Source organism: Scomber scombrus, chromosome 2, assembly GCF_963691925.1.
Source record: "Scomber scombrus chromosome 2, fScoSco1.1, whole genome shotgun sequence".
NCBI classification, from domain to species: domain Eukaryota; kingdom Metazoa; phylum Chordata; class Actinopteri; order Scombriformes; family Scombridae; genus Scomber; species Scomber scombrus.
In genome coordinates, this window is record NC_084971.1 from 21,561,237 (window position 1) to 21,683,132 (window position 121,896).

The following is a 121,896-nucleotide window of genomic DNA, read 5'->3' on the forward strand; positions in this document are numbered from 1 at the left end:
GGAGTCATTTCATATTAGCCAATCCAAGAGAGCTTGCAGGTATCTAAATATGCAATAGCTATGGAATGCGCTACACTACATGCATGTAGCAAATGACACATTTTACAAGAGAGACAGCTATCAAAAGAAGGAAATACCACTAAATATACATATCAACAGGGTTGGGAAGGTTACTTTGGAAATGTAATAGGTTACAGATTACTAGTTACCCTATTTATAATATAATAAGTAATGTATCTATTTCAGTTACTTGATCAAAGTAATGTTAATTATTACATTTAATTACTTTTCTAATTGTCTAACAAATGTTTTTTTGCTGTTGGTGGTGTACCCATTAAGCCCACCAAATTTTAAGTTTAGGTGTTTCTCATGGATACTGGGATGATGTATATGTATATTTCTTATTTTTTCTTATAAAGCAACACTTATCTCATTTGAAAATGTATTCATTAGTTCATGTAGATTATGGAATATAAAATAAAGATATTTGATGAAAAAAGTCAAAAGTCTGGCATGGGCTTAATGGGTACCATTAATTGACACCATTTAAGCCCAGCTGTAGTCCAAATTAGGTCAACGTCATGATTTATTTACAAAATATAAATAAATATATTGTTTTCAAATAATTAAAAACAGCAATGTATTCAGTAACATGTTAAATATTAAAAAATGAGGAAAAAACCCTCCTCCTTAGCAAAATCTTAAAGGTCTAACTTCAGATGTAACCCTCCTTTGTAATCATCACAAGTAAGTAACTAATTTAATTACACATTGTTTCCTCAGTAACTGTAACAGATTACAGGTACATTTATTTTGTAATTAAATTACGTAACGCCATTACATTTAATTAGTTACTCCCCAACACTGGTAGTGTACTTTAGTAACAGAAGATGCCTATATTATATGCATGTAGCAACTGACACATTTTACACAAGAGAGCTATTAAAAGAATACCATTAAATATACATATAAAGATATACCTATCAAAATTATTTTGTAGGTTATATAGTAAGTTGTGCAGTAAAAATTTGGTAGGCCACTATGGAAAAAATGTGTTAATTTAGTTAATTTAGTTGGTTACAGTTATTTAGTTGCATGTGAATTGTGTTGCTTTTTAAAGGTAGGCTATAACAAGGTGTAAATATATCTAAATGGTGTAGTAAGTTACATGCAGTACAGTAAAAGTACTATGAGAATAGATATACAAGTGTAGGATAATGTAAACACTTGCTCTTTCTCAATGTCAGCCATAATTGTTTTATTGCACATAATTATTGTGTTGCACATATGGAAATAGAGCCCGACAGATCTATCAGTCAGCCAATATTATCAGCCAATATTGTCCAATATTGATATCTGCAAAGGTGTGTCCGATACGCACAGATTTTTTAAAGTTGTATAGGCAGCAGTTTCTGTATATTTGATATTTTTTCTTTATTCAAGTTTAATGTATAGATTTGGTTTTTGGTTCTGTGTTTTGTTTATTTGTAGTTATTTATGGTTCCCAGTGAAGTGTACTGTTTCAATGCACTAATGTAATTATATACAATAACATTTATTGTTAAACTGTAAAATTGCATGCCTCCATTACATATCTTTGTTGCCTAGGTTTTATAACCACATTAGAAGGTCCACTGTAAAAAATGTGTGTTTTGGTAAATGTTCTGTACAAGATTATCAGCCGATATATCGATATTTTTACTCCCTAATATTGATATCAGCCCTAAAATCCAGTATCAGTTGGACTCTATATGGAAATAATATACACTTACATACATAGTAAATGATCAGTAAAGGGCCATATGCAATAAATTAAAGGCTAAACAGTCTACAGGCTATTACTTAAACAGCTACTGGTTTGCCATTGCATAATTTTTATTTTTATCTTTTGTTTTATTTCAAAATGCATCAACCCTTAATGTGTTTTGGTTAATGTGTTTTTAATCTCTTTATCATAAGAGCCATGGGGGAAGAAGTACTGAGGTCTTTGAGCAGAAGTAGTAGTACCACTGTGTTAAAATACTATATAACATATAAAATCCTCGCATTCAAAGTTTTTTTCTTAATCATTCCACTGACCATTAAACAATCTCTTCATAATGCACTTACAATGTAAGTGATGGCAGCCAAAATCAACAACGCTCCTTCTATGCAAACATGTGTTTAATCATTTATCTAAAGCTAATATAAAGCTTCAGTCGTACAAATTAGTCAAAACCAATAGATCTTTCAAGGTTATAGTCTTATTAGTGCCAAAGTCCCTTTTTTGTTACAGTTCTTCCACTGCAGCTCAACAAGGAAACACTGTAAAAGGTAACACAAAGAGGGAATTTGATACTAAAAAGACTGTGAATGTGTCATATATTCACTTGATATAACTAACTCAGACTGCTGGAGCGTCATATAAGCTTTAGATCAACTTTTGTTGTGGACATGCTGTGGATTTTGGCCCCCATCACTTACATTGAAAAGGCATCTTTAGAAGCCAGTATGAACAGGAGGGATGATTATAGTGAGGGTTAATATCAAATCAAATACCACAAGACTTGAAGGTTCCTCCCTTGGTCCTAGGGAGCCACCCACAGTTTTAAACTGAACTTTTATTTATAAGGGTAGCTGTTGAAAAAGCAGCAACCAATGTTTATTCATATCTGCATGCTGTAGTAAACTATGCTGTTAGTCTTTCTCAATGACAATGACAGTGGTGATGATGGTGGTGATTGTGGCCTGTTTCCGTAAGGGGTGGACACAGCTGAGAAAGAGAGTCATTCATAGCGGTAACATCTCAAAATTTCCTCATTAAATATTTTTATACTTCAGGGTTATTTTAAGGCTGTTTATCAGATACGATTTTTTTTCAATTACAGCACAAAAAAGGCTCTCTGTAACATTTGTACTTGTAACTTGTACGGCTGATATATGAATATTATTATTATGTGAAATTTTCTTTTTAGGGATAGCATTAGATAAGCATATACCATAAAGATAAAAAAAAATATAGATACAAATTGACTCCATCATGCTACCATTTTGGGATTAAAGACAGACTGACAGTTGGAAGTTTGTCATTAACACACACACCTTACTAGACAATTTTACTAGATCCTTGAACACACAAAATTGTGGGAGAAAAAGGATTTCTTCCCAGTTACATCAAGGTGACCTTACAGACTCAAAAGCTAAATATTCTAAAAGAATATTATATTATTTTAACCTTAACACCTGACAAAAAGAAAGCATTTCAGACACACCTTCTAACGCATTCATTTATGATCTAAATTGTGTAAATGGCTGACGCATGAAGCAGTACCTTTGATTAGAAGAAGAAGAAGTCGAATGTGTACGTAATAATGAGTCATGAGGGGCTGATCCAATATATTATGGACATTTATGACATTGAGCTCAATTACACTTGAGAGCCACAGTCAGCTCTCAACTTACTGTCCTCTTTGATGTGGACTGTTTTGAAAAGAGGGATATTGTATGTCAGGACCCCCACCCTCCTCCCCCCATTTGTGGTGTGGCTGTTAGGTGTTGAAATTACAGTACCAAGTTACAGCCTGTAGATTTGAGTCATCCATTTAGTCCAAACTAACCTTAGCACATATACATAAAATCAAGTTACTGTATGTGAGCTTTGAAAGATGCCTGGTCCATGCAGACTCTTACATAAGGGCAGGCTGAATTTCAATTTTCAAAGGGTTAGGGTCACAGGTAAAGAGACTTTCACCAACACACAGAGAGCTGAGAGTTGAAAAGGGAGAGGCACTCTGGGTCATCACTCTACAAACAACGGATGTAGATTTCAAGTGAAATTAAAATCTGGTTGGCTCAACACAAAACCCACACATTTTATTCATAACATCTCTCACAATAACAGACCTGAAACTGCTCTGAATTTTATTCCAAGAGTTACATTTTAAATAATACATTTGAAACCGTCAGAGGAGCGTTTCTTATCTGGACATAGCCTTGTTGGGTACATTCTCTTGTCTGTTCTCAGGCATCTCATTAAATCATGCATTTTTATAGACTGATGACTAGACTTAGTTACCATGATCGCTGAACAAATGTGGGCGATGAAACAAGGGCCTGGAAGACAGCTAGAATTTTTACATTTCATTTCTGATAAATTTCACTTTTGTTTTACAACCTCATCTCTCACATGGTACATCCACATGTTAGCACTGGTGTTTAAATATGATTTTTCCAATTGTAACACCAACTTATTCAGCCTTTACATTGTACTGTTTAATAAGACTGTTTTTGGTTTATAATATCAATTTGACATTTACTCATGGTAACTGACAGTTAAAGGTGTGGGATGCTTGTGTGACACATTTGCTGAAACTCATTGCCAACTCCCAACACACACACACACACACACACACACACACACACACACACACACACACACACACACACACACACACACACACACACACACACACACACACACACACATTTCAGCACTTCCACCTAAGAAATATGAATACCGTATCCAGGAAGCCACACTTTGGCCACCCAGCCTGGCACTTATTTCCTTTGAAACCAGTGGAAGAGTGCGACCATTCCCCAGTGCCCATCACTATGAGCGCATGTCAATGAGGTGCAAATGACAGGGGTGCATTGTGAGATGGGCGCAGAGTGGGAGTGCCATGTGACACTTGTGAATGGGCAGCCGGGGGGGAAGGATGGCAGCATCCACAAAGGCCCATTGAAGGATTGCAGACTAGGTACAAGACTGGCACTGGTCCTCCTTCCCTTCCATGGGACGGCAGGAGGAGGCTGCTGCTTGGTACTGACTGAATAGAGGGATTACTTTGAAAGAATTGGAGAGAGGAGGTTTATTATCACCATGTTACACTTCCTTCAGTCTGTTGATGGCCATTATGTCCAGTTCTTGACATACACTACTGTCTTGTGTGATTTACTACTCTGTCTTGTCCATACAGCTTAGAATAAGCCGTTGTGTTTTTACCAACACAAAAATATGATAAAATGGCACAAAATCATAGTCACAGACACATTATTACATACTTTTGCACTCTTCCAAAGGTCAAAGTAATAACTGTTCTTTCTTAGGCTTTAATTCACAAACATTGTCTATAATCTCACACCCCTAAAAGGATAACTGGTTAATCAGATGCTATCTTAGTTAGGATGTTTATCCCTTACTATGATAAAACATACATTATATAAGTTCAGTTCAGTTATATTTATACAGCATCAAATCACAACAGATATCTCAGGGCACTTTTCACACTAAGCAAGTCTAGACTGTAATAACAGAGACCCAACATTCCTCCATGAGCAAGCACTTGGCGACAGTAGCAAGGAAAAACTCTTTAATGGGAAGAAACATAAAGCAGAACTGAGCTCTAGGTAGGCGGCTATGTGCTTTGACTGACAGCAAGTAAGGTAAAAACATATTTGTGACACAGCCTGTAAGAGAAGTCTTGTGTTCATAGTTTTTTGAAACTATGAACTCACTGAATGCTACCAAACCTGCTGGTCTGGCAATAAAATTTACTTTAGGGCTTTTGAAAAACAGCAATTATCCACGATCCTGCCAGAAGTGCAATTAACACCAAGTTGTGGGAATAATCAGTGGTATATCTGATTTAATGACTTGTAAACATGAAACATGTTCTGTAAACAATCAAAGACTAAAGAACAATGAAACATTTTGAAGTTTTCTACATTATCATGGAAAACTTTTTTTTCTAGACAGCAGTGAGCACAGGTGACCCCAGTCTTGTCCAATTAGCACAGTTTTTTTCAAGATGAGAATTCTTTGATAAAATTGCACTCAATCTTTAGAGCAAAACTGTGTTGAGTATGTTACTTGAGTGAGCTTACTGTAACAGCACTACAATCAATCAGGTATAGTGTTGTTATAGTTGTTAGTTGTCAGTACAGCAGAGAGTACATACTCCAAACACACACCAAAAAATCATGTTATATTGTTTTGCTGGTTGCTTTGCACGCCTTTATCGTTGCCATGTGGATGTTTAATACATCCTGAAAGCTACGTACTTAAATATAATTATCATAGATAAATTAAAAAAAAATTTCAGTAAAATGGTAATATTCTCAGAGTTAAACGGCCTAAAACATTTTCATGACATGACAATTTTTTTTTTCATGTCTCATAATTGTTTGCTTTGTTTTATTTGTTGAAGTTAAAGATGTCTCACCAACCTACAGTACTGTACTGTACATTGAGTTTTCATTCTTCCAGTATATGGCAGCGTGTCAGGGACATGACAGTATGTTATGTCTGACTGGTGCATTTGTACAAAGATACGCTCATACACTAATATCTATTTGCTACCCTCTAGTGGCGAACATAGTTCATTATATGCTTAGATAGTTTGCTTCAAATTGAAAAGTATGACTTGTAAAGACATGTTATAAAAATCTGTTTTATTAGGGTATATGGTAGGTAAGTCGGTGATATTAGGGCTAATTCAAAGTAGGAAACATATATGTGTGCTTGTGATTTTAAAGACATGCATTAATTATAATTAATTGTTTATTATATCTATATTGTTTATTATTTCCAACTTTATGTCATTTAATGGTCAGAAAAAACACTCGTAAGATTTGCTTTTTGGCATGCAAAATATTCAGAATACTTTTTTTAATAAAAAAAAGATCCCAAAACTTAATTTCAACAAGTGGTTAAAAGCTTTTCTGTCCTGCCCTAACAGAGGGGTGGAGCTGGCCTGCAGAGGGCAGAGTGGTACTTTCCTTGCAAGGCCTTTTGAAACTAAGACATATCCTGTATCATTTTCTTAACTACAGTTGCCAGGGGGATTCAGGTGTGATTGAGCAACGAGTACTAGACCACTGTACTGGTGTCCAGTTCTTTCCAATATAGCATACAGACTGCTCCACATCAGTCTGATGCTTGAGGTCTGATTATATAAACACCAAAATGAATTTGCGTTATATAAATACTTACATAAACACTAAACAATTTGTGTTATGACCCCACCAGACTTCTCAGGTTTGGCTACTCCAAGGGCTTACAACAAAGCATTGTGTGAATTGTCCTTTAGTTTGTATGAGCCACACATCTATGAAGATCTCTGATTTGTTCCAACTATAAACTGGTTTAACTGGTTTTGTCAGTACATTTTATACAAATTTAGGCTACGTATAACTGCACTTATAACTGCCCCAGAGGCATTGGTATTCATTCATTGTCTCATATGCATTTCAGATTTCCCTTGTTCGAGGAGTTCGATAAAAGTATACTTCCCATGTCCAAGAAAAAAGTCAAAGTAAACTTGATGCTTGTTTTAAAATGACACAGTAGGTTTACAGAAGATCAGACTGTGTGTACGTTTTATCTGTTTGAATATAAAACTGACTCAGTAACTCTACATTTCTCAGATATTGGATTTCTCAGAGATTATATCTCACGAAATAGTCATATCTATCTATCTCATAAAGAGAGGTACAGAATATGCAGCTATTGTGCATGGACTTCACTTTGGTTGTGTAATTCAAATCCACTGATATAGTTGTGCAAATTATTTTGTATTCAAATGCTTTACTCAAAAGTAAATTGCAATAAGTTACAGTAGCAAAGTCACAGTGTACAATATCTAGAAAAATGTTTAAGACTAATGACTAAATTGGCTTCCTGTACCTTTCAAATATAGGAACTACACTGTATAAAATGGTGTTGTCACAGCCCCAGCTGTTTCCTTTGGCAGAGGCAGGGCTCAGTGGTGGAGGTTTGGCACACCTGTAATCAATCCCAATCAACAGCTGCAGTATAAAGACCTGGTTCACCCTTCCATCCCCTGCCAGATAGTTCCGCTACTCATGTGGTAACGCTGGGCCGTACTTCTGGTGTGTTTTGCTGAAGATTATTGTTGTTGTAACCGCTCTCTCCTGTCCCCTCCACAGTTTTCGCCTTCCCCACCTGCTGGTGCCCTGCCTCTGTCCCCTGGATCCCTCTCCTTGTGCACTGCCTTCCCCTTGTGGACATTCCCTCACCAACCTTCCCTGGAACCCTACCCCAGACCCAGCCACTGCTCCCTCACTACCCCCACTCTCCCTGTTATTAAAACCCTGCTTTTTTGAGTTACCTCCTGTTTGTTTGCTCGTCTCTGGTCTGCTCTGGGGTCCTATTGTTTCTGGCCGTGACAGGTGTTGCAGATTATAAACATACATCTCTGCTTTTAAAGCACATTAATCAAAGCATATTAATCAAGGATAAAAAAAATATCATATTGCATTTTATGGTGGTAAGATTTCTTGCAGCCATTAACACGTATTGCTACAGTATTGCAATACTTTTTGTTGCATTATTGGGGCAGAGGCATTTCCATTTCTCAGATTTATAATATTCTGGGGGTTTTTTTGTGTGTTTTTAGCCTTTTGAACATGAGTGATTAAATACAATAATCATCAATCATCATCTTGCTATAATAATTGTGCATCACTGAATTATTTGCATTGTGAAAGCAGAGAATTGCCAGGATGAGTGACACAGTCATACCGACTATCAGCTGTTTCATTTATGCCCTACCATCAGTGGTTCATTGATATCATACTATACATCAGCTGATGGGTCTAGTGATATTAAATAAATCCTACTGAACCAACAGCCATTTCTGATGTTCTTAGCAAGCCTAAAGTGAACTGACTAGAGGGCAGGGAACAGCTGATATGGCCTAACTGTGGTAGAATCATATTAGTGACTTCAGTTAGGTTTCTCAGATGTATCAAAGTGAGACAATGCTACACACGGTGCTTATAATGCTACTTTGGCTATCATCTCTTATTTGAAAATAACTTTTAGAGGTGCCACATCTCACTGTTTCCCATGGCTTTGCAAACATTGTTGTAGTGGCTGTGACTCAAGAGGTAGAGCGGGTCGGCCACTCTTCCAGTTCATGTATCAAAGTGTCCTTGAGGAAGGCACTGAACCCCGAGTTGGTCAGGCTGATAGCAGAAAGCAGCTCTGCCATCATATGTGTATGTGTGGGAATGGATAGATGAAAAGCAAAAATGATTAAGTGCTTTGTCTCTTAAGGTAGAAAGGTGGCCCAAGAGACCAAAGAGACCCATTGAAGTCAACACTCTTTTCACTACAAGTCAACTCCACTGCTACAGTTACAGATCAACAACATCCTACATGTACCTATGTGAGAGAGTCAGCATCTCCTGCGATGTTTGTGACATTTAGAATCAGCCTAGTTGTGGCGCTGCACTGTTTTGAAACAGGAGAGGTCCACGGTCACATAACTCCCACAGCTCTCCCACCCAGAGACACTTAACAGGGCAGCCTGTGACGAGGCAGCATATCCAGTGACAAACACAGGCGAAATGGAAACAAGAGTGTGTGCGCTGACCTCATATGAAGAGCAAGGTATGGAGGTGTGTTGCAGTAAGCAATGTTCAACTGTAAATACTGTATAATAACAACAGCAAATTGGTGAAAACAGACTGTATTAAAATTACAACCTGATTACTCTAGAAACATTATCATTGTCATGAACTCCTAACACAATGTTTGTTTTTATCAGTGTTCCGAAACAATTGGGTATTAAAACACTGTAACACAAGTTGCCATAACCAATACTTCTTCTTCTCACAGCATAGTTATTGTAGTTTTGAGCAAAAAATCTATAAAGGTCTACTGCACACTACCTGCTCATCATCAAATGATGACGAAGTTAGTGATTAGTAACAATAACAGTGCAGCATTTAGCAGCTAAAGAACCAGATATCTCCCTCAGAAATGAGTGGAGACAAATACGTACTTAGCGGGAGGGTGAATCTCAGACTTTAATTGATAAGGTTACGTTCACCATATCACATTTTAGGCTACAGCATGTACATATCTGAAACTAAAAAATTTGAATCAAAATGGAGAAATTTAAATTATTTTGTTTCATGACTGTGCCCTCTAGTTTTACATTGTTTTTTAAATTAAATACTGTTCTATCAACTACTTATGTAGCTGTCCTTATTTCCTCCATAGTCCTTATGTCAATACAGCAAATCAAATCTTGAATAAAAGCTAAGCAATAATATGTTGTTCAAACACAAGCAGAGCAGGCAGTCACACTGAGCCTGATAGCATCATGCTATCCATTATCATGAGTTAGATAGTCAATTAGCTGCTCAGCTGCAGCACATTAAACAACATGTTAACATACCTGAAAATGTTATTTTGGTCCCCTTAGATGCTGGTTTGGTCATTGCTCTTCAAAAATCAGTTTTAGTAACACACTGTCTGTCCATCACTTGTAGCTACATCAGTTTGTTTACTTTGTCTCAGTTCCCTATACTATAGCACCAGTAGCCTGCCAGCTAGAAGCCTCTGACACACCAGCTGAGACAAAAAGGAACATTATACCTTCAAAAAGTACAAGGTGATTATCAATACATTTTTAAAAAACACAATATGAAGACAGGTAATGCCAGTTGGATTTAAAAGTTCAAATATATCTATGATGTGTTTGCAAGTTTTTTTTTTCATTGCCCCCAAATGGCCAAAACGTAATTAGGGCTACTGTAAATGAGATCATTAGCACATTTTACTGTCCTCTACTCTGAAAAAGTGGTTTTAATTTGTAGAAGGGATTACTGGAAACAGAGCAACGGCAACATGTGGCTGAAAAAATATTCATAACAGTTGGTCATAGGATGACTGCATCAGGGTGTTGGTCACTCATCCCTTTCCTGTACTTCTAAAATAACCTCCACATCACACAAGTCGGGGAGGGGGGGGAGGGGGGGGGGTACTGTGCAGTTATCTACTACCTCCCATTCATGTCCTTACTGTATGACCACCGGATGACACTGCAAAGGGCTTGGAAACTGATATAGTTATCACAACATTTTTTTGTTCGTCTGGCCAAAGATTAGACAGGAAGCTGTATTTATTATTGTCCCCCTCCTTCTTCATGTCTAGTTCTGTCTGCATCCTACGGCCTAAAATGCAACATTCATCTTATTGCTTATTCTTTATTATGCTGTATTTTATTATGGTCCTAATTGATCACTGTCCTCACTTGTTGAGGATAGCAAAAATAAATGGAAGGATTTGCAATGAAAGGTATTGGTGCACTGGGGCAAATGGCAATGAAATGTCATGCCTTTGATGTTCTCCTGCAGTTAAAGCTTTTTGATACTGTATTCAGATTACAAGTACACATACACAGTTGTAATTTTACTACTTCACTTGCTTCACTTCAGTTGGAAATTACATCTTAAATCTTCTTCTAGCATCTTAAAAGACTTTACAAAACGTTCTAATTCACTTAGAAGAAAAGTCATCAACTTCTTTTGTGACTCATTCTCAAAGTGCTATTAGTACTAAAATATTAAACACTGTTTTACTTCTGTAGTACTATGCAGAATTACAGATCCCAGGCAATGCCATAAGAGCTATAGGTGAAATATAGCAAGTGATTATGGAAAAGTTAAAATCACAAACATCAGTGTGCTTCTTTACGCTTACTAAGAATATCGTTTTTTTTGACAGGGATAAGGAAATGCATTGGACATTTTCCTTCATTCTTAACACTCCCCTTTGTCCTATTTGCAAAAAACTAATTCTTCCGTTCAAACCAGACAGCGTTAGTTTAAAAAAATGCACAAGTAGGATTTCAGCCTGTTGTTGTGCTGATTCAAATGGAGAAGTAAAAAGTGGAGAAGTGGAGAAGTGGAAATGGACCAAGGAATTGAATATGCTGAGTAAAACAAACATCCAGACAAACAGACATTGACACACAAAGTGAGCATGATGATGTATTACATATATAGATGCTTTATTGTCATTGCACATTTCTATACAACAGAATTTTCTTTGAGAACAGTCCTTATCACAACAGCATAAATAAAATAAAAGGAGTAAACATAAATAAAAGGGATAAGCATAAATAAAAGGAATAACGAGGAATAAAAGGTCAGAAATCAAATATAAAGTGTAGTGTAAGGTGCAAGTCCAGTAAGGTGCCAGAGTCCATATCAGGCTTCCAACAGAGCTTTCACCGCCCTGGGGAAGAAGCTGTTTTTCAGTCTCTCAGTTCGTGCCCTCATGACCTTGAGTCTGCCAGAGTGAGATTGTTCTTTTAAACTTTTGTGTTTGATTAAATATTTTTTGTGATTACTCAAATCTCTGAATGATGACAGCTCCCCAAGCCTGGTCATCTGTGAACTTGTATATGTAATTTGTTTTATGAATTGAAGTGCAGTCGTGTGTAAAAAGTGAGTATAAAAGTGGACTGAGAACACAGCCTTGGGGGGTGCCAGTGTTGAGGATGGTGGTAGAAGAGGTGAGGTTTCCAAGTCTCACGTGCTGTGGTCTGTTGGAGAGGAAGTCCTTAATCCAACTACAGAGGCGGTAGTCCAGGCCCAGTGACAGCAGCTTGTTGACCAGCTTGCCAGGGTTGATAGTATTAAAGGCACAGCTGAAATCAACAAACAGCATCCTCACATACAGTATCTCACAATAGTGAGTACACCTCTCACATTTTTGCAAATATTTCATTATATCTTTTCATGGGACAACACTAAAAAAATGAAACTTTGATATAACTTAAAGTAGTGAGTGTACAGCTTGTATAACAGTATAGATTTACTGTCCTCTGAAAATAACTCAACACACAGCCATTAATCTCTAAACAGCTGGCAACACAAGTGAGTACACCTCACAGTCAATGTCCAAATTGTGCCCAATTGTGTCGTTGTCCCTCCCTGGTGTCATGTGACTCGTTAGTGTTACAAGGTTTCAGGTGTGAATGGGGAGCAGGGCTGTTAAATTTGGTGTTTTCTCTCTAATACTCTCATACTGGTCACTGGATATTCAACATGGCGCCTCATGGCAAAGAACTCTCTGAGGATCTGAAAAATGTAATTGTTGCTCTTCATAAAGATGGCCTAGGCTATAAGAAGATTGCTAACACCCTGAAACAGAGCTACAGCAAGGTGGCCAAGATCATACAGAGGTTTTCCAGGACAGGTTCCACTCGGAACAGGCCTCGCCAGGGTCGACCAAAGAAGTTGAGTCCACGTGTTCAGCGTCATATCCAGAGGTTGGCTTCAAAAAATAGACGAATGAGTGCTGCCTGCATTGCTGAAGAGGTTGAAGAGGTGGGGGGTCAGCCTGTCAGTGCTCAGACCATACGACGCACACTGCATCAAATTGGTCTGCATTGCCGTCGTCCCAGAAGGAAGCCTCTTCTGAAGCTGATGCACAAGAAAGCCCGCAAACAGTTTGCTGAAGACAAGCAGTCCAAGGACATGAATTACTGGAACCATGTCCTATGGTCTGATGAGACCAAGATAAACTTGTTTGGCTCAGATGGTGTCAAGCGTGTGTGGCGGCACCCTGGTGAGAAGTACAAAGACAACTGTGTCTTGCCTACAGTCAAGCATGGTGGTGGTAGCGTCATGGTCTGGGGCTGCATGAGTGCTGCCGGCACTGGGGAGCTGCAGTTCATTGAGGGAAGCATGAATTCAAACATGTACTGTGACATTCTGAAGCAGAGCATGATCCCCTCCCTTTGGAAACTGGGCCGCAGGGCAGTTTTCCAACATGATAACGACCCCAAACACACCTCCAAGATGACAACTGCCTTGCTGAGGAAGCTGAAGGTAAAGGTGATGGACTGGCCAAGTATGTCTCCAGACCTAAATCCAATTGAGCACCGGTGGGGCATCCTCAAGCGGAAGGTGGAGGAGCGCAAGGTGTCCAACATCCACCAGCTCTGTGATGTCATCATGGAGGAGTGGAAGAGGAGTCCAGTAGCAATCTGTGCAGCTCTGGTGAATTCCATGCCCAAGAGGGTTAAAGCAGTGCTAGATAATAATGGTGGTCACACAAAATATTGATAGTTTGGGCACAATTTGGACATGTTCACTGTGAGGTGTACTCACTTGTGTTGCCAGCTGTTTAGACATTAATGGCTGTGTGTTGAGTTATTTTCGGAGGACAGTAAATCTATACTGCTATACAAGTTGTACACTCACTACTTTAAGTTATATCAAAGTTTCATTTCTATAATGTTGTCCCATGAAAAGATATAATAAAATATTTGCAAAAATGTGAGGGGTGTACTCACTTTTGTGAGATACTGTAGGTGTTGGGGTTCTCCAGGTGTGTGAGGGCAGTGTGGAGCAGGAGTGAGATGGTGTCCTCGGTGCATCTGTTGGTTTTATAGGCAAACTGGTACCGGTCCAGGTCGGCAGGATGGAGGCCTTGATGTATTTCATTGCCAATCTCTCAAAGCATTTCATGATTATCGGTGTAAGTGCAACAGGCCAATAATCATTTAAGCATTGAGCACTTCGGGCCAGGGATGATGGTCGCTGAATTCAAGCAGGTGGGGACTGTGGCCTCCTTCAGTGACCTGTTACTAACTGGATGTGAATGTGGAAATAGAAAATTAAGTGCAAAACATGTAACAGGGGGGAGCAAGAAGCCATCAACTCACACATTGAAACTCCTCAAAAAAGTATAAATTAAAAAAGCAATGTTGGCCTGAATGATTTGTTTTGATATCTCTGGCTCAAAGAAAACAAAGGAGAATAAATAATGGAATTATTGCCAAGTTAAACAAACAAACACTGAGCAAACGGATCAGTGCAAGACGATTACTAAAGTTTATTTTGTTTGCAGATGATATACATTTAATATGTTCTGGTAAAGATGTTGAACAGCTTGTGGATACAGTGGAAACTGAACGGAAAACTTTGAAATGATGGTTTGATATTAACAAGTTGCTGTTAAATTTAAATAAAAAACTAAATTTATAATATTTTTATACTGAAAAATCATGATAGATAATGTTGTTATAGACCACAAAATATGCTGGAAACCACATGCAGTGTATGAATGACTGTAAATAATATTTGTACAGATATTTTACCCCACATGGTACAATATATAAATTGTACTGTACTGAGACCCATCCCTTTGGTGTTACACGAGATTAGTAACTGCATAACCATTTTATGTACTCTATAACCATGGAAACATGTGTACATTAGTAGCAGAGATTTGTGGTATAATTTAACTTTTTGGGATATTTTGGGACTGAATTGAAGTGTAACACATACAGTATTTTTTTCTCTTAAATTCAATAGAGTGTCATTCATCATCAACCAAGATTTCAGGTTGTTCTGATTACTAAATAAAAGTTTGTGCAACTCCAGAGTTATCCTTGTTATCTTTAGGTGAAAAACTTTGTCATGCTAAATGATTAGTTGTTGTACATTAATCGATCACACCTCTATTAATATCACTTTGTTTCTCAGTCTGACTGCAGTTGTTTTATTCTCATACTGAAATCACAGAGGAGATTAACGTGGGTGCAGACTTGTATAATCCTCCTGTTTCTAAACCTTGTTAAGTTCTCTGAGACGTGCAGCAATGATGGCTTATTTCAGTAGGGCTTTTGTGGTACTAGAATATTTTAGAACTTATTTGTGAATATTTATGAAAAGGTTATTCAATCTAAGATTTAAAAAGTGGGTTCATGCCTTGGTGTGTTTTTGGTTGCATCCTGTGTTGCTTTATATGTGGATAGGTAAATGGTTTGTGCAGCTAGATTTAGTAAAAGCATAAAGGTAGCCTGTCCAAAATATTCATTCTACAAATTGTATAGACATAGTTTGTGTTTAAATTCTAGCAAACATTGCATCTAAAGGACAAATCTTACATTTTTGAAAGCTTACATAGTCCCTCTACAGATTGTCAGAGTTATGTTAAAAATCACCTGACCTCATCAAATACACACTGACACATCTACTTACCCTTCTTTTCTTTGTTCCAAATATGGCGTTGTAGTACAGTAAGCCTTCACAACTACAGCTGACATTGTCGTGATACCAATAATAGGTATGCCTTTCTTAAGCCTTGCAACGAACTGATCCTCCCAAAGTTCTGTTGCTGCTGGTTATGATTTACAGTCTGTGTAAACGGAACTAAATCATAGATAGGAGAAACCCGGACTCGAATGATCCTCTTGAAGTTCTGTTGATACATGGGCCTATCAACAAAACACCAAGGAAGGATGAACCCAGCGAAGCATTTACTCCCACCCCCACTTAAGGAATGGCAATGCCAATTACAAGACAGGGTCGTAAAACCAAGTCCTACAAACTCAACTTAGGAACAGCAGTATGTAAACATGTTTTACACTACTGTGAATGCACATTGCACACCACTCCTCAGCTTACTAAAGCTGCTTTGTTGTTGTACTAGTTAACATGTGGGGGAGAGACTTGAGAGTGGGGAGAGTGGGGAGAGTGGGGGAGGAGAAGGAGAAGGCATCAGTTTCACTGAGGGAGGAAGGATTTGGCCAAAACACTTGTGACAGGGTTCCTTGTTACACTACAACAACAGAAAACTCAGACCTCTGGCCAAGACCTGTTGCGCAACCGATGGTGTGATAGTATACACAAAAGGGTGTGAAATAGAGTAAGGGGCAACAGACTTTAAAGGAGAAGAGGTTAAAAGCATGCGTTCTGGAATGGTAGTGAAATCTTTTCGGCACTATGATCTGCTGTTTGCCTGCTCTGGTTAACACCATAACATTAAATTACTCATCTTTCCACAGCTTACATGGCTTGAGGTGATGAAATTCCTCAATGACACAGTACTCCACTATGTTTACCATCAAGTCAAACATCTACCTTGCTCAAAGAGCGCCTTTCATCAGGGGCACATGAAACATGGATAAAGAATGTGTTTTTATTTCCGTTAACATTTTTTTTGGCCCGGGTGGCACGATGACATAGCTGTTCTCATTTGTTAACAGGAAGGAAGACACAAGTTTCTGTGTGGCTCTCATGTTCATGTTAGGTCATGTAGGTCATGTCCTCTGTATTCTTCTGTGGAGTTTTGGAGTCTAAGCAAACTGAGAGGGAAGACATTTCTTTACAGTTAAACAAAGCTTAGTTGAGTTCAATTGAGTTCAGATCATTACAGTCACACAATAAGACAATTAAAAGTCTTCAGCTTACACATGTGGGTATTTTATACGAAAAATCCAGTGTTTTTAAACTCAATATACTCAAAAACGTAACAACGTAAGAAAATGATTCGGTATTTCATCAGACTTTTACTGCTGGTATCAGATATAAGGCAAGTCAGCATTTAAAAGGTTAAATCAAATCAGTGAAATATTACAGAATATATAACTGAATAGATAATTAAAATATGAAAAAACTATTTTAGAGACATTTAGGCCCTGCTGCTAGCCTTTTGATGAACAGGTGTAAGGTGTCTAATCAAGAGGAATAAAAGAGATGGAGATCTACATACTGTATGCAGCTTATAAAGGTTTTATGTCTACAATATGTGCTTTAGGTCTCTCACATAAATAGGAAAGCTTGCAGTCCCAAATGTCTGAACTCCACAAACTTGGTAGTGGATGTTCTTTTACTCTCACAGAGGACCTTGAAGTTGGAGCACAGCAAGTTACACTATAACAATAAACCTTCCATTAACGACTGCACTATGATTGGTCCTTTGCACCCGCCTCACTGCTTCATGGTGGTGTTGAAGGTAATGAGTCACTCTGAAGTATTCATGCAGGTTGCTTGTTGCTGGGGAAGGCTCAAGATCATGAGAGGCAGTTGTCGCCAGCTGACTGACTCCCTTCCTCACTGAGTTCCTGTGCATGCTCCAACTGACCCGTCAATGAAAAGCCACTTTCTTCCCCCTCCGTGATGCGTGGCTGTGCAAGAGACTGAAAGGGAGGTGGGAAAACGATGGACAATACAGTAACCCAACACTGACCAGACTCACAATGTGAGGTCTCTGTGCCCCGGTAGACCAACAAACAGAGGGGCCTTTCTCATGATCCAACAGCTTCACCAATCCCACGCCAGCATTCCCCTGCACTTTAATTATGCAGCAGACACATGCATATTCATGTGCTAATCACGTCACCTCGGCCGGGACACCCTGTAAAGTAATTAAGATAGCAAAGGAACATGTGATCTGAGTGGACCAATACATAGAGAGGACAAAACTGTCCTGTGGTTACATAATACTGTCAATACAAGACTGGCTGATTGTTAAATATGTGTTGATGTGTCTTGTAGAGACCCGCGGGGTTTCCTGCTATGCCCCTTACAATTTTAGCTGAGTTTCAATGAACACAGTATGGTGCCATCCCATGTCAAAACAATAAATCTATTGATACAAATATTTTTTAATACATAAATATACTATGTATATTTATGTATACATGTTATGTATATGATTTACACTGCTTTTCATTAAATAAAATGTGGGACCATTTTATTATTCACACTGCACTGTAATCCTGTTTTATTCCGTTTTTTAAATTACAATAATCAAAAAAAAGTATACAAGTGCACACCAGGATACTAGGATTGACACTTTTTTAGTATTCATAGCAAGAGTTATTCAGAGCGAACTACACATTTCACATGTTGCTGCATCAGATTCACTCTGAGGATCCTTCCACAGATTTAAATATATAAATTATTGCTTCTGTATTTTTTACAAGACAGTATCTTTTTAGCACACTAAAGTTTCCATGCAGGTTCTCAGCCCATCAGGATGAGTCTATCAGATGGGACTTTTCTGTTTAGAAAGGCCAGAGTCACATCTAATGTTTGATAATAAAAAATGTGCCCATTCAGAATATCAGGTCATCGCTTATCTCATTAAGACTAATGTGCAAGATGCTTATATTCACCTTTTGTTACATGTTACATCACTTCAGCCTCCTGTGAGTTGATATCTGTAATAACTACAGTATAATGCCCTGTTATATGGGCATAGCCTCTGAAATAGAAAGGCAGTTACACACAGGCTTACATATACAAATTCAGTTGGTCCAGATAGTGAGATTACTATCTGAGCCATAAAACCCCATTGGAGGACTCCACCTTGGACTGTAATGTTAAGTTAATGTAGCTACCAGTTCGCCACATAGCTCACAAAATGTGCAGCTAAATAAGGGACTTCTGAAGAAGAGCAAACATCAGAAAGAAAAAAACTGTAGGATAGTTTTTCTTTGAATTGCTTGACATTTTAATCCCCTACCTGCCTGTACATGTCATGTTTTCAGAGTATTTCTGACTATTGTGGTACCAGAGAGCTGTAACAAAGAGAAATGTGGTTCTCTTAAACATGCATGATGGGACCTGTTTGAAGTCGGTGCTGGTGTGCAATTTACCTGAGCTTTACCAGAGCAGTACCAATCAAGAGTTTGGACAGACCTTTATATTCCCTTGAATGAGAAAGTGTGTCCAAACTTTTTAGTGGTACTTAATATTTCAAACAAACTGAAAGTCTCCAGCAAAGCAATGCAGTCCACACCAAGACAGAGAACAGAGACATTTCATCTAAAGCATACCCAGGTTTACCTAAACTGACCCCATCATTTTGAGGACCAGTATATTAACCAGCCATCTTTACAGGATAGAACAACATCTGCACTATAAATAGAAATTCAACTGAACAATGCATTCCAGTTTGTAAATGAAACGTTGAAAGGTAAAAATTACAGCCACACTAGGAGAGCCACAGTTTTCCAACTTCTTCAGTGAACTCTAACTTGGGCCAACTCAACACAAGAGTAATACTGTGGAAAAGTGTATCGAAGCTTTGATTCCACATCTGGTTTGAGGGGGCTTATACGAGAAGACATCCACTTGAGAAGATAATGAAACTTGATTATAATCTATTTTAATCTACTTTATTTTGCTGTGAAGCAAAAGTTATCTATGATTTTGTTTGACTCAGCACCTCGACATGAATGTTCTTCACATGGATTGCTGGGAGAGCAGTAACAATACCATATCTTTAAACTAACAGATAAGAAACTGTCTATAAAGTACATATGACGTAGATGTTTATTTTCACTTCAATTAAATGATTTAGTTTAATGGTTTCTGTAAGGTTTTCTGTAGCAGCGTATGTCATTTTCTGCTGATAATTCAAATGACTATCTGGCAAACATCCTTCTTTTAACAGAGCACAGACAAAGCCTAGGACAGGAAGGGAGGTGACCTGTAAGATGAACTTCAGTGATTATTGGCCCGTACACAGACAAACGCTGATGACATCCGAGAGGTGCACCCCACCACTGAATCACATACATGACTTCCTGTTGATTTATGAGTTTGGACCTGTATAGACAAAACAGCTGGGGGCTTTTGGAGAAGTTAAAGGGTCAGCCCACAAAAACAAATGGCGCCTGCTTCCTTAGGGATTTCCTGCCCAACAACATGAAACAAATCCACCACAGATATGGATCATCAATTTAAAATACTTGTCATTGAGATGACATGTTAATATCATATGTCACTGTTATATTTGTTGTTAGACATCTTTTCTATTTAAATGTGGGTTTTTAATGTGTGGTTGTGTGGTGGAGGTGGGGTGTAGTTTGTATTTTAGGGTATAAATGTTGTGCATATTCCTCTAAATGATAGCACTAACCTGAGAAAATATTTAAGACTGTTCATTTCCATCCAAAATTGATTCTGTCTGTGTGAATAATAAACCATCAAAATAAACCATCTGTTCCATCAACATTTGGTTTGTATATTCACACACAGTCAGCATTCATTTACATTAATTCATCCTTGTAGACTGGCCTTTCTAACTTATTTCATTATTGCAATGTTTCTTTTTATTGGACTGTTACAGCATCAGGGATTATAAAGACTGAGTGGTTTGTATGTGTTGACTGAGGGATGCTGTGTATATTTACTCAGATGTCTGAAGTCTATTTACTTTACTACTTTACTAATTTAGGTAAATTATGAGCTATTCATACTTACCCAGTAATTCAGTTGTAAGCTAATTTACTCTACACAGACATCAAACACAAATGATAATCCAATAATGCAATGTAACATTCTGAAATGCCATTTTGCCGCCTAATGAATACACTGGATGCTTTAATTACATGTTGCTGATAATTCTTCTTCTACCTAACAAGACATTTTAATGCAGGACTTGTATTTGCAATGTCTTTTTTTCAATGTGACACAAAACAATCTCAATAAAATGATTAATATTAACTCTTACAAAAAGCATAATAAATTCATTTATTTATGTTATATTTTCAAATGTGAAATATACCATAGAATGTCCCAACATTTTGACTGTTGTCAATTGTGAAATACAATTATTAAAAAATAAACAAACACATAACATATGTATTAAATCATCAAATGTGAAATATTGTTTCACTTTGTAAACCACATGTGCCTATGTGTGAATTTTGTATGTGGTTAATACAGATGTTTCATATAAAAGTTCTGAAAATCACATCAGCCATTATGTGACTCAGTTTTAATTATGTGTCCTCTATGAGAAGGTAGGATGGACATCACTTACCACTTTAAGGTAACAACACTGTCTTTTTTTAATCAAACAAGCCATCCTAAATAAGCTACCATTTACTTATCATAACTTTTAAGACTTTGAAATACGGTATTACATTTCAATAATATATAAGGTTGGATATCCCATATATGAACACAGAACTAGGAATAACTACACTCACCTATTATGCTCCTTGTATTAGGAATAATATTCAGGACTCCCTTAAATTATACAAATGTTTAACTCTAAAACATTTTAAGTTACTGCGAAATCACGTTTTATATAATGAATCATCAGTGCCTAATATATTACTGTCTGTTCTTTGTGTTCTTTTTGTTGTTTGCAAATAATTTGTCATGTCTGTGTTTGTGCTGTAAATATGTACAAGACTGTTGATTTTTACACTTGTTGTTATATCCTATGGCTCTTTTTGGTTTTGCATCTGCAGGACACCATTGTAAATGATTGGTAATCCTTGAATAAATAAAGGATTCTATTCTATTCTATTCTATTCTATTCTATTTACATACTGTATAAAACAATGTGAAAAAGTAGTTAAAATCTCTCATTTCACCTGAAAACTTTAAAAGTCTGTGATCAAGAATTTGCAATGCCACTTGTAATTGCTTGTTGTAATGTGATAATAATTTTTTTAAGTTTAAGTTTAAAAAAAAAGGATTCAGTAAATAAAATGTCCCACATATGATAATTCCCAATGTGCTTTCTGGGTGTAAATAATTAAATAGATTTTAAAAACAAAACAAAAACAAACATCAAATAAAAACATGATTATAATTAGGCTATTATGATGTTACTCGTATTATTATTGCAATATTGAACACTTTCATGTAGCTATCTATTCATGTTTACGATGATTTGACTACATGTGCACACAGGCTGTGTGTGTTGCGCAGCAGCAGGCTGACTCATTGGAGGGCTGGTCTATGTCGTCATCACTCCTCATATTTAATTAATGAGGAGGCAGCGGCCACCGAGAAACTGGCTGCTTCTGGTTTCCAGGCATAAATACAAAGCGGAGCCGGTCTGAGCTGAGGGAAAACGGCGCAAGCTGAGGGTTTGAAGCTGAAGACGAAGAGAGTCAGGTAAGCTGGTCTACTGAAAACAGATATTCGTTATTGAACAGCGGGATGGCGATGGCGAGTGCGGTGATTTAAAGGTTCAATAGAAACGACAGAACATGCTCTGTCGTTGAAAACACTGAGAACCGCTTGTTTACTGTAGCTGTCACGCTGCGACCGGCCGTAAATACATTATAATAGATGTCAGCCAGTTGTTTGTATAGAAAAGGCAACAAAACGGCGCACAAAAACAACCTGTGTACACACACAGCGACGGCAGCTGAGATCAAATGTGATGTGACACTGATGTGTTGTAGGCTCGCTGGATTTGTTTCACTGCACCGCCTGGAACAAGGTGGATTTTTGTTTTTCGCTTTGTTTTCTTGCTTTTAAACTGTGTTCAGGTGTTGTGGTAAGTCCAACACATGTTGTCTTTCACAGACAACCAGTCAGAGTAACTCATTGAAGGAGTTTTCTTTGTTTCAAACTGCTGCCACTTTGGCATCACAGCTTATACGTGGCAGTAAAGGCTTTCCCAACACTATAGTTTTCCAGCCAGGCAGCATATAGAGGAGCTGAGATCAAACTGTTGGATTGTCTTTGTCTTTATCTGCTCTCTGTCTTCAGTCACACTTTTCTTATCTGCTGGATAACTGTACAGATTATTAGTAAAAGTTTTTATTTGCATTTTATTATTCATACTTTGGTGCCACTTCCAACAAACCACCCTTTATAACTACCTAATGGGTTGGTTATTGGTCAAGAAGCTATTCACCAAAGCTTTACAGCTGTAGGTAGAAAAAAGAAAGAAAGATAAAATCATTTAGTTGATGTTTACCCACTCAATTTAGCAATAATGCAGACATAAATGTCAGAAGTAAACTATTACACGCTCACTTTCAAAAAGGTCATCTAGACTGCACCTATAAATGTTAATATACTTCAATAAAGTGTTTTTAGTGCATTAAGTCTAAAGGTGTAAAAGTTAACAAGTTCTCAATAAATGAACTTTGGTCCACCAAAGTTAAACTGTCAGCCTGACAGCCCAAAATGATGTCTGTTAATGCCTTATAACTGATAAATTATAAGCAGAAGATTTAGTTATCTATATATTTAATTGTTGATCAAATTGTTTGTTAAAATGTGTAAACCCCTTTGGCCATAGGGTGAATCAAAGAAAGTGGTTCATGTAGGTTATTTCTGTATTTAAAGGATGTGACTCACTGTTCCAGACAAGGGTGTGTTTCTTTTAAAAAAAAACAAAAAACAGTTCAATATTATCCGTAACATGTTATCTTTGTCTTTTATCTGCCTTGATGATTTGTCAGTCATTAATGATTACTGATCCTCTTCCTTGAGTCTGCAGTTCTTGTCGTTATCAAGGCACTGTTCTCCTAATCTGGACCTTAGACTGTATGTAAAAATGAACGTAACAAACTGTTACATTGGTTTGCATTGAAGCAAGTTTGAAGGGTCATGTCCAGATGGTAACCCTATTGGCGAAACTCTTGCGCTGTCCATTGATGTTATTTTTTTCCTAACCGCATTCTGTAAAGACCCGCCCTACTCTGCATCTGATTGGCTAGTACTTGTTGCCTTTGTTGGTTAAGTTTGGGCATGAGGATTGAGGTGGTTAGGGTTAGGGTAAAAATATCAGGGTCAGATTCAGAGTTTCAAAAATCTAGGGTTACCATCTCGACATGACCAGTTTGAATCCCAGAGTTGCTGCCCATGGTCATCGCCATTTTTTCCGTTTGGAGCAAGGACCTTCCATATAAGGAGTGCGGGGTGTTTCCTTCCACACTCTGGAAACACATCATGCTACCTTGGACCGAAACCTAATGCTAACTTACCGGGAACACAGAGCAGTGCAGACTTGTGCTAACATTAGCTAACAGGGCAGGTATTGTTATTAAGTAACACTAAACTAAACTGTCAATCACAGCTGCCAATCAACGCCCACATGGCAGACATCAAAGCTACTTTTCATCTTTATATGTAACTAACAGAGCAATATCCATTAAGCCACTATTATGACTATTACGTATACAACTATTTTAAACTACTATTATTAGAAGGCCCAAATTTACGAATTGAGACCTAATTGACTCGTTGAGTACTGACCTAGTATTTCATTGAATAGGAGTCCAATGGAGCCAGCATCTAGTGACTGGCAGTAGTGATGCACGCACTGAAAGGTTAGCGTTGATGCTAGCTGCGGGCGGCTCTGGAGGCTGCAAGCCACTTTAATTAATTTTGCTTTCGACCTACCCCCAATAACCGGAAACAAACTGGTTAGTTTTTAAGAAAAGTTATTATGCTGGTTTTGTTTGTGAGAGCTGTGCTGAGAGCTGTTGTTTTTTACTCGCCATGGATTTCTTCTAGGCAGAAATATGAGTTAGATGAGCATTCAGGTGAAACTGAATTATAGAAACACTTGGCTGACTGACTCTAACATACATACTATAAATATACTTTCAGTCACTCGTTAGCCAAGCAACATTCCATGTAGGAGTCGGTCTTACGTACTTTTTAGATTAAAAAAAGAATATATGATTTTGTGAACGCGAAATTTTGTGTGAGTGTGTGCGTGTGTGTGTGTGTGTGTGTGTGTGTGTGTGTATGTATGTGTGTGGCCTCCAGTTCATCATCCCAGTTTGGGAAAATCAGAGCTGGGAGAGAGAAGTGTGGAATGTCTGGCCTTTGGCACAAAGCCCCTAGATTACACTGCTTTTATTTTTTTGATGTAGGGAGAGAGATGTTTGTTGCCTGTCCTAGTACACACATGGGACTGATAGAAGACTGCAGATGTGTCCACAAATAAAAGAGATGGGCTCATTGAAAGCAGTAAAGATGGGAGACAGGAGTTCACAAACAGGCGTTCAAGGCTGACTCGGCTCTGGAAAAGGCCACCGGCAGACGCACTGTAGATTGCCATTTCTAGGTCAGTGGTAGCCCCCCCGCTCAATCCCTCCCTCCCCCATCCTTCTCACTCCACCCCACCCTGAGCCGCCTATCTGCTCAAGGCCGGCCCACATATTAATCTGTGGTGATGGTGTAAAGTGTGGACTAGTGGCATGTGGCAAGTGTATTAACCAGCCGTGGAATTACAAGCAACCAGGGAGGAATGCGCAATCTGTTGAGGGAGGCCCGTGTGTGAAGTGGTCAATCTGTCATCCATTTAAAACGGTTGTCTTGCTAAACAAATTTGGTGAGTTATATACAAAAAATTGCTTTATTTTGTAGGTCAGGCCCCAGAATAATTCTGAGTGAAAAGTTAATCCTTCAAACTATGATCTGAAAATATCCAGAGAAAGAAATATATGTTATACTGAAATGTTGTCTTCCCTTCATTGCAGTAAAGGTATGCAAACTTTTCTACCTTAACAGTAAAAACATCTACCTTCTTGTTTGTCCTAGTTACATTGTTAGTAATAATTTCTTTAAAAAATGACAACGTTAATCCTTAAAACACAGTCACATTATCGATATAAAAGAGAAGTACAAGGATAATTTGCTTGGTTAGCATCCTTTTAACACTACCTGGTGGTTTGTTGAAGTTTCATTGTGAGACAAACAGGAAGCTGCAAAAGAAAGAAAGAAAGTAATAGATTAATAATGTCTGACTACATGCTTGAAATGTAAAAACAATATATCTGAAATGGGACATCAGCATACAGTGATTGAACAGAGATCAAATATTGATCTTTGGATATGCTGTATGTTTGGTTCTTACTGTCTACGACGTTTAAGTGCCACTTATTTACTTAATCACGCCTATCTGTTGTGAATTGTTAAAATGTGTGTGGAAAACAAATCATGTATACGTATATAAACATCTGAGTAAGGCAATAAAACCATTGGACCTGGGATTCCAGCCAGGAAACATTTTCATATTTTATATATTTGCATTTTATACCTGAGTGATGATCTAATGGTTTTCCCTGTTAGTCACAGGACATTTGCTTGCTGGGCCTTTCATAAGACATAATTTGATTGGCTGCTATTACTATTAATTTTTAACAGATGTACAGTATTAAATATTACTATATATATTATTTTATTCACAAATTATATTTACAAAACCAGACACACACAATAAACTCCACGTCTGTTGCTTATAGTTTAAATACCTGATAGATAATGTTGCTGCATTTAGCAAATAAACAAATGCTACACCCAAACAGCCTACAAAATATAAAAAACACCATCCAATCTATCACTGTATCCTTTGACACACATGATGTCTTCATTTGTTGTCCACCACAAAACCGTGTCCTCTTATGACCCTCATCTCAAACAACAACAATCCACTGAAAAACCCACAATTTGTAACATCTATTCTTTAACTTACTGCAGATGTAGTAGCACAGGAAACAGACATGCTAGAGAAAGACCACATTTCAAGAGCACAGTTTCAATAGGCAGGTACCTCCCAGCGAACACAGGCAGGTCTTTTAAGTATGAAGTGTAAGAGATGCTTTGAACAGGCTTAACTATAAATCTCTATGGTCCCACGGTGTCATGAGGTTAGTTTCAAAGAAAGTGAGGGAACTGAATATGAAACTTGGTTTGGCACTTACGGTACAAAGTTGAAACTATGTGGTTTAAGCAGTGATCTACAGCTGCTGACTGGAAACTGACGTGTCTCATTGAAGTATGCAACAGAGAGAAGTTCCTCAACCATAGTACATGTAAATGACGATATAGTAATATATTACAATTTTCTGCAAAATCAGTTGATAACCCCTCTAAAATAATCACATGAAAATAACCAGTCACTGATTTTAATATCCGACTAATCAAGAAATATCATCACATTGATGCAAAAATCAGATAAAAATTCAATATTGCCGTAAAACTGTCCTGTTAATTTCTCTTTTTTTCAGACAAATCTATATTGTCTATTTGTAAACTATCACTTCTAACTGAAATGCAAGTTCAATAAATCTGTGCTGTGTCCGACCCACATTCAGGATAAGGGTCGTGAAATCAAGTCAGATGTCGTGTGTTGACCAATCCAGATTAGCAGCAGGTTTAACCCACATCTGTGCTGAAGGTCACATGAAAAGATCAAACAGGAAATTAATAGGGATGTACAGAAATCCCTGAGCATTTTCTCTTTAGTTTGACACCGTAGTCTAGTCCTTATTGAACCATGAATCTTTTTTTTTTTTTAAAGAAGTTAATCTGTGCTCACAATACCATTACCATGTTTTTCATGCAGTGCTGACTGGTGGTTTCCTGTCTGACATCCTTTGTCAGCTCTTCATGTGATTCATGCAGCTGAGTTGTCAAGATTGACAACTTGCTTATGACATGGTTTCTCAGATGTCATAGTTGAATCAAGGCTTAACGCAGCTGAAGACAGGAACTATCTACTTGTGGTGTACACACTGCATGCATGCACTCGTGTAGCTAAAGCCAATCAGAGGTAGGTTCATGAACTCATATAATTTATTATAAACAGGGTGTAACACAAATATGAGCTATCGTGACATTCACTGAATTCTGTCTGCTGTGTGAGTTGAGAGAAACTCAAGAGTGTATTTTCTACAGAGAACCATATGTGCCACCTTGTGTCCAGTGTTGCTGTGGCAACAAAGTGGAGAGTGTGTGTATGTGTATGAGTTGTGTAACGTTTGGATATCACAGTTTTACCTCAGAGGAGTGGATATTGATGCTCATGCATGTCCTATACTGGGAAAACAAACCCATTTGTAATTAAAAACTGTCAGATTACAACAGTTTACTGGTGAAAAACTGCCACTCATAGTTTGTACTTTGTAGATTTCTCTATTGGGTTAACAGGGCTGTCTTCTGAATAGACCCCCACTGTGTTATTCTCACACACAGCTGTCCATACATTCAAGGCAGGAAGACTTGTGTACTGGACTAACAACGTCGCCTGTGTATTCTTCACTTTGAATGTTAATGTCCCTGAGCAATTTCAGTATAATTACAGATATTGTAACATGAAATTGCTTTTTGTTTGTGTGTCCTCTTGGGGCCTTACAGAAATGACTGGGTTGTGTCAGGACGCCTAAATTTGGCTTCAGTAATCAGTGTCATACAACATGATACACAGCAGAAAGGAAAATTAATGTTAACATGTCATTAACTTGTAATGGAAAAATGAGGTTAATCTCAGTCATAAATAGAGCCATAAATGTGGATCATATTAGGGAATATGCCAGTAAGTAGCACTTATCAGCTATAAAAGAGGTCTGTGTACTCAGCACTTAATTAGCAATATTAGACAGCAGAGATCCAAAAGGCTAAATTACATGTATCCAAGCTGCAGGTGCACTGGTCAAAAAACAGTCTTTGGAGCATCAGTTCACCAAAATACTGAAAAAAAACGACTAAAAATAAACTCAACAGCTCTATATCTTCCCAGAAACAGTGTCCCTATAGCTCTGGATAATCCACAGACCTCACTGCTTCAGTCTGAAGTTGCTTCAGAATTATTTTCTTTGGTAGAAAGTATGTCCTGTTTATAGTGTTTTCTGTGGCTTATCCAGAGTAACAGGGACACTTTGTGACTTACGGACACATTTTTTAAATGCAAATTTTTAGCACTGTTCAAAAAAATCACTGCAACTGCATCGACAGTGAGAAGCAGTGATCAGTAGCTGAACATAGGAGTGTTTAAGAGGTAGTATCTACTGCTACTGTAACTGGCATGCAACCTAATACAACCCACCTAATCAACAGTATATTATTTCTTCAAAGTATGTTCTGTGTCATTTAAAGGACATATAAATTCCAAAATATGTTGCCTTTCTCAGAATCATCTTCTGGTCTATAAGCTTCAGTCTGTCAGCTGACTCTGTGTTAATGCTTCTGTTTTTAACCTTTTCTCTAATTTGTCTGCAGACTCTATCGAAGAGGAGCTTGGAAGGCATGCAAAGTTGTGAAATTTCCTCAGACAGCACTGATGATCCTCTTAGTAGCGGCCTACGCATTCATCGGCAGCCTCGAATAGTAGTAATTGGTGCTGGCTTGGCCGGCCTTGCTGCAACTAGGGTCCTACTGAAAAACGGCTTCACGGATGTCAGAGTCCTAGAGGCATCAGACCACATCGGCGGGCGAGTTCACAGCGTTCAGCACGGTGAGAGGATGTTGTTTCCTTAAAATTAATAATTAATGTATTCATGAATAATACCTAAACATCCAATAACTATAACTGTGGCATTTGGATCTGCAGCCCTGAAATACAGTAAGACTGGAAGCTTCAGAACTAATAATAGTGTGTAATCAGACACTAACTGTGTAAAATCAGTCAGTCTTAATTATTGTTATCTACAATGTATACCCTAAATATAATATATTTATTTGGTACAAGGAAACTGGATGTATTTTTCAAATTTTTACATTTACATTAAATCATATAGTGGTAGTGTTTCATAAACAAATCCTGTTTTGTAAAAAAGCAATAAAGAAATATGCTAATTTTCTCTCTCACTGAAAGTTAGATAATGATAATAAACTTTACAACAAAGAAATTACATGCACCAAGTGTTTCACATGAAATAGACAAAATGAACATGAAAACATTAATGTAATATAAGATGTACAATAAAACCTACTTGATCAAATAATGTGAAAATAGAATACATAAATGCAAAACATAAGATAGAAAATAAAACCCACTGAATAATAATAATTCAAGAAGATAATGAAGTGAAGAGATAATTTTCTTTTTAGTTTTGTGGCGTAACTGACAGAAGCTGCCTCTCTGATTTTCGGCTGTTTTTGGGAATCTCCAATGAACCAGCAGCAGATGATAAGATTGATACCACTCTCATGTGTGGAGCTAGATCCAGCAGGCGAATAGCTTAACTTAGCATAAAGACTAAAAGCAGAAGGAAACATCTAGACTAGTAGGCAGCTAAGGAGTCTCCAGGAAGACATTACGTTCAGAACTCCCCTATAAAACTATGACTTAGAGATATGGTTAAGCACATTTTGCTTCCTTTGAACTAGGTCCAGGCTAGCTTTCAAGTTTTTAATGCTAAGCTATCTGTCTCCTGGCTGTAGCTACACAGACCATGGATGTATAAAGAGAACTATATACGACAGTATACAAAAAAGTAACTTCCTGAAAAAATATTGTGCTCACTGGAGCATGCTCACCATACACTAGACTTTGATGTGTGATCGGACTGAATCGATCAAATTCTGATAGTGATATGAGTCATTTCATGGGGGTTGTGATGCTAAAAAAAATGCATCCCCAGATATACAGATGCCTCTTTGACAATGTAAGTCTATGGAAAAAACTCTTTTTAGGCTCATGTGCATCACGTGATGTTGTAATTACACGGTTTGGCCACTATAGATAAATACTTTATTGTCATTCACAGAAAATACAACGAAACTTCACTGCACTATGTTAAATTGGCTTCAAAGTCCGACACTGTCCCTGGGGGCTTGGTACACACATTAGAGTGGACAAATTGCTCCCTCATATCCTTGAGTATGTTGGTGTTCCTAATAATAATGATTATAAAATAGTATTGAATTGTTATCTGTACTATTGCACAATATTTTTCATCATCAGAAAGGCGTAATCCACACTCTTGCATCAGACAGAAAAGTTATACACTGTTTCAAGTTGACAGTGACGTATCTTGTTCAGCTACAATAAACTTTGAGTCACTGTTTTTAGAACGATTGTGCAGAAATAGCTTTATCTAATTTCCAGTAGGCCTCTTTCATATCTAAGTAAAATACATGGTTTTTTTTTAAAGACATGTTTTAGTTTGATTGCTCAGTGTTTATACATGTCTTTGGAAAACTGAAAGCAGTATATTCACACAGTCGCCCTGCTCTTAGTACCAAGACAAATAGTGTATTTTTGCACTTGGTTCGCTTCAGTGATTCTGGTAGATTTTCCCAAGAAACTTGATTGAACTGTGCCAGAGAAAGTTGCCTGGCCGCTGCGGATTTCATGACCAATTCTTTAAGCTGGCAAAAAAGTAGGAAACAACATCTGCTCGTGGGACTGATACCGTATGCACAAAAAAAGGAGTCACGTGCAAAAACATGCTTGTACTGCACTGTTACATATAAACCTTTACGACAGGCACACGGATAATTGCATCCGTTATGTAAAAGTCTTTTTTGTGTGTTTAGACGTTATGTAAAGCATTTAGCCATTTCTGTCCCTGCATCGCCTTGTTGTTATTACGTAAATTAATGTAAAACAGTCTGTCACATACAGTACAGTGTGTCATTCCGTTATTCGTGAGAAAAATATCAAATAATGTTATTTAAGTGGCCTTCAGCTACAGTCTGCTAATTGAGTTGACCTCCTTGAATTGTCAAATTATCTAACTCTCAAGAGTGATTACGTCTGAACCAAGCAGATTTTTTTTTTTTTTTTTTTTTTTTTTAACTCACGCTGATCTCTCTTTTTTTTTTATCTTCTAGGAAAATCAACTTTGGAGCTTGGAGCCACCTGGATCCATGGAGCCAATGGGAACCCAGTGTACCACCTGGCAGAGGACAACGGGCTGCTGGAGCACACCACAGATGGGGAGAGGAGTGTGGGACGCATCAGCCTGTACACCAAGAACGGTGTGGCTCACTACCAGACCAACGTTGGGAAAAGGATCCCCAAAGACTTGGTGGAGGAGTTCAGTGACCTGTACAACGAGGTGAGGGGAAAGCATATCCACACAGACATGCATAGATACACACAAGAATTCACACTTGCATGCACACATGGATGTATGCATGGACCAGAAAACAAATATACTCATTATTCAGCAAGACTGACCATCACAATATGTAATATAAGTTCAATTGTGTCAAGCCTTAGTAACAAGTTTATATAAAATCAGTGGGAATGCCTGAAAGGGCCAGCTGGTTGGACAGTCATTACAAATACTTACTGTGCTGCCAACATGTGTTGAAACCTACTAAAACTATTTTAAATTCTAATAGAGATCACAAGTATATTAAGTTGAATTTTGGGGAAACAGGAAAAATGGGGTAATCTTTTGCAGCTTTAATGAAGAACTGGGCTATAAGACAATACTGTCAGACTGTCTGGAAAAACTGTGTGATTTTAGCCAACCCTAAAGCTTAAAGCAGGGAAAGAAAAGGGGAAACATATGTTAAGATATCCTCTCAGTCTCACCACTGCTAACACCCACATTAGCATTATTAAACATATCTTGAGGAAAACCAATGAAATAGCCTCCAAACTGTGCAGATTTTAACAAGGAATGGCCATTCATGTCCTTTCTGCAGGCCCTGTTTGAGTATGATTAGTATCGTTTAAGTAGGTCACGTCTGGAAAAGCAGTTACAGAGGGGAGGTATAGCTCACACATATTACATACACAGAAAATATTTTCTTTTTTTTCATCTTTGCTTTCTGCGTGCACTTCGGTAGCCCGTGCTAACTCCATGAGATAAATATTTATGGAATTTCATATTAATGCCTTTGCAATTTCACCATCTTGGAAACCGGAGATATTATTTCCTATTCTACATTTACCAGCCCTGTGTAGCCACTGCCAGTTAATCTTGTCCACCTTTCTTCTGTTTTCTTAGTGCTTTTCAAAATCACTTTAATGCTTTTTGCATACATTGTACAGCTGGTAAAGCTTTCTCAGACAAGTTTGTGATTTCACTGACTTGACTTAACTTGGAGCGACTCCCATCTCTAGGACTTTTTCTGCTTTTTACTGTCTCAGGTGCATTGCTGCTATTATACCTTCTCCTCACTTCATCTACTGGAATATTGGCTTTTATAACAAAATATAACAAAAGATCATTTTTCAATTTACAGAGGCCCCCAGTCGCAAATTAACATATCTTTCATATGCAGAACCGTGTAAATATGTTGAAGTCGCTTTGACCTGTGCTTAAGTGTTTTTTCTATCTTTGATGCTGACTAAGTTACAGGGAAATCATGTCACCATACTGCCTACAATCTCCAACATCATCATTTATTGTGAAAAGTAATAATGTCAAAACATAAACAGAACTTGACTTTCTATCAAATGCTCAATTTATAGTGTGTGCTTCACATTACATGTCAAGGATTCAATGAATTTATTCAGTTGAAGCCAACTTTATTAACTTAAAGTGAACACAGTGTAGATTCATGCTGTTAATATTTTGACTTGATACATGTTGATACTTTACTGGTGCTGTTTTGACTATCTGCTTTCTAGGAAAAGGTTTATTATCACCCTGGAGGTCAAGAGAGACAACAAAAATACAGCACACCATTATTGTAGCATCTTGTCAGCATTTCTCTGTATTGTTTTTCCTTCTCTCTCCTTTCTATTTATTGAGGTGCTGCACCTGTTGCGACGGGTGGCATTTATTTTTAATCTGCTGTGGTGTTGCTAAAAATGAAATGTTCTTATCGGGACAAACAATTGTTGAATTGAACTAAAGTGGTTTGTTTTTCTTCCCTCTTTCACCCCTCTATGCTTTCTGTACCTCCTTCCTACTTCTTCTTTACCTTTGGCCTCCTTCAGGTGTACGAGCTGACTCAGGAGTTCTTCCAGAACGGGAAGCCAGTTTGTGCTGAAAGCCAGAACAGCGTTGGCGTCTTTACACGTGATGTGGTGCGCAAGAAGATCATGTTGGATCCTGATGATCCTGAGAGCACCAAGAAGCTCAAACTGTCAATGCTTCAACAGTACCTCAAGGTGTGTGATGGTTCTCCACAAACATGTCCGCTTGTGTATGTGATACTGTAACAGTGCATCACCACCGGAGCTCTTTTGTCAAAACCACGCTGTATCTTGAATGATGCATGAGGAGGCTCTTTAGTCCGTTCTATGCTGTTGTTTCCCTGAGGCCTTACAGTCACTGGAAAATGTTCATAAATCATCTATTCAGAAATTTGGAAGGGCGTGGAAACACTAGAAAAGTTGGTTTACAAACCTACTGTATAATTGGACTGGAATGAGATAACAGATGTTGCCTAAATATATATATATATATATATATATATATATATATATATATATATATATATATATATATCTTAGTGCTTGCTGGCCCTGAAAACTACAAGAATTAGCAAAAAAAAGTATTATTAGTAATTACATACGAGTAAGTAGCTTTTATTTACTTGCCTCTAAGATATAATCTATGTAGATATAAACTGACAAATATTCAACCACAGCTGGTGTTGTGTTTATTTCCTACCATGCAGTAGAGAGCGGCGGTTTACTCACACGTGTTTTATTTGTCTGAATACAATTGAAACACTTAAATTAATAAGACTGCATGTTAATAGAAATGATCAATTAATCTGATAATAATTGTTTTGATCAGTAATTGATCACTTAACCTTTAAAATATTTTAAAAATTCAAGCTGAATTTCACAGAGTCCAAGGTGGCATCTTCAACAGTCCAAACCCAAACATATTAAATTTACAGCAAAACCACATCCAGTATTTGAGAAGCTGGGAGCAGCTTATGTTGGACATGTATGGTTGAGAAATAATGATTACTTGATGATCAAAATTGTTACATGCATTCATTTTATGTTGAATAACTTAACTTGTCATAAAGGCAAAAGAAGATTGGAAATTATGTTTCTTTTTTTTCTTTTTTTTGTGCATCTATTTGTCAAAACAGATGTCATCTGTGAGCATGATTGCTGTAGGCTATGAAAACACCATTTTGTATCTGTAGCCAGCTGATATATTCATGTTCTTGAACGTTTCTCCATACACTCCCGCCCACTCACAAAAACACAAAGGAAATACAGCATGTTGTGAAATGCAGCCACCAGGTGACCTCCTCAGTGCAGGCTCACTTACTATCAAAGACAGCAGCCGTAACAAATGTTTGTTTCTCAAAAACTGGTGGGTTATCCCCCTAAATAAAACATGATATGCTCCCTGCATGTTTAAATCAATCTAGTCACATTTGTTCAGGGCTGTAGAGATGAAGCTGTTGACACACCTTCGGTATGAATTTAACTTGGAATAGTTATCAAAGTGTTGCCTTTAAGGGTGAAACAACAAAGTGGAGATTTGTTATTCCAGTTTATGAGGAAGCAGTCAGTCTAAATGTAACTGACTTGATTCTCTGTGTTTGTACGCTCTCCTGTTTCAGGTGGAGAGTTGTGAAAGCAGCTCTCCCAGTATGGATGAGGTGTCTCTGAGTGAGTTTGGCGAGTGGACAGAGATCCCTGGTGCACATTATGTCATTCCTGGAGGTTTCATGAAAATTGTGGAGCTCCTGGCCCAGGACATCCCCTCTCACACCGTCTGCCTTAGCAAACCAGTCCGCTGCATCCACTGGAACTACACAGCCCAGCGTCAGGACCTGATCGCCAAGAGTAACGACACCAACCAGGACAACAACCACAACGAAAACAACCGCGGCTGCCAACCTCAGGAGGACCCTCTGATCATGGGTCACCCCATTTGTGTCGAGTGCGAAGACGAGGAGTGGATCACAGCCGACCATGTGATCGTGACAGCCTCTCTGGGTGTGCTAAAGCAGAACCATGAAGCCATGTTCTCCCCGTCTCTGCCCGAAGACAAGGTGCTAGCCATCGAGAAGCTGGGCATCAGCACCACCGACAAGATATTCTTGGAGTTTGCCGAGCCCTTCTGGAGCCCCGAGTGCAACAGCATCCAGTTTGTGTGGGAGGATGAGGCTCAACTAGAACAGCTGGCCTACCCGGAGGAGCTGTGGTACAAGAAGATCTGTAGCTTTGACGTCCTCTACCCGCCTGAGCGCTACGGCTACATGTTGAGTGGCTGGATCTGTGGGCAGGAGGCGCTGTACATGGAGCGCTGTGATGATGAAACAGTAGCTGAGACCTGCACTGAGCTGCTGAGGCGCTTTACAGGTCAGGACACGCACACAAAAGGAAGCAGATCTGTGCATTATATGCTGTGCATCATATAATCCTGTTTACCATAGAAGCTTGGAGGGTTTTCTCTGGTGATATTTAACACAGGATTTCGTGTTTCCTTTTGTCTCATTTATTTTCACTGTTAGATATTATTTCTTCTTTTTATCATTTATTAATTGAGAAGATCTCTGAAGAGCAAACTATTCTTTACAGAAAATTACTCTGCCTTTATAATTCTGACTAATATTGACTATCAACTTCAGACTTCCAGTTCTTGTTCTAGTTAAGCTTTTGCTAACAATCAGTAATCTAAAACTAACACAATAGACTAAGACTGTCTGCTCAGTGACTCATAAGAACTATGACTTGGCTTGGGTAATTGTGTTTCATATAAAGGATATGACATAAGCTTCAGCTGTGACGTAAGTAGCTTTTTTCCCCTGAAAAAAGCTTGACAGATAATACAGCTGAATGACTCAAGCACTGTGTAATGTCAGGAACTGTCTTTTCAGCACAAGGATGGATCATGTGTCACATAAAAAGAAGCCTTTACTGTAACTGACACACAATCAATCCTCCTTTATGCTGTGACACAAATACACAAATCGTATGGACGCCTCACTTTCTCTGAGGCTCATTCAGTGTTGAAGCCACTACAACAGTCAATAAAATGCATGTTGAGCAACAGATGTATTTTCCAGGAAAAAAATACCTCTCTGTTGAAGATGATTTCAACATAATGTGTAAAAGTTTCCCACACACACACACTCATGCATTCCTCATTTAGGTCAGTGTGGTTTAATCCCCTCAGCTGTTGCTTAATTACATATAGACTCGCTGGTGCCTCTCTGCTCACAGAGGGTCACATGTTGATTAGTGTCGGCAGATTGGACGTCCCCGTGGAAGGCCTCAACTCACAGCTGCCACATCTTTGGTTTTGAACTGGTTTCACTCTGTAATAAATGTCTGTAATGTCTTTTCAGACATGCTAGCAGCGAGGCAATGTCCGGTTGAGCAGTCAACCGGTTTTTGTTCAAAATTGTTGTGAAATATCTCAACAACTATTTGGTTGATTTCCATTAAATTGTGTTTGTACATTAATAGTCCCCAGAGGATGAATCCTAATGATCCAATGAGTTTTCCTCTAGAGCTACTCTACTTCTAGGTTATTATTTCTGGCTTAGAGTCAAATGCCTCAATTGGATGAATTGCCTTTATCAGAATAAATTATAATAACTTTGGTGGCACCTTAAAGGACGGGTTTACAATTTTTCAAGTATGTCTTTAAACAACAGTCAGGTGCTCGAATTAACACTGAATCAGGTTTAACTCATCCCTGTGGTGCTCTAAAATCTACTTTTTTTTAAATTGAAAGAACATCATAACATAACAGCTCAGATAACTACACAGCATAAAGACAATGATGCAAACAATATGCAACTATGTGGTTTCAGCAATAGCAGTGTCCATAGCAACCACCATAGCAAACGATATAAAGCCTGAAAGAATCTACATAATGACTGACAAACTAAACATCATATACATTTACTGAATGAAGATAAAATTTAAAAAAATGAAATGCACATTTTTCACTAGAATTGTCAGCCATTCTGTTTGTCGTGACATGAACACAGGGCAACAAAAAAGGGTAGGCCCAAAATGCGTAGGGGTCTTGCACTGCGGACTAACATAGCTATGACACATTTTGATGTGAGACTGGGTTGTTCACAAAGTTTTGAACAAACTCTCTGTCCTGACTCTCTCTCTCTTTCTCTCCATCTGTTCGTCCACAGGGAACCCCGACATTCCAAAGCCCCGGCGCATCCTGCGCTCCTCATGGGGCAGTAACCCCTACATCCGAGGCTCCTACTCCTTCACCAGGGTGGGCTCCAGTGGTGGAGACTTCGAGAGGCTGGCCATGCCACTACCTTATGCCAACAGCACCAAGGCTCCGGTAAGAAAATCACAGCACAACAAATATGTATGATGTGATACAATGTAATTCAGCAGCTCTCAAATAACTCTTCATTCTTGTGAAGCCTATCATGTTAGATGATATCAGAGATGTTGACTCAACTTCATGGAAACTGTGAAGCCACAGTTAGTGGTGTTGATATTTTGTACCACTTTAAGCTGTTGGGTGTTTCAGTTATTTTGTCCGTTATTTGCAAGCACTGTGCGCTGTTAGTGTAATATTTTATAAGAAAAGGTATTCTCTTTAGTTTTCGGGTGCCAGAGACTGTCCCAGCAGACAGAAATAAATTGAAAACCATTATTATATTAAATAATTAGTGTTCTGCTTTTCTTGGTCTTACATGGTAGTAAATTTAATATTTTGGGTTTTTAGACAATCTGATGATTTATAGACCAAACGATGAGTCGATTAATCAGCAATCATCTATTGTCAGATCAACTGACAATATATATAATAGTCATTTAGTTAGTTGCAGCCCTATATCACATACTGTATGTTGAATTGTATGCTTTCCTGCAGAAAAAAATGACCTCCTGTTCAGTAACTAAAACACCCTCTGTTACACCAATCATTAATTGGAATCAATTAATCAATTGTAATTATACCAAGTGGTACTGTCTCCACTTCCCCTATAATCAGTACCACATTACATTTGTTCTATGATTCCTGTGATGAATTTAAAGTTAAGTATCAGTTCCATTCTTGGAAATTAAAAGGATCTATTAGAACTGTAAATTAAGTGTTTACCACTAACTATACAGTATATTTATATATTTTTCCTTTTTTTTAATAAAAACTGCATTATACAGTATTCAGTGAAAAACTAGGAAATAACTGTCTCTACAATAGTACTTTTTGTGACTGTACATTTGGTTGTTTACAGTCTCTGTGTGAACTCTGAGAGCATTTGGCTAGTTGCGGTGTCATCACTACCATGTCACATCCCAGCAAATAGAGCTGGTGTCAGGGGGTTATGAAGGCTGATTCTTGGCCAGCAGTCTAGACCTTGAAACTTGAAACGTTCTGCGTGAAGAGAGTGAAGGGTGGGGGGCAGGGCGGAGGGTTGGGTTTGTGTACTTACTTGACACTGCTGAAGGAACAGCACGACCCCTCTGCTGAAGTCCTTTAACTCTGTCAAACTTAAATTGTCAGCCCTCAGGAAAAGTTACTGTAGCCTGCACCATGTAGAACAGGGATGGAAATTCTTCGAGAGGCCAAAAATATGTCAAGATGACATTTAGAGATCATGTTTTGAATCTGGTTTTCTTCTCTCAAATCTCCCCCCCCGCCCGCATCTCATTTCCTTTTTCTTCCCCTCCTTCCTCAGCCCCTGCAGGTCCTGTTTGCTGGAGAGGCCACCCACAGAAAATACTATTCCACTACCCATGGTGCTTTGCTGTCAGGACAGAGAGAGGCCACTCGCTTGAAAGAGATGTACCAGGACTTGCACAGAGCTGAAACCACAAAGCCTAATATGTAAAATAAAATGAACCTCTGACTAGTGAAAAACATATAAATAAGCAAAACTGTTGAGTTTTAAACTTCTGATTAATCTTGATTAAGTTATACTTTAAAAACATAGCTCGGGCATTATTACACTGATTACAAATGAGTATTGTTTCTATTGTACTGTAGATTCGAATCATGCTAAATTTTATTTGAGATGTATAGTTCAAAAGTTGCCAATGGTGCTGTCATTTCTTTTCTTTATCATTCATGCCATTATGTTGTTTTTTTAAATCAGTAATTTAATGTTTATAATAACAGCATCTGTAATTTAACTTGTTTTTGTAAGTGCCTTCTGTACGTTATGTTATTTCAAAAATAATGGAAATACTAAATAAAAATTGAGTTTTAACATAATAAAAAGTTCTATCATCATCTAACGAGACTGGCTCAGTCTTATTAATTCATTAAAATAGAAAACATCATGACAAAGTGGAAGGCATTAGATATCTCCTCTTAATCCATCTCTTTTCCACGGAAGTAATAAAAGGGGAGCACTTTGTACAAGCACAGGCAAGAGCTGTTTTCAAACTATCACCATCTTGGTATCCTTTTAAATCTATGAGAGGAAGGCAGAAAGTGAGTGCACATGGAAAGAAAAGAAAAGGCTCCAAAGCTGTAACGCTGTGCCAAAATGACAGATGGTGTTAGAACAGACCTCAACCCGTCTTCACTTCTGTTGGACAACAGTGTTAATCCTCCTCTTCACTGACAAACAGGCTGGAAAGAGATGGGGAGAGTTTTAATTAGCAACAGAGGAAACAAACAAGGAAATCAGTAGGTGTTGCCTCCCCACTAGCAACTTTCACTGTCCTAATGTTTCAAGAAACTGGGCTTTTTCATCAAATATGATGACATATTTCACATTTTTCACATGCAAAGGGACATAATGTTGTCATGTTCCATTGGTGAAATAAAGGAAAAAAACTGCAAATTGCCTTTATTTTCCCACATCTACAGTATCATGTAACAATAGCGTGTTTCGTGCTATCTGTCACATTGTGCTCATGATAGGAGTCTATTACGAGGATCTTAGCATTTGCAATGAATTTCTCTTCTGACTAGTGCTGAAAACTAATTCTTATTTTCATTATCAATTTGCTGATTTTTTTATTACATAAATCAGTTAATTATTTAGTCTATAAAATGTTAACTATAGGACATGAATCAAATTGCACATTTTGTCTGACCAACAGCCCAAAACCCGAAGATGATCAATCTGCATTAACAAAAACAGAGAAAAAGAGAAAATACTAAAATGTTAGCGTCTGTGTCCATCAAATGCTGGTAATTTTTGCTTTAAAGATGACCCAAAAATCAAATAATATCTAATATATTTAAAAAAAAAAAAAAAAAAAAAAAAAAAATCAATTTATCAACTAATTGTTTCAGCTCTATTTCTTGTATGACCTTTAACAACCATGCGGCTCAAGTCTCCCCAGCAATACAAAAGAAGTTAGACATCAGGTATACGGTAAGTGTTATTAATATGATGGTCGCTTTTGAGATCTAACTTTTTTTTTCAACTAAAAGACATTCACAGAAACAATACTGTATCTTTGGTATTTAAATCAAGATTTTCAAAACTCCTCTGTTGCACAGCAGTCAGTATGACTTAAATGTTGGAGCTGCAGTTCTTCATTTTTCACCACCTGATGGGTGTAGAGGCAACTGGGGAGAGGCAAATGAGCTTGTTTTTTAAATTATAGGATTATGCAGGATGACCACTGCTTCACCTGGTTAAGGCTTTGCAAGGTGCTGGAAGCATCAATGAGTCCAAACTTGATGAAATACCTAAGTTACAGTGTGAGAACGGCATTTAACATGCCAACTACAAGAGACAGAACCAACAACCACCTCTCTGTTTAGTTTCTTAATCTTACTTTACAATCCCCTCAATGTTAAATTTGAGTTGAAATTATTCTGAAAATAAAAATAAACCACAGTGTGTGTTTATTAATGATCACACATCTCCAACACAGGTGTTTTCACTTATTTAGCCTGACCTGACCTCTCCTCATGTGTTGGTATGTGCAGCCTGATTGAGTCATTGCTGTTTGTTTTGTTAAGACTTCAGTCAAACAGGTGAATGCAGAATGACACATCATCATTGCATGAGCACCTTTAAGCTTTGCAGTCAGATAGTGAAATATGCAAAGCAGGGGGATGACACACTGTTAGACTAGCATCTCTACACCAAACACAATGAGTCACTGTTTCTTTACTTTCTATGGTTGACTGCAAATTCACCAATTCACCTGTCGAAGTGGAACAAAGGTAACCTGTTGATTTTGCAGTGCAGCAAAACAAGAAATGCATTCAACACAGTTTTCATTCTCAACTGAAATGTTGAAAACTGCACTCTTATACCTTTGTCATGCATTAGTCCGTAGAGTTGGTGACGTTGTGCATTTTTCTATATAGCCCTGCCCAACTTCAGCCTGAACAGTCTAATAAGCTACAAGTGAAAACACCTGTGTGGGTGCACAGGACCTGACAGAAATTAAATTGTATTTTTTTGTCTACTACTGTCTAGTCTACTGCTCTGTAAATCACTCGTCCTGTTTTCTCCTATTAGGAAAAAATGAGAAATCATAAAGGAGAGATTTTTTATTTTAAAATATTTGATTTCATGATTGTACCCCCCTAGTTTTACTTTATTTAGATTAAATGACGTTTCATCAACCTTTTACATAGCTGTCCTTATTTCAATACATCAACAAATTAAATCCTGAATAAAGCGATAGCATTCAATCATAGGGTGAGCAGATGGTCAAACTGAGCGTGACAGCATTCAGAGCCACAGACTCTGAACAACAACCAACATTATCTTACCTGCTAAAGTCTCCTCATGACCTAATTTACAAACATCAACACTTGTCTTGTCCTGCACCTCACGTTGTTGAATGAGCCACTAAACAAACACTCAATTTCCGGAGAACCTAAAGCTATTTAACTAGACACTAGAACAAGGGGAAGGATTATTGATGAATATGCTAATTTAAAATAGGTGTAAATGGTGCACTTTGAATCTCTAAATTCTATATAGGAAAAAAAAGTTCAATGAGAGTAGGTATTAAAAAAGGAGTTTGCTAAAGGCCTCTCATCATTAATATGTTACTCTAGGGCCTTGTTGTGGCAAAACTTTAGTAATCCACTGTGAGATGTAACCAGAGATCTCCTTCTGAAAGTGTCAAGAGCACAGAGACAGGCAGGTTTGCCAACGAGTTCAGAAGTTGTCCAATTACAGCACGTTACATTTCATGGCAGATCAGATAAGATTTGCCTCAAAGTTGCTTTCTAGAGTTTCCCCTTGAGCTCTGAGTAAAGACAAACGCAGCTGAGCTTCATCAACACATGGTGGTTATGAAATCAGCAAAGGGATTGCTGTGCATTGCGAGTCTGTTTACAAGGATTTACAGCTGAAACCTTGTTTTCTGTGGGCAGTCTACTCACCCTCCTCCCTCATTCAGACTGCTCGTTGGAAAGCAGAGAGGGAAACACAGAGGGACAAAGTTCTGGCAGGGGTCCCGGTGCAGCAGGGGAACGCATGAGGCAAAAGAGTAGATCAGGATGTAATCATTCAACTACAGACATCAGCAGAAGGTAAAGTCATCTGTTACACTGATTTGGTGGTGTAGCTTCATTCACAAAACATATTTACTACATGAGGAAACAAAGAGTTGTAGGTATGTAGGAATGTAGGAATGTCCTCATTAACTTGTAAAAAGGGAAACTGTAACTAACGACTGACGACTTAAATATGTAAACTTTGACAAATGAATTAAAATGAGTCTGTGATTGTAACATACATTTCTTGTTGTTACCTAATGAAATATCTTCTCTCCAAACAAATCATACTCATGCCTAATTTACTTGAAATGAGCCTGTGATTTGATCAATTTTTTGGTGTTGTCTTCTTTTCTCTTTGTTGCTTTGTTTGTGTATTTTTTTGTCTCTTGCCCCTTTCTGCTTCTTTCTCTTTTCATATTTGGTTGATATGTTATGGTGATTTTTTATACTAAAGGGGAGGATTTTATATAAGCCCCTTGGGCTTCTTTTCCTCTCCTGCAGTTATTTGCCTTTGTACTGTGAAATATAATGTTTGTTTTATTATTGTGCATATGAATAAAAACTTTTTTTAAAAAATAAAATAATGACGAATTTATAAATCATTATATTAATTACTTGTGTGTAATAGAACCATGTCTACTGTACATGAACGCAGTGACAAATAATTTGATGCTATTGACTGTGAATAATTAAACTATAAGAATTTGATAATAGATTCAGGCTATTTCTGAACATGAACAATATCACTCAGAACAACAGTCACATGTTGTTAAAGTTGCATTAATCAATTTGTTGGCCTTGAGGGGGTTAGAGTTAGCTTTGTTGTTAGCTGCTGTGCCCTAATGAGCTAGCATAAAAACAGTTCATCGGAGCTTTTATTAAATATTTAAATTGGTATTTGCATTTCACAAGTATGGTAATTTTAAAATGACTTCTAGGAAATAAATACCAGACTCAATGTCTTGATAATCCATAACCTTCCCTGTGTCAGTCACCTGTAATCAAAAGGTACAGTTCTTAAAATGTGAGATAAAATGATTTTAAGAAGTAGCTGAAACCAGTAGCCAATACAATTTAAAGCAATTTTATTGATGACAACACGAGTGAAAATGAGTAGTAAAACATTTCCATCTATTGCAGTCATCAGAGAAGGCTGATCATATTTTGGGAATGTTTTTTTTTTCAGCAACAAAATCTGTTTTTGTCCTTGTAGCATCATGGATAATGTTTGTGGACCAATTGGCATACCTGTTGATGATAGTCAAAACAAAAAAAAAGAAAAAGAAAAAAAAATGTCACACTTAATTGCCCAGATAAGTGTTGAGGTAATATGTAAAATACTATTCAGATGGATGGGCAGAGTACAATCATTCATACGGAAAATATGTACAAAGAGGTACATGAACACTCAGTTTTTCCAACTGCACAGTATGACAAATGCAGTAAAGGAGAAATAAAAATCAATTAATGACAAAACCATGAATGAGGAAGCACCTAGGTTTATGAGCGATGCTTCAGGTTCTCAATCAGTAAAATAAATTAGAAACGGTTGACATTAGGAGAGGCAGAGAATGGAGATGTAAGCCAAAATTATTCTGGCATACTTGGCACCTCTAATCTGCAGTTTCAGAGCGCACAAGCTCTGCAACGTCTTCAGCAGGTCCATTATCACAATAAAGCAAAAGTACTGTTGGTATGAGCATGAAATCTACAGTATAATGCAAACGTAAAACAAAGGCTATGTTACTGTAACACATACAAAAGGTGAGCATAAGGTCATATAGGCAATGAACCTAAAAAGCACTTGAATGTAGTTGAATCAGGTTCAATCTTTGACTTTCCAACCTTTGAGATATGAGAGATGGTGTAAGAGAAATCAGTCAAACTGTTCACTTATGATCAAGTTCAAATATGATTGCTGTGTTTCCCAAAAATCTTCTTTCTATGCAACCGAACATGTAAGTGAACAGTTCATCTCTCTCCTGCTGACAGAAACCAGTGTCGTTTCTGACTAAACCGATGACCGACGGGTCGATTAAAAGTGTTCAGGAAAAAAAAAAGTGCATCATATTTTGTCAAATACTGAGAAATAGCTGAACATTAAAAACAACACTCTTATAATAAACATCTGAAATATCTTTTTTTTCTCACTAGTGCAACAACAGACTTGGTCAAATAAAGAGAAAACCTGCAGGCAATCAAAAGCTCTTGAACATCTAATTTTTTTTCTTGCCACAGTAGCAGAACAGTTAAGAAGGCAACTTAATGATTGATGCTCAAACACAAACATGCCAACATTATACACATCGCTCTTTTTTATAGAAATAAATAGCTGAATTATCATCTTTATCCTCTTCTTAAATAATTTCCATCTCTATATGACTCTGATGCACATTTAATATAAAGTATCTAATACACAACTGCAATTTCAACACTACTGTTATACATAATATAATTCTCTGTTTATCTTTCATTCAACTTTGGAGAGAAAATGCTTACCGAATGAAGACCTGTAAACCTCAACTTTTTCCACTCATGAGTATGACCTTAATATTATATAACATCAAATGCTGGTCCTTTTTTTCTCTTTTTTTGTTGTTGTTTTATACAAACATTATATACAGAATATCTGATAGCGAAGGCAGGATTGTCTAAAACTCAAAATCAACAAGTGCATTGTGTTTTCTCTATTGTGTCAGCAAAGTGTTACACCTTTCCCACAAACCTGTTTCCTTCAATTAAACTGAGTGGATAATCAGTATAAGTGTAAGCTAATAATATGCAGTACTGGAAGATCATGAAGAAATGGACATCCACAAATGTTTCTCACATACTGACTTGGAACACACACATCATTACGACAATATGCAGCCGCAAAAGTCCTCATAAACATGTTTGACTATGAAGCAGAGACCAAAAACGGCAGCCAACAGCTCTCCTCTTCAGTGGGTTTTGAATTTTTAAAGAGCCCACATGACAAAAGCCTGCTCAGCATTTTTGAAAACCGCCACCTTGCTCTGTTGCGCAATCCACCCACGGATGTTAAGATCTGTTGTAGAGAAAAGGCTAGTTGCCTTGAGACAAATGAAGTGTTCAAGGTAAAATTAACTGCATGTCGCAAGGGAGGAGACGCAGTGTCCTGATGAACGTGCATGATTTCTTAGTATCAAAGTGGATGTAAGTGTCTAATGGGAGCTCTGCTCAAAGGGGAGTCCGCTGTTTTTAGTTATTGCACTTTGATGCAGCAGAGGCAGAGATATTCTTACTTTTGGTCCCGAGTACAGGTCACACTCCAAATATGCCTCCCATAATTCAACACAATTAAGTATTTCTGTTAGCCTTGTAAACACCCCCATCCTTCAAAGTCAATGCCTCGCAGGTTTTATAATAAATGTGTGCTGTTTCCAAGCTAAAATAACCCTGATAACAGCAGTGCTATTTTTTTTCACAGTCTGAGTTTGTGAAATCTGCAGAGTTCCTCTTTAAACTGATCTGCAGCTCAGAGGAGTTTAAAAACTTGAAGTATTGCTACTCATACGTCTTTAAAGTTTCCACAACGTACGCTGAAGCCAAACATGACACCAAATCAAATTCCCAATTGAAAGGTGACACTGAGGACCTGATCCCTTGGTTTTGAGTTCTGTAAAATAGTTAAGATGATTCTTGTTCCATGCTGGAAAGGGCACAAAGTGTCAAATCACAAAAGCTGGCTGTAGGCTGTGTAACTGCCTGAAAACACCAGCAGAGGGAGTCAGAGGATGTCAGCCGAAAATCATAAATGAGGATTGTACAGAGGCTCATGAGGAGTCCTATGAATGGCACTGTTCAGTCTGGTTAGATATGAAATTCATGATATGTCAACACTGTAAGAACCCTATACGCCTGGAGATCATGTTATATGAAACACAAAACCATATGTTCAATAAGAGCTGCTCACACTCAAATCAAACTCCAGTAATATTAAGTTACTTTAGATTTGAAGAGATTAAACATCTGCATTTGCATGGTCCCTCTTCCCTCATTAATGGCACATTGGAGAAAATGCTCGCTGGAATCAGGACAGACACTGTTACAAATGGCACCGGTTTTTAGAGAAATGCGTTATTGATCATCTTTGAGCCTCGTACATCAAAACACTGAGTCCATGTTTAAGTCATGATCCGGTATCTGATGATCGGGAAGCAGAGGATGGTACAGTAGAAGAGGCTAAATGCATCGCTGCCATGCAGTGGCTAAAAGACGACTGTTCATAAAGGTGGTCTGTGCGTTAACTCTCTGTCCACTGTGCCTGGAGCTGGTGCAGCATGTTTCTGTACTGGGTGGAAGCAGGAGGTGTTTCTTCTGAGAGTTGAAAGTTATCCAGTTTCAACATAGTGCAGGGCAGGTAGCAAGAAAACCATTTATTCAACCCTCGGCTAGTCTATTTATACACTCACACATCTGCACACACGCAAACGTATAAAGCCTCTGTGTCAAGACTCTTAAGAGAGCTCAAGATCTCTTAAGAAATTCAACTTCTCAACAATTTCTTGCAATCATTTAAATCTTCTCAAAGTGGAAAGTATGTATGCTGTATAATGTGCTGCTGCCCACGAGCACTTGGTGCTGAAGGTAGTCTCAGGTATACGTCAAGCATTATGGAGAGTCAGACAGTTAAATACAGCGCTGTCACCTGGCTCCAGGCATTTCAAGAAAGTGATCTGATTCTGTGCGATGACACAAACCACTTTCATGGTGAAAATAAAAAGACGACTGAGAAAGAGGAATCTGACAGTTTTGTTGAGTAAAGTTTGAGAAAGGCCCTTCATCGGATATACAGTGCCTTTGCCAAAGTGTTTTGCTGTCCACATAAGCTCCCTAACTGGTTTCATGTCACCAATACATAAGAGATATCGATTTCCCCTACTTGAGCAGTGAATGAGTTTTTCTGTTTCAAGTTTGTCCTTGTGTAGTATGCACATTGAGCCTCAGTCCTGGTTCATCATCATAGCGCTCGTCTGTTGTTTCTGTCAGTGCTGCAGATGTTATTCAACCCAATGGAGGGGGCCCAAAACAGCTGGGTCTTTTTGATTGACTGGAGCCGCATGGCACCTCTCCAAGACTTGAAGAATCTGCACAAAAGATGTTAGCAGAGACTGTCTGCTTTGACGTGGAGGATTTTGGAGAAGCCAGGTCTCTTCTTCAGAGCCTGAAAGAAAAAGAGGAGGGACATCAGAATCTCATTTCAATGAATGCAACCCATGTATGAATTTATCGAGATATCTGAAGGCCAAATATTCTATTTTCTCTCTTTTTTATGTTCTTAGTTAGCAGTAAGTATTTGAATGTGTAAAATAAAGGATGAGTCATATAGAACCCTTAAAGCACTGAGGTGCAGCAGGGTTAGGTTGACTGTCTTATAGAGCTTGCTTAAAAAAAAAAGGGATGATTAGACATGAGAGGAGATCTTTGGCTTCCTTTTCGCAGCAAACTTGAAGAGAGAGGGATAAAAATAAATCATAACTGTTTGCAGCTTTTGGAGAGGTTACCTAACTGCTGTGAGCAACTTCCCCATCTTGTGAGTGTGAGTGTAATACCCAAGAAGAAGTCACTATAACTGACTCATAAAAACAAAACAGAAATAAAACCCTGGGATTTCACAGCCTTTGAATCTCTTAAATGTCTGAGTGTTGTCAGCTCTACTGTAAGAATGACCCGAGCCTCTCACAGTGAGCCTCTGCTCGAGTGAGTTAGCAGTAGCAGCACATCCACAACCAACCATCATGGGGACTTCAGGGACTGAGTCACGGTTTTAACAGTGTGTAGTCGTATTAAAAATAGATGCATCTTATCTGCTGAGCAGCTTTAGGTGAAACTGTTAGTCATGTTGTGTATACATCAGAAATCCAAGAAAATGTCGGCTTAAAAAAGGAAACTAAATTCACAATATGATCATTATTAAATCATTTAAATGAAGTGTGGCCTGTTTATAGTTCTGAGGGAAAATTCATGGATTTTTTTCTGGTGAGAACTGAAATGTGAACAGCAAACATGTGTTTATGTGTTAAAAGAATGGGAGATAGTCACATCTAGAAATGTAAAGATCTGTCTGTTGACGGCGCTAAAGGAAAGGTTTGTATGTGCAAAGCATTTGTCCATTGAGGTTGGGGAGACACCTTCACTATAAATCTAATATTTTTCTGATGCTGGCGTTGTACTATAGTAGTACCACAACTTAAGAACTGTAAAAAAAAAAATAGTTTATGAATCAATTAGTTGATCAACAGAAAAATGAAAAATGAACTATTATAACTACTAGTACAATCATTCATTTTAATCCTTTTTTTAAGCAAAAGGATTTAAAGCTTTTCTGTGTCATACATTATAGTAAACTGAATATCTTTCAACTTTGGACTATTAACCAGACAAAACATGTCATCATGAGCTTTTTCTGACATTTTATGGACAAATTGATTAATTGAGAAAATAATAGAAAGATTAATTGGAAGTGTAAATAATTATTAGTTGCAGCTCTAGAACAAATATAAGCCCAAGCTTACTATAGTATAGTATTTGTATGTATACCCAAAGTTGGTTAATCAACTATTGAAAGAGTTTATTTTCAGCAGTTACATTATATATAAGTTGTAAGAAGAAAGCTGAAATATTTGGAAAGTCATTCAATGTAAGTGAGAAAATGTATTTGTTCAATTTGTACACACTTTGCAGGGACTAAATCTATAAAACACACACACAAAAAACCTGACATGCATAGAAGCTGTAATATTAAAGTTTGTTTTAATGCCTGAAATACCAGTATGGTGATCTGACAAGTGTGTGTCCTACTGGAAATGCTGAGGTGTTGTTACCTGCAGCTTGTTGACCATCTCATCAAACAGTTTTCTGGCTTCAGGGCTGTTGGGGTCTTCAAAGTAGTCCTCTATACCGATCTGAACCACGATGGATTTCAGGTTGCGGCACACGCCTACGTGAGTGGAAGAAGGATTCAGAGAACATTGAAATGAAAATCATCTGGGTTTTCTTGAATTAAATTTGTAATTAAAAATATGACAAGTAAATACACTCTTGTTTTGTGTGATGTGTATGTGAAGCAGGCAGCCGAACAGGTGAGTTTTACTTTTTAGAACCTTTCCTTTGTTTTTTTATTATTCCTACACTGGTTTTAGTGTCCTTTGGTGGCCATAACAAAAATATTTTGACTGCTTGGCTATAACAATAACTGTGTAATTGTAGCAACTGTATCATGCATCACGGGCTAACTCTACAGAGGATATCCTACAAATACTGTATGATATTACACTGTGCACAGTATTGTCAGTGTGCTTCTATACAGTACATTTAATACACTCAGTATAGTACTGTGTGACAAACTATTATATTAACTAGCCTACTGTCTTGTATACAGTAATTTTCAGACTCACTGTTGAAGTGGAGCAGGGCTTTGGGGGTGACGGGTGTGGAGGTAAGCACCAGCATCTCCAGGCCTTTAAGCCCTTCTCTGCAAACCTCTGCTGCCACCTCCTGGTTGATTTCACTCACATGGTCCAACTCCAGTACCTGCAGGCGCATGCAGTTCCTCGCTGCAGAGAGTGGGGAGAATGAAGCGGGAGAATGTCAAGAATAATACTCAGGAGAGGTCATAGCAGGACATAAAGGGTTGTCTACATTTAAGGTCTGTGCCAACTGTGGCTGAAATGCAATATATGTAGTGTAATACAGTCATAAATGTATTTTTAAAACAGAATTTTAGCATTAACACATTTAAGGGTTGTTTATGAGAACATTTTTGTTGCTTTGTTATCTTCTGTCTTCACACGCTCGTACCATTTATCCATTTATCATCTAGCCACAAAAGTTACAACACTGTTCCTGCATATGTGAATCAGTTCATAATTTAAAAGTGTGCCGGTGCTGGAATTGCAGGCATGAATAATGTATTTTCATATTGTAGCTGAAATTACTTCCAGCGAGTGTAAGTACAACGTGAATTATATTTATATAAGCAACACTTACCCAATGAGGCCAGACCCTGAATGCCACATCCAGCCCCACCTACACCGAGAGCGCGGAGGTGCGGCCAACATCGCCCAATGGTCTGCAGGCATCGGTTACTGAAACGAGCAGGTTGTTGGCTAAAAGAGACAAAATTAAAGTCATGTGCAATCAATAAATTGTCTCAGAATAGTCACCATAACACAAAAGTTGCAAATGTATCTTATTATTTCCATATGTATTACCATGGGTGTAGTGGTGCCACCTGTAGAGAGATGATGTCTCTACAACCTGCTCCAAGGGCCCAGATCACCTCCTGGCCAACAGGGTCTGTGGCGCTTCTGGAACACAACACACATATACAGTTTGTGTCTATATTACATACATGTGCAGTTTTATGAACTCATTCAGTGGGGATTAACTGGAAATTTTGTGCTTGATATATTAAGGTGAAAACTGAACATTTCTGTTAGAATTTCAAGGTGAAAATGTAATGGAGGTTGGGTGGGTGTACCTGTAAGTGACAGCCTGCAGAGCTCGGCAGTAGCAGCTGGCCAGCCAGAGGGAGCGGTCAGTCAGCAGGTTGGGGCAGTGAGAAATCTTTAATATCAGTAGGTTACTTCCTGTGGCCTTTAGCAACGCCTCCAGACCCTCCTCCAGACAGCCACTAAGATGGGGACATTAAGGGAAGATTGACAAGAAAAAACAGAGTAGCAGAGACACAGCAGAGGAGGTAATTCTCCTGTCCTTCAGCACAGCACTTCTACTATTTATAGCACATAACAAAATGTTCCTGCAATGTATTTGGCAATATATGCAAGTGGCAGCATGTCTATGCAGAGTCTGCTCAATTAAGGAGTAGTTTGAGCTGTAACATACTGTGTGTCCCCCACACTGGACACTTAGACACAACTTCACTTCTCATCAAACCTCTATGTGTCTTCTTTCAGGAAATGAAAACTGATATTTTATATGCTGAACATAATCAAACAGCACAAACAGATGGGTAATTAATCACGTATGTTCCTCTTGTTGGCTTCCTCTCATCAATCATTGTTTGAGGAGTAATTTAGCCTGTCACTCAGTTCAATACATTGCAAAGCAAAGTGCTTATCAAAGCCAAAATGCAGTAATGTCCAACCTGATGTTAGTTTATTGTAAACTGCGTGCAGCTTTGACATCCTGCCTGTATATGTGTTTCTACTGCATGTGTGTCTCACCGTGTGCTTTTAAGGTAGTCCTCCTTGGTTTCCTTCTTGCCACGCTGTCGTGGTTTGAGGTTTTGCAGGATGAGTGAGTGCGTCTGAGTGCACCACTGAGACAGTGTGCCCAGGAACTACAAGAGGAACATTGAAATCAGTGAAGTGATCTTAATAATACAGATCAGAAAGGGTGACACATGTTACATGCATTACCATACATGCTGCTGCTATTTACTATTGACAGTTTCTATCAGCTTTCACCTTTGAAGAAATGCGAGCGTTCTCGAGCAGCACTCTGGTCCAGACAGCTGGGTGACGAGCCACAAACCTCCAGTTGCGGCAGACCTCAGCAGCTCTCAGCAGAGTTTTAGTGTCCAGGTAGGTGAAAATGCAGAAGAGAGCGGCACGCATCTTCAGGATCTCTGGACTGATCACCTCGTTGGATTTGGATGGGCTCTTCTCATGACGGCAGGGCTTGTTGTAGCCCCCTTCTGATCGACCTATGGGAACAAAAAACTATTTTGTTGCTTTTATGCGCTTCACCACTGGAGGGCAGCAGCTTAAATTCTAACAAATTGACTATTTCTAATGTTTAGACTATGACAATGCATTTTGACATAAGGTTATCAAGGATTCTTTAAACTGTGGGATGGCCATCCTGCTGAAGGTAGGAAGATACCACATGTTACACACATAATAGTGTCAGATGTTTACTCTGCTGTGCAATTTACCTGTATTATTTTTATAATGCCATGTTTTTTATGACATCAAAAAAAGTCTAATCTACTGACACATATTCTTACATGTTCATATTTATATACTGTAACTTTTCACAGTATGAGCAATCAGTAGTGAATGTTCCTCATTTTGTTAGTGTCCTGCAGGGTGGGTCAGTGGGTGGTAAATGTTTAAAATTCTGCAAGTTCTACTTTTTATTATTATTTAGTTATTCATATCAAAAATGAAAAAGTGACTTGGAAACTCGCTTGGAGAGATGCTCGCTATTTTGTCTACTTATTGAATTTTTTTAAAGAGAATGTACATTAGAAGGAAATGGCCAGAAATGCTAAAAAGGTTTTCTGTCACATGGTGGCGCCAACCTTCAACGAGAAATTGAATGAGATTACATAATTTTTTTCTCCTTCCTTTCATTTTTATCCTCCGTATTGCTATCTACTGGCTGTTACCAAGTGTCCAATTCAAACAGCTTATTCCTCCCAGCAAGATTTCTCCTAGATGACTCATTTTCATCTTTGGCCTTGGAAGGAGTCTGCTTGATACCATCAGGGCTATGAACCATTGCTTACACTCTTCCTCTTTCTCTCACTCTATCTTTCTTTTTCTCTCTCTCACACACACACACACACACCACCTACGCTCAAGACTGCCAAATGAACTAAAAAAGCAGAGCTGTGTGTAACATGCCGAGATAAAAAAACTGAGCATGTAGATGCATACCATCTGATCAAACCTGGCAGAGACTTTCCCAATAAGGAGAACTATGTCAGAGCAGAGGAATGCCAGTAACATGTTGAGTGTTACATGAGACAGATCTTTGAGTTAATGGAGCCGTCATAGCGGTTCATACAGATTTGTCAGAGGGCTCTGTCCCAGTTTCGCTCTTTCACTGACTACTCAAGTCCACCTGGTATTTATAAGAAACCCAACAGCAGGTGGGTAAAAATGGAGGGTAGCAGCAGTGAGTTTAAAGATCTTGGCATGGTAGGAAGTTAACAGAGAGATGTACAATCTGTGAAAGAGCTGAAAAAATGTTCAAGCATGACTGGCGTTCCAACTTGGCTCGCTCATAGAAGCAAAAAGCTTAGCACGAGAGAAGAAACTGAGAGGATACATCAGGCAAATAGTGCTCTCTCAAATACAAATATGTTATAAGTCTACCAAAGACACAGACACACAGAAAGTATAGTGTAGGACGTGCAGCAATGTATGACTTGGTTTACTCATCGTCTACGACAGACAGTGTAAACACATCCTGAAAAACAAACTGTAGATAATTAAATCACACTTGTCATCAACGCAATAAATTCAGATCATATCAGACTGCACTGCATGACAATTAGCAGTATTATAAACCTTAAAATATACACCTCATCATATCCCTGTTTAGATATGATATTTAAAAATAAAATTTGAATACAAAAACAAGAACACAAAATGAATAAATACGTAATGATGTGCAGAATCACAATTTTTCTTGTGAATTTGGGTAAACTTACACTGCATTATACCTTTTTTTTTGCTTATTTGTTTTCAAATTAATTTATCAAATTGTATTCTACTATTTCATTTTTACATATGCTTTTAAATGTCATGTTATCTCCTTACATAAAGCATTGCCTCTGTGTTTGAGAGATGCTACATTAATAAACTTGTCTTATCAACATAAAAACAGATGAATGCTTTTGTTGAAAATGGAGCATAACATCGGTTTTGTTCTCTAAAAACTACACATGGTGACATATGGTATGTGGTGCTGTGAAAACACATTATACTTTCATATACTGCCCTCTGAATTAAACATCTTTCCTTCTCTGCCAGTTAGTTTAAACTAGAGACTGCTGTTCATCTTTGTCAGGATACACTAGTTATAGTAATAATTATAATAATAGTAGTAAAAAAAATAATAGTAGTAGTTTAATAGTTATAATAATAATAATTGTTGTGATTGTGCTTTAAGTTTCTTCAGAGTTTAAGTGATTTTTTAAGTGTTTACACTGTGGTGTCTACACTCTGCAGCAGATACAGTATGTGGCCTCCTCCATTCCTATCCATGATGCCATATAAGCTCACAGCTGGTCCGCACTCCTCTTAATTTGTAGAATGAGTTTGGTCAGTGACACAGCTCCTGAAATATTACAGTGACTCAGCCTGACCCAGATCCACATCAGTCATTGATCTTATGGGAGTCATTCCAAGGCCTTTATTCTGTAAATCCCATGTGTCAGAGTTACTGGCTGAATGGTTAGACTGGAGAGAATATGTGAGATACAATATGTACATTTCTAAGAGTAAGAATCCTTACCTGCGTTAGGGCGATATCCGGATCTGCTGTGGTGAGGATAGGGGGCGGCAGACTGCTGGACTTCAGCCACAGCTCTCCTGTCTTGCTCCCACATCTCCACTTCAGACTCGGTGGTCCGGGAGCCCACGTCTGACACGTCTCCCTCGTCGCCTTCAGTGCTGTTCCTGTAAGGTCGCCGCTGCCAGTTCTGGATAGCCTGTTTACGGAGACCCCAGTTTCTCGATCCTCCTCCACCACATCCAGGGGAGCGCTCGTAACCCCCCTCACCCAGCCGGCACTGCATGTGATAGTACTGAGCCTCGGGACAATCCTCCATAGGGTGCATCTCCACGCTGTCACTATCGTAACCCCCAGAGCCCTGTGAGACAGACTTGATTCGCCCTGATGCTCTGCAGAAAAAGAGATGGAAGTGAGAGATAAGTAACAGTAAAACAATTTATGACTGAATTGCTCTGAAATTGTTTTTTTGTTGTACAATATCAACTTGATGGTCCAATTGCTCTCAACAATGAGAATTTACATCATAAGGTGACAAATCCATCAAAGTTGAATCTATTCATGATCTTTTCAAGAAACAGAGGCAGAATCAAGTCTTGAAAACGCTCCAGTGGTGTATATTTGAAGAGCTTTTGGTCATCTATTGGCCCTATTTTAATACAGAAAAAGCTAAAAATAATTGCACTGTCTCGAGAAGATCACTGTTGCAGATATCCTTTTCTATTATTAATACATTCACATGGTAATCATGACTGACTGGAAAAAACAGTATTTCATTTCATTTTTCAAAATTAACACATTACCATGTCATGCCATGTTTTCACAGAATTAAATGAGATATGCAGTCCTACTTCCACTTGACACTTGGTAGAAGATAAAACTAATTAGGTACAGTAGATACTGTAGGTGAAAAGTCCAACTCTGGTTATCTAACAGCACACTCACCTCATGCAAAAACACTGCACATAAAAGATCCTGATGAAACCAGTACCATCTTTAAATTTCCTCGTAATGCATCAATGATTTTTTCATTTTATTCTTCTGATTGTTATTGTCTTGGAAAACAGCTCTGTTTTATGTGAGATTCACATCTACTAAGGAAATCAGCAGGTATAGTATTTAATTTGACAGTAATGGATGCACTGAACCTCTGAAACAAAAATGAACCACAAAAAGGTGCTGTAAGACAGAGCTGCGTTTCACGGGATTTCCAGTAGAATGAGGGCAGCTATTATACAGTACATACTGCTACAGTACTGAAAATAACACAAGTAATGAGCAGTTGCAAATATCAGCTTCTCAAAAACTAGGACAGTTTTCTTCCATTCTGCGTTTCTTCCATCTTACTGCTCCTTCCTTTTTCCTCTCAGCATAATAATAAGAGTCAAAGCATCCGCACGTATCATTTTAGGGATAAAAACAAAAAAGAACCACAGGTGATACCGCAGGAAAAGGATGCACAGGAGATGGGATGCTGTTCCACAAATAACCGGCGGTGTTTGTTTATGGTTTCACCATCAAAACTGGGACACTGACAAAATCTGGCTTTTTCAAATCATGAATAAATTCTCTAATGAGCTGGTTGTAAAAACAGTTGCACCACTTTAATGTTTTCACAACATTAAATCAACTGCATGACATAACGACATGAACTGACCTCAATCCCAAGCAACATATTATTAGCTACTGCTAACTAATTATTTCAGTGTTTGTGTGTGTATCCAGACTGCAAAGCAAATATAAAACACAATAATCAGAGGCAGGAAAAACACTCCCTCCTGTCTCATCTCACTGCTTGTGTTTCCTACTGTGCACATAAACATTAAAAACTTCACTCTGAATGTTAGTTTTTATGTCCTGATTGTACAATTCACATACAACATCGACAAAATCACTGCTTTTGGACATTACTGTATGTAGAACATCTTTATTTGACATCTATCCATACAGACACTGTTACAATTATAAATTGATCGCTATTACACATGAACTATGGAATACATACAATTATTGATATTTATTGATATTGATATTTGACAGTTGCATGAATATCTGGTGAGCTCGATATCAATAAATCACAAAACAGAATCACAACCGAGATGATGACATTTGCTATATCTATTGGCAAAAATATTTTGGTCCTTAATGAAGAGCTATTAATAACGTGAGACAGAAGGCTTTGCGGGTCGCTGTTGGGCCACTGTGTGTGTGTCGTGTCATTCATGATTCAATGGGGAAGGCCTGACATGTTCTGTGTGACGTCACACTCACACACCAACTGGGAATGACAGTTGTGTTAGTCAGGGTATTATGGTGCGTCCATGTGTCTGACATCTCCAGCAGAGACTCAGAAATACTTTAGTGAGCGTGTAGAGAGATGTCCGACCTGCACCTCTGACTGAAATAGAATCTGTATATCACATTGTTCAAAACTGTACTGCATATACATATCTTAATATGGATGTCAATGTATGAAACCACACTGTACTGTATGCTCAATATTAAAAAGACCACTTGTTAATTATTTATGCAATCAGTCTACTGCAATGTAACGAAATAGAGAAAAATGCCAATTACAATTTCTCAGAGCCCAAGAAGACGTATTCAATTTGTAATAATAAATCAAGGAAATCAGCAAATCCACACATTTGATGAGCTTGCATCAGCGAATGTTAGGCAGTTTTACTTGATAAATGTCTGTAAGGAGACGTATCATGTACATTTCCAGGTCTATACTTATATTCTGGGGCTCTACTGGAGTACTTTGTATGATTTACATTTTTAAAAAAAACTAATTGATCTTATGCTGGCCCTTAATGCTGCCCCTCAGTTCAGCCTGTGTTTGAAAGCTTCCTCTCAGCCAACTTGTGGTGGCTCTGGAGGCTATGTGACCATGGGCGGCTGGTTATGTTTTAAAATGTGGGAGCAAACTTGGAAAGAAAAAAAATAGTCATTTAAAACAAATTTCCTGCATTTCTAGACCACCTAAACTCCATGAATGCACACTAAATCTTAATCAGTTTGAAATAAATTATGGTTTTGTAAAGAGTAACAAAGCAGACTGCCTTAATCTCCATAGCAACTGTGGCTGAGGATCATGGGAGGTTAATGGTGCTCTCTGCTATCCAAATCTAAAAAAAAAAAAACAACTTTATTTTTCAGAAAGCCTGCTGCACCTCATAGAGATGCTAGAGGGCATCTTGGACGTTGGTATCGGACACTGAGGGGCGTGACAAAGTGTCAGTATTTGACAACCTGGGAATCAGAACGAGTTGGACTGAATCAACTTGAAAGGTGGTCTAAAAACGTGATTTTTGTTATTACTAGTTTTTATCAGTTGCTGAAAATAGTAAAATAATTGTTGATATAAGCTGCTTGAGATATAATCACCTGACTGCAGTGACTGTATGATGGTTTATTTATAAAAAGACAAAAAGTGGAGTAGCAAAACCATAACTGTTCTCTGTAATAGGGGGTGCATTTGCTCCAATTGCTCATGCATTTATGTACATAACCAGAGTAGTAGGATTATTTTTTATATTCACTTATTTTTCTTATTTTCTAAAGAGAGCATTTTACATTCGTTAACATTAAGTTTTGGAAATTTGACCATGTTTAACATAGATATAACAGTATATAAATGACAGAAAATCACAAAAAGCACAATATGTCCCTTTTCATTATTCACAGATTATGAAAAAGATCAACAACTGATTTTCTGTGGGGTGCCTAATTCAGTCTGTTTATTGTTTCAGCACTTAAGTATTGCAATATAAATCTAAGTGAACTTCGGCAGAGTAGTTGTTATGTGAACTTCGGAAAACAGAAAAACTAATATAATCATAGTTTACTATTTGCTGCGATGCAAAGTCTGCATGCAACCCTGCTCGTGTGGACTCTTCACTCTTCTTTTAAAAAGAGTTTATGGAAATAACTAAAATCTAGTGAATTTTAATTTTAATAAACTCGTGTGTGAAAGAGACACAGGGAGAAACCATGGCACTTCCACTGTTTCTACTGTTTTCATGAGGTACTGTAACTTCAGCTGCCGTGCTTACAAACACTCATTCACATGGTTGACGTTGTGTCCCATGGGGTGGGGGTAGCCAGCACAGTAGATGGTGGTTAAAAGACCCAGGGCTCCAGGGGAGCTGTTACATTTCCACATAACTGACAGATTGTGTTTCGCTCTAGGTAAGAAACACGTGGTGCAACCAATTCATGTGACAGCCAAGGGCCTCAAGATCTCCAGCCACACCAGAAAACCAGGTTTCTATCCAAATAAACTGGCAGACAGAGACTGCACATCTCCCTAAACAACTGGCCTTCTGCTCCAGGCACTCTATTAATACAAAACCTTTCCTATTATTATCTTAAGAAAATGTGCAAGAAAGACAAAATGATTCCTGATTATATCACATGTAATATGGCCACTGAGAGCTTGGATAATCCCCTCTTTACTTGTTGGTTAAGTGTACCAGTAAGTGTAACCACAAAGCTCTTTATGGCACAGTGGTAATCTGGATGGATTATATTTCACATTCATGGTAAAAAGGTCTGGCTAGGTTAGAAATCATCTATAATGTGTATAAGGAGCAGCGTGCTGACTTACCCTGTGCTCGGGGAGGAACGTCGGTCTGACACTTGGTACATGCCCCTTGTGCTCCCAGAGAGGCTGGAGTTTCTCTGCAGGGAGACATGAAAATGCAGATTAGAAAAAGAAAAATAGTAGAAAGAAGTTTTTATAAAGAAAACATTTCGAAAGATAAGGTTTTGTAAGATTACTACCCTGAAGAGTGGGTCACATCCTTTATGCTCTGGCTGTATCATTCATTTGTTCCCAACTGACAATATACAAGTGACTTCAGGTATATGTTGTAAATAAGTTGGCATTGCTATTAAAATGTCAACAGTGCACTGCTTAATAAATTCCCTATGAACAGAGCAGTAAATCTTACAGTGAATCAAACAGAAACCTACAATATATCAGTTACCAGGGGTAGATTTTCTAAACTTTATTCAAACCAGCTTTGGCATCTCAGCTCTGGTTTGGTGAATAGAATATAATAAGGTTTAAATAAACAACATAACTGATCTTCATGTCAAAGACGTTGGACATTTCTGTGTGATTTAATTTGACTTCACTTTCACAGATTTTAGTGTGTACGGTACAACTGATGAGAGCAGCTGAGGAAATGATGATCAGTCATAGATGAAGAAGAAGCATGTTCAGACTATTGGGATCATTTTGTCCTGAGGGTGGCACAAGAGGAAAAGCTCAGCAAATGTCCAACATGGAGAGGTTTTGCTCTTTGGGTAGGCTGATTGAGTGTGACATTTAAGAAAAGGCCATGGGTCACCAAAAACCACAAGATAATTACATGACTGAGACCATGTAAACTCAAAAATCCACTTGTTTTCAGAGCCTTAAACCACATCTATAGTAAAAGTTTTATACAAACTAAAGGTTGTCATATCACTATTAAATAGATTATCTATGTCCAAAGTCAAGGATTAACATCTGTGTTCAAATTAAGATACATTCGGGGGGGGGGGGGTCATGATCCAGCAACTGGTTTTCAAGATAATTGACAAAGACTGCAGTGATGTCTAATGTCTAAAATGAAAAAAAAAAAAAAAAGTAAACAGGCAGAAATAGAAATGATCATCTAGGAACCCTGGATATGCACTGAAAATTACATTGATATTCTGCCATTAGGCTTAATTATCTCGCGTTCAAAGATGACAATTTGGTCTGAGGGTGGCGCTACAGCGAAGTTTACAAAGTACTTAAATTGGATAGGATTCCTCCACTGGGGAGCAAGAACATGCTCACCCAGTAAACGCCATGAATGAATAACCTGCATAAATATCAACACTAAACATCCTGGCATATCCTGACCCATAATAGAAAAGATAGCTTCAATCCTCAAGCCCCTACATTAAAGAGACATTTCGTCAAATTTACACATCAAAGTGTGTTTACAGGTCTTGGGGAGTACTACTGCATATGTAAAAAAAATAAATAAAAAAATAAAAAAGGTGTCTTGCGGCTACCTTATCAGCTATTGGCATTGCACACCCAAATCTGTACAGTCCAAGTGCTAAGGTGTGTGAAGAATCAATAGGATGTTTATTAGGAATTAGGAATTAAGTACAGTTATTAAACATGCACCTAATGAGAATGTACAGTCCAGCTGAGTGTATTGACCTTAGGTGCATTGTGGGTAGTGTGGGCAGCAGGACAAAGCAGGAGAGCGCATGGAATAAAAAAGATGACATTTCTGATTCTGCTGCAACAATATTGATCCTTTTTTGAGAGGGATAAACTGTCCATTGTTAGTCTGAGATTGAGTGAGTACTCTTTTAATGATGCAAAACTCCAGCTTTCTTACAACCTAAAATGTTTGGTTGTAGCTCTGAAGGGAGTAAAAGGGTGAGAATTTTAAGGTCTTAGATGTTGGCGTGCACTCTCACTCTATTTGTTCGGTTTGAAAAATACTCCTTGTCCTTCCATACAGCGATCAAAGCTGCCTGTGCATTAAAATACACTGTGTTGAATATGTAAGTGTATCTATGTGTGTGAACTAGTGCCAGGTGGAACTTTGTGTACCAGACCGGCGACGTACCACAGAGAGAAAATGTGCATAAACACATACACTGTCACTCCCTCTCTCCCTCTAACTCACACAGCTTGTTTCTGGCCACATGCCAGTGAAAATGGACCAGAGAGGAAACAGGCAAACACTATCCATGGTTCTCATTCCTGGCCAGCAAGCCGTGACAGCAGAACAGAGACAAATCTCTCAGAAATGGGAGGAACACAAAACTTCTCTCCTGTGCATCAGGAGGTAAAACTTTAATCTGGTGACTTGAGGTTGGTCTTAAAATGAAGTCTTTCTGTATTTTTTGCTATCATTCTCTCCAATTTATCTCAGTTACAAAGCCAAACAATGTGCATCTATCCTGCACCTCCTGTGAAGAAATGCATTAGACTGAGCTGGGGAGAGAGCAGGAAAGCAGTCGGTCATCCTTTCTCTTACTGTTATTCCTCAAACATCTCTGTGGCTCTAAAAGCTGTCTCCTAAGAGTTAAGGGCGGCCTTGCTGATGCCGTGACAGAGAGATGGAGAGCCAGGTTTTGAGTATGGGTGGTCAGGTCACATCTCTGGGCTTCCCTTAGTGTAACAAGGTGCCAACCAGTCTGTGTCTCCACACTTGTACTTGTCATGTTGATTATTCAGTCATCCATTGGCATGAGGAAACAGACAAGGAAGTGACTGATCTTAAAATCTGAAGAGAGAAAGTCTAAATTTAGGTTTTAGGGCAGTCATGGGTCAAAAAGCTTTCGGTACAAGTCAAGAAAAAAAGGAAAAAAAAAACTTTCTGAACATTGGTTTGCAGAAAACATATTTAAATATTTTTTGCTGCAGGCTACACAGTGTTACAATTAAGATCACTTACATTATTTACTGTATCGCTATATAAAGTGAATGAGCTGAGGATGACGATAATATCTTTGCACTCAGTAACAGTGATCTGAGAACAAGATGATTTTTTTACTGAGCACTACACATGATGAGTGAAAGTGAGACAGCTAGTATTTCTCAGGCAGATCTGTACCAAATTACATCTGATTCAAATTCATGTCTAAACCTTCAGTAAGAGCAAGAAGTGGTTTCCATGCTGCACACAGTTTTATGCAATGAAACAGGTCGCCTCTTTCTCATGAGATGGCAATTTTAAGAGCACCACCTGCTGATACTTAAAAAAAAAAAATTAGGGGGACCTATTACACTTATTTTTAGCTGTATATTTCCTTATTTTTCAACTTCACTAGAGTAGCTTTAAATGATTTATAGTTCCAAAAACGCCTATCTTATACTGGCCCTTTATATAGCCCCTTAGTTTAGCCTCTGTCTCAAACAGGCTGTTCTGATTGGCCAGCTTTGTTCAGCAGACCAGTTTGAAATAACATAGTGAGGAATAGTTTTAGCAGAAATAATCACAGTGATGATGAAATAAGGAAACGCATGATAGGTCCACTTAAATTGAGAGGGACCACTATTTTTAGGTATTAAGTACAATTAAAACACAGCGTCAATGACATATGGTTTATACATATAAATAAACCGAAATAAAAAAGTTGTTGTCATAATGTAATTTAAGCACTATCACTTCAAGTTCAGTTATTAAGGTTTAAAAAAAAAAAATCACACACACACACACACACACACACACACACACACACACACACACACACACACACACACACACACACACACACACACACACACACACACACACACACACACACACACACACACACACACGATTTTCTGGTTCCACTAACAAACCCACAGCTTGTATGTTTAATCTTGGTTCAAATTAAACACAAAATTGTGGTGAGGAAATGCATCCTTTTCCATTTTCTATCTCCATTCAACCAGAAAGTTTCATCCAGTGTGTGCAGTTTCACTTCGAGGAGATTCCAGTTTATTGAATATTAACTGCTTATGTTTAAAAAAAGAAATGAGAATGTTGTAGACAGTTACTACACTTTAGCCATGTAAATCACAGCAGACGTGTCTCTGGGACCAAGAAGTCTATTAGAGGTTTCACCTGTGGTGCATTACAGGGACATTACTCAATATAATCAATGCCTATGCACAATTCAGCAGGAAAAGGTTGCAGCCTTAAAGTTACTGGCTAATTACACAAATAGATTAAGGTTAATTATTTTCTAAAAAAAATCACAATAAAATAATACAAATAAAATAAAATAATCAGAATTTGGCCTGAATCTTATTATATGAAAACAATATGGCTTGTTGAATCATCTCAATAATCTTTGTATTATCATGCAGGTCATGGTGAGCATCAATTCAACAATTTTAGAAGTATTTGTTCTGAGCGTCATGTTATGATAACCTCACCTGGCGTCCATTGCCCTTTGAGGCCTGAAGACTGCAGCGTCCCAAGCTGCCATTCGGCGTGGTGCCACAGCTGCTGATGATCTGCAGCTGTTTTTCGGCGCGGTCAGCTCGGTCCAGCAGCTCCTCAATAAACTGCTGCAGGCGTACCTTGGCGTTGGCTTCCCGTGCCGCTGTCTCCTGCAGGAACTGGTCAATCTGGGCAACCTCCCTGGGGGCAGAGGAGAATAGAGAATATACTTTATTATGACTGAAGCGATTTGTATTTTCTATTCTCTGTCTGTCTGATTTGTAAAACTATCTGATTAGGAATAGATCGCTTGTGGCAGAAATGCACATGTGATGACAGATGGTCCTTATGTGACTTCAGGACACTATTTTATTCCTTCCACATTTTTTTCAAAACCCCTCTAACATACACGCCAGCTGCTGTCCTGCATTTTTGTATGGAGACTGTGCACACAGAGTGTTGGTGACAGAGATTAATACAGAATACAAACACAAAGAGAAGAAGAAGAAGAAGAAGAAGAAGAAGAAGAAGAAGAAGAAGAAGAAGAAGAAGAAGAAGAAGAAGAAGAAGAAGAAGAAGAAGAAGAAGAAGAAGAAGAAGAAGAAGAAGAAGAAGAAGAAGAAGAAGAAGAAGAAGAAGAAGAAGAAGAAGAAGAAGAAGAAGAAGAAGAAGAAGAAGAAGAAGAAGAAGAAGAAGAAGAAGAAGAAGAAGAAGAAGAAGAAGAAGAAGAAGAAGAAGAAGAAGAAGAAGAAGAAGAAGAAGAAGAAGAAGAAGAAGAAGAAGAAGAAGAAGAAGAAGAAGAAGAAGAAGAAGAAGAAGAAGAGAGGGTGAGAGAGCAGCTGGATATTTATATCGCAGGCAGAAGAGGGCCAAGTTCCTGTCATTTTAAGGGACAGTGTGTTACCCAGATACAGAGGCAAACAAACCACAAGTTCAGAAAGTGTAAGTAGATGTCTGTAGCCTGCTCAGCATATATTATCACATTCCTTGAATAAATTCTTCCCAGCGTTGACTGAAAAATAACTGCAAGACTAGTCATGTGTGCATATGGTCTCGAAATACTCTTAAATGCTGAGATCGGATTAGTTTCATCATATGATGCATTTTAACCCAGTACATTTGTGCTTGGCTTATGATTATTGATTTTTCTGTCTATCATTGATTGTTTCTACTTTAAAATGTCAGAAAATAAAACTTATTTCAACAGTCCACAGTAACATATTCAAATTTGGCATTTTTGCCAGAATAAATACTTTAATTATCAACATTTTTCTGTCTATCAGCTTATGGACTACTGTAAGCGTTGCAGCTATGACACAGTTCCCAAACGTGCAGTAACAATGAGTGATCTCTGCATCCATGGCCATGACATGGTACATGTTCAGATCAGCCAACAGAAACAGGTGAAACCACCCACCCAAAGGATAAAGAATCGCACACATCAGTGACAGCTGCCACAATGGAAAAAAAACACGTTCAATCAGCGGCAGAGAAACTTCACCTAACTGACATCCACCCTGCAAACATACTGTTCATCCTTTAAGTTATGGGGCATTTTTACCAAGGCTGCACTTACTCATTATGATTATATTTGTCAAGTGGTCTGTTTACTTTTGTTTAAACAATGTCAGATTTCATTCAGATTGCTTGTTTTATATCACCAACAGTCATAAACCCAAGATACACTCAATTTTACAATGTCATGAAACTGAAAAGAGCAGCAAATTGTCACACTGGATCTGGAACCAGCAAATGTGTCTTGCTTGATAAATGATTAAGAATTGATGATCAAAATACAGCTCACGTCCCGTCAAGCAATGAACATACATACATCTACTACATCATGTTGGGATAACTAGCATGCTAAAATGATCCAACTTTTGACACATTTTACTGTGTCTTCATAACTGCCCATCAATATACCAACCAATTAGTCAGCTATTCATTTCACAGGTCCCAAATCCCTCCTTTGCAAAGTGTCTCTCTTTCTTTTCATTCCTGTCAATGTGGATCTGCCTCCATATGGGACTTCTGCAATTCCCAAGCTGCCTTCTTTCTTCATGAATCTCTGTTTGTGTTCCTATAAACAGCCCAAGCCTCCACTGTCTAAACAATACAGTCAGGAGAGCTTAACAGAACAACTCATCCATCTAACCTTGACAAAGCCAAAAGGAACCATTAAAAGGTTCAGACCATCACTGCAGAAAATGAACAGGGACATAAACTCTGTGCCCCTTTGGATTAAATTAGTTCTTCTTTTCCCTTCCTCAAACATCTTTAACATGTAACAAAGCTGCTCATCTACAGTCGGAAAGTCTTCTCATATAAAAAAAAAAAAAACAGCTGAAGGAGGCTGATTGGTGGATGCTTTTATGCAACAACTACTGTAAAACATTCACTGAAAATAACTATTATACACTCTAGAGTCCTTCCAAACACAGGATCAACAATCACAGTGATATTTCTTGAAATGGGGACATTCTGGGATAAAAATAGTTTGGTGTTTGGCACAGTTAACTTTTCTTATCTTCAGGCAAAGATGAGAAAAATATGACTCTAAAATTAGTCTAGGTGTTTGACTGCAGGGGAGAAATGAAAGCAGATGTGCAATCAAAACTGCAACTACATTATACTGAAATTAAGTGGCAATAACATCTCTACATGTACAACGTGATCACTCCTGTTTGTCTCTCTGTAATTGCTCATAATGAGAGAAAAATGATCTTTATCTACATCAAGCTCTTTGAGACTCATACAGTTGGGTGTTAAGTGTCTGAGTGGCGCCTATTACAGTGCACTGTCTCCACTGCTTGAGATAATGCTCCTCATTGTGGAAATTTACAGAGAAACCTGAAAGAATGTGTGTGTTTGTGTGTGCGAGACATAAACTGTCTCAGCTCCAAGCTGTTCTCAATCCATCTCATCCTCACCAAACTGTCAAATCTCTCTACTTCAGAAAAAGGAAAAGGCAAACGTACCACTCAGTCACAAATCTGATAGATTTTATCAGCAGGGATAAACTGAAGATGGAAACAGGACGAGGCAGGCTCTGGTTACAAATAATAATTCAAAAGGTACTTAAGCTGGAACAAACCTCTAGAATTTACCCAGCACTTACCCAGACGTTGGCTACCTTTACATGAAGGTTCAAAATGTGTATGTTCTCTGTTGAATTGATTGAAACTTTAAGTAGCTTTGATGGATTTACTGGGCACTGAGGGGCAGTGGAACAAGCTGTGAACACAATGTTGACACATTATCTATCACCTTGGTGGACTTGTTAGTAGTAATTGCCTATTTTCCCATCCAGCAGACACAGAGCAATATTAGCATTAATTTGGAGTTGAGGTTCTGGCCTTCTATATTGTTAATATCTGGCTGTTAAGCAGTTAAAAGCTACACTATGTTCACAATGAAGAACAATGAGAGACAATAAAACAACAGTAAATTAAAGATGCATATAAAGTCAAGAGGTTGTGGTATGTAGCACAACAGGCTGGTAAAACTATAAACAACTGCGTTCCATGCACAGTGGTGTTCATCTTACAAAGAACTACTCTCCCAAAACTGAAAACATGATTGCTGTAATTACTCTTTGGAGTCCAAAACTCTTTGTGGTGAAGAAGCAAGTCACCCAGTGCAGCCATGTGGCTCATTGATATGTTTTTAATAGTTTTTGAACAACAATGACACAGAGGAATAAAATACATCAGACTTTGGATACACACACAATAAATGTAAGTAGGATCAGCTCATTGTTGGTTTGGCTCTGCTCATGAGATTTTTTGACAATAAGAAAAACATAGAAAATCAGGACTCAAATCCTTTAAAGATGCTGTAGAACTGTAGAGCTACAGTAGCTCAGCGCTATAGGCAATGCTTTTCACACATAGTCGTGTGATCCACTATTAATATATAAATATTGATTAGTGCAGCTTTAAGCCTTCATCATTATTCCTGCTGCACTTATAACTTCACTTGTCTTGTATCTATTTCTATCGTCACCTTTTCAAATGTCTCAAAAAATGGTTCCTATCCCATTTCAATTTGTTTTATGCTGCATTTCCCTTTTCTTTTTTTATGGAAAGCACTTTAAATTGTCTTTGTGTATGAGATGTGCCTTGCCTAAAGGAAGAGACAGATTGAAAAATGGCAGGACCAGGCACTGATCAGAATACGGTCTCTTTTATTACATAAATATATGATTAGCTATTTTAATAACCAGCTTTATACGTTGAATTTGCTCAAAGCTAAATATCAAAACTGACACATGATTACTGAAATTCAAAATATGAACTTCTCTCAGTGGAACCAAGAGATGATTTTGCAGCGCTCCTCCACTGAACTACTGTTGTGTTGCATAAACTTGCTTATCAAGAAACACATTGAACATGAAGGGAGACAGCTGCCAGGTACAGTAGTGCTCATGTCAAAATAACAAGCATTAGTAAACTCACTCATTGATTCATCTTATACGATGCATCTCATTACTGTGCACAGTTAATGAGTCTGAGAGTCATTTATTTTGATTTAATGATTAATTTAATGATTTAATGTGATGTATGAATAAGCAGCCTGAAGAGGAAATGTTGCTCTCATTATTCAAGTTAATAAACACAGAACAACCGTGACTCAGCATCTAATAGAGTAACATATCTCACGAATGCTATAAATAGTGTTTTTGTGCTATAGGTTTGTATGAAGTCAAAATAAGGTCATATCTGTTTTGGCATCTGAATTTTTGTCTAAATGAATTATTAAACTGCATCAGGTTCTTGTTAATGGAGACTGAATCCCATGAGGAGAAACATGTTAGGAGCAACTGAGGAAAGCGTTTCGTTCTTTCTCTGTCTGAGGAAGTAATGCATTGATGCACCACACTGCCTGGCTGTCTAACCACTCAACTGAAGGTACCTCGGCATGAAATCCTTATAGAGAGGGAAGGGAATCAGGAGCAAGATCAAAAATATGAGATAGATGTTAGAGGGTGGGCAGCAGGAGGGAGAGGCGGGAGAAAAATTCTTCACCCGGTCCCAAGAGAAATGTAAGGATAAAGGGGAAAAACCAGACAGGATGAGAAGAGAGAGGAGAAGCAGGAGTGAAGCTGATGGGAGGGAATGGGCACAAAGACTGTGAGGGGAGAAAAAAAAAGTACTGCAGCGGCTAAAGCAACAGACAGCAAACAGAAATCTGCAGTCATGTGGAAGCAGAAAGCACAGGAGGTTTAACAGAGAGGAGGAATGGGATGTGGCTGCTTCCTGTTGTCAATCCTAATTTAAACGCACACATACATACACACCTCTCAATCTCTCCCTCTCTCTTTCTCTCTCTCAGCGTGACTCACTCCAACACCTCAGAAATAAAGCCTCAAGGTGACAAACATGCCCACGTGTTTACCCGGACGCTGGGGGAGGTGGAAAGGCAGACCGCCATCTTTTCTAGGTGATGCATATGCAGGTTGTTAGTCTGAGGCGTGATTCAGAGAAAATGACTTGGCGGCAGCTCCACACTTTACACCAGTATCCTCATAACACCGATGCACGTTTGTGAAGAAGAGGGAACCGCATGTTTGTGACCCTGTTGACACTGTTTGTTGACAGAGTTTTGTCATCATCGTATCCTTTTTTTCTGCTATCTCAGACCTTATAATGTACACTCAGTTTGTTGTTGTGCATCAAGTATCAGCAGCAATCAAATTATATTTTCCACAAATTCAAATGAAAAAAAAGAAGAAGAAAGATCTTAAAATAGCATTAAAAGGTGGATTAGGCTTCAGTAGATTAACCAAAAAAATTAACCAATAATTTCTTGTTTACAAGTAAGAAAGCATCATCTTTTCAGCTTAAATGTGCTCTCTTATACAGATAGATTATGTATTCTATTTACAATACAAAATTGCATCATCGATCACACTAAATTATACCATGATGTACCATGATGGTCAAATGAAAGTAATTGTGTATTACAAAGTAAACTCATAATGTCAATAAAATAAAAATGTGTTAAACATCTACTATGACCTGAGTGACTAGTATGTAGATACAAACAGCACAGGAGAGTAAATCAAATGTACTAAATAAGTTGTATTATGACAAACGCATCACTTTTATATACATCTGACTGACACATGATCACCACATGATCAGATTTAATTGCTGTGACGACAACTGGGTCAATATATTGGTAACCGATTATTGATATTCTGTCAGCTAGTAAGTAGCAGGTAAAACCACAGTGCAGAAATGCCAGATATACAGTATCAGTCCCATTCCCTTAAATGAAAACGTGTCCAAACTTTTAACTTTTAATTTATATTTGGAGTAATTTAGAAACAGTGTCTGCATTACATTATTTCCCCTCCTGAGAGCTCTAATAGATTTATTTTTTAGCTTTAAAAATGCCTCGTGTATTACATCTTGGGCACAATTCTTTGTTCACATTTGTGGAAAAAAAACATTGCCATGTATATGTCGTTATAGGTATTTAAATGATCAAATATCAATATCGCCCTCAATGTATTGGCCTGGTCATACATCATATATTTGTAGATGTCTTCCCACTTTAATCTTCTTTGTATGTCTCCATAAATCATTTTCCATGATGTCATAAGTCCCAACATTCACAATTCCAATCACCAAGTCTGGCCAATCAGTGCTCGGATGCTTTTCTTTAAAAAGCACATCAATAGCATTGCAATTCTATCATTCTATCTTTCAAACCTATTGTTGCATATTACCTCCTCCAGGACACAGTGAGACAGTTTCCTTTATCCACCTTCAGTCTTTAGTCCACCATCATCTAGACTCCAGGGTGTTCTTGACCTACGGTATCTTACCTTACACTTAATGAAGACGCCTTTTACATTGATGGAATATAATCACCAAGGTCTTTCTTGCTAAACTAAAGAAATATTATTAAACACTTAATTGATCTCTCCTTCAACTCTCCTTGAACTAAATATTTTATACAAAAGCTCCGCTCTGATGCAAGCAATGTGCCACATTAATTCTAATGTAAACACTAGCAGGCAACAGTTGAGATACAATCGATACCACTGATTAAAAAGCACAAGTTCACAGAGCTACATTTCAGTTTTATCATTAAACTGGTCGTGCTCTCTCGTCTCGCTGCTTTCTCCCAAGAGACTGGTATAAGGGGCATGTTTTGCCCGATATGCACTGAAAATGTGATGGCTTTTTGTCCCTTTAAGCTCTTTAAAATAAAAAAAAACATTCTTTATTCTCTCAATCCACTCTTGGTTAATTCAGGTCTTGGGAGCCTTCAAACTGCTGTGGTCACTTTTTTTTTTTTTTTTTTTTTTACAGCAAAATGAGCCTTGAAAACTTCAGTAAATGCGTCATGCTGCTACCGCATGTTTACAGAGATACAATGAACAGCTAAGCCGACCATGTTTCATTTCCATACCACTTAACAGCCATAGCAAATGGTATAGCAAAGACTTCCAGCTGTAATAGCCATGATTAATAAGGCATGATCTTCTGAAGGATTCTGTCTAAATGTTAATTACAGTCACTGGTCAGCCTCCTTTCAGAGTTGTCAACATTTCTAGCCATTAATTCAAAATTATGCCTCATTAATATTAAAAAGTAGAGAAGACTGAGTCAAAAGGCTTGTATATGAGGAAGAAGAAGCTATATGAATGCAAGCTTTCCACGCGTTAACAAAGGACAGCTGTGCCCGTGTGCTGTCCTTTGGATCAAATTGTTTTTTTTTGTTGTTTTGTTTGGTGAGACAGACTCAGTAGGTCACATTGTGTCATCATGTCTTCATGTTACACATTTGTATGCATTACACAAACATAAAAAGGCAGCAGGGGAAGAGTGTGGAGCGTATGGCAACATGAGAGGAGATGTGATGCAGACAAGGATGAAAGGGTGAGAGAAAAAGGGGATGATGAAAGAGAAACAGGCTGTAATGGACAATTTTCAAAGCCTCTCAAGAAAATAAAGTGTGTGACTCGTTTCCCAAGACATGACTAATCCAGGTCTTAGTGCCGATCGATCAGAAGAAAGCAAATATTTTGTTGTGGCTCGACAAGTCTTCTTAGATCGATTCATGATTGGAGAAAAAGACACCAACATTTATCTGTCAGGATTAAAAAAACAATGAATTTCTGATTAAATGTTTTGCAGTGATGAGAGAAATGTTTCTGGATGCTTTTGGATTCATTATTTTCTGAAAAACAGTAGTGCACATGGGGGGAAAAATGCAGCAGATATATGGAAATGCAAGTATGGAAATGTGCATAAAGAGCAGGGCTGCAGCCATTTATTTATTTCATATTATCATTGATCTTCCAGTTGATCTGCTGTTTTCTTAATTAATCAATTCATCATATAGTCTTAACACTATACGAAAACAGTAAAAAATTGCCATAAGTTCCCAGAGCCCATGATGAATTCTGACAGCTTTTTAATTTATGCTTGAAAAAGTGTTTCCTCAATTATTAAAACTGCTGCTGATACATTGACGAGTCAACTACATATTTCAGCTCTAGTGTAAGCTACTGTAAGGCAAATGTGCATTTTTATCTACAGATACAAACATACACAAACACACCAGCAGCACTCATTCGGCTCTTTGACAGCTTGACAGCTCGAGAATAACAAAAAAAGAAAAACATGACAGCATTGTTTCTGTAACAGGTTTCCACTGAAGAACCACACACACACACACAGATGCTTATCCCCATAAGATCCTTCACACATCTTAAACTTTTATAACCATCTACCAACAACGTAACATGCATTATACCACTCTTACCAATATGGGAAAGAACGGACACATATGCACTGACAGACTGGTTACACCATAATTCCTATTTCTCTCTGCCTTCTTGTTCAAAGGGTTTCATCGCCCAAGGTCTAACATGTCAGTTTCTTCCAACTAATGATAGATCGACACCTCCGCTGATAAATGCTGCTCTGACTGACGGCTAACACTCATTGGATCATCCACACATTACAATGTGGGCTGCCTATTAATGCGCCGAACCATTACCCATTATTAACCACTTCAAACCACTGCTGGAAACCTTGAATGCTGCACATACACACTGTATGTTGGTCTTTGATTTACATAGAGCATAATTATCTCTTAGCTGGTCACATTACAGCTCTACATTGTACATTATAGCCTTAATTTATCTATCAAACTGCAGACATCAGGCTGGGTAAGTACCTACTCTAACCAAAGACAGTATATTTCAGGTTAGGTAATAATTGTGCATAACTAGGAAATATCCTGTTAATAAATATATTTCTGATATAACAAGGGTGTTCAGGTTTTTTTTTTAATATTTATATTCCAAACAATTCCTATAGTTTGGACAAATATAACATCACTGTGTGCCCAGACCGTCCAAATTCTTAGATATAATGCAGATTCCCTTTCCTTTTCTTCACATTTCCTTTGATTAGAAAGCCTTCAGAAGCCATGCTATTACCGCCTCCTCCTCTCTCTCAGACACTGCCATTAATGAGGCAAGTTCCCTCTCTTCCCTGACAGCTTCACTTTGCATTTGAGATTGCAGTTCAGTGAAAAACGAGCCTGCTTTTTTGAGGGAGCAACAGTGATAGAAAATAGGAAGACTGCTCCTCCGTGTTCTGTAGAGCCTTTAGAGCCTGCAGCTTTCTTATGCTGCACAAGGCACTCTTACTTTATCATAGTTGATTGTTGGAATAAATCAAGCCTCAGGGTTGAGGCCTAATGCAGTGACTGCCTGTGTGTGTATATACTGTGTGTGTGTGTGTGTGTGTGTGTGTGTGTGTGTGTGTGTGTGTGTGTGTGTGTGTGTGTGTGTGTGTGTGTGTGTGTGTGTGTGTGTGTGTGACAGGAGTTTTCTATGTAGTGCTCTTCTCCCTTTTCTATACAGAGGGTGGACACAATATCATGAACAGCTGTACAATGTCATGTGAAAGACTGCAATACTGCAACAGTGCAACAGTTCAGGCTTCTCCTGTTTGTATAGAAATCAATACCACAATGTCAAAACATAGAACCACAAAAGTCACCATAATAATTACTTTTCCGAATGAATCTCAGCAGAAATGTAACACTATAAAAGTTAATAAAATGATTTGTGATAAGACAACAACTAATTATTACTTTTAGCTGATATATTTGATCAATAGTTTAATCTCTAAAATGTCAGAAAACAGAGAAAATTACAATTTCCTAAAGCGCAGGATCTTCTAAATGCTTGTTTTGTCAATCAATCAAAACATTATTTCTCTCAACTAACTAATCCATGAATTTCTTTTCCTCCAACTCGTTTTATGGGCTGGAGCACTGGAATTATATAAATATACTTTATTTAAGGCTGCAACTAACGAATAGTTATCAATCTGTAAACTGCTGATTTTTTTCTCGATGAATTGATTAATCATTAGTGAACACAATGTAAGAAAATGCCCATTACAAGGTGAACAAGATGATACACACACACACACACACACACACACACACACACACACACACACACACACAACACACACACACACACACACACACACACACACACACACACACACACACACACACACACACACACACACACACACACACACACACGAGAATCTGAAACTAGCTCTAGTTGTATCCTCCACCTCTTGTACACTCTTACCATAAAAACATTTCCCATTTCCAGGGCCATATACTATATGACCAAATCACAAACTAAAACTGCAATATTTTATTTTACAAGAAAGATCAAAGTTAATTAGAAATGTCTCTTCAAAAGTTATCTACTGGAACAACAACATGACTTTTGGCATATTAGCATTTGTAATAATTTCACAGCAAATAAACCTTTTGTCATGAAGCAATAATTAATGGCTGGAAAGATGGCGACAACATTCAACATATTTCTGTGAAAGACACGAAAAGAGGCTGTTTTTCTGATGTCAGTGAATCTTTTACACGCCGAAATGACGCAGATAACCGCCCAACCATTTTTAATTGGGCTCCAGTTTCTGCTGATTACAGCTGCTCTCATTTATTCCAGCCACTATTAAAGCACTTAAAAGCCATGCTTTATTCATTGCAGCATAATATTTATCATAATGTATTTTCAGTGACTGTGCATGCAGTTTATTTTTGTGTGTTTTGTTTGTCTGTGAATGGATTTTACTGCAAACTAAACTGCATCCTAAGATAATAATGAAGGCTGAACAATTGAACCTGAGGCCTTTTTTGTATTATTTATAATTATTTACACTGTTTCTGACAGCAGAATAAATGATCAGCTTGGTGTCATATTTTCATGCATAGCACTGCTAGCAGCAAAAGCCAGTTCGTAGGAGTTTCCTGTGGTTGCATAGCAACTAACCATTAGGTGACTTGCATTTTTAGCACTTGACACCTCAGATGTTCAACATGAGGAATATCTCTTTGAAATTTGTTTTACAGATCAAGTCTAAGTTACTGATGAAAATCAAAGGTTTAAAAAAGTCAGCTGAGTGTATGTGAGTGTTAGGCAGCCATGTTTGAACCAATAAGCTGCTCTGTGTCTATTGACTACTGCTTAGTCATCAACCCGGCTGAACATTCACCGACTGTGATGCTCTTTTTCCACCTCTGAGCTACTCTGTATTTTAGAGTCTGAATGAGCTTGCTGTTTGACTGCCAGCTTCTCTCCAGAGAGTGAGAGAGACAGAGAAAGTGTGTGTGTGTGTGTGTGTGTGTGTGTTGTGTGTGTGTGTGTGTGTGGTGGTGGGGGGGGGGGAGAGAGAGAGAGAGAGAGAGAGAGAGAGGAGAGAGAGAGAGAGAGAGAGAGAGAGAGAGAGAGGAGAGAGAGAGAGAGAGAGAGAGAGAGATGAGAGAGAGCGAGAGAGAGAGAGAGAGAAGAGATGAGAGAGAGAGAGAGAGAGAGAGAGAGAGAGAGAGAGAGCTGCTGGTATAGCTGGGAGGCAGTCATACAGCAAAAACTAGGATTTTAAGACTGTGACCTTCCTGGTTTAATGCTGCCAGATTTGGGATACATGACCTTTGCAATAGAAGGACAGAAGAAAAGAATACACACCCTCAGCTTATTCAACCCAATGAAACACTTACTTACAAGTTTAGCTTTCTCTGTCATGAGACAAAAAATAATAATAATATTTTTATAATAATAAAAATATAATTTAAAACAGATATAATGAGACTGGTGACCTGCAAAGACCCAGAAGACCTACTACTGTATGTATTGTATGTATCCATATCTAATGTAATTTACCTCAACATTGCTAAATTCACATTAGTCTATTAATAAATAAGTTCATTGAAAATACTTTTGATAATCTATAACTCTTAAGTCATTTATTATTAGGCAAGATTTCAAGAATTCTTGTCTGATAAAAGCTGTTCTGTTATGCCTTATATCACTGTAAATCTAATATATTTTAGAATGCTGGTCGGACAAAACAAGGACACTATGATGGACACATTAATGAAAACATTAACACACATTAATGAAACATCCAGGACTGGTAACAAGAGCACTGAACACTGGACAGAGACACCATCAGCTATCTCCAAACAGCAGACAAGAACCTGTCACCAGAAGAGGTCAAAGTCATCAACCAGGAGTCAGTGGATGGCCAGAGAAAAACATCTGACACCCGAGAGACAGGAGTTACAATCCCCATGTCCTACAACCACTTATCACATAACCAAAAAGCATGTGATAAGGATAGGTTCACAGTTTAATTGTCTCATAACAAAAATTAGGAGCTTATATGAACATTGAAACAGGTTTTGCTCGCTGTAATAATTCCTTCTGTTAATACTGGCCATTAAAAGATCCCCTCCAAATGTGCTTACAATGTAAGTGATGGGCACACAATCCAAAGTCCCCATTTGGAGCAAAACTGTACTTAAAAGTTGATCTAAAGATAACACAAGCCTGCAGCTGTCTGAGTGAGCCAAAACTGAAAATCTTCCAAAGTTAGTCTCTTAGTTTAACATTCCCTCTTTGTGTTTCTTCGGACAATGTTTCCCTGTTAAGCTGCAGTGGAAGGATAGTCACAAAAAAGGGAAATTTGTGCTAAAGAGATTTTGATTTGACTACTTTGGACGACAGAAACTTCATATTAACTTCAGATAATCCTTTAAATACAGTGTTGCACAAACATTTTTGCACATTGAGAAGGGATTCCTAATGACTACAGCAAGAAAAATCTGTTGCAATGTTCATTTGAGCATCTGACTCTTGTTTAAGAAAGATTTGAAAAAACTGTGAATCTGCCTGCATGACAACTGAGAGACTCCATCCCCTGATGATGGCCATTTCTACTATCCTCTGACCGTTTATAAACGAAACTATTCATTGAAAAAAATAATCAAAAGATTAATGGATAAGGAAAATGCTAGTTAGTTGCAGCCATACATGACACACAAAATAATGTCTTTCTATTGATGCCCAAAATCCATTAATTGGATATGTACATTACATTTGTGCCTTCTTTAATGCCTTTACAAAGAACCCATGAATGGCACATGTAGTGCAGTGATGTGTGCAGTTGTGTGTTTGTGATGATTAGAGGCCTTGGAAAGTGCCTGTCTGTCTCCAACATATTGTTGACATTCAGGCCTGATAAGGAGAACGAAGAGAACTGATAAAAACCAAGACAAAGATAGAAAGCCGAGGCTAGCTGTCCTGACAGATAAAGACACAGCACATATCAAATGACTTTAACATGAGCCTTGAACAGCTTTTTTAAACATGTGTTGACCACTTTAAGAAAGAAAACAAGTATCACAGCAAAGAGCTTGTGTTGGTAGTTGCAGCAGGTTCGAAAGTAGAACAACTTAATTTATGTTAAGTGCACAGAAGATACATTTTTCTAACATCTTCTCCTATGACTAAAGTACAAAAAAATATAAAAAATGTTCTTATAATAAACACAAAATATCCAATAATTTGATTCTTCGGGTTTCCAGAGCCTTCTTGCCCATTGTGGCTGTGCCTCATAATTCTCATAAACACTTGTTATTAATAATAAATTAGATGCTGAAGAACTCTTTGACTTTATAAAAACATTTCTATGGAAATTCAATGCAATGCATTTTTAAAAACCGTATTACTGAGGACATTTTGTAGAATATAGGTAGAGTTTTAGCATTATTTTAATTTATTGCCTTTCATTTTGACAAAGACTTATTGTCAATAAAAACACTGGATTTTATGCACTGCCTCTCGCCTGTCAGTAAAAATAGCATCACAGTTTGGACAACACAATAAATCATGCTGGGATTCATTTCAATAAAAGCTCTCAAAATCAGGAAAATCTGTGCCATGCTGTGGGAGAGCTCCAAATCATGCTCATCAGATTCAAAGCCAGCAATGACTTACATCATCACACTGTGAATTATGTCCAAATACTCCTTCTAGGCTAGACATTAAACTAGTTCATGAAGCATCGTAGCAGCTTTATTGAGGGACCGGCCTGAGAGAGAAAGAGGCATGGTGCTGTGAGAGCAACTAGACATCTCTGTTGCCGACCCAGCTGTTTCTGTCCGACCCTGCATTCAGCTTCAGCAGCTAACCCACCCTGCAGGGCACCGGTGTATAGAGACAGCACTGGCACAGATGTACAGCACATCTGGTTGTTGGACGAGCATTATATCATCAGCAGAGAGGTAGAGGTGAAGGAGAGGATGGGGGTGTGACAGAGTGATTGTGTGCATGATAATGTCCTTTTTTAAAAAAAAAGGAAGTGTGAGGTACACAGTTGAATCACTATAACTATATCCATAAAGGTGGAGATGTTTTATATTTTTCTTACTGTATACTACATCTGTAAATGTCTAAAACAACTTCAGTGTAGCACAACAAGTTAGCGAAGCTCTGTAAATGGAACCACATACCTGCACACGTGAAGTGGCGGCTGCCTTACACAGAACTACTCTCTGGGCACTAACCATGTGATTGCTGTAATTAGCCTTTGAAGCTGTTTCGATAGAAACTAACTAATCTTCTCAGGCAAAGAAACATGTCACCCAGAGCAGTGCAGCAGTGTAACTCATTGACTTGTTTTTTTTTTGACAAAAATGGAGGAATAAGATACATCCGGCTTTGGATACACACTTTTAAAGAGGATCAATTAATTGTTCATTTGGCTCTATAATACAAAACATATAGATCATCGCCAGCCTTATTGTTAGAGAACTCTCTGGATTGATGCCAAAGGTGGAGAAAATGGTATCTAAGGATTTTCATATTTTCCTCCCTTCCCTGCCACAACATGTCATTCTACCACAGGCCAGTAAACTGCTACCTCTGAATCAGTATGACACATAGATGGACCGACCAACCAACAGACTAACATTGCCATCATTAAACCCAACCACCACCTTTGCAACAATTTTTTTTTGTTGGACACGATTATGAAAAACATTTCTGTAAATCTGTAAAATGTGTGAAAAATGCAATGCATTTGCATTAAATAATGAAAATTCTGCAGATCATGTCTTATGCAGAAAATCAAATTTATCATACAGTTATATTATTTAAATATTTTGTGCATAAGTCATGGTGTGCAGACTTTTTGGTTTGTCTTATGTATTGGTTTTGAAATTCTAGCATTCACACATTACATTACATCCAATCAGGGAACCGTAAAAATTAGCTGGTAGATGAAACACCTTGAGGAAACACACCAATAGCCATCACAGTAATAAGGTCAAAAGGGCTATTTTGATCTAATTATCTACAATCTATATAGACATATATGAAACTTCTGTGATGCTAGTTCATGTACCTGACAAAGGTCACCTGTAGGTGTGATTGCATGCAGGACTTTTTTATTTTTCTGAACACACAATTAAAATATAACTTTGTTGACTTCCTCGGGTATCGAGAAAGCACATCACAGCAGGTCAGCAACAGCTCAACTCCCACAATAAATCTGCCAAACAGGTAGAGAACAGTTTAATCACTTACTGTTGTTTGTGGTTGAGCTCTTGCTCCTTGTTCACCAGGTCCTGTTTGAGGTTAGCTAGCATTTCAACAGAGACGTCCACCTGCCGAGAGAGCTCAGAGGCCTTGTCCTCCAGGTCTTGTTTCTCCTGGCTCAGCTGATCACTCTCCTGCTTGGCCCGCTCCAGCTCGGAGCTCTTCCTCTCCAACTCTGCCTGAAGGCGGCCTACACGTGCCGCTATTTTCTGCTCCACCTTAAAAACAAGAGGGCCTTGAGCCACTTAATCACTGTGTTATATGAAACAGTACTAGTTATGCTGATGAAGTCATTAACTAATACACAGTAATTAACACTTTAATGAGCAAATAATTCAGTCAGCAAACACCCTGACATATCCATGTTTTGCATTTTTTTATTTTTCTGCATCACAAGTTTTAAGGAAATTACTTTTTTTGTTAGTTCAAGGATCATTTTTGACCCGACACGTCACACATGAGATATTTGTAGAGTGTGTTCACTGTAAAGTCTACCCATAGAGCAGCAACTTAATGACACGATGATCACATCTGTATCTGTTTGAGAACTGCTTGTAGGGCTTCAACTAACGATTATTTTCATTGTGAATTAATCTGTTAATTATTTTCTCTTTTAGTCATTCTAATTTGTAATATTCTGGTCCATAAAATGGTTTCCCAAAGCTCAAGATGCAACCTAAAATATCATGTTTTGCTTTGACCAACTCTCCACAACCTACAAGTATTCAGTATACTGACGACTGAACAAACCAGAAAACATTCACATTTAATATGCTGGAACAAGAGATTTTGGACATTTTTGGACAGTGACTCAAAATATTAATCGATTATGAAAACATTTGGCGATTAATTGTCTGGCAGTCAACTAATCAATTAATCAACTAATCATTACAGTTCTAATTCCTTATATGTGTCAGCACACTTGTCCAATAAAGTGGATTCTGATAACCATAATGATCCTATTTACCTCTTCAGACAGCTTCTCCAGCCTCTCATCCAACTCCAGCCGTTCAAACGCCCGTGCCTTCAGCCTGGCCAGTCCTTCCTCATAGGCAGCCTCAACTGCACTAGCTGCTACATTAGCTGCCACTGCTACAGCTGTGCTAGGGTTTCCATGGGGACCGGGGTCTGCGGATGTCATGGCTTTCTTCATAAAAATCTCCCCCAGGGGAAACTCCACATTGGGAATATATCGGGCTGCAGTGTTGGTGTTAGCCGGGGTCAAACTCAAGTCGTCGGCACAAGGAAGCTCACGGCAAGGGAAGCGTCGCTCCTTTAAAGCTGAAGGCCGCAGGGGCTCAAAGGGGTCGTTGTTGTTGGCAGGTGCGAGGAGAGCTCCTTCAGCCACTAGGGGCAGCAGAGCAGCGGCGTCGCATACACTGTTGGATTTGGAGAGGACGTAGAGGGTCTCGTACGTGTGGTTGTACTCCAGGTGGGCGCGCAAGGACGACAGGCTTCGGAAGCGCTTGTGCTCCCCGCAGCGAGGACAGCGGTATGGCAGGTCCAGAGAGGCCATTCCGTGCAGTAAGTGCCGGAGGGGAGGTGGCGCTCACGCAACACAATGGAAGCGCCAGTATGAGGGCATAAAGGTCAAGCGCCTTACAGATCCTCTCATGGTGAAAACAGGGCAATAGGGCAACTAGGGGTGGTCAACTGGTGGAAGAGAAATTTCATGTGCAATGGCGGAGGCCAGCTCAGTCACATGACCACACATAGTGGCAACATTCAGATGCTCTTCACTTCATCTTTGGTGGTTCCCCTGCCTGAGGTCCTAAAACAGAGGGAGAGAATACAATTTTGCATTTTCCTGCAGTGTGTCCTGTTACTTTACATACTCGTATAACAGTTCATTTTAAAGTTTTGCTTTTCTTCTTTCATTTGAGGAGAAAAAGTTGAAAATAACTCCTGCATACTGTCTCACTTATTGCTGAAATATGAATTATATCACAATGTTTCATCTGTCTTTGGATGGCCAATAGTGAGACAGTGTGTGGAAGTTCTCATTGTTAACAGGTATATGGATAGGCTATACCTGATGAAGGTTGCACAGCCATTTCTTTCCAACACATTTTGGAAATTAAAGAAAGACAGAAATCAGACACACTGATATGCAACTTATCCAGTTACAGAATGTCGTTCCAAAAATTGTAAAATGTGATTATTGGCTTACAGTCAATATCTACCAAATTAAATGAGTTTTACAGTTCATGGGAATGGCTGGAGGAGAATGTGAAATAATAACTCCAAATATATTAATTAAAAACATAATTATTTTTGGTATTTGCATGAAAAATATGTCAGGATTAACATAAATTGTTGGTAGATGTAAAAATGAAAAAACAAAACAAAAACCTATGTTCAAGCAATAGTATAAGCAGTCAAGAGCATCCTGAAGAGTATATTCACACTCATGTATAAAAATCCACATGTACAGCAGTTCTTCTCTCTATTCTCTCATTACTTACAGGGAAAGGACACATCTCAGCTGACTGACAGAACTGTCTAAATAGGAATATGACGTATACGTTTAGTGGTCAAGAACATAAAACCTGTACGTCACTAAGGATTAAGAGTAATCTACTGAGATTGTGCTCTGAAAAACTCAGAGGAAGACAGCTGGGGAAAGACTGGGGAAATAGGAAATGGATCCATTAGCGAGAGTGCTTGTGAGAGCCAACATCATTTTCCAGTCTGAAGTCTACAAGGTCGGGCTGGACATTGCTTTAAATCCTTCACAAGGGGATCTGGTAATCCAAAGGAAAAAAGTCCACTAACTGAGTTGGGTCGTAATCCAGCCTTTGCTTGTGTACTGTAGTTCCTTGTAAACCTTGAATTCTGCTTCTTTTTTTTCTTCTAATACCTCGTAGGTGAAGATTAGTCAGAAAAATGTTCCAAAAAAAATTTGAAAAAACAAAAGCCTGTAATTAAACTGCTTTCCTACAACATCACAACAATGACTCCTGCATTCAGTATTGCGGGGTCTGATAATAGGACGTTGAGAGTTTATATTTGAAAATATCTGATAACTAAATGCTGAGGAGGCTGAGGCCACTGCAAGAACATTGTTTAGCCAGCAGTTTAGCCAGCAGTTGCTGCTCCTGATTTATTATATGAAAATAATTCAGTACGTCAGCAGTCTATGATCGCAGATTCCCCTGCGTCAGGTTCTCTAATCAAAGTGCAATCCTTTAATTAAGCACTGCAATGAAAAATTGTTTCTACTGTATGATCTTAAGGTCAGGCTCACACACCAGTGCTGTCAAACAGATAAAAACTTGCTCTTCAGTTTGTGATGATGGAAATAGAATGTATCTTGTCTTCACACTGCATACCACACGACTCGCAAGTTTCGTGAGCATATCTTTGTATCTAACTAAATCTGCGATATTCAAAAGATGCTTTACACAGCAAGTGAAAAGTATCCTAAACTATAAAACTACAAAAACCAACAACATCGTGATTATTTCTGTGGTAAGGTTCCTCTGTTGATATCTAAAATCTAACTGACATCATGGCATACCAGCAAAGGTTCAAAACATTTATTTAAATTTAGCTCATACCTACATCATCTACACAAAATTATAAACATTTCATTATTTCAGTTAAAGGATTTTAAAGTGGGGAGCTATTAAAGAGCAATGTTGTCTTGTGTCCTTGTGACAATTAAATGTTTGTTCATAGATCCATAAAAGTCTGCAGAAATCATCCTTCATCATATTTAATGGTGCTCAGCCCACTGAAACAAAGGTCTTACAGTTTACATGGTCTTCATATCAGTTATATTCCATGTAGTGCAGTGTAGGGATGTCCCGATCCGATATTTGGATCGGATCGGCCGCCGATATTAGCAGAAACTGCATATCAATATCGTTTTTTTCATCGTTTGTTTTCCAGCACACCGATGTAGGTAATCCATTCCAGTTTTTTTCAGCTTTTCCCCCCAAATCCGGTCCGCGTTTTTCAGCACACCTAGCGACCTGTCCAGCATCCCACTATTTATTTTCTACTCAGCTTTTTTGTGTGTTTTGCTTTTTAAATACAGTTTACAATATTGTTTGCACTGATGGCTTTTTAAGCCTTGGTTTACACTCTTGTTGTTCAAGAGCAGAGCATTGATGCCAATTCAGTTTGTGTGGTTAATTGACTATTTATTATTTTGTCTATTTTGTGTTTATTTAACCCTGTTAAGAATAAACAGGTCAGCTTCTCATTACCAACCATTGTGGATTATTCAAACTAACCTAATTAAGTTGGCTAGTTGTTCTTAAGAGTAAAACCCTTTTCAACATGAGTATAACAACAAAATAAGTAAATATCTTTAATCTTTAATACATGCTTGGATCGGCCGGTATCGGTATCGGCCTATGCTAAAAGCTACAATATCGGTATCGGATCGGAAGTGCAAAAAGCTGGATCGGGACATCCCTAGTGCAGTGCACACAGTCCGTATTTAAACTTGACTATCAGTTGGGCAGAGACAGCAATTGTACACCAATCCAAGACTGGAGCGCAATCACAGATGCAGGCCGTTCCTCACAGAGCGCTCAATACAATGGAAATCCCCAGAAGTCACTGAGACTGTTATTAGAAGTCTGGTGAGGCTGGGATAGGGAGTGTACTGGCAAGCCGTGCCCACTTATTAAAGGAGGAGGATTTCACAGGCGCAGTCACTACACTGCAGACAGCAGGCATTCCCATCTGCTTGAAATTACTAAGTGAGGCATTTAACCAGGCAGGAAATGGAAGAAAGTGAGGCTGCTTGGTAGCCACATGTCAACATCCTGCCAATGGAGTTCAGCTGAGACATCCCAAAGGACTGTCTTAAATGTTTTATTGTGGACTGGTAAATAGTGGAAGCATGTGTTACACATGAGACACACAGATAGCTATGGCTTTCAGTCCTTTTCTATTTGTCCCATAACATTTCTATTATAAGAGGCATATTCTTAGCAATCCCTACCATGAACTACGATGAAGAGTGAATGTTGCAGGAGGAAACAACAAATCTTTGTTGCATGGGAACACACAGAAGAAAAAAATTAACTTAAGTTGAATTCCTGCACGCTGTCTGTGTTGTGTTATCCAAGCTTTTCTGCTCTTTGTTTTGGTAGCCACATTGGCCCCGTGTGCATGTTAGCACATTTGAGTCCCTTTCATGGATGTATTATAAAAGCTGGATAGGGCTCCACTGCGCAGCCAATTTTTCCCAGTGGCCACTCACAGTATTGCAGCAAAAAATCCCCCTTTTGCCCAAAAAGCATTTTCCCCATAGTCCACCACTGTAAAATAAATTACTGTAAAACTATTGACAGAACACCTCAAACTGCAAGCAAGGTTAATGCTGACTGGAGGAACAATTCTTACTGGACTAAATGGGCATCATTTTTGGTCTGGTATCCAGTTATTGTTATACATCCATTTTCCTTCTGTGTTTTGACAATTTGATCTGAGTTTTGTGAGTTGTCAGCCTTCTTTCAAACCTTCGTTTTAAAACAATCCACTCTTTTTCTGTAAAGATGAGAGCACTAAAACCAAAAGCCATCAGCCTTACCAAAACAGCTGCACATATGTCTTCAAGATGCAGAGGTATCTACCTTCTAATTTCCAGCTGACAGGTTGTGGGACCTAACAGTGATGTCCTTTAAAAGCAAAAAGGTCAGAGTAGTGCGGGCTAAGTACAGGGCTTCTCTCTCCTTTATGCACCAGTCAGAGACACATCTGCCACAATCCTACAGCCACCTATTGTGTTATAGCACTATTTTAGGATACAAACATACACATAATGGCTCTGGTATGATTCCACAAAGACTCCACTTTGTGCTACAACAAAATGTCACAGTGAGCTCCATAGTATTTACCATTGAAAAGTGCAGTATACGCTTCTTATGAGCATGTATAGACGGTAGTTTTTCTACTTGGTTTCAGTTGTCTTTGACATGTTATTGAAGGGAACACACAGACATTATTAAAGATCCAGTTTCCTGCTATGGGCCATATTCTTCACTGATATGACAGGCCATAAAAAATATCACCCTAATTGGCTGTTTTATTTTCGTTCCATGAGTGAATTTACTGTGCCCACTTCTAATGGAAAAACAGTTTTTAAAGGCTCATTACTGGAAAAAAGTAACAATGTCATTTTCATTGTCTGTCAGTCTCAAACAAGCTTTTAGACGGTCAAACCAGGCGTTAAAGTTGGTCCAATCAAGCCGTACACATGAGACAGCACATGATCTACAAATTCAACCATGGCTCTTTATGACAAGGTCAAGAGAGAGAGTGAAGATATTTGGACCATTTACTGTATCGACGGACATCATGACAGCTCCCCGAAAGCCAATACAACTCGATCGCCCCCCTGGAAGCTGGCTGCATTATAAGTCACAAGTCCCACACCTTCCATGTTAGCGGATGGGACGTGAGCCAAACTGAAAAAATTAAACTACACGTCAAATACATTTTTCCCAAAGATGCTGTCTGTCATTTTAGTTAGTTCTTATTACGGCAGGGAAATATATCGACGATATCATATCAATATATAAGACCAGATATTGTCTTAGATATTGGATATCATAATTTTGTGATAGGACACATCTGAACTAGCTGTTTTATTATTTGCCTTTTATCCACTTAGTCATTATGTCCACATAACTGATGGTTATTTATCAAAAATCTCTTTTACATATTTGGTGAAAGCACCAATAGTCAACCTTATAATACTGTTGTCCAAGTGCTCATTTTCTGATAAGTGAGAAGTAAAACTGGAGGCTGGTCTACAGGGAGGAAGTCACAGACAAATACTGTAAAACAAACAGAGAATAGAGTGGTGATGATAAAGAGAGAGGAAAGGTAAACAGGCAGCTGAAGTGAATGCGTGGGTGTGAGGAAGATGGAAGACACTGACTGATGAAGTGAAGTGGTGAGGAAGACTATATAGATAGAATAAGGAGTAATCACGTCAAGTCAATTTTATTTATATAGCCCTGAATAACAAATTACAGTCAGCATGCCACACCCTCTATGCTGAGACCTTTGATTTAGATGAGGTAAAACTCCACAGATAAAGTAATTAGTGGCCAAGGGAACATTATAGTAACTAAAACACAACTTCAAGCTTACAAGCAGGCCACAGGAGCACCCACACCGCTGATATGAAACACAGTTTGTATTTAGTGCTTTTCTATTTCCAGTAATTATTTCGACTAGTATGTTGGGAAAAAATAAAACCTTCTGAGTTTTTATCAGTGTGAAAAGTTGAGGCTAACAGCTCAGTCAGCCACATTTAGGTCCAGATGTGCACAGAATAAAGTCACCGCTGCACTACGAGTGCAGGCTGAAGTTAGTTTGATGATCACCAATTGGACACATATTTAACCAAACAAAGTATGCATTGGGCGGAAGTTGGTTTAAGGTAACAAATCGAACAGCTAGACTTGTAACAGTAGCTCTTTGTTGTCAATTAAAGAGGAGCTCTCTCATCTTTACCACCACTAACCAATATCCACAAACTGTAGTTTGTTGCCAATTTTTATATAAATCCATCAAAAAATGTGTCATTAATGCCATGATATTAATTCGAAGCAGAAGTGGCTCAGGAGATACAGCAGGTCAGCCATTGACTGCAGAGTTGGTGGTACCAACTGAACTCCAGTTACTCCCGTGCTAAACCAGTGCCTTGCATGGCAGCTCAACCACCATTGTGTACACATAAAAGACATGCACCTCTGTACCTCCAGGAACTGATCATATCACAAACCTCCACCCACACCCTCAGATCTGCCAGCAGCGTGCTCCTCCAGGCCCCCAGTAGCAAGCTCTGCACCATGGGGGAATCGAGCCTTCTGCTCCTCTGCACCACACGTGGGGAGCAGCCTTCCTAACCATCTGAGAGCAGCATAGACCCTAGTCTCTCTTCTTTCTTTTTTTTAAAGGCCCAAAACCCTTTCCATTCAGGAAGGTTTTTTCATTCTCTTCAGCTCTTACTACTATTTTCTTTATTAGTAACATAGAACACACAACATAATGTAGCACTTTGTGTTTCACTGTGAATGAAAAGTGTGGTACAAATTAAATGGATTATTATTGATGTTTGTGAGGATGAATAAGAAGCACACTGTGGAGTGCTTTTGTACTAAAAGCACTACAAGCAGTCCATCTGATTACAACCATATCCCCCAGCCCTAGTAAAAAATGAATAAGCACTCAATTGCATGTTTTACTACAGTTATGTTTGTATGTCTAAATACTTAATCGTAATGTACCTCGTGATTTTTGTATAAAAGCCCTGGCTGGAAACACTTCTCACAATAATGTCATGGCAGGTATCAATTATTGGCAAAATCTGATGTTTTTTATTAGAAACCAAAGACAAATATCCTAATCCGTTCTCACTCCCTGGCTGTATTATTGCATCTTTTAATCTTATGTACAGTGTGGTCACTGGCTATCAGATTGTGCACTCAGCAGGATTTGATGATCTTTAATTAGGAGGTAGGAATGCTCCATTACATCTCTGCATATAAACACAGATTGTACTTGCTGCATGCTTTTTTTATTTAGTAAGATGCAGAAGAGAGAGGGAAATATCTGTAACAAGTGTCAAACCACAAGTTTTGCACATCCGTGTATTGTTCATTTTAATATTTTACCCCAATACCCACTGCAGGCACAACCATCTCAGTGGGTGTTTCCTAATTGACTCGGCCTACACAAGGTCATCCCTCTTGTTAAATCTCTCTACTTATACTTTTCCTCTCAAAAGTTTTTTTTCCACAATACTCTTGATATTTATAAGAGAAAAGATTTCATAAATCTGAAAACTTTGTTTCTGTATACTTTGATACTGTATTTAGTCATTTGGCACAGTGATTCATTGTTGATTCATCTGATCTAAGTAGATTTTCATTTTGTCCTCTGATAAGAACCTTGCTTGGATGCCAATGTTCTCTGGAGGTGTTGGTACTAACATCATAAGAAATTAATAAGTAGGTCCAAAAACTTAATGAGAAACACTAAAAACAAAGCTGGATCTGTTTGTTTCTCAAATCACTGTAATTACAGATGGCTCTGCCTAGTTTTCACAGAACCCTAATTACTGAATACAGGGAGATAATTTCCAAAAATATTTTAGATTAGTTCAGCATCGATGGTTCTAGTGATAGAAGTATCACTGCTGGCGACAGAAGGAGAACCAAGGAACTAATAACATGAATGTAACTACTGTGCTTACATTTTAAAAACAAGGCTTTAAAAACAACAGCTGACCAGAGGCATGAATGCACATAAACTAATTATTTCATTCAAACTCTTTACATTATCTGTCTAAAGATACCGTGTCCTGCGGTGCAGTCTTTGCAACAGAATTTTTAAACTCTGCACCATGTGAATAAAACATCAGCAGGCCTTCAGGCTACACTAATGACGTGACCGTTAAGGAGAGGATGAACACCAAATGAACCAAATTGGTCTAAATTCACTCATAAATAATAAAAGTCACAAGTTAAAAAGACAATGCCTCTCAGCCCTCACAATCTTGGTTCACAGCTCTGATGCTCTATCACAGTCAGGTGGGATTTATTCCCCTGTACCTGCCGTATATGATACAGACCTTTTTTGCTTGGAGGTGTGAGGAAGAGAGTGAGTCAAGGTGTATCACAGCCATCATGCCAATCCTCTGCAATGCTTCACCCAGAGATGCTGCAGCACTGAACAGTGAATAGTGAACTGAACTACACGTAATACTGGAGGTGCCAAAACTATTTAAGAGGTGTGACACGAGCATCAGCCTACACCTCAGAAATTGAGCTCTTATCATTGCTGGTATTTTTCATGTGGAAAATGTGCTCCTCCCACAATGTTTTCACAGTCAATGCTGCAATAAAGCAGTATATCCAAGTAAATGAAGACGTGAAATGCTGTGATAAAATTATTTTCACTCCTAGTTTGTTCTGAATGGCATATGATAGCATCAACACTAAATGTACATAAAAAGACGGCAAGCCTTCTGACAGCAGATGACATGGATAAGAAGCCCTCAGAGCTTTGACATGTTACTAGGACAGGCCGCACCACTGTGTATAGAGTCCTTTAAAATCTTGAACAAGAGGCTTAGTGAATGTTTCAAATGCCTTCTAGTCTCCTACATGAGCATGTCAAAGTATGTTAGCCCTGAATAAGCCATGGGACTCCCATGACAGACAATCTCACAGCCCGGGGCTGCTCACCTGACAGCAGAGGGCAAACCTAACCACTGAGGTTTAAAAAGATTGAACATACTTGAGTCATCATACAGAGAATCACCCTTATGAAGAAGACGTTAGTATTAACTCCAGTTCGGTATTAATGCTTTAACAGACATTGGCCCAAACATAAGACTACCCAGATAATGTGTTGGCCACCCCCAACTGCTTTATTATTTGTGGATAAAAAAACACCTTGAAGGTAGGCAGATATACTGCAATATATTTAACATCTATCAAGTATTTTCAAATATATTGAAGGGCGGAAAATTACATTCGTAACTCTTTTCTTTTTCATTTTACCATCTCCATAAATATTTTCATTATAGGATCATGTTGATGCTCTTCTATATTTTTCTCATCCCATGAAAAGACTAAAATCAGCGATACCTTAATGTGTTTCTGTTTCTGAAAATCTTTAAAAGGGATTATATTATTCACATTTCCATGTCTACATTTTTGATTCGGGGCTCTACTGGAATACCTTTGCATGATTATACAAATTCCTTATTTAACTCATAGTGACCCTTTATACTGCCCCTCAATTCAGCCTCTGTCTGAAACAGGCTGTTTTAGATTCGGTCTCTTTAAGGCCCGCCTCCCACTGAGGCCCTTCTGTTCTGATTGGCCAGCTCTTGAAAGCCGCCCAAGACTGTGAGGCTACATAAACAAACCATGCAACAAACCATAGTTCTTTGGATTTCACTACTTTTTTTCTTGTTCTTTACTGATAATGTAAACTCCTATAATACACCCGCACATGTTCGAACTGAAATCTGATCCAAGAAAAAAACCGTTACACATAAAGTGTTCGGAGTGGGTTGAAGCCTCGACTTTTCTACATTTCTGTATAAGTAAATCTCAAGTTTTGGAACGTTTATGTTTAGTGTAGATATCCAACATCATATGAATATTAATTTAAAAAATTCAAAACACAAAAAGCATATCTCTCCTTTATGGTTCACAAATGTATAGTTGCAAGGTGAAGTAGTTTTCTAAAACATCTGTACACTGCAGTCTGTAGAAAATAATACTCAAAAGGAGTAAACTGTGCATTTGGTTCTGTTGAGAGGCTTCCCCCATTTAGTGACAAGCTGCTTTACGGCCGTGTTTACAGCAGCAGCTTTGTCCTACTCCTACTTGTAGATAAGGATATATTTGCTTTATACTTGTACTCCTCACACTTACATTATAATGGCTTGATGTATTGTTTGAAAGTACTTCTAATAAACCATAAATCTCAACTGTTTAGCATTCGTTCCTTGTCAAGCTCAAAATATTTTGTTTTCTTCCCATCTTCTAATATAAAATTAGACTATGTGACACTACACTTCTTGGCAGCAGTGATTTCTGCTGTAACTTAGTTTAATATTAAACACTGGGGGACACTCTCCCCTTGTGTCCGCACTTTAGGAATTTATTTCCTCCAGTTAAACACAGAACATGAGCTGAGAGGTGACTCCTGCTTACTGGACACTAGCAGGCCAAACAAACTTTACTAGACACACTGTAGACTGTAGGAATGTGGTAGCTTAGCAACAATAAGGCTATAAACAACCCATGATGCAACATTTCCTTAAAGAAACAGGCTCACTGTTAAACACAAGAGCTTGTTCTCGCTTTGTCCAGAGTAAAACTGATGTTTTGCCTCCTCAAATTTAAAATGAACCCCATTTTTGAATATACTTTCCAGAAAAAAAAAACGAAAAAAAAAAAAAAACATTGGTGCAGTAAAGTTCCCTGCGACAATTGAAAACAGTTGTTGACTGTTGTATAGCCAGTATTTTTTATTACAAAGACAAACATGGACACTATGTAAATGTTTTTCTCATATTTTATGACACAGCCCCAACCAGTGCCCATTGATGCAGTATTAGCATTCAGTCACCACAATGAGCCAAAGCTGCACACCATAGAACGAGGCTCAGATAGTGAATGAGGCTGAATGACTTTCACAAATGTGAGCTGACAGACAGACTCATTCCCAAGCTCACCACGGTCTACTATTGATCCAGATAGCCGTTCACAGAAACAACTATCTTCCAGTATACATAGATCAACAATGCATGCCAGGAAACTGTTGTTAAACACACTAATAGCACTGGTCCCCGCTGTGATCACTATAGATTTTGGCAAGCATGTACAACGACAGGATGAATTAACTGTTAAGAATATACAAGGCATACAGCTTGCTTATTTCTAAGGATAATTAATGGAAACTATACTAATGAAGTTATATAAAGTGATGCACTTGTATCAACTGTCTTACAGTGTCTTATCCAACCCGAGCTGGATAAGACACTGTAGGTTCTCAGTCTCATATCCTCTTAAAAGAACACAAGAAATCTTCTTATGCATGTACATTAAGCCTCCTGTGCAAGTCTAAATAAGATTGGGGACGTAGCTACTATAGAGGTAGTCTGTGGGAAATGATGCAGAAAATAACCTCTGTGATATGTGGCTGCATTTTGACCATCTCTAAGGTCCTCTTATGCTCATTAATCCCGAGCCTGCAGTGGCACATTGCTGGTAGAGAAATGAGGAAATCAGTGCAGATTAAATATTTCCTATTTCAACAGAGCTGACATACGGCGCTCTAACAAGGATGGGAGACTTCCAATAAGAGAGCATTTAATAAAATTGGATAACATGTCAATCATAGGGGTGTAACGGTACACAAAATTCACAGATCTGTGTGTGCTTCGGTTTGGGGTCATGGTGCGGTATGTTTTCGGTACAGCAAAATAAAAGAAGGAATAATATTTTGGTCCTTTATTTTTTTTAAATGTTAACCTCAAACAATGGCTCATTGGCCGTAAATATTACTGAAACAGTTTAGTTGTGCTGCAGTGGAAAAAGAAAACAAACCCTGTTTCCAGCAAAGAGTCATGACACCTGCTAACAGCTGTTTTATGCCAATTTATGGTCGCCCAGAACTGGTTCCTATGTGCTTCCTGACCACGTCGGAAGTCAAACGTGTTTATAGTTGTTCCAAACGGCTTCACTCGAAGGCAACTGTCACAGAGATGGGAGGAGGCCGAGGAGAAACAACTTATAATTGCACTTTAAGGTCCTTTTTTTAGTTTTTAATTTTATTGATTGTTGTATATATATGTTATAATTGCACTTTAGGGTCCTTTTATTTAGTTTTTAATTTTATTGTTGTATACATTTGTTTTTGTTTTTTCTCATATCACTATCTTTTTGAGCTGCTGTAGCAATGAATTTTCCCCAATAAAATGTATCTTATCTTATCTTAACATTGTTTAAATATGGTGATAACACCAACTATCTTAATAAAAATGAAGGGAGTGACACTACATGAGCCTGGGCAACCGGGGTAACCAGGGTTGTTTGGCTAAGCCAGCAAGCACACATCCATGAGCATGCTACTTACAGCTAAATGCACTACCAGAACGTTCCTGGTGAAACTCAAGCACAAGAATTATTGTTTTGCATGTCAGAGTAAGTGGATTATGGAACTATTTTGATGGTATTTGTTTGGGTAAGGGAGCATACCGAACTGAGGAAAGTCACATACAGAACCAAACATCCTGTACCGAACGGGTCGGGACGCATAAACAAAACGTGACACCTTTAGTCAATCACAAAGCACATGTTGTTATCCAATAGTTTAAAAAGCCTAAACAATATAGTAAAATAAGTAAATACTGCATGAGTGCAATTTACACATTAGTCACTTACACATTATTTACACATCAGTGTTTTTCTACATGCGGTTTTAGGCAGACACGGGCTGTCTGAAGAGTTTAAATGCCCTAAGGCCAGAATCATGAGCCTGATCCTTGAGCTCTATGTGATGGTTGAATGAACACAATTTTACAGGCAGGCGCAACAATAACAGAACAGCCAGGAGATGCCAGAGCCAGCTGTGCATGAGCACAAACAGTCTTATAATAATAGAAGTGAATACTGAGACTGAGTCCTAAATTAATGATAAACTAAAAGGGACAAGAGTCTGATCACAAGAGATTAGCTAAACAAGAAGTACCACATTAGGCACAACATTGTGCAAATCAGAACTGTGAGAGGAGAGAGTGCTATATTTTGAAGGATACGTTTGATATTCTATGAGTCTGCCATGAAAGGCACTAAACCCATGATGAATTAATCCCACTAACAAGGATTGCCTGTGTAGCCAAAGCTTGATACAGCTTATTGCTCTGTGCCATAAATCTCCACTGTTGTGCCATGAGCATCATGGGCACTGTTTTTTTGTGCCCATGTGTCGACAAAACTACAGTGCCCAGTTGTTTTATGAAATTAAAAAAAAAGAAAGACATGATATATTTTAAAGATTTACGTCTTCCATTGGAGCTGAGAACCACAGACAGGTTAGGGGAGTCACATTTCATGGGATTTGTAAACTATAACAATACAGAATATCAGCCTGCATCCTTTCAATATGATGCCCAAGTGTCTCACATTAGGAGCTGCACTTAATAATAAACAATACCTGCAGGATGTGTGAATTTCTGTGTGAATGTAGCTCACTAGTATGCATGTTGTGACTCTCAGCACCCTGACAGAGAGATTCAACACTGCATCTGCATCCTTGTCAGATCTATGAACCTCACATCTAGAGAGGCAACGTGCATAGATAGATACATAGATGCCTGAGTAAATACATGCATATAAAGCTAGGAGAAAGTGTGCACGACGTGGCAACAAAGACACTCTTCATTATCAGTAGCATTGTAAACAAAATCGTCTCCCCTCATTGCTCCAAAATGACATGAATAAACGCATATTTTCTAACAGCGGAGGATTTCTATCTGCTGTAGGGTTGTGAATAATGAATATGGGATTCGCTATTGCAGTTTAAAGAGCACACACGCTTACTGAATGAAAACATGCCTGCTCACAGTAACTTAACAGTACAGACACACACACACACACACACGCACACTAGTAAGGGTATTCAATGCTAAAGGCAGCACAATTGACAGTAAAATATCCTGCACCAGGATCACGTGTGATAATCGAGAAACTATCCATCTGCAGTGACATTTACATGACTGCTGGAATCTGCAGGTATGTTATCACAAAGCCTTTCTGCCTGTCATGGGGACTGCACACATGTACGTACATAGTATGTGCATGCATGTTGTATAGGCTACAGCTGCAGTGCAGATACAAAATACAATTCTTCCTTTACAAAAAACAGCAGTCAATGACTTAATATCTAATCTCATTCTGCAAAAACAAACCAAACCTGCAAGTAATTTTGCTTTTACTCTTTTTGTTGCTCATCCACTTTGCAGTGTGACTGCTGCAACTTTTGTCACATCTGATTTCTACAAACAGCTCACATAGCTAAGGCCCACTGCCTCCCTGAGTCAGATTTCTCCATGCACTGTAGTCACATTACAGTTTCCCAAACTCCAATATCCTTGTCACTTCAGCAAGTGTGATGCTTCAAGAGCTGATGGCACACCAGGAGAGTCTGAAGGGTCGCATGAGAATAACATTATCTGAGATATAAAAGTGTCATGATTTCCTCTAGTGTGCTCAGAGGGAACCTGCACACTCCAGTTATGAATTCACGTATGTTATGATAAAACTGTGCATGAAATCACAGGTTAAAGCTGTGTATGCACCATATAGATATGTATAACTTATGCTGGAGCACGTTTGAATTGTTCTACATGCAGCAACAGCAGGTTCAGTCCCCCAAACATCCAGGCCAAACAGGCCGGTCTCAAAGTCCCAGAGCTGATTCAGGCTTTCGATTAACAATTGTAAACATTGGCACATTCAGCGCAAAAAAAAAATGTGATCCTCATATCCTCACTGCACATGGATCAATCACAAGCAGCATATCATGTGGGTGTGGACGAGAGGCATCACCAAATGTCATCTTGGAGCGATGAACGCCGCCGTAACGATTCAAACGTACACACAGGCCTGGAGACAGGTTAATTCACGCCGATGCTGATGGCAGCAGCTGTGCCCTCTCAGAGGAAAGGGCGACAGGCTGGCATATGCCCGATTTTCTGCTGTTTTAACGGCAGCACTGGCTCATCGCTGGACTCCCGACGTTGCATAAATTCGTTGCACAGCAGCAGCGGCGTCAATGAAGCGATAATTGAAAACATACACACGCACACACACGCTGGCACAAATGTGATTGAAAGACTATGGTTAAAAAAAGAAAGAAATGTGCGTGTCACTCACCTCGCAATCTTCTCCCCATTTTTTTTCCTCTGCTCCAACCAAGGAACCGCTCCAGCCTTCACTGACGTCACGTAGCCCCTCTCTGCAGCAGAGAGCAGCAGGCCTGCAGAGGACGACCAGAGAGAGAGAGAGAGAGAGGCAGAGACACAGGAAGGAAGAGAGAGAGAGAGAGAGGATAAGAAAGAGAGGAGGGAGGAAAATGAGAGAGAGAGAGGTGAGAGAGAAACAGATAGGGGGGAGGAGAAGAGAAAGAGAGAGAGACAGACTGGTAGAGGACAGAGGCCAGAGAGAGAGGAGGGAGAGACTGTCAGAGAAAGAAAACAGAAACAGGTCTTAGCTAAGTACAGACTCAGTGACAACAAATTGGCAATCGAATCGTAAAAGAAGTTAAGAATGACACAAAAAATCATGGCAACCAAAGGAAAACGGAATTTGTGGTCGCTGCTTGACAGGTGAGGTTGAGACGGAGATGAACTTTCTCCATACTATAGCTTAATGTTGTGTTAATGTTATTTTGTTCCATTGATTCTTGGGCGAAATTGTTGTTGTAACATTCATTCCAATAAAGCAACATTTGAATGCTTGAACAGATGCAAAAAATATAAATCTCACACAAAAAAAAAAAATCCCTCCCATCCTCAGATTAAGAGGAGGATTCAGTACCTATGAGGCTGTGGGTGTGAAGGGAGATTACCTTCTACTCTAAGCTGTTTTTGATATTTATAATGGAGATATTTTTGATACATTGTACAACCTAAGCTATTTATCAAATGTACTGTGCCCCTGGGATTTTCAAAAGGCATGTGAATCAGTAATTTGCTCATCCTACAGTACAGTATGTAAATGTGATTGAGGCCACTCCTCTCCATAATAGAGCACACCTGTGTCCTATCCCTATAAAATATTTTGAGTTATGTCCCTCAATACCCTGATGAAGACTGTCATGTTGAAATGCTGACAACTTTATAAATTATTCTTGCATCGTGGCCATAAGTGTGCGACTACGTTCCTTCAAGCTTTCATTGTGGTCTGCAACGCTCCAACACTGATGTCCATTCCTCTTCTCTCCCAGACCACTAAGCACACACACAGGAGAGAGACAGACATAATCATACAGACACACAGACAGAATATCCCACTCATCCAGCTCAGCATTGCAAGCTGTTAAGTCAGTTTGTTCCAGCCAGCTGCTGCCTGGCTCCGTGAATCAATCGACATAAAGTAAAGGAGGGATTGTGAAACATCGTCAATGTGTCACAGCTTTTACTATTTGGGATCCTGTCAGTCACCAAACCAGTATATCAGTCTTCATACAAAGGGGTGCATGATGCAAGCCAGGGTTCAGTTCTTCAGCAAAATCACGTCAGTTATTTTGCAGAAAGAAAGATTCAGACTGAGACTGATGTCATCTTTTTTCTGTGTGACAGGACAAAGAAAGTAACAAATGGTAGCACAGAGTATGAAAGATGAAGCAGGGAAGGTCTAATGACAGACAATATTGTTTCACATTATGTGAAATGTATGATCTCAAGTTTTTTCATCTTGATCCGTGCTAGAGACTAAGGATGTCCCCACTTCAGATGAATGTGGAATTCTGCACAGTGAAGAGAAAAAAATGCAACAGGAGAAACAAGAAGACATTTTAGAGTGGAGGGGGCCTTTTGACCCACAAAAAAGGTACATTTTATTTGTGTGTACTCTTATGTAGCACAGGTAGACACTCTTTGAGAAAACATGACTGGATCATACGCAGCCTGCTCCTCATAATGGTACTACAGCATAGACGCATACACATAATTATTAGTCAGTCATGACAAAGGAAGAAAATATGAAGGAAAGAGAAAAAAAACAAAAAACAAAAGAAAGACAAAAATAAAACAAACAAGAAAGAATGCATATAACAGCTAACAAGTTTAATTTATGAGTAAAATCAATTTCCAGTGCTGCAAGTACAAATTATTGGTTCTCAATGAAATGATGCTGAAGACACAGAACAAATACCTATTCAAACTATGGAGGATTCAGATTACACCTGTTGCTAACAGCTAATGGATCAGAGCGGGTGTCAGAAGTTTTGTTGTCTGAGAAAATGGCCATCAGAAGTTGTGTGGAGTTTGAGAGATTCAGATTCAGAGGATGTGTTAAAGTAAAATGCAGGAAGGGTCTAACAAAGAGGTTACATTATGGGAAGTGTAGGACAAGTGGTTTTTAAACTTGACTCATGGTAGGAACTAAGAGTCAGAACATTTTAGCTGCTTCAATTCAAACCATTCATTAAAAAAAAATCTCTTCTGTGTCCCAACTTTATAGAAGTCACTGGAGAACTCCTTCAAAATCATGGGAAGGAGTTAGGAGGCAGACTAAAATAAGATGATCTATCTAGACGGTGCACAAACATTAGATGTGTATCACCACAAAGAAGAAAAGAAAAACAGCTCCTTTAAATAGGTACTACAATCTAGAGCATCATCAGATTATTGAGAACCACATCACTCTGAGGGGTATCTCAGACGTATTACAAGTAAATGACAAAGTTACTTGTATCAGCTGACACCTTATCTGTACGAACATGACTTTCAATATTCCTCTTCAAGTGGCCAAGGTATCACAAATATATAAATTACAATCAAGAAAGCATTTAACCCAAAATAATCCTCCCACTCTCCCCCTTCATACTTAGTTTAACCCATTGCATCATTGATGATGTCATCACGATTATAAAAACAGGAAGTGTTTGGTCACCACCCCCTTAGAAACTTGAGGTAACATGGTGAGTATAGTAACAATACTTGACTGTATTGATTAAAGCAGTAAATATGATGTAATGTAACTATAACAAAACATAATGCTTAACACAAACAAACTCTTGTAGAATATGATGTTGTATAGTATGAATGAATGATGACACTCAAATTATTCTACTTTAAAACTGATAAAACACCAGAGCAAAAAACACTACTGACAACTGAACTTTCAGGTTTGCAAGTTTGACTCCTGGCATTAATTTTGCCGTGAACATTTGATTGGGATACAGCGATATCATGTGACACTTCCAGTTACTTGACGTTTCAAGTATAGTTTTCGTGCCCTCCCACTAGGAATCGTCAAATTGGACTCTCTCAAGATGGTAATCAGCCCCATTTGCCCCATGATCTGATGTATTTATTCATGGCCATGCTTGTCAGGTTTGCATCCTAGATGGGGGGCAATTGGATTCAGCTCAAACCCACAGGGGAAAACCTGATGACCTGTGACTTTGGAAGGCAATCCAGCTTGACTCCTATTTTCATTTTTTGTCTGGATGGACTTCTGTTCACGTATTGCAGAGGTAAGACACTCAAAGTCTGAGCACCTGGAGCAGACTCATTTAAAATCTTTGGACAGTACAGTGGAGTAGTTGCATGGCTGAGGGGGAAGAGGGAGAGAGGGAATATTACAATAGAGGACAGGGGTGCTTAGGGTCTGGTAGGTGAGAGCAGATCCAACAAATTTCACAAAATCTCACCGTCTGGCAGTTGCTTCCAGTTGTTTGATTTGCAAAGGAGTCACATGACAGTGGTTAGGGAATGAGACAGTAAATCTTTGGTCCAATGCCATAATTTGATATCTTTTGGTTTCCATGTGTCTTGTGTGGTTTGATTTGATCAATCTTCAGAAGAGTAGCTGATCTGGGGTTTATACCTAATTCATGTGAGGTGACATGCCAAGTCTGAGGTAATGATGTTCTGCTTTTGGTTCTGGGGACTGACTTACATCCTAATTTGCTGTAATTGGCAAGAGTGTAAAGGACGGCCAATAACATGTGACCATTGTCCGAGACCAGCTTGGCAGGTACAGCTGGTTTACTGAATTGTCTAAGCTGCACTTGATGATTCAACCGGTAAAATCAGTGACACAAATCGTTAAAAACAGTGGCCTAACCTTAATTTTAACATTCAGATCATGCTGAAAACTTGAGGTCATTGTTAACATTATGTCAAATCTTGCACATTTCCCTACAGATAGGACTACATTGTCATGAGAAAACAAATAGCAGTTTCTATAATAGCAATAGAGTTTCCCACAGGAGAGTAGTAAGTGGAGCTATCAAGCACCTCTGAGGGAGGGGAGGGGAGCGGAGCAGCAGTGGTGTGTGCCCACTGACTTAACTCATTACCTGAACCCTGTGGGGAGGCTCATATTTACACATACTAGGGTTTGCTTTTGCCTCTGACAGTGGTGGTACTCCTACCCTCAACTTTGGCTGAAATCAAAGTATGTATGTCACATTTGTAGCATGTCACTTGCTTCCAAACTCTGTCATTTAATATTACATTGCAACATGAAACCTATCAGATAAGACCCTCGTTCATTGAACACCAAATAAAACAATGAAAGGTTAAGTTAGCAGTGATGCACTTGCAACAACAATGCAGCGCAGCTGATATAATATGATGTGGATAGTTTCCCTGGACACTGAAGCTGTTGTAGAGTTACAGTGAACGGTCTGGACTCATATGGAAAGAGCCTCACTTTGAATTGATCGGTTTAATTTAGTGGTTGTTCCGTCACCTGCTGTTGTGTGATTTGTGAATCTGTGCAGGAGGTCTGGCTGCTTGCTTGTGACAATTTCTTCATTCTTGGCTTTAAAGCTGAGCTGTACTTTGAATACGCTTAAAGTAACTAGAATTGACACATTTTCAATACTAACATGAACTAGAATAACAACAGTGTTAACATGTCAGCTTTGTTGACCATTTTCGGATGTCTTGCATTTAGATGAGTGTGTTACAAGAGTGTGTAAGTCATGTATTTGATGTGATTCCATTTTACTGTACGCTCTTTCTGTTCAGCACTGATCTGTACCTGTATCAGATGATAAACTCTGTGGTACTTATATTTCTGTGTACTTCTTGAATCGTGTAAATCATATGACATGTCTGTTTTTGATGAGAACATGAATCAAAATAATACAATACTATGTTTTATTTTATCAGGTGTCAGACTATAATATAATATGATTTGATTTGTTGTAATACTCCATATTAATTTCTGTTTGAATATGGTTTGCAATAATTTAATAGGTTATGCTGTAAATTATGTTGGTGTACGACTTGTTCCATATGCCCCTATTTAACTTTGAGCACCTGCCCCTCTAAAGCTACATTTGAACTAAGAACATAACATAACTTGAGCAACTAGTGTAAAATAAGATGATGCTGAGTTGGTTTCATCCTGTCAGTCTGTTTTACAGACTACTTCTCTTTAGTCTCAGTTTTAGTGAGACTTTGGATGGAATTATTTTTAAATACGACAACACATCACTCTGAGCAGTTATCTCTCCTTTCATTCAGCTGCTCTGCGCTGTCCTTACATTATTATGATTATTCTCTCGTTTTCACAGACAAGTTTACTGTAGGTGAGGTGATTTCACAGGGAGGTCTGGTCCTTGACAAAAATGGCTCTTTTAATCATAAAGTGCAAAACTCACCTTCCGAGCTGTGCATTAAAATAGTCCTTGATTTGAGATAATTTAGATGAAAATTATCTGAATTTGAAGTCATTCCTGTATAACATATATTACATACATAAACATATATTGAGAATATCTCCCACTAGAAGCTGTGTGTAAAATAAACAGGTGGGATTGGAATTAGATGTTTGTTGTGAGGCCATTTTATTGATCCAAAGTGTGTGTGCTCTCTTGCAATTAGACCTTGAAGATGGCATTGTGAGTATTGAGAATAGCAACACTCAGGTTTAACCAGCTTTAAATTATACACATCACATTGTGATGTGTTGTAAGGCTATTTCATTTATATCAATTGCGTGTCCTTGTTGGACCTTGAAGATGGCCTATAGGAGCCTGCAACCTACTACCATTTAGTCTACATAATGTTTTTATGAATGTAATTTCCAACGGGAAATAGCCATTATTCTGATAATCATTCCCTGTCCTGATCCATCTAATTATAAGCTGTACTTGATGCTTTCTTGGTTTTCATAGCACCCTCAATCTAACTAATCCTGTTTCAAATGTATTTTTCTGGAGGAAGAGCCTTAGACCCCCCACCAATTGAGTATCATTCTAAGTTTTCTCTCCCATTTTAAAACATGGTTTTTCATGGTTTTAAAACCAGGTGCCCATGTAGCTACCATTGAGGACTCATAGATCTTATCCTCAGTATTCTTTCTTCCAAGTTTTAAAGGCAGGTTCAGAGGCAATTATTAAATTAGACTGAATTGAAATGAAGTCATTTTGCATTAATTCATAAGAAACATTTCCCTGGCATTGTGGGGAAGGCTTCAAAACTGAATTTATCAATGGTAGAGGCATCTTACTGATTTTCACAAAATGTATTTTAACAGACAAACTAGTTTGGGTAGCTAATGGGGGTGGGTTTGCAAACTGGCACTTTGGACTCTTGACCTCAGTATTTCTAAAATCCTGGCTACAGCTCTAGTGTTGCTGTAGCTTCTGGTGGTTTTGTACTGGATTGCGGCAAATAATTACCATGGAGGGAATCAACATACATTTTAAAGGCTTCTTGAATACAATACATTTAGATTTAGCAGGAGTTCATCTTAATGTGTTCCTTGTTTCATTGTAGATTTTACACATATCTCCAACTGTAATAATTAGTTGCTGTCATATGAACTGCAAACACTCTTTCAGGAATGGTATCAGCAGTATATTATGTATCTGTTTGTTGGTCCTTGACATCAGAATATTTGAGAACACTTGGGATCTTTGTAGGCAGGGAGTTTATGTGTGTTATGGTGAAGGTCGTAACTCTTGCAGCTAATCATACAGTAAGCTGCTATGTGGTGACAGAGAAGAGAAGAAATAGAAAATAGGATACACAACTGGAAATCAGCTCCTGGTGCTTTACTTACAACTGATGTTTTGGTTGCATGCAACATGGCCTGGGGATGTTTTCAGCTGTGTTTTTATAGGGACAACTATTTGCCTTTGTCATGTATTTTTTTAGCATTTATCATTTTTTATTTGACTCACTTGCTGCTATGATTGTAACTATATTTTCACTGGATGGACTTGTAGTGTTGCTGAAGTAATGTTACAGGATTTAAGGAACCAACCTGCCATGAATAAGATTTTAATATGGGCTTAGTGTACCTGGAAGATAACCTTAGTTGTCATTGCAAAGATATCAAACTGCTTGAATAAAGTAAGATTTTTTTGTAAATTTAATGTAATAAAGGTTTGAGGTTGTGAAATGTCAAATCTCAAGCTAGCTGAGTACTTTTTATCAGATCAGGCTCCTGTCATTAAGAAGTTCTGGGCCCACTTAACAGCCTAACAGGATAAATGTGTTATTTGAAGCATGTACAGTAAGGTGCAGGTGTGCGAAAATGTGCAAAAACTCAGATGTTTCACATCAGCTGTTGCATTTTTCATAATGTATTTATTAATATTTGAGTTAATATACTACATTAGTGTGGAAGACCTTATGCCTCATGTTCAGCTTTAGATGTAGATTTCAGAATCAGTACATCAGGTTTGGTTGTATTATAGCTTATAAAGAGAGAGAGGGAGAGGGAGAGAGAGAGAGAGTGGGAAAGAGTCAGTCTGCAGCTCCAGGAATCCCATTTAGGAGCTCAAGCACCACTTACTGGTAAAAGAAGGGAAGTACACAGTTTTATAAAATACTATAAATATCTCCCTTAACCAGAGTCCAGTAAATCAAATTTATTATAGGACTATCAAGGGCCTTTTCAGTCAATTCAATTCAATAAACACACAGCTGTTACAAGGTACGTCTCCTGAACTTAATTTTAGATATAAACTGAAATCTTATTTTAAAGAACAGAGCTGTTATCATCATCAAGCATATATTCGAACAGCTGAAAAACCTCATTGTTATTCATACAACCATAATTACAGTTTTCAACAAAAAGTGACACAAATACAATGAATTTCTCACCTGCAACAACAGACAATAAACATTTTTATTATGATGTCCTGGATGCCAAAAGGACTGATTAAAATATAATCCAAATTTCTCACCACACAGCGATTTCTAATGTATGAACTGAGGGTTAGCATCGAAAATTCCAATAAAGCCTCTTACCCTTTTTGTCTTCTGGCGTTTTCTACTCAACTTAAAACTTTTCTGAGCGAGTACGCAGAACATTAAGGTGTCAAAAAGGCCATAATTCATCAAACTCCAGCAACTGTCACATTATTCATGCCAAATGTCGACATTCTCCTCACTCATTTTTTCCCACTCATTTTCTCAGCGAAAATTGAAGAGATCAAAAGTACAGTATGTTCTTTATAGCCTGTGTGTTCAATGATAATATTATATCTGTTCAATCTTGCATGAATCACTTAATTATGTCCACATATTCATAACGTATGCATTCACAGGAAACACAACCACAATGTTCTTATGTTTTCTCGTTGTTGCTGTTGCAATATAGCTCTGTTTTGACATTTTGTTATTTATTTGTTTATTCATTCCTGTGATTACCTTAGTCATTTGTGATTTTTGTTATTTATAATCTTCTTAACTGTTAGGTCTATAATTAAGTCTTCAATTATTTTCATTAAGCGTAAAAGGTTTGTTAAACATTTGTCAGTTTTGTTTTTTACTACATTTGTCAAGCACCAAATCCTCACAACAGTTCTTCAGCAGTCTACCTTGTTTCAGTCCTACCATGAGCCTCTCAGCTGTTCTAAAATCACTATATATCTATAGTATGTATCCAGATATTGCTTAATTAAAAGAGGAGCCATGTGTAGTGACTGATTCCATGACTAAATACAGATTAACTGATTGATAATGATTTATGATGCCAAAATAGTAACACTAGTTATGATCAGGCCTACTTCACACTGTAAATACTCTTCATGGATGATAAGTATTAACTGAAAGGTAAAGCAGCCTTAGCATTTAACATAGCTTTATTATATTGATTTATTTATTTATTTATTTCCTGTTTTTCACAGTAACAGCTGGAGGGGAAAAAAATCCAAACCTGTTACATCAATCTCTACCCCTCTACGCCCTCTACATGCCGCACTTATCCAGTCATGACAGGAAAAGACTGACACACAAAGGCTTAAAAACTCTATCCCTCAGGAGATTTTGATAGGATGAATATGATGCTGGGCCGTGTTCTCGTTCTCACGTCAAAAACCGTGGCAAATTTAGACCGAACACCTTTATCCATCCCCCTTATTCATATTTATGAGAAGTGACTGACAAACTCATTGTTGGGTAATTACAGTGTGGTGAACCTTCATTGTCTTTAGATTGGTAGAGACTGAGACATGCTGTGCTTTGGCTTGCTGCACTAATGCAAAACCCCTTCCATGTAGATATTATTAGTCACTGTTTGCTTAGCAACCACAACACATGTCTGACATTTTTGCACGACGAAAATGTTTTTTTCCTCGAGTTTATTTTATTTTGGCTGTGAGGGTGTAAAAAAAAAAAAAAAAAAAAGATTGAACGATTGAAAAGATAGAGGCAAAGTTTTTTTTATGGTTATGTATGAAGTTGTATTAAGTATGTTGTAGTTATTTGTTTTTCAGGACAATGAACAGTGATGTCAACATTGAATATGACTCAAACATGCAGAATCCATTGTAATCATTAAATTAATTATAGAAAAGCAAGTATTTCATTTTGGGGACACTTTACTTATTCTTCCTAGTAGTAGTAGTAGCTATTGCTACATTCTCAAAAGAAATGAGCCTGTCCTTTTAGATTAATTTAATTCCAAAGGCCATGTTAAACAAAATAATTCACACTTAAGCACATCAGTAAGCTGTATAGCAACAGAAATATATCAATATGTCATCATAATGCATAGAAAGCAGTAGAGGCTTTGAACAGCAGGGGGCACCAGTAATATGCAAGGATTAAACGATGAACATCATCACAGTTACTGAGAGGTATATTTTTAGTTTTAGTCATCAGAACAAAACAAAACAAAATCTATTGTGTTTTGTGTGATTGTTACAAAGGTACATATTTGCCTTATTTTTGAATTCAGACATAATGTTTGAAAATGATTTGATGGGAAAACTATATAGATTTTCTCTGCCATACCAATTCCTTGCTGATGATGTAGTTGACGAATCTTTTCAGAAAAAGACCACACACAGGGATAAATGACAGCCTGGCTTCCTCAAAGCATGAGGAATTGCTACAGCAGTAAGTCAAATGGGCTTTTGCTTCCTGTTAACACTCAGGATAACACAATAATAGAGCAATATACTAGCCTGTGGGGGCTCAGCCAATATCAATATATATTGTCAAGTGCCAGTTATACTATTAAATGATCACATGTGATGAAACTGAAGCTAACAGCATGAAAATCATGATCACATTCACTGCATAAGAATGCGACTGTAAGTGTGCAGTTTATCATCAAGCAGTCCAAGTATGAAAATGAGAATGTGCACTGGCACTCAGGGGTGAGAGGCCAAACAGCAGATACACAGAAGGATTTGGAAATCACTTGAACATTTATTCAGTTTATCTTGGCATAACCTGCCGCCATTACTTACAGTTTGCACTCATTTACCCACTGATACAAATCTATGTTTCTAATTTTACTCAGTGGTGCGGTTTGATCCAAGGTCCATAAAATAGTTTCTGCAGACAGTGCCAGCTTTTCATTTTCATAAAATATCAAAATTGAAAATAGATGTTTGTATTGGCCGGCTATGTGAATTTATTTGTCAAATTGAAATGCAACACACAAGCAAACATAAGGCACGTTAAAAAGTCAAGTTTACCTTGTAGAGCACTGTGATTTGTTTGCACTGTGGTCTTCAACCATTTATGCAGCCAGGAAATGCATACAGATAGACCTAACTGCAAATACTGGAGTCTGTTTATAAGACTTACATTGCAGTGACACATTTTGTTTCTGCAGGATATTCAAACAACATCAAGTAACATTTGTTTTTTCAGACAAACAAAAAACAGACACAAATACATTCTTTTAAAGGATGCATGCTTGTATAAACTGCCACAATAATGACATTTAAATGTGTACATTGTACAACTGATGTCTTTACATGGAGGACTACAGACTGTGGTCAGTACTTGTGAAAATGGAGAAGAAATAATGGACAGACGCTTTTTTTGTTGCAGACATTGTAGTGTATGCATAGCCACTGTTGAAACGATTTCTGAATGGAAACATTAATGTCTCAATATAGTAATACACAGGTCTTATAGCAAACCCAATATATCACAATGACAACGATTATCCAGATCTCTGCATTCTTAGCTTGAGCCATGGATGTTGCCATAGTAACAGTATGTCTTATCAAGTACGGCCCTTGTGATTTTTCACTGCAACTTATTTAGTCTGTTCACTGTAGGTATGACAACAGGCTATTGAGTTGTTGCATTCATTTCCATGTTAATGGAGTTAACAGCCATTGTGTGTTAGCTTAACCTTTGATCTTGCCTTGTCAAATTGTTGTCAGCTAATATTAAATTAGGCTAGTAATAGAGGCTTTTTATGTAAATCATGTAAAATGCTTTAAAACTATAAATAGGCATAATTCAGCTGAGAGCTGATATGATGGTGCCTGATATCAAAACATTTCTGCTGCGTTTTAATGATCAGATTGTAAAAAGCCATTTATGATACAGGATATTCACAGTTACTGATGCTGAATGTCTTATTCATTATAATCACAGTGTATTTTGGATTTAATGCATAAATGGCTCAGATTGCACAGAGCAAAAATATGCAGGTTTTTGCAAATCATGATGGAGCATCATGCTGGAGCATCATGTTGAAGCGTTAGTCCTGGTTTCACATAATTTACACCAAATTCTATGTAAATATAAGGGAAACTACATGAGGGGCATAAGGCCCCATGTCACCCATCTGGGGAAATGCCACACTTTAATCTCTGCAGCATTTTGCTTGCAAAGCATAACGACAAAGTGCAGATTTTATTTGAACTTGGTAGTCACTTTGTAGATCCAACTCGTCGCATACTTGCGCTTCCTTCCTCGTTGAAAATAATGAGGCTGTTTGATGTGAGACCACTATGAGCCGTAATGAGAGGAGTAGACTGTTCAGGTCACATGAAAGCTCTTCAGTCCATTTGGACCATGAGCGGCCATTATGGCGCGGGACCGAGACATCATGGAGGTCTGCTGACTTTATGAAGGGGTACAGGATTTAATGATGGAGGCAACAGCTAAATCTGTCACCCTTTTAACTTCATATGTAAGGAGGGAGAAAATATTCCAGAGGTGTTAAACACGGGGAGACCTACAACATTCAAGGGCATGCTGAATGGGCCACATGAACAGAAACATGGTCACATTAAAAATGACAGCAGAGGTACTGTAGGAGAGCACAAATGAAGAGAATCTGCTACATAAATTAAAGTCCTTGATTGTGCTAGCTCTGCGACTGTTTAAGTGATTGTTCAACTTCAATCATACTTCTGTATTCGTTCATAATGATAATTTCTTTGAGGGTTATTCTTTGTTTAAAAAAAAGAATACAGTTTTCACAACCCACAAAGTGATGAGTCCATAAATTATCTTTTCTTGTCCAGAGGCAGGAAGCAGCACATCTACCTCTCATCATATCAATCTCTTCCTCCTTCACAAGACGCCACTGTCAGTGGTGCCAGAAGAGACACAAACAGAGAGAGTGGATGAGTAGGAGGAAGGAGAGGCTGATGGTGATGGAAGGATCAGCATCTCTTCATTTATCTGTACGACGACAGAGGAAGAGCCCCAGCTGAGATGGGGTTAATATTTCTCCAGCCTAAGTTCTGGGGAACATTGTGAGTTGTCACCTCAGTAGCACAGTGAGCCCAAGTGCCAAGAATCGAGTTAATGGTTAGCACACAGCATCCTGCCACTGGGCACCATTTTGGCTCCATAACAAAGGAAGAACTGCCTCAGCCACCAAGTGCCGTGGAGGACCGGGGCACCCTGTCACTATCTGTCTCCCCAAGGATGGCAGTTCCCGATTGGTTAATAGTTAACGGACATGTGGATGCATCAATCCTGAGGAGTGACAAGGAGTATAAATGCACAAATACACAGACAGTGGGAGCCCAACGCTGATGCTGTAAACATATCTTGTTAGCAGGAAGCAGACCCTATGCTGCCACAGCACTGACTGACAGGATCCCAGATGACTAACAACAACAGCACAGGACTTTCCCCCCACGCCCCCCCTCTTCTATTTCCTATCTAAGCATTTGTGCTGCTGATTCCCAAAAGCTGAAATTAGCATTATTATCTTTATTCATTCTTTGCACGTAACTTGATGTAGGAAGGTAATTTAATGGAAAGCAAAAATAAATAAATATTTACACCTTCGACAAAAAAGCAAGGAATTGTGAAAGCATGAGTTTATACATTGTACTTGATGTACTGTTCTAGCATTTAGTATACTTTTATTGAATGCTGCAGTATGTATAACAATTTTAAGTCCCTCAAACACTGCTCAGATTCTCCATTTCCAGCTTTACCTGGCTATACCATACTCTCAGCAGCAATAAAGGCAGTTACAAAAACTACAACCTAAATCCCATTTGTTAATTCACATGGTGATCACTTACAACACAAGACAAGGGAATTTAGGCAGTGAGAGAAAGCGTTTTGATTTTTAAATGTGTACTGCTGATCTGACTCATACATATGAAAGCCCCATTTAAAGCGGCAAGAATCGGGGGGGCTTGGGGGAGGACAAAACACGTCTCTTTAGGTTTCCAACACTCTACAGGTTTGAGATCAGAGACAGCTTCTGTCTGATAAACGGCCTGGGCCCCGGGCTTTTAGGCTTGGGAAACATACATTATCGTATACGCCCCTGTGTGACCCCAGCATGGCTCCTATACACTCAGACAGGGAGAGACGTCACTCTCTGTGCCCTCCCCATGGTGAAAGTGACGGTTCATCACCAGTTAAAAGCCACTGGGGGGGCAGGACTGGCCATTATGCACTACTGAGGAGGAACAGTAAGGAATAAGGAGGGGAGGGGTACCAAGGGATGCTACAGCTTCCCTATGTAGCTAATCAGAGGGGGTAAAAACAGCCAGCACAAGAAGGGCTGACTGAAGCGTAGAGATTTTCTCATTTATGTGCAGCAGCATCACAGGATATTCCTACTGACCCACACACAAGGGGTGCAAAGTACATTTAGTCAAGTCTGTATTCAAGTTATTTTATACCTGCTATATATTCCTTTTTGCACTTGTACTACATTGATTTGGCAGCAATATTTACTCAATACTATAATCAATTTATAAAATGTGACACAATGTATTACATTAAAATACCAACCAGTAAACAAGGTACTTACTATTAGCACCACCTCAACCATTTACAATATTATAAATGAGTGTATATGTTAGTGAATCAATAGTAATAATCCAATTGATAATAATTTAAAGGCTCACAAAACAGCTTCTTAATCTGAGTATGAGTCAAACATAAACACGCTATTTCGAACAGTTTTGCTTTTGCTTTTGCAGTATTTGTGTTTCTCTTCTGTCTGTGCTTTTCTCCCAAATTTTGAGATATAATACAACATAACAGGACACAACAGAACAGAATAGAACAAGGTATAGTAGAACATAACTGGACACAATAGAACAGAATGGAACGCAATAATATGCGAGGACAGAATAGAATAAATGAAAGCAGAACAGAGTAGAGTTGCATAGAAAAGAAAAGAATAGGAAAGGGTAGAATCAAATTGAATAGAAAAGAAGAGAAAAAACAACAGAAGAAAACAGCAGAATTCAACATAGAAAAACAGAACATAATGAGATGACAGCAGAACATAATAGGATACAAAAGCATTGTGTGGCATAGCTCTACTAATTCTCAAACTAATCTAAAAATACACTAATAGATAAATTAAGTGATCCCATCCTTGATAAACAAGCACTGTATTGTTAGTTCTCTGAGCCTGTCCAAAAAATAACTAGGCTCTCTGTTGTCTGTTATTCTACACTAATGGTTCCAATTCACAACTATCAGCATTCAGCAGGCATTAAAACAACTGTTGCGGCAGGAAAGAAAGCTGCTAATGCTGAAGTAGCTACATTTTGCATACATTTCATGGAGCTCCAAAGAGCAATGCTTGATTTTGATGGTTAATTTAAATGCAGAATACATACTGTAGTTGGCGTTGGGGTTGGTATGAACATGCAAATTGCCGCCCTGCTTGACGGGAGGGTGCACTGTATGAGCTGAGTGTGTTCAGCCCACTCATTTTTATACTACTAGTCTTTATGTCCCAGCCCAGCCTCCTCTCCCAGTCTCTGATTCAATCTTGGCAATGACAGACACACACACACACACACACACACACACACACACACACACACACACACACACACACACACACACACACACAGTAATACACCTCGTATACACTCTTAATCGGCCTTCCTCACTCATTTCATTCTCTCACTAAAAACACACATGCGCACAGTTTCCTCAGAGTTTGACACATTCTTCTCTCTGCTTCTCTATGGGTGAGCCATCATTATCTAGAGAGAGTGCCAGTGTTTGGCCACAGTATGCCTTCTTCCCAGCGTTGAACTGAACAGCCGAGACATAGGCTGCTGGTAGTGACACAGCTGTCACAGACATGCCTCATTACTGCTGTTGCAAATGCCAAAGCACTAAAGCAATCACTCACAGCTCTACTGGACACATTGTAATTTATTTTATAGGAAGAGGGGTTAAGAGTTGCATGTGTACATACCGATGTTACATAGATGAGTGGATTTTACACATTATTTTGTTTAAGATACTTTGCACGATGGCTGCAAGCTAATATGACAGCAGGTATCTGGATATTTGCAACAAGTAATAGCATGACAGACTTTTTTTTAACACAAGCACAAACTTCCTTCAGAGTCATTACTGTCAATCCAGGATGTTTTCAGCTACAATCCCCTTGTGGAGTTGACGATATATATCTATGCACCTTACGCTCATTTCATCCACACCTGTCAAAGCAGTTGTGTTGAGCAGTTCATTGTTAACAGGTTATTCACAGATTCATCCAAACAACAAAGTGCAGATAGCTGTCAACATCTATCATGACTGATTTGAATGATTATTCACTCTTAGAGGAAGCTGTAGTACTCTGCCACCAGCTGATTGGGTTAATGGTTCACATTTCATCCTGTTGTCACCACCAGTCGCTGTCACAGCCGTCCAAATTGGGCTGGATCACAGTCAGAGTGGTATTGTTATAGAAGGAAGGGGAGAGAGGCTAATCAAGTCTGTGTTGTTGTAAGAACATGAGCAGGTTGCCTTGATGGAAAACATGATAGCGTTTCCTTGTTTCCTTCAGAGAACTCTAAAGGTCAATTTGTCCTTTATATGTTCATTTTAAACCTGCAATTATCACCTTATAAAGTTGATATGGCAAACTTGCTTGCATACAGTTGTCTCTTTACATGTCCAGCAGATGGGGAGCAACATTAGTATTCATTTGGAGTCGTGTGTCAGGAAAGCTGGTTGATGTAAGTCCAATTTTTGCTCTCCTCTCACCCCTGTTCTTGGTCTCCACTAACTCTGGAGAAAAATATCCACTGTCTGCCAATTGGTGCAGGGCAGGTCGTGTATAGTAGGCTTTTAGTGCTTTTTTGCTGAAAACAACTGCCTGCTGCACCTGAAGATGACACTATGAGAATAAACCGAAACAGCCGTAGAGTTGGCAGGAGATGAAACCAGAAAAAAGGAGCTTAAAGATACAAAAATGCTCGGCAAAGCTGAACTGCAGAGTCGAGTGATGAATATCTGTAGGTTCATCACTATGAGCTTCCTCTTTCACATTACACATATTCAAGATTTAAGATTCAGGATTTAAGAAATGTTATTGTGTGTCACTTTGTAACAGAAATTCCTCTTTGACACAGCTCAGTCAAAGACAAATGTAATAATGACTATAATAATAAATAGCAACAGTAAAAACATCATAGTAGAAAATATACATTTTATCTATCATTATTATAAAAATACTGATTATAGCAGATTTATACTATTTATGTTATAAACTACTAAATAACACCATGTTCCTGAATTAACTTGAGGCATCAAGCACCTGAGCTGGAAAGTCCAAATCAGGTGTACTGACCTGGTCTGATGGTCAGACCATCAGTTTACAAAAGAAATGGATATGGTATAAAGATGTTTGTGTTGACTGAAATTATTATTTCCATTGACTGTCCAGATTCCAAGAAGGTTGCTGCAGCCTACACAGCTGCACCACAATCCTGCAGTAGCATTGTAAGGTCTCAAACCTGGAATGTTCCAAGGGCAGCTGTAAATTTTCCTAAGTAATTGAATTGCAATGAAGTCATTCAGCTAGCTGGGATATGTTCACCGTGACCCATTCACTTTAGGCGCAGCATATACTGCAAGTCCTTTGACGTAGTTGCCATAGAGATGTTGTGCACAGGATAAAAGTGGTGGACTGGTCTCCTTGACCTTAGGGTTGACTTGTAATTTATGAAGGAGCAAGGATAAAGTTCTTCTCTCAGTCTTGTGCTTCGCCTGATCAGTAATACATTTTTTTGTATTGAATTTGGGAACCAGAACAATGAAAAGAATTAGGCACTTCAAAATGTTTGCATAATGAGCTCCTTCTCGCCGCAGCGGTTCTCTTCTTTTTAATCACCTGCACTCTCCAGACCACCTACACCCTTCTTCATGATCAGATACAGGACCAACAGGCTGATGTATGAACCGAGGAATTAATCTGCTAAGCCTGATTGCCATTACAGCCATGCGATTATACACCTTGATTACTGAGTCCACCCCAAGGACCATGACGTGCCCCAGTGCACATTTTAAAGGTGCGCATAAAATTATGTGGTGATTACCCCACAATAGATCAATCCAGAAGCGAATGAGACTGTGTGGCCATATAGACCGTCTCAAGTAGGACTTTGATTATTAATAGGTACTTGAGGTGACCTGATACCTGAAGCTTGAACCACTGAAACTGCCTCTGATCCTCCATATAAGCAAATAAATTAATTTTCATATATTCTGAAAGTCATTATTGGATTATTGTTGTAGAGGTAGAATTGTTTGGAGTTCAAGCATGGATAAAAGGGATGCTGGGCTCTTCAGAGACGACTCAGGCTGTACTTGTCCCTCTTAAGATAGACTTCAGGCATTTAATGGCACCACAGATGTGGATTGGCTTGACACTGAGGGGGGCGGCATGTATGCACTGCTTACCAGCCTTTATCATATAGACCTGCTGGAGGTCAGTATGTGCTTGTGCATGATGCAAAAGAAATGAAAGAAATGTACATGAATTATACAGAAAAAACAAACTTTTGTGTGCCAATCAGAATAAACATGTGCTTACAAGTAATGAACATGTGAGTACATATCATTCTGCAATGACACTTATCCTCAGAATTTGGGGCCATCTAATCCTTTACTGTCAATTTTAAGGATTTTTTTTTTTTTTATTTAATCGTGAGCCAAAGTACTCATTTGGTACAGCAGATAAATAGTCCCATTGACTTATCCAGAAGCAATCCTACATCAAGCGATTAATTGGATGAGACAATGAAGAAGTGAAATCACATCTGTTCATGGTTTTCTCCCTGTTACATATGGAATACATTAGTCACACAGACACACTACCTTGGATAAACCCCCAAATGCAAGAGTCCTAATGTTAACATGTTTGCATTAGTAATACCCCAGCGAGGATTTAATGGACTTGATGTGCTACCATTCACAGCAGAGGTCCACGTTCTGAGAAAGCATGGATCTCAGTGGCGGTCATGTGCCCTTCCTGCACAATTACTTAATGGCTTTGGCAATTACGCATACCTACGGGAGTCGAAAACATAAATGTCAGTCAGTGGAAAATAACTGATTTATGTCTTTTGTCTGTATCAGGGCGTGAGTTGGGGAGGTTTATGACATGGTAAATGTATTCAATAAAGACAACACAGCTGAAACAGTGCTCACATGCTGTAGATATATCGAGGACCATTTACAGTATGCAAATGTGAATTTGAGCTTCCAAACGCACAAATGCAGAAATTCCATCACTGGCCAGAGTTCAATAACTCTTCAGTCTTCAAGTGTCTGGATAATGGTCACTGTGACTGCACATCACTGCAATTCAAAACCTCAACTATCCATCACTGGACAATGTTTGCCACTAAAACAACATGGATTAGGGAGTGTGTGTTGATGTTGCTTGGGCCTTGTGCTATTGTAGGTGATGATGAGTGATGGACAGGAGAGGATGTGTGCATACTATTCACAGTGCTCCATGTGGCAGCTTGTATTTTCACACTGGTACAGTATGTTTGTCAGATACAGACAACGCAGGCACTTACGCACTGCCGTGGGCAACCAAAGTAGTGTTCTGCCAGCCGACTGCGTCATGGGCACATGCATGTCCTACGTACCCCAGCGGAGTCCCTCATAGAACATGCCTGTGTCCATGATTGGCTTGTAATGACAGATTGTAAGATCTTGGCTCCCTAGAAAGACCCGAAGTGCACAAAAACATGACTTGGAATCCCACTTAAACTATTTCTTACTACTTTCCCCCCCAAATCTATTACATGTAGACTCCAATATAAACAAGCCAAATGTGCTTTATATAAACATTACAGGTGCTATGCTTAAGGTTCAGGGAAATTTCTACCCCTCCACATGAAATGCAGTGCTATTTGAGTCATTGTTTGATACACTGACATAGAAGTTTGGTTGCTTTGAAAAAATTCTCTGCTTCAAGTAAAATAAGCACTCACAACTACAAAAAGAAGCCATGGTTTCCAACACTGTTTTTTCCATCGCTCTTTTTTATTCAAGTAGAGAGGTTTCAGGAAATGGAGGCCATTAACTGCATTTACAATAATGCACAGGTAGTTATTACAAGATGAGACTTCAGTACCACCATTCTTTGATAGAAAAAAAAAGGTGATAGACCATAATCGCGTTCAGCAATTGAGCGGAAATTAATATCCTTTTATTGCAAAAATGGATGAGTGAGCAGACAAAGGAATGAAAGAGAGTCAGATTATCTCACTGACATGGAAAGAAAATGTCCTGTTTAACAGGTTTCCTGCGGAGATTACCATGGTGTCCATGGTGTTCATCTCTACATTTACAACACGAGAAAAGTAATCTTTGAAGTTGAGGGGATTCAGAATCACAGCACTGAGTCATAGGGTATTCACTTTAATGTGTTTGAGTCAAAAGCCTTGTGAGTCACAGGGCAGAACTGTGATGTCTAATGTTACGGCTACAGTGTGGTGCCGCAGGTGGCCTGTTATCATGTATATTTTGGGATAGAAACACTCATCTGACTGCTCTGATGGGGAGATTCAACGCTGTATGAAACAGATTGGTCAGAGTAAAAAAGAGATACTTGTCATTTTGATCATTCTAAACCACGCACAAGAAACTTGCTGCTTCCAGAAAATGTTTATTTTGTTCATAAACTTTTCATAAAAATAACAACATCAATATTAATTTAATGTATTGTAGAAACTGTGTATGTACAAAATCTTTAATTGAACAGTTAATATAACTTAAGGCGAGTTAAATTACTTTTTTGCAGTACCCTGTTGGTGACAATTGCACCAAACTCTCAACATTGTTTTTTTTTTTTTTTTTTTTTTTTTTTTTGCTAAAGTGAACATTTCAGCTTACAATATCTCCAGCAAAAGATATCAGGAGTCAAAACCCTTTCATTATCAAGATAAAGTCCACAGAAACTCGCAGCAATGTGTGCTACCTGATTACTCAAAAGCAATGTTCATATGATTTGCTAGTAAATTCTAGCTTGATTAAACATACTTCTGTACATACTGTAAAATCATTTCGTCAAAAAGCCGTACCACAACTAGTGTACATTCTGGTCCCTTTTAAATCTAAGTCAGCAGTTCAATGAAATAACTCTTATCATACCAACAATGGGATGAAGTGCGAATTTAAAATATTGTGTTACTGAACAATAGCCCTCGAAACCCAAGACATTATTAATGATTTTAGTATACATTTGACCTTTAGAAATGATGCTCAAATGTGATAAATGTAAAATATACAGTTAGCTATAAAAATACAAAGAAGTACAGTAATACAAATATATTTATTTCCCATTTATGATATATCTTTCACAATTGTAATAATCCAAACAATTGTAATACAACACAAAGACCAATGACAAAAAACACTGACAGCCAAATGATAAGAAGTTAAACAAACACTAAATCTGATCAAAGATGGACAGCTTTATGGTCAAAGCCATAAATATGTTAGCCTACATTCATGTCAATAGCCCTCACTGTGGAGTGAAGGAGTACCTTGACAGTGGTTGATATTCTGGTTAAAGGAAAAAAAACACTGACATAAACATGCATTTTAAGAAATATAGTCCAAACCATTGCTCTAAGAATGCTAAAAGCATAAAATAAGAATCTTAAATGGAAATATTAATAATCTGTAAGTGCAATCCATCCAGGCTGAGAGGCGGATGGAGGTTGGAGCTGTCCAGATGAAGAGGTGCTGAACAGCAGTCATGCAATGCCGCAGCAGGGAGGTTTGGCTCCACTGACAGTTTCAGCAACAAGTCACTGTCGATCTGTTTATCGACTTTTACAACTTATGCATCTTTGCATAAAGTTATCCAAGGAGGGTTGAATCGAGGGGAAATTGGACTTCTTGGTTGTAGATACATGAAGACGTTTCGCCTCTCATCCAAAAGGGCTTCTACAGTTCTGACAGACTGGCGGGGAGTCCCATGTATTTAAAGTAAGCAGCAGCAGCAGCAGGCAATAAGGCCGAAGCACACCCCTTCCCCCCTCTCTGCTCCTCAAAAGCTGCAATATTCGCAAAACCTCTTATGTCATATGTTGGTTTACCAGTCAAACCAACTCAGGCATCAACTTGTAGTCAGCTGGCTTATCTTCCAAGACGGAAAGATCCTAATATTGTGTACAGTATGTGTGGACACATGTGGGGTGTTCTCACTCTTCAAATCCCCCCGGGAAGAGTGAATGGCCATGTGCTCTGGGTCACCTGTGGCTTTATTTCCATTTTCTCCTTCTGTTTCAGGTGTACGCGTCCGTGCCGTTTTCTCTCGTCGCTCCGGGCGAACCGTTTGCCACAGACGTCGCAGGAAAACGGCTTCTCCCCGGTGTGAGTCCTGGTGTGGGTGGTAAGGTGATCGCTACGGCTGAAACTGCGCAAACAGATGCGGCACTGGAAAGGTTTGTGGCCTGTGTGGATGCGGATGTGCCGGTTGAGCTCATCCGAGCGAGAGAAGCGCCGGTCGCAGCTCTCCATGGGGCAGGTGAAGGGTTTCTCTTTGGCTGGGCCGTGAGAGGCGGCGGGGCTCTTTCTGGCCCTGGGGGGCTTCGTTGCACGGGTGGTGTAACTTTGGGCAAAAGAATCTGGCAACAAGGAAGAATACAGGATGGAGTCTATGGTGCTCGGTAAAGCTGGTGATGTGTATAAGGAATCGCACTGATTAGATGGCTGTGGAGGTTCTGGGAATGGTTTCAGGTTAGAGGAGAGGCCCATCGGCGGTGGGAGGTAATTGTTGTACAGGGGACTGGAGTAGCTCTGGGAGCAGGTGTCAGAGAAACACGGTTCCTGTTTGATACCTCCCTCCACTTTAAACTCCATCTCTGGGTTGGGACAAATTGGGGGGAACGTGTCTAAAAGTTCCTTTACATCCATTTGCTGATCAGGGGGGAAATCATTTGACATCGGGAAGGTTTCTGTCTGGAAACTAGTTTCCAAACAGTCAGATTTATTAAAAGTCCCCCACTCGTAGCAGCTGCTTTCAAACTCATTCTTGACCACCACAGGGAAAGAAGCGGCCTCTGACTTTGGTTCAGCCTTCTTCTGGTTTGAAGCTCGAGAAGAACCGAAGCTGAGCTGGGAAGTGGACGGGCCTTGGGCCTGGCTGGCGGCCTGATCGTCTGCATACCTCGGACACGTCTGGTCTGGAGAGTATACAGGAGGAGAAGATCCGGGGCAGGTGTAGGATTGTCCTTTGACGCCAGGGTCTCCAAAATTCCCATTGGTGCTGTCCATCGGCGCAGGCGATGGATAAGTTCCCCGACTGCTGCCGCTCTGTTGCACTTCTGAAAGTGGCAATGTAGATATACCCACGATCTCAGTGATCATATTGAGGAGTGTTTCGGTGCTGCACGGCGCTCCCTGAGATGCCTCAACATAGAAACTGCCAGAGTAGGCGAGCGAGGAGGGGGTGTAGGTGTCTTTTGGACACTCGCAGGGGTTAAACGCAAATTCCGAGTTGGAAGCTTCGGTTTTGAGAGTTGCAGGGGTTCCTTCTGTTGGATTAGAAAGAGAGAAAACTTTGTCATCCCCATGTGTTTTCTTATTTGATAATCTGTGCAAATTGATTGAGGAAGAAAATCAGCGTTACATAAACACTCATGCGTATTTGGCACAGGAATGCCTGGATAAGATAACTTGATATACACGATTGCGCCACAAGTGTCCTATTTTTCTCTGTTATACTTATATTTGACACATTCAATATCTCGTGCATGCACATTTTATCGACTGTGCAAAGATGCGAACTCACCGTGGCCAAACTGGGCAGGTACCCCCCGCTCTGCATCGACATACACCTCCTGATTATCTTTCCGCACGCTGTTTTCCATTCCCAGGGAAGAACTGTTGCAATTTTCAAACTGAGGGTAAAAAGAGTCTTTCGCATTCAAATCCATATTGTTCAACATAATGATTCACTTAGAAGTCCGTCTCTTCCAGGGAAAAAGGTGAAAGGGGGACAATGTAGAAACAAATAATGCAGATGGCTGTTTTCTTTTAACCCCCCTGTTGATGGTTTTCAACAAATGATCCAAAGTGGTCAAAAGGTGTATTAAAAAAAAAAGCAATTAAAGGTATTCCTTTTCGTGTCTGCTCCTCGGTAGATATTTGCTTGCTGTGGATTTCACATCAGCGACTTCCCCTCTCTCTCCTTATATACACTTTGGCAGCTCCCTCGGCCCTCCTCCCCATTCATCAGCTCCAGTGAGAGGATTCCCCGCTGCGTGTAAACTTCATGCCCATATATGGACAGAGGATGTGACGGATCCCCCTCCTCCTCCAGTCCTCCCTCCTCCCATACTGTAGAGATGGAGTCTGACGTTGCAACAAGTGGCGATCAGTCCTGGGTGGTAAAACGCTGTAATGGTGCATGGCATTTCAGGAGTGTAGAGATGTCACTTTGAAAAATATTAAAGTAAGGCAAATTTTAAAAATATAAAGGCATTAATCTTGGTGTCATCCCCAAGCCCCACATCTCAAGTATTACACTGTGTTATCTAAAACGGCTATCCAGTATCCGCCATCCTCTTATGAGAGATAATACATGACAGAAATGTGACCACTCACAGGAGAGGGATATTCCAGTTTTGGAGAGTGAGAAAACCTGCAGCAGTCAATTTAGGCAATGTAATGGGAAGCAAATGTAAAGAGCCATGTTACAAATACTCTCAGGGAAGTGTACAGTTTTGAAAAAAGAATGAGGGAAATCATAAAATACACATTTTTGAGTAAGGTGGCAGCTAAAAGACAGAATGATCTATTAATATCTAATTGGATTTTGCTATACATAAATATAATACAGCAAAGATATTTAGGATATAGCCTTTCATAGGTCAAAGACACATTTTTGTAGAAAACTAGAATTTATTGTAAGCTAGAAACCAAAGGGCTATAGTAAGTAACATATTTTAGACCTATAGATACTATAGCTACTAAACACTGTATGCCCTATAAGGGGATATTAGTGGAACACATATAAAATATCATAAAGCAAGATAAAATCCACAGATAGATTTTACGATGCAATAACTATAAATGTACTGTATAATCAAAGGCAGTATGAAATCCCTGAAACTATAACTCATTATTGGAATAAGCTGTAGTATTTATTTTTCCAGACAGACAGATAACATACCTAATTTGAAACCT

General features: G+C 38.5%; 3 protein-coding genes across 4 annotated transcripts; 1 reads left to right on the forward strand and 2 right to left on the reverse strand.

Annotated features, from left to right (window-relative positions):
* The first annotated feature begins 22,370 nt into the window (after positions 1 to 22,370).
* Positions 22,371 to 40,060, forward strand: smox (spermine oxidase). 2 transcript variants are annotated; one of them, XM_062430868.1, is made up of 7 exons: positions 22,371 to 22,461; positions 29,317 to 29,551; positions 31,876 to 32,102; positions 33,944 to 34,117; positions 35,542 to 36,286; positions 38,086 to 38,246; positions 39,595 to 40,060. In XM_062430868.1, the coding sequence occupies exons 2-7, from the start codon at positions 29,344 to 29,346 to the stop codon at positions 39,745 to 39,747; spliced, it is 1,668 nt and encodes a 555-aa protein (XP_062286852.1). In that variant the 5' UTR covers positions 22,371 to 22,461; positions 29,317 to 29,343; the 3' UTR covers positions 39,748 to 40,060. The 2 variants fall into 2 exon arrangements, with proteins under 2 accessions (XP_062286852.1, XP_062286860.1); XM_062430876.1 differs by lacking the exon at positions 22,371 to 22,461 and adding an exon at positions 27,786 to 27,871.
* An 8,411-nt stretch (positions 40,061 to 48,471) lies between these two features.
* Positions 48,472 to 81,996, reverse strand: fbxo41 (F-box protein 41). Its single transcript, XM_062430911.1, has 13 exons — positions 81,448 to 81,996; positions 80,469 to 80,698; positions 64,516 to 64,723; positions 60,193 to 60,266; positions 55,584 to 55,972; positions 52,802 to 53,040; positions 52,559 to 52,674; positions 51,853 to 52,005; positions 51,584 to 51,679; positions 51,360 to 51,478; positions 50,768 to 50,926; positions 50,195 to 50,310; positions 48,472 to 48,534 (listed from the first exon to the last, which is right to left on the reverse strand). The coding sequence occupies exons 1-13, from the start codon at positions 81,994 to 81,996 to the stop codon at positions 48,472 to 48,474; spliced, it is 2,511 nt and encodes an 836-aa protein (XP_062286895.1).
* Positions 81,997 to 118,914: 36,918 nt separating this feature from the next.
* LOC133992233 (E3 SUMO-protein ligase EGR2) lies at positions 118,915 to 120,656 on the reverse strand. The gene is made up of 2 exons (XM_062430955.1): positions 120,500 to 120,656; positions 118,915 to 120,242 (listed from the first exon to the last, which is right to left on the reverse strand). Exons 1-2 carry the CDS (start codon positions 120,654 to 120,656, stop codon positions 118,915 to 118,917), a joined length of 1,485 nt encoding a protein of 494 aa, XP_062286939.1.
* Positions 120,657 to 121,896: the final 1,240 nt, after the last annotated feature.

What these genes read in the sequence shown, in the direction of transcription:
- fbxo41 (XM_062430911.1), bottom strand. Translation starts at nt 81,996, where the DNA reads ATGGCCTCTCTGGACCTGCCATACCGCTGTCCTCGCTGCGGGGAGCAC. An exon ending in AGCCCTGCTCCACTTCAACA is followed by an intron (nt 50,311 to 50,767) that starts GTGAGTCTGAAA and finishes CCACTCACGTAG; the next exon opens with GCGTGTGCCGCAACCTGAAA. An exon ending in AGATGGTCAACAAGCTGCAG is followed by an intron (nt 48,535 to 50,194) that starts GTAACAACACCT and finishes TTTTTCTTTCAG; the next exon opens with GCTCTGAAGAAGAGACCTGG.
- smox (XM_062430868.1), top strand. Translation starts at nt 29,344, where the DNA reads ATGCAAAGTTGTGAAATTTCCTCAGACAGCACTGATGATCCTCTTAGT. An exon ending in AGTTCACAGCGTTCAGCACG is followed by an intron (nt 29,552 to 31,875) that starts GTGAGAGGATGT and finishes TTTATCTTCTAG; the next exon opens with GAAAATCAACTTTGGAGCTT. An exon ending in TCAGTGACCTGTACAACGAG is followed by an intron (nt 32,103 to 33,943) that starts GTGAGGGGAAAG and finishes GGCCTCCTTCAG; the next exon opens with GTGTACGAGCTGACTCAGGA.
- LOC133992233 (XM_062430955.1), bottom strand. Translation starts at nt 120,656, where the DNA reads ATGTTGAACAATATGGATTTGAATGCGAAAGACTCTTTTTACCCTCAG. An exon ending in ACCTGCCCAGTTTGGCCACG is followed by an intron (nt 120,243 to 120,499) that starts GTGAGTTCGCAT and finishes CTAATCCAACAG; the next exon opens with AAGGAACCCCTGCAACTCTC.